This window comes from Penicillium diatomitis (genome assembly GCF_028827545.1).
Source record: "Penicillium diatomitis strain IBT 30728 chromosome Unknown utg000006l_segment0_segment0, whole genome shotgun sequence".
In the NCBI taxonomy this organism is placed as follows: domain Eukaryota; kingdom Fungi; phylum Ascomycota; class Eurotiomycetes; order Eurotiales; family Aspergillaceae; genus Penicillium; species Penicillium diatomitis.
Genome location: NW_026623178.1, coordinates 62,600 through 178,313, shown reverse-complemented (window position 1 = coordinate 178,313; position 115,714 = coordinate 62,600). Strand labels below are relative to the sequence as shown.

Genomic DNA, 115,714 nt, shown 5'->3' with positions numbered 1-115,714 from the left:
AAGGCGAGTGGAAGGGAGTGAGTACATGGACACTGGATGACTGGACACGGTGGACAGTGGGCACAGGACACTGACAGTAGGGACAGGTTCGTGCTTTGCGCGGTGCGATCGAGAGATGATCAGAGGGGTAGTCAAAGTCCCATAGAGCAGTCTCGGCACGTCCTTTCTTTTGAGATCGAAGTTGACACCTTCTGTCGGTATGCTGAATCAAAGCAAGGTCAGCCCATACTCCGACTTGGTTGGGAGTTCGAGATTTAAGTTTCATGCAGTATGCACTATGCACTGAATATGCGCAGGACTGCTAGTCTGTGTAACGTCCGGGGAGCTGGGATCAAAACGTTTGACGTTTACGACTATGGCAGGATGTTGATCCTATGTTCGTGCAGATCTTCCTCTGATCCTGTCTCGGATGTATTGTGTGTCCAGAGACTGGATTTGAGACGAGATTGACATATGGAATGTACAGTGACGATGGTCGATGGGCAAGCTCTGGGCAAAAGTACCTATCTACTACCTATTACAGTACTCTGGGCATGCGATGAGGTAATAGCATTGTGACCACTGAAGGGAGTCCAAGGGATAAACGGTTCACGTTTCTCCGCGGGCGAATCAAGTCTATCTAGGACATTGTAGGTTTTTGTTTCTTGGTCCATAATTGACTTGTGCCCATAGTAGAGATATTGCCATGGTGTAAATCCAGTTTCAAAGCTACAGTAGCAACGGGTAAAAGGTCTGATGGATGAATGATCTACATAGGGGTATCACGACTGCCAGTCGAGGCCTGGGAGGTAGTGACAGCCCACTCGTAGTAGAGATGAGCTACTATAGTAGCCTCCAACTACTAGCCTGGACCCTGTTTGTCATACTCATGCATCCCCGGTCGCCGCGATCAAGATGGATGCAAACTTTCATCTACAGCCTCACTTGGTGGGCACCAGGCCAAGACCAAGGTTCCCGCCAAGCGGTCGCAAAACTAACCGTATGTGATCACATCCAAGACGATCTTATTCTTGCCGGTCAAGAGTAAACACACCAAAACTTTATTACATCTGCGATGACGATCATTCCTGCCCGTCGACGAGAACCAAACACCACCTGATCGGTGGTTCAGACTGAGCTGAACAGAGCGCGAAACGTGGTTGACCCTTTAGGCTCAGCAGCCCGGCCTAGCCCCAGAGTCCAGGAGTGCACTGAGGCCAGGCAACGAGGGTCTAGATGGCCTTTTCGGTCATGAAGCGAGTCCGACATTTGCCCAACGGAGACTTGGATGGCTGTGATTCTCGGGTGGCCCTACCATGCTCTCATTGCCAGTCAACATGCCTTGCAGTGGGAACTTTGGTGCAAGATATCATAGCCGTGCAAGTATATCCCGGACATGGATCATGTGGCATCGATGCGGTTCCTCATAGTGTCTTCGTACTAACCTCCTCTGAGCTTAGTGCTGCCCATCTCACGCCAGTGCCAAAAGCCGCCCAACCGCCCAACCGCCCAAAAGCCCAAAAGCCGACTCAAAGGGCCCTGCCGGCAGATGATTTGGAATTCTTTTCCACGGGCCTCTTCCCAGCCAGGCGGGTCATCCGTATTGGGCTCACGTTCGACCAGACTCTTCGCAAGAGGAACGATCCAGACCACGCGAAACCCCCGTTTGTCAACTCTTTCTAGTTGGGTTCTTTTGGACCAGGAACAGAGAGCTCGTATGGTCAAGGGAATCAACCTGCAGCTCCATCTCAATAAATGACGTAAATCACTCCGAATGTGTCCCTTTACGGACCTGACACCCTCTGCACGGTGGAAACGTCCACGATCAGCACTGCAACCAACACTGGAAGGATTGACAGGCAACAGCGGTCCCATGAACCTTGCAGCTGGGATGACATGGTGTGCTGTCATTTCCTCCCCCCGAGGTCCCCGAGGGGGAGCCTTTCGATTCCGAGGACTTGGATCTGGACCTCTGAAACCATCGAGCGGGAAAGCAGATGATCCCAGGAATAAGCAAAATTCAGGATGAAATCGACGGATCCCAGAGTCCGGCTGAAACATGCTTTGCGACTGGGGCTCGTCGGTTCCTTGGGGACGGTTCATCACGGTTCATCACTACAACACGAGATCGAAGCATGCAGCTTGTGACTCGATCCTGATGCTTTGCTTTTTCCCCTCGACAAGGGCAGATCCGCCAATGAATGAAGACTATATTGAATTCCGAAAGACGGTGATAGCCTCCGTACAGTCGCATACAAGACTTGTAGGTTTGTACAGTAGTTAGTAGTAGCTAGCGTTTACGAACTTTACACTGGCCTGGGAGCCTCTTCCACAATTGGTAGGTAGATTACAGTCGACCAATTACTCCAGTGTTGAGGCTAATCTCGACCCCAGCTAAAAAAAGTAGTATCAGCTGCGAGAAGCCAGGCCTGGATTGAGGCTAGTCACGATGATCAAGCTGTTAAAAGGAACTGGCAGTTCAACACTAAGCCCATTTACAGTCACGTTGGTCCATGGCCTCCCGTTTTGCCCGGCTAGGACCTGGCTCCTGCACATCTGGATGCTGGCGGGCCAAACGGGTGCTTGATCGTGATCGATACAATTAGTATGTCGATTCACTATTTGGCAGTCCAGGAAAGGATGTATTATAAATTACCACGTTCATACATTTCGAGTGGCTCTGTAGAATGTAAAGTACTCTTGGTACAGTGTATTCGCAAAATCACCCGAAGAAGCTGGTGGTGACCGGCAATCGGGAAACCCCCCGTCTGTACGAGAACGGATCGCTCTCAACTACCCATTTCTGCGATTCTGGAGACTTCTTTGGCCTGTAAGGTTGCGGATACCGTTGGAACCCATCATTTGAAACTTGATCGTTCAGCCAGTGAGCCATGGGTGCCTCGTGGATGGATCAGGGGTAATCCTCTGTCAAACAGATGATCATACATTCTTCAATTGCATCTGTTTCTGACAATTCATTATTGATGGCATGTAGCCGAGAAAGAAGATAGGAATTGGCTGTGAGAAGACGATCTGTGGAATCATACCGTACCTTCATTCTGCCAAGAAATTGTCCCAGGGCACACCAGAATCTCGATGACCAGGCGATTGGCGAGCCGGTTTTTCTTTGGTTCCTTCCGTACGAATAATTTCACACTGTAGCATATGTAGATCTCGATTCTCCTAGTAACAAGGGCAGTCTGGTCGTATCTATCCATTCTCTACACCAAGAAACACGTATTAGGTATATCGCTTCCTCGACCGTTGGGTCCCGATCCATCGGATCCTGCTCTTTGATCGGCTATCCGGATCGCCAAGCTTCACAGACGCCCTGACTCGTTGCAATCACCATACTGGATGTAGTGTAGTAGGACTCTCGGACCCCTTCAACTAGGTTCGACGATTCGGTGACCTAGAGATGGTAGTATCCCGGTTCCATTATCGTATCCTAGCTTATATCGGCTGGTGATTTTGCCTAGTCACGATTATCCTGAAGGCGAACAGAGAAAGTGGCGAGGAAGAAGGCGAGCTGAAAGAGACTGAAGATCGCGCAAGCAGATTATTGAGGGGATAAGTGGACCATGGATGTCTTGCCTATCGTCGTGCCTCGCTGCAATCTTTCCACCCTCGATCCTGCACACCTATGGTCAGCAATCGGCGTATTGTTCAATACTCCACTGGATGAAGAACTGTACGAATGTATGTACCACGTCATCTGACCGAGCACAATCAAAAATTTCGACGCAGGAACACTACGTGTGTTCTCCTAGATGTGGTGGGATCCGCGAGCCATAGACGCTCCTGTGGGTGGTGAACATCATAGATCATTTCCGCGCTACACGAGTCAGGAGTCGATCGATACGTGGCCCTCCCGTACGGCGTCCACCACTGTAGGTACTTCTTTAATCACGATCATCTTACTATGGGTCAGCGTGGCCACAGCGCGCGCGGATCCCTGGGTGACATCAAAGCACCCTAGTCTGATCCAAAGCGGGATTAGAGCTTCTGTACTTTAATCATGCAAGTGAGGACCACCATGCTGGTTCCGGTTCCTCCTGCATCCATATCTGGCATCGTCTGATGGGTTGGTGGTTTTTTTTCATTGGCCTACGGAGGATCTCGGGGTGGTTCTGCGCTATCGCTGAGCTAGTCTTGATTCGATCTAGTCTGGCAGATGGTACCCGCCTGTCGGGACTCGGGCCTTCACCTTGACTTACCGTGTTGGTATGTGTTTAGATCAAAATCGGGGAGAGGATGCAGTGGGGGAGTGGAACGACAATACCGTATAGTACATATATTACATCAATACTGTGTTACCAAACCCCTGGATACTGGAATGGATTCTGATCGTGATACCAGATAGTGATACACTACTCGACTACTCGACTACTCGAGAAGTTTTGCAACGAAACAGCCTCGGCAACACCGTATTGTCCACCAACTCTGCTGACTGCTCCATCCGCATCATCTATCGAGGCTGTCTCTGCGGAATGCGGACTGCGGACGGCATATCCGACCCTTATCCCCTGACTGACACTTAGACAGATATGCGCAATAGACTTTCCCTCCCTTGATCTGGATATTCTTGCAACCCTACACTTCCCCGTCCGTCATGAGGAAGATACAATATGCAAGCTGCATACTATGCAAGACTGCAGGTTTGTATGGGGTTTCACTAGTTTAGTCGAGAAGCGGTGGTGCCCCATTTTCTCATCATACTACCTATTAGGAACCAAATCCGATCACGTAACACAATCTTTCAAGAGCTGTATATGAAATTTCCAGATGCACCAATCCTGGGATCTGGAAGGAAAGAGGTGAATGTGAAATAGAAGCCGAGACAACCATACAGCACAAAAATCTGCCGCTTTGGTAAAGAGTAAGCCGAACACAAACTTGAGTATGCCTCAATCTTCCACTCGAATTAGAACGAAGATTCTTTCTCTTACACGCTGATGTTGAACCTCACCTTCAAATATACAAAATCGATTCAATCTGGCCAGATTTCCTGGTAGTATATCACACAGCCCAGTTAAGTCTAGACAGACCGGTCTGTGGCAAAGCAGACCAACCTCACGATTGTTTACTATTTGTGACTATTACCCTGCACGGTCCAGTAGGCGTTACCGATACCCAAACCCAGCGGGTTCACATTTCTACAGGGTCCAGATGGGAGATAGGGACCCCCGATCTTGCAAAACCAAGTGACCTCGTCCCCCAACGGCGGGGTCCAGACCTGGTCTGGCAGCTCATATTTGCAAATACCTGGAGGGAAGTGAAGCTGTCAAAATGCTAGAATCAGAGCAAAGTCCGACAGTTCTTTTTTTTGGGGACCTTTTCCAGGTCAATGCATGGATTCAGCAGAGCCACTACTCTATTGAACAGGCCGGCCCGTAGGTACTACTGTGTTCAGGCTACTTCCGCAAAGCAAAATCTTACCCCGATGGTTTTGTTGTTGCAGAATTTCCATTTCGTAGCATTCCAGGTTTCAGTGTTCACCTTCCTAAGCGGAACTGCTGGGCCGAGCCACTTGGCGGCCTGAGGGATGTGGAAAGCATTGTCTTGACTCTAACGCCCAGGGACAAGCCCTATGACGGGTCGAGACACTGGACTGGACTGCCCCATGATGCTATGGGTTCGTTCAATTGTTGTACAAGTAGCCACCAGCCAGTTCGGCTATCTGTGCGCTCACTGTATACTGTATAGTGTACAGTCAAGGTGGATATACATCTTGTCGAACAATGCACTTCCACTGAACTGGCCACCTCCACAAGCTATCGTATCGTTTTTCGAGCCAACCCATCATCTATTTACTCCTGAGACGACAGACGACCCCCCTACCCCACTACAAGACTTGAAGACTCAGGTCAATGCTCGAAAGAGTTTACCAACCCACACAGTCAACAAAAATAACGGCTCTAGCCCGAAACCCTAGGTCCAAGGCAGAGACTTTAACCACCGCAGTGAAAAAGTAAGGCACCTCCACTCTCGGCAAAAAAAAAAGGCGTCAAGAACTGAAAGGGACCACCCTAGCCAGTCCAATTGAGTTAACGGCGTGTTGGAATTTCAACAACGCAGGCATATACACAACTGCTATCTCACGAGCTCACCGAGATCCAGATTGATCCACAATCTGGTTCGGTTCAATTGTCTGATGGTCTGTCGAATTGGGGGATTGAGGAGGCAATCAGAAAGTCGACTCGCAAGCGCAGAGCTGGGTCCAGTGTCCAGTAGTCCACTGCATTTGTTGTTGTTGTTGCGGAAATTTCATCTTTTGGAGACGCTAGCACCACATGGCTACCTGTCTTCGCTCTGCCTGTCTCCAGTCTCCACTGTGCGGTGCGTGGAGACTAGCTGTGGAAACGTCTCGTTTTTGAGACTTCCCGTCTGATTCACGAAAGCGGGCAGCGATGCGATGCGCGGCATTCGTACGAGAGCCACTACTGAGTCAGTTGCTGGTCGAGACCTGCTAGTCACCTCTGGTGGGACGACTCGGTGAGTATGGGTTGTTCAGTGGGTGCAGCAGGATCTTGAGGCAGGAAGAACAGGTCAAGGCTTGTGTTTATTCTCCGAGCGACAAGCGCAAGTAGTGTGAGCTTCATGAGTTGCGTCGGACCGATGTTTTGGCAAAAATGTGCATGACGAAGTCTTCATGAGTCTTATGCTAACAACAAACTGTGTGTGGTATATGAAGTGAAGGTTGCTCGGAACTAAATGGAGGCGTACCTGGACACTGTCTAGTAGAATGTGAAGGTTTCATAAGATTGTGTCGCGTTCAAAAGAGGCGCAAGATCCCGTCCAAGTGAGAAGAGTGTGTCCCATATCCGGCTTCAATGCAATATGTGTTTACAAAAACATGTATTCCGACAAGAGGAAATGGAAGAAACGAAGGGAAAATCAGACATCTTGTGAAAGAAAAATGGAAAGAAAAGAAAATCAAAGTCGCTCATAGGGGTATAAGTTTCGCTGTGTACATTATAACCAGATATCGCCCTCTTCGCCATTCACCCATTGCGCCCAAACCGCCTCGTAAGCATCTTCTAAGTCGCGGACCCAGCGCGCCGTGTCAAATAGCTTGTTTTGATATCGTTGCAAGAAAAGCATCTGTCGAAGATCCGCCAGTCGGCCGCGCGCCCGACCCTCACCGCCGGGCACATACTGCAGGTCCAAGCAGAGCCGAATTGCCTTGTTCTCATAATCATCGTCGGAGCTCGCAATAAGCTCTTCGCGCGCCCATCGCCCAGCCTTATCACTTGGTAGCGCGCTGCTGAGAATACTGCTCGCCATACGAGAGCACATCTTGTACTTGTAGCGAGGCAGCGTGAGCAGCGGAGTGCCACTCCAGAGAACGTCAGTCGCCGTGGTGTGGGCATTACATTCGGGGGTGTCCAGAAACAAGTCCAGGACCTTGGCCCTCGCAATGTGCGCATTCTTTGGTGCGACGTCGGTGAAGATAATTCTGGATGCCGTTTCTTCGCCTGCCCACGCTTTGGCAGTCTCTCGCAAATTTTGCTCGCCAGTCTCCGGGAAGCGTAGCAACCACAAGACAGAATTAGGGATGCGCGCCAAAATTCGGAGCCATGTCCGGAATGTCGTCGGTTCAATCTGGTTAAGGGGGTTTTGATCTAAGCAACTGAAGCTCACACTTGGGGGATATTGCTCCACGACTTGCTTACCTTGTAGAGTTGATTAAAGTTACCCAGAATGATGGTATCGTCGCTGAGATGTGGGAAAAGCTCTTTCCGCATCCTCCAGCGACGTTGCTGCTCTTGTTCCCAAGACAAGGGCTGTTCACCTGCATCCGGTGCACTCTGACGATGATCACAGCAGAAAAATGTGTCTCTAGTGTAAACCATCTTCTCTCCGTAGACCCAGTCCTCAAGATCCTCAGAGTTGTCCTCTTCGAGCAAGCGATCTTCGATACGCGCGGTGCGACGGCCTGGACTCAGAGTCTCTGTTGGAATAGAGAGCTCGTCAGCGAGGATGTAATCGCACCACTCCGCCCCCAGAGTACCAGCAAAGCCCATGAAAGACATGTGAATAGGTGCAGGTCGAGCGGCAAATACTTCGTTCCGAGCTCCTCGGGTGTAGCCGTTCAGGTTGATCAAGATATGGATCCCATCCTTGACAATTTGTTGAACAAGCCGATCCACAGACCACCCACTGGCGTCATGGAAGACAGGGGCCTCCTTCTCGATCTGTTGTCGATGGATGGACTTATCACTGGCGGTGGTGGCGTAACAATAGGCTTGCACTCGACGAGGATTGTGTAACCCAAAGACTGACTGCATCAGGTGGGCCAGCGGATGATTATTGAAATCTGACGACACGTACCCGACGCGAAGGTGCGGGCTGGGAGGAGATGGCGGTGGATACACAGTAGCAGGAAGCCACGGCGAACGAAGTGTCGAACACGATATGCGGAGACCATTTCGCTGAGATATTTGCCGGATTTGTTTGGCAGACAGAGGACATGTGAATGTATGAAATGGTAAGACGGTGGGAGCATTGGGAGCAGTCAACGCTGTCGGAAGTTGAGGTCGACGATACTGAGAGTCAGGCAGTTCCCGCCCGTGGACATAGCGATCCTGATACCAGCGCCACATGATGGAACGTATGGCTTTCTCGACGAGACGAACAAGGCGAGAGCCCTCCCACTTCTGACCCGCCCAAGACTGCAGGATCTGAGCCAGGGCCAGCCTACGGGATGGGGCAGAGTGACCCAAATAGGACGACTCTAAAGCATTGGATAGCTGTGCCACCAGTTGCTCGGACACGTTCGATGTCAACAGACCTCGGCCCCAATTCTCCCCTTCCCGCAATTGGCGATCCACAATGTCAACCACCCTTTGGATCCAGCCTACTCCGGAGTCGGAGGTGTTGTGTGAATCTCGAAGCATGCCCTTGTCGTCGACATGCCAACGGTCTCTGAAACCACGGCTATTGACGATTCCTCCTCGACCTGTCCAGTTGCACACGGAATTGAGCGCATTGGCCAAGCCGCAAACAGCCTCCGCGAATTCGGGGTTGACCTTTACAGCACGTTTGTAGTAGGAGATTGCATCGTTAACACGACCGGCATCCTTCACGGCGTTGGCCAGATTGGCCAGTGCAATGTCAAAGTTGCCATCGTAGTGAACGGCTTGCTCGTACATCTTGATTGAAGCCTGAAGCTGACCGATATCCTTAAGCAGACTACCCAAGTTCGTGTACAAATGGGCATGCCGCGAATCGAGTTGCAGACCGTAATTGTAGTATGCCAAGGCCAACGAAATACCACTGCCGGGCACAACGCCGGGAATGTCAGGATGCTGTGTGTCACCATTGGGACGCCTCAACCCGCGAGCAGGTGAAGTATTCTGAATACCAGCCAACAGGATCCCGACATTATTGGCTGTGGATGGGCTCGGTTGTAACGAAAGAGAAAGGTAATAAAGGGCAAGAATATCTCGCACACCGGGCGCAGCTTTGGGAGTAGCAGATGCGATGGCGGCCATCCCATCCTGGTAGATCTTGGCCAGAGAGAGCAAGGAGTTGCTTGTGGTAGAAATCGCAGCGCTGCGTGCCATTCCTTCCGCCACAAATCTCAAACCAGGTGGCAGTCCGCCGGCCTGGAAGACAAGCTTTGCGGTTTGCAGAGCTCGATCAGGGTACAATAGAATGTTTTCATTGCGGTCCACCTCGGCCCGATGGTACCCATTGCTTGGAGAAGTCGAAAAGGCAGCAAATATCTGCTTGATTAAGCTTTGCACACCATGTCGTCTCCTCCCCGCAGCAATCAAAACCGCATCCTCGAATGCAGACGCAGCGCCTAAGTTATCGCCCAGAGCGTACAACATGTTTCCCTTAGCATGGATCAGAGCGAGCATCCGACCATTGTCTGAGCCTGCAATGGCATACCCACTCGTGGCAAAGCCAGGTGCAGTCGGAGAGTCAAGTGATCCGCCGTATTTCAAACCATGCGCCCGACCCAAGTCATTATCGTAGTCAAAAGATGCCCTGTCATACATGCCGACGTCGGAAACGTTGCTCTCGGCATCGCTTTCAGGTTCACTGGCATGCTCGTCGGCTTTGAAATAGTCCCCATCCTTGGGATGACGCAGGGAGGATTGAACGAAATCGATAATATTGACGGCTTCTCTTCCTCGCTGACTAGTGCACAAGAGGCCAATCAAGTGCTCGACGGCTTCGAAAAAGCTCGGGCGCAACTTGACCGCGCGAAGCCAATGCTGCATGGCTTCTTCGCGCCGGTCGAGCGCAAGAAGCGTGGCGGCCAGATTGGAGATGGCTTCAACGTGGCTGCTGAGATGTCAGTATCAAACGCAGTAGATCATGTGGGACCCGCAATGCTGGAGTCAGTGGCAACTCACCTCGCATCACGCGCGATGATTCGCGAGTACCATCGCATCGCTTTATGATAGTCCCCTAACCCGTAGGCCAGGCAGCCACCGAGTAACATTCCGTCTATCCATTCCCAATTACTCTCTGAGCAAAGGTGGGACAGCATTTCGAGAGCGGAGGCTGCATTGCTGACGGCTGATCCCTCATTCAAGACGGACCCGTGGATTCGAGGGCCCGTTTGCGCTCGAAAACGGCCTGTTCCCCTAACCTCGGAGTCTACGCCGCTGCTGCGAACCTCTGGAAAGCGGCCCATAGACGGACGTTGTCCCTGGGCGTGACTCAACGGATACCTGGCTGACGGCAAATCATCTACATGGGAGTTTCCTGCCATCTCATGCTTGCGTCGTGGCAAGTCATCCTGGCCAGATGGATAGCTGTTGTGACGCAGAGAATCAGAAGGATTTTGCGAGAAGTCCAAGCCGGGTTGACGTGGGGGTTTCGGATAAATGCTGGGTTTGAGGTAGCGTGACGCCTGTGCATCGACTGCACCAGAGGTAAGACTATTACGACGAGCCTGGTGGATCGTGGCCAGCAAGTCAACATAGACCCCGTGGGCCCAGGATAGAATCTTCTCCTTAAACTCGATTTTGCCTGTAGGGGCGGCAGCGTGACCCTGTAGAGGTACATCAGACGTCTGACTGGTCCATGCCGTGGGATCATGATTCAACAAGTCGGGTGTGGCCGTTGAGTCAAGCCGGTTGACAACGCGAGCGTGATATGATAATTGATCCGAGTGCCGTGGAGGAAACAGGGGCTTCATGAGCGGGTCCTGCGATGGCAGCACGGGTACCGATCGATCCCAGGAGAATGGCTGCCCGGAACGAGGGTCAAGCGGAGAGCGGAAAGGATCGAGAGCATGCTGGTTCGGGTCGAAGAAAGATTGCACGGGGGGTGGAGGGGCTCCAAAGCGAGCGTCACGAATGGCCGCCGGGCGATAGGGGATAAAGACCCCATCAGGCCAGTATGGTCCGTACGGCGCGGTTCCTGCTGAGGCTGTTGGGCCCACGCATTGCTGAAGCGTTGCTGGCAAGACCGTGGGAATGTAGGCGCCATTATGCAATACATATCGAGGTGCTCCCTGCAACGGCAAGCTTTGGTTCAAGAACGAGTCGACTCCCGGGTGATGATTGACTGGACGCACCCAGCCAGTGCCGTTGGCGCCATGTATCCGATCCCCACTTGTGAAGGGACCGGTTCCATCACTTTTGAATACTGGTGGAAAATTGGCATTCCCCAGCTCGGGTTGATCTGGTGCAGGCTGCTGCCAGGAAGTCGAGAGTCGCCTTGACTGTGGTGGGATGAAGTAATTCGACTCCATTGGGGAGACCAGGATATGTTTGGATGCCGGTTGAATCATGCTGTCGCCTGGGGTTCCATCGTAGCCCGCGGCGAGCGTCCCATTCGGCGTCTTTCTCCTCAACGCATGCTCCGCCATCGCATGAGCATTGGAGCCTGGCGCTGTGGCATCACGAGTGTCGACTCGCTGAACGGGTTGCGGTAGTTGTACACGGGAGCGCAGGATGGGATTTTGAAAGGTCATCGAGGGGTCGTGAGCACCGGGTAGACCGTGTTCGTTCACATTGTGGAAAGGTGATCTCAGGGCGTCGGGAGTAGGATACGGGTGCATATGATGATGCGGATGCACCGACGGAAAAGGCGCGACGGTCGGAAACATCTTCACCTCCACGGGACGACGGTCCGTCTGGTGGGGTTTGTTCCGATCGGACAGAAAAAGGTGGTTTCAATTGGGTTGACAATGTTCACAAGTAATATGAATTTGCGAGACATTCAACAGACAGCCTCCTTGAAACGTTTCCGACACCGCATTATGGGGACGATGCCAGTGCTCGACGGATGGTGCACAAGACCGACACGGCAGCGGTGAGGCAGTCGTGTCGGACAAACATTCACGATGTCGGGCGGGACAGGGGACTCGTACTCGCGCGAAGCAGTCTCAGTCGTCCTAGAAGGCCAGTCGCGGGTCGTCGCTCACGCTCAGGCGAAGGGTTGAAGAAGCTGGGTGGCCGCCGAACAGAAGACGACGAGTAAAGAACGAAACAGGCAATGAGGAAATAGTACAATTTCCTTTTTTTTTTTTTTCTTCTTTTCTGGCCGCTGTTTGAGGACGCAAGGGAGAGCGAGACAGGACCCTCAGCGATGATCTGCTGGTGTCCGAGACGCGGTGAGCCAATAATATGCGGGCGATCTTTGGGTCCAAGTTGAAGGAGGGTCGTCGCAGAGGGAGCGTCAAAGAGACCAAGCGAGTCCAGGTGTGCCAGAGGGGAGGAATTCCGATGAGATCAGAGTGGATGGCAAAGATGGATGGATCGCCCTTTGGAATCTGTCACGAACAAGCGAGCGATGCGGGAATGGAGCAAGGAGAAAAGAGAGAGAGGGAGAGAGAGAGAGAAAGAGGGGAAGAGAGGGAGCGAGAGAGAGAGACACGGGATTCGAGTCGAAGGAGACACCTATGTTTGAGGGCAGAGGCGATGATGTTCACAAGAAGAGATGAGAAAGGAAAGAGAAATGAGAGGTGGAGGAGGAGGTGAAGGAGGATGGAGATCGAGAAAGAAGGCGAAGGAGGGAGAGGTGAAGACGAGGTTGAGGGTTCAAGGTGAATAAAGTACAAAGTTCCAGGGACCCGCCGAGGGATAAGCTGGCCGAGTCTTCAGGTGGTCACGGTGGAGGCTCCAGTCTCCTACAAACTGCAGGGAGCCAGTCGTCGCAGTCGGAGCGCAGCTTTTGTAACCATCAGACGGATCACACTGGAGACCTGACAAGCGGGGACTTGGGAGTGCGAATGGAGACCGCGCTGCCGTGGTGGTCTTTAGACTTTGACTTAGAATGAATAGCATCGTGTCAGAAAGATGGGGACTGCACAGGGGACAACTGCACTGGACATCTGATTGTGACTAATCGTTGAGGAAGAGACATACCTTAGCTATGACCTACTACTATTAGAGGGACGAACCTTCGGACGTAGTCGATCAGGAGGCCTACTACATAAGCTGATCTAAAAGTCCAAGCCTGTACCGACAGAAGATCACACAACGAGTGGACCGATCTTTGAAACTATCACAACTGTCGTCGTCGAATCTGGATAGCACAGGACTTCCTAGTTCCTGCAATAACGAGTGATTATGATTCTGACACGCTCACGGTCGAGGCGACGGTGGTAGAGTAGACTCATCGAAGGTACGGTATGTCTGGTTTCGTTTGGACGAGGCGATGGCTCCTCCATATGTCTCAATGAGGATAACGTACTAGCTAGTAACTATTGTGTTAGGTCTTCGGTTTTGAATATTTGCGGCGACTAACTCGCCTGTCTGTTGGTTTTGCATGGATACCTCACCGACAAGCTACAAGGGTACACTACATGTACGCGTGCTGGTCGAGAACTCGGCGTTTTTGACATCGACTTTTGCTCTCAGCTTGGTGCAGATCAATCTGCACCTTGTCCATCTGGCTTGACCCTCGTACTGATGATACCTTTATGCAGTACTGAGCAGTGAGCAGTGAGCACTCTTGAGCTACTGACTCTTCGTCTGCGTGATCACATGCCAGATTGTCATGGAGTATATCATCACTGATTCTTTCCTCGTCTCACTTTCGTCTTGGAGAGCTGATGATCTAACAATCTCTGTCCAGGACCTATACTCTGTCTCTTTCTCAATCCTCAAGCATCTCCAGATCAATCGCATCCTCCAGTACATCGTGCTACACGAGTATAATCTACAATCTACATATCTCCAGATTGCACTGTCCCTGTACATGTACACGTATACTTCACGACTGTACCCATCTGATTCCCAGTTCTTTGACGCACCCTCGGACCTCTTCTCGTCGCGAGGCTGCTCCGCCGATCCACTCGACCCAACGGCTGAACTTTACTTTGGGGCTGGAAGCTCCATCCCACGGGCCTACGTCAGCGAGTCATTGGTCTTCCGGCGACTAGTCAAATGGTCACGGATCTGTGACGCCCCAGAGCCCCACTGTGACGGTCAAGCCGACCCGGTCGAGTCCTCCGTTCACTCCGGATCCTTTGATGGCGAGCAGGGCAGCAGGCCTGGTGCGGTGGAGTCGCAGATGCGCCTGTGAAGCCTGTAAAGTGGATCGGCCACTCGACTGACTCCCGGCTTGGGGGTGATGCATTGCTGGGATCGTGGACACTGGGCAGTGGCAGCTCTGGTCGGACAAAGTCGCGAGGCTGATCTCTTTGCGGATGACGGGTGTGGTCAGCGGAACTCCTGACTCTGGAGAGCAGATTCAAGCATCATTCTACTCGATCTGAGAGACTCGACGAGCTCATTGCCACATTCATGATTCCTGGATCCGCTGAATGTCCGGGCCATATCTAACATTGTCCAGATAAATACTGTTGTATACTTAATGTATGGTGTATAGTGTACAGTATACTGTATAGCGTATACGTGCTTGTTGTGTATCATCCACATAACAGAATCTACGTATACGGTGCAAGACTATTCTGGCACAGGATGACCCGTGGTAGAGCCCTCGTGGAAAGAAGAGGCTCCTTCTAAGAGGCATATTTCAGCGGCATATTGATGTTTTCAAATGCGGGCATCTATAAGATGTAGATAGAGTAGAACCATGAGAATCGAGGTCTAAACTCTTACAGATTCCACAGTACAGACTGATGACTACATATGATGTCTACACAAACCAAAATCGGCCATGCAGACTGCCTAGTGCCTACCAGAGAGTAGGACAATTTGATAAGTACTAAGTATCAGTATCAAGACGACTGGTGTGCTCAGTTGCTCACAGCCTCACACCAATAATCTAAACATACAGGGGTATCCATCCATTCCTATCTACTATAGTCGCCAGACTTGAGGTCGACCACAAGACCACACTAAGAAGCGCCCACACGCTCTCAACTGCTATGCTACATTCCAGATTCTCTCTACGGCAATATCAGCCACCATCATATCGCCTCTTCTACATTATTGACTGTATTGCCGCCCGCTACCGGGGCCCTCTACCGCACAGCCCCTATTCTATTTGCAACCTACTGCTACGTGTAGTATGCAATAATAGAATGAATCAGAATGTCGACGTAGGGATACCTGTCCGTTCCTCTTCCTCCGGTCGCCCCCCCCCCCCCCCCCCAATTCCCCTGGTTTGCCTCTTTGGTCGCCTCACATCCCCCATTCAATGTTGGACCCTGCGATCATTGCCCTGTTGGGTCAGATTTCTGGGGTTGTGGGTCAGGATTGCCGCAATCTTACAGCTCCACTCTGGCTTTGCGAGATGTTTCCCGTATTCGATGAACCTTTGGTGATAAACCACAGTGAGGGCTGCGGCCTCGTGCTGTACTCGACACTCGCACCACCAACGAAGAGTAGAAAATTGAAGGGGTGCATAAACTTTACAATCTACGTAGTTGGGAATCTCTTTGTCTTGGAAGCCGAGCAGGATGATGATTGACTTCCGATTCCACTCGTTATCGGCACCTTGACATTGAAGACTTATCAGAGAACAAGCACAATATTCACCAGAGTCGTATTACATACGATCTAGTCTGGGAATCCCAACGCCTGCAATGATTGTCCATTCGCTCATGGTGCTGCAAGTCCTAGCTAGACCTATCCTAGCCAATCCTCCCATACTTTCTGTTCTGTCTGTCATGGTCCTCCACGACACTCCCTCCTCCCCGTCTTGTGTTGCAAACCCTCTCCGGCTGTCGTGCTGGTGGGACAGAACCATTTCGGATGCATTTCGGGTCGTACGAGTCTGCGTTGTTCCCCACCTGGTGCTCTAGCTGGGAGAGGTGGTTTCGTTTGTCGGGCCCCGTTCGTTTGATAGTTGGCCATGCAGGATTCTTATGTACCGGTTTTAGGAAGCAGGTGGATTCTCCACTGGAGGTGCATCACTGCATACCGCATCCTTTCGGCGGATCCATACTGTGCGGGACCTGGAGCTACAATGATTGATCATGACAGTACATATGTGGGACAAAGTGAGTGAGTCTTGGCGAGAGACTTGGCTTTGAGGATTTGCGAGGAAGAGGGAAAAGAATCAGTCGAGGCTTGACCTCTTCAATGACCTACGGTCCATCAATACAGAGGATTAGATCTACTTCGGACCGTCTGGTAGCGCATGCACCTGGCTCGCCAATTGCCCTGGCCACCTACACTGATGGACTTTGGACCGCCTCACGCGTCCATCACCTGACCGCAACATCCGAGAATTCTAAAACATGCATGGATACCTACTCCTTTTATTTAAAATCTGCTTTGAACAGTATTCCACCGGCACCTTCAACATTTATCAACTTACATCATCAAACAATTAGCGTCCAGTGACCCAGCCGACCTCGACCTATCTCAAGCCATGGTCACTCCCTGCGTCACCTTCCACGGGAGCGAGCATACGACACCTGGCGCTATGCCTTATCATCCCAACGAACCATTCGCCGACAACGAAGACGGCTCCGCAGTCCGCACAGAGTAGATACTAGATATTAGGCACTCGATCCTAGATGGTGATACTGACAGTATCTGGTATGCTCCTGGCAAAAAGCACGCCAAGCACCTGCGCCTTACCCAGGGACCGCGACCCAGCAGTGATCGGCGAGAAACCTGACGTGGGCTTGTTTGGTCTTGGGTCCCCCCTTGGGGCCAGCGTGGTGCGTGCGGAGCGGAGCGGGTACTGCATGTCCATGACAGTGGATGTCTGGTGGTACCGTCTCTGTCTCTGTCAAGTTGAGAGATTAGACGATGAGGAGCATTCAACATGGTCCATCTTCTCGACAGATATATCAGACTGTGAGGTCAAAGAGGTAAATGGGCGACGGAATGGATTGAGGTAGACAAGTGGATGTCTGATAGACGGGGAGATAATATTTTTCAAGCTTTTTCGATGCCAAGGGCTTAGTTTAGGACTTGAAGTGCACACCGCATATGTCTGTACTCTGAGAATCCGTACTCAAGAGTCAAAGAGACACGAGAAAGTCAACCCGTAATCTGTGCGACGACCAGATCTTGATCAAATGGTGTCGGATCGATCTCATGAGACATCGCTCGAAGGCCGTTTGTCGTGCGACAAATGCCTGTCGGCTTTCGGCTCGAATAAGACAACTAGCAGCGAGCGCAATAGCTCCCTAGTTTCCCATCTGTGCCTTTTTCTGTTGCAATGACAATTAGCAAACGCCAGGTGCTTATATGGAGGACGGATACAGGTAGAAGAACTGTTTCGCCGCGAGCGCTGAGAAGGTTACCATGTTAGGTAGGTACAGTGGTACACAAGGACCCCGTCTACTATTCGAGGGAATGCCACGCGCTTGCCTACCGGGGCTACATACAAGCTTACCCTTAATTCTCGCCGCATGCAACGTCGCGGTTCAGTCAAGCGGCTGCCCAGGCCGTGTGACCGTTGAAGACTGAGGTGGCGCACCTGCAGGTCTCTGCAAAACTTCCATTTTGAGCAAAAAGAGGCAGTTCTCAAACACAGATTTTAGGGTACGTAATCTCGAAACCTTTTAGACTCTAGTCCGCGGGCAAGTTCGTTTGAATTCTCGAGACGGACCGAGATGCACCACGCGAAATTACCTAGTGTAGTAGGGAATCCGGTCGCATGTACTTAGAGCCAAGGGTTTGCAGAGGTGCGGGTGCCTGATGGTGGCCTTATAGTCGGGAGAGACTATTTGGACATGACGAGAGGGGGTCACTCAACTTCACAACCAGTGAACCAAGGAAGAGAACAACTTCATGGGATCCGGGAGACCCATCGGAGAAGGGAATTGAGAGTTCAGTACAGTCTTTACAGTCGGATTCTTTTGCATTGCAATGACACACTCTTTCTGATCTTCACTTGGGCCCCTTGACAACTGTTCTACGGTCGGGCTGGGAGATCTCTGGACGTGCGTGTGGTGGTTGTGGTTTGGTTCCTCTTTGACTCGACCTGTCTGGTGAGATCAGACTGCCTTGAGCATTCCCCTCTATATTATCTATGTTCTGTATGCGGAAAAAGACACCGCATAACAAACCCAACCAAGTTCCAGCCCCCTCACCGACAACGTTCCAGGTGGTGAACCATCTGAGAAGTCCAGTTCTTCTCGTGGTGCATCGACATATTTATCCTGCGAGAGACCACTGTCTCAGACTAACTCACTAAATCACTGGGACGAACCCTCCTGCTTACGAGGAGAAATGAATTGATCAAGAATGAATTTGATTTGTGATATCTGGATGGCAGAATTTGCAAGACTACGATTGAGATGAGCACAGTTATCCCAATGAAGATGTAGACCACAATAATGGACCATGGCAACCACAATGACACGAATGCCATCCAGGTTGCCGCGGTGAGTAGCGGGTCAGTTGCTCTTCGTTACTTAAAATAAGCGTAAACCACATCGAATAATGTTCAAACCCCGCAGGGAGAGAACGGTAAGCGCCAGAGTGTTGTAACGGTTCCATCAGGGACTGAAGATTTAAGTTTAATGACCACCTCCAGGGGAGGAGCGCAGTCAATGTCTCGTCAACTCCTAATCGCCAAAGGTGACGGCGAGAGGAGAGGACTCGAGGTTCGCAAAAAGCTAGAGGAAGAAAGGGAGGATACGAACACAAGAGACCGCGAAAATCGAATTGTTCATTCGGATGATCGCGATATAACGCAACTGGAGATGTGGTATCAGGTCATGGCTCATAAATGGGTATGTTCTTTTTTGGTTGGAGGCAACTGTCGTATTGTGCAACTAGCTGCGCATTTTTCAGCTGGCAGACTTGTTGATACATAGAGAAAAGAAGACCTCCTCTTCGTCCCGTTCAGGAGAGAGTAATTTACTCCTCAGGAACTGTAAAACCGTTAGCACTGACTTGACGAACATTTCGATATTGCAAACGTAGGAGAGAAACATACCATCGATCTCACCAGCCTTGACATCGTCAGAGACATCCTTGGGGCTGCGGCCATCGACCTGGCAGCCGACGGAGAAAGCAGTACCGAGGATCTCGAGGACAACACCCTGGAGAGACTTGGCCATGGAGCGGTGCTTCATCTGGCGGGCGATCTCAACAATGTCGTCGAAGGGGATGGACTTGGTGTGCTTGATGTTCTTCTCCTTCTTGCGGTCACGAGGGGGCTCCTTGAGGGCCTTGATGACAAGGGAAGAGGCGGAGGGAACGACAGACACAGCAGCCTGACGGTTCTGGATGGTGAGACGGACAGTCACACGCAGACCCTTCCAGTCACCAGTGTTCTTGGCAATGTCTTCACCGATCTTCTTGGGAGACAGACCCAGAGGACCGATCTTGGGGGCAAGCGCAGACTGGGCGCCGACCTCACCACCAGTCACACGCAGGTGGATGATCTTCACCTCATTGGGATCGAACTTGGGAGCTACAAAAGAAGATGGGTATTAGTTCGCCATTGTGAATACTCCAAGGTGATGATACTTACGCATGGCGAGTGCGAAAGGTAGTCAATCTGCCTTGGGTTGTCGAAGGGGTGGATGAAGAGAGAAAAGAAAATCCCAGAGGAGGCTTCGACAAAAGTTGTCCTGAGACGCAGAGGGTTCCACTTCTACGGCTAGTGTAAGCGAGTGGGCCTTTTGAGCACTTGAGGGCTAGACCCTAATCACGTGAGAGGCCTTGGTCATATCAAGCTTATCAAGCTTTAAGCTGAGCCGCGTCGGCCAGCTTGCTGGTTTGCTGGGATCCCAGACGAGGAGAATACAAGGAAAGACTAGATTGTAGGAATCCTATGACATTTTTGAATGTAAACAACATTAGTGTCACACTTTGGGTTATATTCTGATTTCTCAAGATTTTGGGATTTTTTGATAGCAGTTTCGAAATCACACGTTCTTCAGCGCTCTCAGAATGCAAGCATAGGGTCCTTGACGTAATTCATTCATCTACTTAGGGGTTTAATGGGGAGAAGAAGAGGGAAAAACAATGAGAGCTAAATCACCGCTAAAGATACACATGACCCGTTTAGGCCAAGGTCGCGCCGCCCATTACATCAACTGGCACGCCATGTCTCAACTAGCTCGTGCCAGAAACCGCAAGCCTGCAATGAAGAAGTTAGTGCATGAGTAACGGAAAAGACGGGGCAAAGAGTGCTTACTTCATGAGGTGATCCATAAATGTCTGCAGTGAGACATCATCAGTGAAGATGGTCTGCGACGAAACACCGCCTCCATAGCCCCCAGAGGTGTGCGTGGTTGACGGATTGAGCTTGGACAGGAGGAAACGAGCTTGGGATCCACCAGCATCACAGACAATGAAACGAGGCAGGGGGAAACGGTCGGCGATGAGTTCCTATTGAGATGAATCAGTCACCATGGTTATCATATTGGTGATATTGGAAGCACGACATACCCTAGCATCCTCTTTAGGCTGTTCCAAGAGGGCCTTGAGGTTCTCGTAGCCCTCTTGGTCCTGGTAACCCGCCTTGCGCCACTCGGCAATGGTCTCACCGTGGAAGATGAGAATATGGAAGAAAGTGTCGAGAAGAAGAATATGCGCTGGCTGGATGGAAGCGGAATCCAAAAGAACGGGTTGGCTGCCCTCCACCTCCAGGGAGTACGAGTCTAGGGTGGGCTGGATCATAACCAGCGAGTCCCCAGCATCTTCGTGGTTCAAGACATGACGGTAGAAGGCAGTCTCATCAGGAGAGTTGTTGAAAACTTGGAGGAACTGGCTTCGTCGCAAGTGGAACATGAACTGTGGATACAAGGTGAAGTTCTTTTCCAAGCGGAAAGATGTAGGATCATCTTTGCGATAGTCCGCGAACCGTGAGCAAAGTCGGATCAGCATGCGGTCTACCCATCGAAGCACATCGGGCCCATCGTCAACTTCCGCCTTGAAGACGGCAATACGGGCCATCAAGACGGCGGCAGCTTCCTGATCAAAGGACTGGGCAAGAGTTGGATCGCCAGCCGGACCACTTAGAGGCCGTGCGACTGTCGTCACACGCAGGTGGTAATGCCCTGAAGAGTGTTGGTAGTATGTGAGGAACTGCATCATACCACGTTGAGGACCAGCCTGTACAGCCGCGGGGCCACCTTGATTGGCAATTTCGAAGTAGACTCCGTAGCTTGACGATGGATCAATACCACACATCTTCCACGCGCAAGTGTTTCCAATGCCGCACTCGGTCTCGCCAACGGAGCTTGATTTCTTATTGAGAGAGATGGCGTGTCCAATGAGACCAGTGACCTTAAGTTCCTTGGTAGTCAATACTTCGAGAGATGCATTGAAGCCCATGAGAAGGTTATCATTCGCATCCTTATCAAAGACACGAATGAATGACTGCTTGAACTGGGATGCGGTGAAGCTATCAGTAAGAAGCATGTGTCCACCGGTGTAATTAACGAGGTTCTTCATCTCCAGAAGACCAACTTGGTCCAAGCAGCCGGCGAAGATGTCGACAATGTGACCATTGTTGGCAGCCCGCTTGGCGAGCGCATCGTAGAACTTGACAGCCTTTTTGTAGTACTTGATGTTGTCGCGATCAATGTCGTGGTGAGAACGAATGGGCTCTTTGAGTTCCGGTGAAACCACATGACCTGGGCCCTCGGTAGCGGCACCACTGAGGAAAGCCATAATACGACCACCTGCATTCTGGAAAGAGGCCTCGAGCAAGCCAACAGCAACACTCAGCGCAACACCAGTGCAGCGAAGGGGACGCTTGTCATTAGCCACGGGCCATGGGTCGCGCTGCATCTGCTCCAGAACGTTGGTGATCTGGAATTCTGCTTGCTGAACGGGAAGTAAGAACCGGGCGGCTGGTCCAAGAGGGGTCGCTGCGCTGGCTGCTGAGGAGGCATGCCTGGACGGGGGGCACCGCCTACGAGACCAAGCATCTCTTGCACTTGCTTGGCATTGTAATCCTTGTTACCTCGGAAGACATAGGACTTGGCGCATTCGGCGTAGCCAAGCTCATGGACTTGCGTCTGGGGACAAAAGGTCAACAACTGACAGCTTCCTAGCAGTGATAAAAGGGGTGACAATGCTTACCATCGTTCCATACGTAATGAGACCCACGAGCGCATTCGGAGGCAGCAGAGACAAGCTCATGACAAGTGAGTCCCGAACTGCTTGCAGACTGTCCTCCTCCTGGCAGGTGTCGACGACGAAGAGGAAGATCGGAGGAGCTGGAGCAGGGCGGGCCAATTGGTACTCGATGGTGGTGCTCGTGGGGTGAAGCTCGGGGGGTATCGTTTGCTCGGTGATGTCCTTGTAGTGAGGCGGCAGAGGATTGCGCATCAAACAGAAGGGGCAAATCCATACTCTCGCACGGATGTCGACAGTGCTAAGCTGGGGTATTAGTTCATCGCCGATATCCGGGGAAAGACAACGACGGAGGGGAAACCCACGCGAAGGGATTAAGCACGGCCCGACAGGGTTGCTTGCAGGTCACGGGCTCATATTGGAGGATTGGAGTATCTGGCTTCTCCTTCAATGGTGTGTAGATCGCACCGATAGGGACGACCAGCCGAGATGCTTCCTGTATCTGTGTTTAGAAGGTGATGCGACATGGAGCCTTGTCAGAGTTGCCAAATGCGTGTTACGTACCATGCGAGAGCTTGGGAAAGTGTTCCAGCTCAGTCTGAGGCCATCACGATCCTCAACATCACTCCATTGATCTTTCAGAGCTTCGTAATCCATGGCGACGTTCGATTATGGAGATTCCGGGGCAATGTTGACAAAGGAGATGGAGGGGTGCAGGGGCGGAGCTGTGTAGAGCTGAGTCGCAACGGCTCCTCGGTCGATAATTGCGTCGTCGGATGGCAGAGGTCGACTGTATCCTGTCAGAACATAGTCGAATCCCGAGAAATCTGAAGGTCCAGGCGAACTGGGTGGGAATGACGAGATCAAGTCAAAGGGATATGGTGAATGAGGGCATTGGGTTGGCACTAAGGCCAGGTTGCAGCACTAATGGTCTACCTCGGTCACCGGACCTGGATACGGTTAAAATGTCGACGCCGCTCCACTTTCTCTTTCTTTTCTTCATGTTTTATTCACGCCGACAAAATATCACATTACTGTCGACAGCTTCCATCATTCCATGATGATGTCTGTTTTCGCGTCGAGCGCAGAACGACTTGACCCGTTGCTGGGCACCTGGTTTTGAAAGGTCGTTCCGATCCTTTCGGATTTATTGGGAATCAGCTGTGGTCACAGACCTGACTTAGCTTTGAAAGAATTTGAAATTTTTAGTCCTATCTCCAATTAAGCTTCCTCTTCCCTAGTCTCGCCATGATGGTCTCGTAAGAAACTGCCGAACGCTTACGCAATTGAACGTGTCTTGTACTCAAGCAACTTGTTTTGAATTCAGACTGTCAGGTTACATGAAGGCTCAGCCGACATAACTTCATTAAGATAAACATAGTTGACAGACACATAATCAAGCTTCACCTCGGGGCGGAGCCTTGGCCAAGGACTTGAGCAGATAGCTGCGCTTGAAGTAAGTATTGGGGTGAACAATGGTGTCCAGGTCGGCCTGACTCCATGTCCCGTCCTCTTTCACTTTCTTGATCTCAGTCTTGTGGCTCCATTCGAAAACCCTGTTGCACGCAATGTGATACCGCTGCTTGCCAACATCCTCACGAACACCGCGAAGGACTTCCTTATCATGAACGCCAGTTCCCTGAAGCAGCCCTACCAGGTTATCGACTGAGAAATGGCGGTAGGGGCATCCATGTGCTTGTCCCACTCCCACATTGTTGTCACCGAGAATCTTCTGGCACGAGTAAGGAGGATAGCCACGACCGCGCCGGTTCACATCTCCTCCTACATCGCCGTAGGCGTGACGGATATTATACTTGTATTGGGAATTGAACTCGTCGTCGGTCTTGCCCTTGAACGATTGACGCCAGAACAAGATACACTCCTCTAAGGATAGCCCGATACCTTTCAGGAAGAGAGTATATTGCAATCGCCCGAAATGCTTCAGATGGTTGTTCTTGCGCAGATTCATGTGCAAATTGCGCATGCACAAGGGGAAATGCTGAGCGAGGGAGTCAATGGAGCTACCGGTGATGGCGGCGCCGTCGACGTGACCCTCGGCCTCGGAGTACACTGATTCTGCACTGCCGAAATTCTTGGACAGATGATTGAGAATGGGCGTGAGGCGGTCGTCTTCGTCCAGCCGGGGAAGAGCGCGGCTTGTAAGCTGTTGCATAATCAGTAGGGTAACTGCTTCAGCCTTTGAATTGAAGGGCATATATACCTCTAAAGACCGCTCTAATCGCGCTGTGAATTCCGCCATGATCATACTTAGCTGTTCTCTACCCGGCACATATGCCTTGCCTCCTCGCATGAAAACAGAGCGCCGTTCGACGAGCTCCGCAACCTTCTCCCAGTCCACCTTATACCACGTCTCCTCATCCACCCGACGCAGACCGGGAGTTGCACTGACGAGATGCTCGGCAATCTGATTCCGTTCATCCTCGCTCACAGGTTCCCAATCCAGGTTGAGACTTTCGATGAATGCACGCCTCTCGCGGGAATCATCCTTCTGAAATCTGAATCGAAACAGCATCGTCTCTGCACGCGCAAAGCGGCGACGAAGGTCTTCCGTCGCAGAAAAGGCAAGACGAAGGATGAAATGTGAATAGTGGTCTTTTTGGCGCTCATTCTTCAAGCGAGGATCTGCAGCACCGTTCGGTGATGCAGTGTTGGAGGATAATGGGAGGTATTTTTGGAGGAGTGGTGTGATGTGGGCTTCTGTCTCCGCGGGAGACTTGTTGCGGTAAGAGCATGCTTCAATCTCGGCCAGTACTATTGGCAAAGTTAGCAGCTGAAGGACAATGAGGTCACGGGTGATGATTTTAGGTCACCGACCCTTCAGACGATCAATAGCCCATTGCTCGAACTGCTCAAGCGTGATCTCCGCCGTCGGGGGCGTATCGTACAGGTTCAGGCGATGTGGGTAGTCTTGCTGCTTGTAGGTCGGCGTCGCAAATTGTCTTTTCTTGTGATCAATCGTGGCCCTACGTTTTGGGTCGATTCGATGCGCGTCTTGTCGAATCATGATGTCAGTCTTGGTGTAGGAAAACGAGATTTGGGTCTCGTGGTTCGTGGTGGCCAGTTTTTGTCAACAGCGACAACGGCGGCACTTATCACCAAATTGAGAATTGACGAACGGCCGACGCGACGCGTCCGCGCGCCGGATCCAGATCACGTGAGTTGATAATTCCCAGGATCTAGCGTCCATGCCTGAAGCGGCCTTGTGGCCTTGAGTTCCACATCTTTGAATCAATGCCATGTCCGCAGGTGACGATGCTGAACCGTGCCTCGAACCTTGGAGCAACCCACTGTAATTATGTAGCTGGTGCAACGTGCGCCCTACACTAGTACACAATCTCTTTGGTTCAAACGAGTCCGTGAATATGTATGTGTCCATTGAGCGACCTCGAGAATCCGCCCGGTGCACTGTCTGTGTTACAATATGAAGCCGCATTGACATTTTCTTGTGATGATCAGCAGCAAGCTTGGGAGCATCCTGCCGACATCCTCCGAGGTTCTACTGATTTCCAGTTAGCACTGAGTAGTGAGCACTGGAGCAGTAGTATATGTACCTGTTATGTACTAGTATATCGAGGTTCGCAACATCGCAACCATCATTAGCAGAGTCCCAGGCCATGAGCATCAAGCGTGGTGTTCACAGTCCAGACAAACGAGAGACCAGGCCCAGTCAAGGGTAGCACTGTCATCATCACAGAGTGACCTGGCTAGGATGATGTGTGTTGTGTTGAGCTCTACCTTCATCACGATCATCACTATCCTGCGCTCTACGCGGTACTTGTCGTCCTCCCGCATTTTGGGCCGGAGCTTTCTCACCGGCAACCGAAGATAGCACCCGCAATCCCCAACCCCACAAAGTTGGGAATTAGCCCGGACCCGATCGATTGCATGAGTACCGCCTTGACGCCGGCAAGTGGAAAGGGTAAAGGTGCGGGACATCGTTACTCCAAGTCCAAAGTGACATTGCTCTGAACTCATCTCCCAGTTCCTCCGTTGACTATACTCGTGCACTGTATCCTGAATAGTAGCCCCCGGGAACGAGCGCAAATTCACATTGGTAATTTGGTACAATCTTAGCGCTCCGCCTTTCAACTTGCACTCTTCGATTTCGGCCTCGGCCCTGTCGTTTATCTGGGCCCACCAATCCATTCCAGGAACTGCCTTTCGGAGATAATTTCTGAGACCGAAGCTGTGGATTGAACGCCCAGGCACGCGGCCACAGGGACAACACTTCGTCACTTCGACACATATCTATCTCCGGAACAATGTCAAAAAGCACCCGACAGCTCAAGAAGGCTGCGCGCATCATTCTGGTCGGCGCGCCGGGTGTAGGAAAGGGCACTCAATCAGAGCGACTGCTGGCTCGGTTTCCTCAACTGGCCTCGATCAGCTCCGGAGACCTGCTTCGTGAGAATGTGCGTCGCAGGACACCTCTCGGTGAGTCTCCAAACTTTCAACCATGCACATTCGAGAGAATCGTTGTAGTTGACCATACCATCTTTTCCATCCTGTCGTAGGTCTCGAAGCCGAAGCCGCAATGCAGTCCGGTAATTTGGTCCCGGACTCCATGATTCTCAGTCTCATCTCCTCCGAACTCAAGTCCAAGGGCTGGCTCCCTTCATCGTCACCTTCCTCTTCCACCTCCGCTTCCAACGAGTCTTCCGCTTCCTTTCCCGACGATTCAACAGCTTCGACTTCGCTATGCCCATCGGCTTCCTTCATTCTCGATGGCTTCCCTCGTACCGCGAGCCAAGCAAACAGTCTGGATGGTCTCGTTCCAGTAAATTTTGTCGTCAATCTCATTACTCCACCATCAGTTATCCTCTCCCGAATCGCATCTCGCTGGGTCCACGAGCCATCAGGGCGAGTATATAATACCGATTTTCACGCTCCCAAGGTGGCAGGCAAAGACGACGTCACAGGCGAGCCGCTGACGCAAAGAGAGGACGACTCGATCGACACGTGGAAGCAGCGGCTGCGTAAGTTTGAGGAGACAAGCAGAGCTTTGCTCGAGCATTATGAGCGTCGCGGCTGCCTTTGGCGCGTGGAAGGGAACTCCAGCGATGAGATTTCGCCAAAGCTCTTTGCCGAGATAGAGCGTCGATTCTGTTAAATCGGGTGCCACGTGGGCGCGAATGAAAGATTGGCTTGGGGGCCAACCGCACAAATTGGAGTCTTTCTCTCAATAAGTTCCGATTTGCCGTGCGTGGATTTGGCACCGCGTGCAGGTGACTTTAGCTTCGGCCGAATAGTCGATATTCCTGCTTTGAATATGGACCGGATTGATTCATTTAAAGCTCGCTTGATTTGACAGAAGACCACGGGCGCAGAGAATGTTGACGCGGTTCGCTCGTCAATATTTGCCAGGGAGTGAAAGAGTCGAAATGAACAAGCAAACATTTGAGCCTCTTGTACATATGGGTGACACATCAATATGATGTTCAGCGTGAAGGAATAGAGCACTTAGGTAGGTAGGTTTGCTCGAGCTTTACTTCTTTCGGGAAGAAACCAGACCAACGGGTATGTATGGTAATGCGCTTCATGCTGTATGATCATGCATACGAAGATGATACTTTCTTGATGGCTCCAACATTTATCGGGATCCATGGCACGAAGTTCCACCCTTATATAGATGCCTTCCACGAAACCTATGGAAGGCTAGAAACAACATTTCATCAATTCTCTATGTTTTCACTTCATCATGACAGTATTTGTTCAAATCATTTCTAGCTTTTACTCAGTTTGTGGCCTCTTATATTCGTTCTCGGGAAGAGTGTCGCAGCCAGCAGCGTGTCATTAAGATATTCTCTCAAGTTGATTCCTTCCATTCCAAGGCGATACACGAATAAGAAGCTGATCCCTGACACGACAAGATTCACATGCTAAAAGGCAGTACATTCAAAGTCCAAGGAATATGTACAGTCTCACCAGGATCGTTTGAATTTCATCTGATCATGTACATTGGTGCATTAAAGAACAGCTACTCGTCTTGGCATCCTCACTTGGGCTTTCCGCCATCCTCTGACGGCTCACCCATGCCCATTCGTTTCTTGTACTCACGAGGACTCTCCCAGTTTGACCCCACGCGGCGATAGTCCTTCCAAAGACCTTTTGACCGCGCCTTAGCCCACCATTCTGCACGCCGATATTTCTGTTCTAGTTTCTCACCTCCAAATTCCGCACCAACTTTCGCCTCATATATCGTTGCCAGCCCGCGTTTCAGCATCTCATATGAAACATCTCGCCGACGGAAGGGAGGTAGGTCGAGAGCCCGGCGTACGTGGACGCTAGCCACGACGCGACTGTATTGGTCCTGGCGATAGACGGTCGCCCGTATCCTTCGGCCCTGAAGGTATGAAGTAAGCCATTGGTGGGCTTCGCGCGCAAAAGGCTGCTCAGGTCGACCGAAATGCGCTAATTCGGGGGCATCGATGCCTGCCAAACGGATATGAATCTGGTCGCCAAAGTCGTGTTAGGCTCTGCCGACAGTACAGTAGGGGAATCGGTAATTGCATGGAAAAAGATACGAACAGTATTGTCTCTCAATTCTTTCTTGTTGGTAGGTATCCTCTTCCACGGTAGCCAGCCCCATCCCGCCAGACGACCCCCAGGAGTGTGAAAGATGCGAAAGTTGTCGCCATCACCTACACTGGTGACCTTGCCGAAAATGGACCGCCGACGCAGGAACGACGGCGAGATACTGGGCGCATCGGGGATACGTCGCAAATACCGGCGATGAAACCGCGCAGCAAGTAGGATGCCACTGGTCAAGAGAATACTCGAGATGATGGTTCTTGACTCTGTGAAGGCGGTCCAGTCCAATGACGAGGTGGTGTTGTTTGTTGCGGATGTGGGGTAGGATGACGCGCTCGAGGCAGTGGGGAGAATGCTCTCTCGGTCTGTTTTGCTGCCCTGGCTAGATTCGGAGCTCCATGGTGGCCATCGCATGTCTGCCCGTAGCCCTGCTGACTCGGAGAGCGGCAAAGGTAGGCACGGAACCTTGACGAAGGGGGTACTGGATAGGTCGAGTTGCCGGTGAAGTAGAGCGCTTCAAAGCCGGCATCTGCGTGTCTGCGGCCCTTGCCGCGAGCACTGTGCAGGTGCGCCTAGACCCACTTACAAGACGGCGGGACGAATAGTCGACGAGAGCAACTTCTTGAAGGATTTCGACAAACGATTCGGCCAGCCTGATGTTGTACTGTAGTTCAATTGTATAGATCTTACACAGTATGATCGCTAGGTTCCGTATCTCTCCTAGCTAATAGGAATGTACAAATCTCTTTCAAACCCTTGGCAGACGAAACATGGACGTCTCCTTCTATAGAGCCACACAACCTTCCATCTCGATGAACTCGTTTGAAAATGAAATAAAACAACATATGATGGAACTCTAGCATGCCGAGGTCTTTTGTCTGAGTTGGCGCGACCCCAAAAATAGTAAGAGAAGGTCTGGTATAAAGAATGTCGTCAACTCCACAGGCATCGTCTACTTCAGAGTCGCTGGCAGGCTAGTTTTGGCCTTGGCCGCAGCAGTATCGATGGCTTTCTGCAGCTTCTCTTTCCGGATACGCTGGAGGTAGGCAAATAGAACAATGAAAAGCAGTTCCATTCTGTAGGACCGTCAGATGTGGACCTTTCACAGAGAAGAATTGGGGGAGTGCTTTACGTACCTCTCCTTGGTCATCATCAGCAGACCTTGGACTAGCAGACCCTTCAAGATTTGGGGCCCAATACCCTTGAAGAGAGAAAGAGCACCCTCGTGCTCGATAATATACCTCATGACTTCACCAAAAGATTTGAAGGGCTTGCCTTGACGGGCTGCTGGGGGCCGAGACTGTAAGCCAACCTTGGCAACAATCAGAGGCTGAGTCGCAATGGTTGCCAGAGCCTTGGACATAGCACCGAGGACTACCATCTTCATTAGTTTGTCTACAATGGCCAGGTAGAGATCATTGCAGTATTCATTTCAACGTACCGAAAGCCTCCCATGGCTTGAGATTGACCTTGCCAGGGAATATGACCTCCTTTAGGCGTTGATAAGCACCGTATGTGATCGCTGGGTTCACGACCAAAATGAGACTGGCCTTGAGACCGCGCCAGAGGCCGGACCAGCCGTCCTCACTCTCAACGACTTCCCGACCGGTCTCAATCAGTCCCTTCTTCTCGCCTTTCGGCTGGGTCTGCTGTCGGGTCGTAATGACGGCAACCGGAATTGTGAAAACCTGCGCCACAGCTCCAGCGACCGCGCCGAGAGACAGTTCAATCGCAGTGCCGGGGTTTGCAGAGCTCTTCTTTGATACCATGTACAAGGTACGCACAACGCTGTACCAGTAGAAGTAGGCAAAGTTTGTCGAGGCGACTCCGAGCAGCGAGCCCGCGATTCCAGAATAAAGACCCGTGATACCCTCCTTCTCCGCAATCTTGGTGATCGCGTCCACTGTGCCGTCATAGTGTTCAATATCGGTTGGTCCTTCGGCGGTTTGTTTTTGTTTCACTTGCACCTGCAGTTTGGTCTTCACCCTTCACAGATAGAAATGATGGTCCAATTAGCGAAGGAGCTCAATTTGCCGATACATGACACGGCTCTCTTATCTGGTCACGGGCTTTCTCACAGGTCCAAAGGGTACACCAGAGCATTTGCAAGAACAGCTCCTGTTGCACCCGCGACGGCGCTTCCCCACGGGGAAAGGCGAACAGGCTTAGATTGACCCGCCATGGCAATGAGGATGTGTGTGTGGAAAGCCGCTATCGGTCAGTTGGGGGTCTTGAGGAAGAGGCCGTCAAAGCGGACATAAACGGGTGGAGCGGAGCAGAGTCTCGATCGCACGGCGATAAAAGACGAGTAACACGCAACTGGCGGGTTATATGGTTCAGATGCTTCAAAAAGGGGCGTGTAATGAGCACTCTCATGAAATCATCACCAGGACATGCAAGACTACAGCGACCGATGTCACCCGAACAGTGGAAAACATAGGCCCGGGAGGGCACAGGCGCTGGCGCGCACCTCGGCGCTGCGGTCAAGCGCCATGAGCCGAGGTTCCTTTCGGCGCCTGCCCGCTGCGCAACTGCCTGTCTTCTGCTGAAGGCTCGCATGCACACCGGTTTTGGAGGCACGGATGCCTCAGGCAGTCATTGATGCCTATGTGAGTCTGTCTCTGCCGGGCGCCAGTACGTCTGTACAATGGATCTGGGATTTAAGTTTACCTAGCCTCTGTTAGTGAGTGGCTGATGTTGATTTGCGATTAGTTGCACAAGTCTCTACTTCCTTGGTCGGTATTCAACGACTGAAGCCGACAGCCAAAAAGCTATTTATTTATCTCGGATCCGGCAGACTGGTGCCCCATCAGCTCTCCAAAATTGCTTGAATCATAATCTGAGCATGCTGCTGCCATTATTGATCGCAGATGCTCGTCAATTGCTCATTGTTCCAGATTGCGGGGCAAGGTAGCCTCCGCTCATCTGCGGCGGGCGGTTCCAGATGAGCTAGAACAACTTACCGCACCCGCCGATGTAGGGTGCCCTGTACTCTACGAAGGTTCTGCGGCCTTTTCACCGATGCACTGTGCGTCCTGGGCATGAACGAGAACAATGACTAGTTCCCATGGAGCTACCTTAGATCACCTCATCGCGCAGGCATTGGTAGTCGCCCCTATTCCCCCAACACCTTTCCTGATCCTCGTATGTCAAGGGCAATTACATGTGCGGAAGAGCTAATCGGCAATTAGCAAGCCGAAGAAGCCATAGCTTCCGCTACCTCTCAAAAAGCGGCTCTCGAAGCTACGATCAATGCCGCCGAGCAGTACATGAAGGCTTTGCGCCTTGCGCCAGTGGAGAATCAAGGCCGGTTCGACTCAAAATGCAAAGGCCTCATCACGCGTGCCGAGCTGATCAAAACGACCGCTGACTGGCAACGAGTGGTCCGCCAGAGACTGATCCCGAATCTGGAACCACCCATATCCAAGCGCAGGCTCACAACTCGCGAACAGATCATTATTCTCGAAGGGGCAAAGCTGAATGGGTTTATTTTCCCACCGTGGGAGCGACCACCATCACCTTTAGACTTTGACGGTCTGTTCACGTACGTGCTAGACACAGTACAAACCTTCGTCCGTGGCTTTCTCTGATCGTGGAATAGAGACTCACCCGAGCTGCACCTGTCCGAGTGCCAGAAGGAGATTTTCTCAGGATGGAAGAGACCTTCTGATCTCTTGCAGGCTGGATATTCTTCTTGCAAAGGCAAGAATGGATTAGAGCCGTTGATGTCGGTCTCAAATTCCTCGGATCTCGTGCAAGATGTCTTGACCGACTGCTCAGTCGTAGCCAGTCTCTGTGCAACTTCATCCAGAGTAGAGCGAGGGCTCGGGAAGGTATGTCTTCGATTGGCCCGTTTACCTTAGACTTCATTGACCTGACTCCGATGTCTAGGAGGCCTTGCCAGCAATATATCCTCGCGTACCTGGTTCCGACGAGCCGGCTCTCTCGCCCGTTGGGAAGTATATTTTTCAATTCTACTTCAACGGAGCATTCAGGAAAGTTATCATAGACGACCGATTGCCTAGTTCAAAAACTAAGAGGTCTCTCTATGTCGTGGATCGCAACAATCCCAACTTTCTCTTGCCAGCTCTCATCGAGAAAGCCTACCTCAAACTCCGTGGTGGGTATGATTTCCCTGGAAGCAACTCAGGCACCGACCTCTGGATATTGAATGGGTGGATCCCGGAGCAGCTCTTCCTTCACGACCAGGACGCTACCTCTGACGAGATCTGGCGGCGCTTGTATCATGCCTTTTCTTACGGGGATGTGCTGTTGACTATAGGTACCGGCAAACTGACCGAAAGGGAACAAAAGGGGTTAGGCCTAGTTAGCGAGCACGACTATGCCATCCTCGACATGAGAGTGCTTCATGGGAAACGACAATTCTTGCTCAAGAACCCATGGGCAGGCGCGGAACCTAACATTGGAACAAACCCGGACGACAACACAACGGACGTGCGCCGTCTTTCTCCTGGAACGTTCTGGATGAATTGCGAGCAAGTGTTTCAAAATTTTGAAAACTTGTACCTCAACTGGAACCCTGGCTTGTTCAAGTACCGCGAAGATATCCACTTTTCCTGGGACCTGTCCCAACGACGGGCGCAGGCTGGTTGCTTTGTGCGAAACCCCCAATTCTCGGTGCATTGTGAGCGTGGCGGTACGGTCTGGTTGCTGCTGGGGAAGCACTTCAAATCTGAGGATCAGGTCGTCTCGGGTGCCGAAGGTGGTGGCCTTGGTTTCATCAGCATCTACGTGTTTCGAGCCGGTGGGAAGAGGGTGTCTCTGAACGATATGCCTTTACAACGTGGGCCCTACGTCGACTCTCCAAATACCCTCATGAGGCTCGACATGGCCCCGCAAACGACTTATACCGTTGTGATATCTGAACAATCCCTACCATCTTCAAACAGAAATTTCACACTCTCGGCATTTTCTACTGCGTCGGTCTCGCTAGCCCCGGCCCAGAATAGCTACATGTGCGTCAGGAAGACGATCGGATCATGGTCCGCATCATCAGCGGGTGGCAACGCAGAGTCGGCACGATATTCTTCCAATCCCCAATTCACTATCGAGACCTTTGAAAAAACCGATGTCTCAATTTTATTGGAATCGAACGAGGCTGAGCTGGCGACTCATGTGAAGCTGTTCTGGTCCAACGGACAGCGCATTACACGGGTACGAAGTCGTGATATCATTGCTGATAGTGGTGACTATCGCCGTGGATGTGCCTTGGCAGAAGCAAAAGCGCTTGACAAAGGTGTCTACACCATTGTGTGCTCTACCTTTGCTTGCGATCAGCTTGGGCAATTCGACCTGTGGGTGTCATCTTCAGTCCCTTGTGTGGTGCAATCTCTAGCCTCTGAGTCAGCCGGCCGCCGCCGCACAGTCTCCTCTCCCGGCACCCTCGCCCCTGGGAGGGATCGTATGCTTGCGCCACTTCACGTACCTCGAATGACTCGGATCAAGCTGATTGGAAGAAGTCGGTCTTCCACAATTGGTTCTCGCTCTGTGGCCCCTTCGCCTGTCCTAATGACGGTAGAATTAGGCCAAGGTCCGTACAAGACAGTCCTGGCGACCTCGGAAGATGGTACTCATTGCGACGCCCTTTCTGGGGTGCGTGTGGATGATTTCGATCTTGCGCCGGCCGCCGACCCTCGACAGAAGATATGGATCGTCATTGAGCGCATCGGAGGGCCAGGAGGACAGGTTGAGGATCACTTTGAGGTGGAGGCCTTAGCGGAAGAGCGTGTCGATATTGGAGAGTGGATCATTGAAGATGAATGAGCGAATGCCTTTGTGAAGGAGCCATGCATACGATTTTGAATTCTTGTTTTAAACAGAGCATTCGCAAAAGCATTGCAAGTACTGGTATTACTCGTATGATCACATATACTTCCAAAGCTATTTCACTGTAGGGAAGGAAAACAATCGATAGTCAGGGAGGATCGCAGAATCACAAGCAGCATTGCTAGCCATTGCATGAAGGACGGAATATACCAAGGTACCTACCACTACCTACGGCCCAAATGACGATACAATAAGCGTTGACAGCACCGGGGCTCCATGTGGTTAGATTCGAGGAGCGGCAAACAGTGGACTACCATTAAATTTCCTCTACAAGAAAAATCAGTCACTGAGACATTACCAGCGCATTACGTACGCCCATAGTTAGTCATAACTTGAGAGCAAGACTGCCGTAAATCTCATTCTGAAGGTGGTATAGTGAGTTCAGACCAGCCAAATGCGGAGTAAGTTGAGCCCGCCGCTTTCCCCAAAACTGATAAACGTTGTCTTTATCGCATCTCCACACGGGCGGTGCACAAGATCCGAAGTCACGAACGTCATCTCATCGTTCCACGCTCCTTTCCTCCACACGCAGCAACAAATCTGACCATGACTAGCAATATACCAGCGGCGCTACGATCCGCAGATATCGGGCGCTTTGCTATCAGAGCAGCGCAGATCGAAAAAGCAAAGCCCGTGATCGCCTACTGGTGTAAGTGGTTTTGGTCTCACCCGTGATTCAAAGCTCCCACCTCACCGACACTGGCTTGACAATGCGCGATAGGTCACTACCACATTGTGAACCAGATCATTGAAAGAGGTCTTCACAACTCCGATGATGAGGTCAAAAATTACACCATAAGCCTTGTGGAGAAGCTGGAGCAGGTCAGTCGCGTTCATGACTATGAACCCCGCAGGGCCCCCCGCATCCTCTTCGCACGAAGGCTGGTTGATAGAGCTGTGAAACTGACAACGATCGTGGTACTATAGTTCAAAAGCGAAAACTCTGAGAATGAGACCGTCACGGACAACGATGCAGCTAGTGCATATGTGGAACAATTCGGCATAGAAATCTTTAATCGCGCCGAGGCGGCCATGACTGCCAACAAAGTGACCAAGTATGCTTTGACATGCATATGACTGATTGTGGTGGAATATGCTGATTTGTATTCAGACAAACCGCCGACACTTTTCAAGCTGCGGCAATATTCCTTGAGCTTTGTCAGATCTGGGGGGAGCTGGACCCAGAAATCGCTGGAAGAGTCAAATTTGCCAAATACCATGCGGTCCGCATCGTTAAGGCGATCAGGGCCGGGGAGGACCCAAATGAGACAAACCCGGCTCCTAAATCTGAGGAGGAAGAAGAAGTCCAGACTACCGATCAGGATGTCCAGGCCTTCGATCAGTCGGTAGCAGAGCAAGCCACAAAACCACGACAGCCGTCGGTGGAGGAGATTCCCGACGAGGCTGATCGTCTTAGTCGCCAATTAGCTCTTCAGTCCAACTTGGATGAATCTTTGCACCCGTCTCGAACGTCTTCTCAGCCGAGGGCAGCTACCACCACTGAGCCTGATATTCCCTCGGTACCAAGCAACCCTCCTGGCACCCCAGGCAAAGTTCGTGATGTCGGCCCCTCCAGCTCAGGAGGGCTTGATCTACCCTCCACACCTGGGACAATTGGCGGTAAGACCAACGACATGACCCCTTCAATTGATCTCCCAGACACTCCAGGGACAAAAGAGCTTCACGGGTTCCCCGGCACACATAATCCGAATACTTTCCAATCGTTCCCCCCTCCGTCCGCAACAAGCCCGTCCATTGAGGCGCCCAACCCGACTTCTTTCTACGATGCGCCAAGCACTAATCTCAACATCCCTCCACCTACGGCAAGTTCCTCAGTACCTGCGCCATCTACGCAGGCTCCCTCGGCACCCGCCCCGGCCCCGTCTGCACCCAGTCAGCCCGCTCACTCGGTGGATGACCATAATATCTCGCTGGCTCAAAAGCATGCCCGCTGGGCAGTCTCAGCCCTGACTTTTGACGACGTGAATACTGCTATCAAAGAGCTGAAGAGTGCGTTGAAATTGCTTGGTTCCGAATAAGGCCATCAATTGATTACCGCATAATTTGACTTTTTGTGCGGGCATTATTACGTCGAATTAGCTTTCGTGTATCTCCTTAATTCATACTGCATTAACTCACAATCGATTGTGCAAACCATGTTTGTTCGATAAATATTATCCAGACTTCTTCAGCCACTCCTATATGGGTCAGCCTTGAACTTAGCTTTTGTTACGAGGACGCCTCCAGAGTGATTCAGTTTCTTGATGAAGTAGGTCAGTCAACCTATGAGGGAAAAATGCGGCGATCTTCAGCGTATACCAGAAGTTGCGATCTGTGAACAGGCGATACACCGTGTGAGAAGGCGGTTTATGGAGTTTGTTCACCAGCTCAAGTTATGTATAGCATATGAGACTGTTTGCCTCTCCTCGATCCCCGTGACCTCGCATAGAACAGCACCTGCTTGCTTACCTCGATTGTTTTGACGCACCTTTATGGGGCGGTGATTGAGATAACTCCACCTCCATCTTCATCTCCATCCCTGTTCCTGTTTTCTGACCTTGAACCTCCACAAGTGATGTCTTGACCTAATCGTGAACGCATACGACTTGATTATTTCTCATAACCATCCTTCACCTCGCGTCAATCTCTCAACACACGAACGCAGCGATGATCAACTCTCCACGCTCGACACGGAACAGTGTTCCTCCCTCATTTCCTGCTGAGCTAGATGCTCTGACAAGTTTCCTGGACAACCAGCTGCTGACCCCCAAGAGCAAGCTTGATGAGTTTCGTCGGTTCTTCGACCTCAAGACCGAATGGTGGAACAAGTTGCACAACAAGTTCAAGGCTCATGCTCAACTCAGATCTAACTGGGTAGAGATGCATGAAGATGAGGCCCTTCGTCAGGAGATAGCAGCAGAGTTTATCGATCAAGTTGGAAATGAATACTGGTGCCGCGAGAATCAGGAAAAGTATCTGATGGAGGAGCATGTGCAGAGTGGACACGCTTGTGTTTACCCAAAGGATAGAAAGGCGTAAGTGACTGTATCACAGCTCGCGATGCTTGCAACAAGATGCGCATGTCCTAGCTAATCGTCACCAGGATGATCAAGGCTCTCTCATATCTTCTCGAAAAAGATGCCAAGAATCGTCGAGGTTCACTCTCTCACAAAGTCAGCTTCCGAAGCTCAAAGGTCAGGCTCTTTCATTCACTGGTCATTCTTTCAACTAAATTGCGTTGTGTTAAACAAAACTTAATTGCAGGGGGATGACCGCCAAGCTCCGTCCAGCAGTAGTTCCCTCTCTGATCCGCCCTCAACCGAGCTTGAATCGCCTGCCTCGGTCAAGATGGACATCAGTGAGGCCTCATCGCCTCTTGCGACGATGAAAGGTGCTCATCGCAGTACTTCAGGGATCATCCACGGTTCGATTGAGATGAGGTCAGTGGACAGCCAAGAAACCAAGATGTCTCTCGAGAATCCCAGACTGGAAGACAGCTGCTCAGCCGAGGATGAAGATGCTTTGATATCTTCTCATGCTGTAGCGTGCCGCGGTTCTTCTCACCGTGTCGACGACGGCAATAGGCGACCCTGCTGTCAAGGTAAGACATTGGCAATCTTTCCCTTTGATGTTCCAACGTTGCCTCGCGTCATACTTGATGGCTTCAGCTCACACATCCGCATCAGACCTCGCCTCCGGATTGACTGAGACCTTCCTCAGTCAATTTTCCGATACCGCAAGCCTCACCCAGGCAACCTTCTTCCTCGTCCACGAGCACAGTGCTGAGAACCCAGCGGTCTGTGTTCCCTTTCGCAACTTTGAAGAATACCAGACCGCCACTGAGTTCTTGGACGAGATGTGGAAACGATGCTGCTGTGCACAAGAGCCCAGCTTGATTCAGCTCGTCGGAGGTGTGCGGCAGTATTCGCATGCAGTTGTCTCGCTTTGTTGGTCCGGGGTCTCCTTTGTCCTGCGCGAAGATACAGATGATCTTCAGTCGCTGGTGGATCGCATCAGCTGCGCGTGGCGGGCGAAGCAAAAAGGAGAGTGGGGGTTGTTTGAGCTCGCAGTTCGAGTCGTTCTGAAAAATGATGAGGACTAAAGCCGGAGCTCTCGAGTTGTCACCGTGAGACCGACGGTGAACTAGGGAGGAAGTCGGACCTCATAGCGTTGGAGCCTTGGATTGGTGGTTGTCGACGGGCCTCTACGTTTAATTTACATTGTGAGAGGTAGAACGACCTCATGTCCAGCGTACTGGCTGGGTTGAGGACCACATAAGAGCAGGCTTTTGCGTGCTTTATTGACTCAATACGAGTCATCGAGATAGTTGACCTGCTGTTCCTTACTCGTGCTAGCCAAGGTTCTTTTGCCCCCCTCCTTGTATGTTTGATGATTCTTCTACTTGCACAGAGAAGATAATGGTGAATAGGTACGAGTTACCAGGTAGCGTTATACGGTCGATGCATCTAGGCTGGGTTGAATCATGGTCGGCGGTAGTCGTGGATGGCTGATGCACGCCAACCCACGGATCGTAATTGGGAAGCCACTCAGGCCCAATGCTGAAGTCTGGGTCAGATCTGGGGCACCGGGCAGATCTTTACGTTTCGGGTCACCTCCAATTTGGAGAGCCATGGAGGCTACGGAGGCTATGGAGTCTAATTTACAAGGTATTAGGCAATAGGCATAGCCATGGTGGCATACTCTGATATCGTAGCACCAGCAGCAGCAATTTGGGATGGATGATAGCAGCAGCAGGCCCCGGCATGCTTTTTCTACGATTTGAATCACAAATCATCTTCTCCTAGTTACTATATGAAATTCAGATTCTGAAAAGCAGAATACATACTATTACTCATAGCTCGGTCCTCAATTCTGTTTTGAACAGCAGGTACCAAAATGGCCGCTCAGTCCGGAGCGCAGAAGCGGTCGCGTCGCAGATAGTAAGTTAGTGCTCCTCGTGTGCCGATGTACTTGTCCGCCAGTGGAGGTGGCTCCGTTCATTCAAGGTCAAGTCAAGTAGTCAACAAGCCTGTGTACCAAACAAGAATCCCATATCAATTTGGTGCAGCCGGTCATGGAGGGCGATAGTGATAATGCGCTCTCCCGAATAAGTGAGTCTGAGCTTTTTTCGTCGTCCATCCTCATTTGCAATTTCCTTTTTCCCGAGTCTTCGACGTCAGTGGGCACTGAGCGGATTCTGGTACCGCGAGTGCTTCGAATGAGCGGCTCGCCGCCCCTCCACACTCCACTCCCGCCCACTTGGCTTGACGACTATAGATCAACGGGCGTCACTAGGGTGATGCTGCGATGACCAGGACGCAGCTCTTAGAGGGTGCTTGGCAGGGCCCTGGTCCACTCAACCAGGCTCGAGGCCACTGGGAACCCAGCGAGGCTTGTGTTCCCGAATTTTCTAGCGATCGCATTTTCATTCCAGAGCCCGGCGGCGGGGTCGCTGTCCCACTCGGTGGCTGGCCTGTCGCTGTCCTTGCGCGATCGTGCGGTCACTGCGGTCACTGCGGTCACTGCGGTCACTGCGGTGTCTTCTTGCCTGGGTGTGCAGGACTGCAGGTGGTACTGCGATGGTGAGGAGTTTGCCTCGTAAGCGTTGATATCACGCATCGCATGGGAGATCGTCATGTGATCAAGCATTCCAAGCTTCCATCAAAGTCACTCTGAGGGTGCCGCACTCAGCCTGGGATGGTGCTCGGGTCGATGCATATGCTTGCAGAGAACAGTCGGTACTACTCTGTACTCTGTACCCTCCTGGACTCGAGTTGACGAGGAACGAACTGGGTCCATCACGCTGAAACGAAGCGGGATGGTGGGGTCACGCGATCGGTGTTGGAACAAGCAGAGTGGAAACCCGGGAAAAAAGTTCAAGGAAAAGTAATCAAGTCAGGAAAAAAAGGGAGATCCCAAGAAGAAATGAACTGCATTGAGGTCGAGATAGGGGAGACTCCGCTGCCCCGATGGTCGGTGCTGCAGTCATCCACCAACTAGCACCGAGCTGCTTCATCTCCAAGTTAGGGCTCGATCCTCTACACTCTACAGTTCTACACTCTACATTGATGCACAGCATGAGGACGGAAGCCAAGCTTAGCGCTTCCGACTACTGAAGCTATCATCCATGCGCGAGTCGCAATAAGTGTACCATGAGACTCATCGAACATGCTGACGAGTGACGACCACACCCTGGCTTTCATCAAAAACGACCGGACAAAGAAGCCATGTTAGACTTGGGAGATCGGCCTGGGATCATCCCAGTAAAGCGAGGCCCATGCAAGCACTGGAGCTGCCGCTCTATGCACAAGTGGATGATCTTCGTATCTCGACGAGGCGAGTTTCGAGCGCATTTCACACAGTGTTTGAGGGATCGATCGAGCGTGAATCTCATGGATGCTCGAGAAGAGGCCCAATGCTGTGTTGAGACCCCGACCAAGCAGGAGGTTGTTTGAAGTAATTGCACCCAACAAGGAGAGGGATCAATTAGTAGGTACGAGGTACATCCGAGGTACCCATGGCAAGGCGGAACAAACAGTACCAGCCTCAGGTACATCTTGCAAAAACCGGAGTCCACCAGAGGTACATGCGGTACATATCGAAGCGTAAGCTCATACTACCAACTCGAAGAATTATGAGCCTCACGCTCGATCGGACCTCTTTGGCCGTTGACTGAACAAGACTCAATTCAAAACGTCAAGATCGAAGAGCAGTAGTCTATCCCCCTTTCACATCCTTAACATCCTTCTGGAAATCTTTGACGGAGTTGCGGACCGAACTCCTCCTCCTCTCCTCCTCCTCCTTCTCCGTGGCCGACGTTCCCATCACCGTCCACCCCGCCTCTGCCTCCTTTTGGAGAACCCTCTCGTCTGCCAACCTCTTTGGTCTTTTCTTCAATCCTTCTCCAATACTCTTGGCCTCTTCCTTTCCTTCGTCTTGACCTCCAAATTTGTAGATTCTCACGCCTCTCTCTCCCTCCTTTTCGCCATTCCCTCTTCCCTCTGATCTTTTTGTCGAGGTCTCCCCCTTTGACCCCCCTTCCCCCCCCCCCCCCCCCCTTCTCCTCCGGTATCTCTGGAACCTCCAGCTGCGGGCCGCCGCGACTAAACCACCACATCCGCGCGACCCTTTCCGCTATGGCCGACTCCAAGAAACCCGCCGTCCTGATTGTCGGTGGCCTCGGTATGTGCCATCTTAACTTTCCCTCCCCAACACCCTACCTGGCGCGAAGGACATCTCCGCACTAGTCTGCACAAGGAGCAGCTCTTTTTGGCCAGCAAACATACTTGACGGGGCTAACATGGAGCAATTCATATTTCAGGCTTTATTGGTCGTCACCTCGCCCTTCACATTCACGAAAACAATCTAGCTTCGGAGGTCCGCATAGTGGACAAAGTCTTACCTCAATTGGCATGGTTGGCTCCTGAATTCGAAGAAGCATGCTCCAAGGATAAATTTGTCCAGGCGGACGCCAGCCGGGAACGTAAGTGGACACGATGAACCCCCCCCCCTCGACCTCATCTGCCTCCAGCGACTCGACCCTCTCGAACATGACTGGGTGTATATCAAACTCACACTGCCGCTTTCGCCACTTCAGAACACCTTCCTCGAATCTTCGACCGCGCCAATGGCGAACAATTCGACTTTGTCTTCAACTGCGGGGGTGAGACTCGCCATTCCCAGCCCGACGACGTATACGAAGCCCGCAGCTGCCAACTCAGCGTGTCTCTCGGTCATGAATGCGCGAAGCGTGGAATCCCCGCCTTTGTCGAATGTTCAACGGCGCACGTCTACAAAAGCGGATCATCGCCGCGAAAGGAAGCCGATAAGATGCAGCCATGGCACAAGTTGGCCAAGTGGAAGCTCAAGGCAGGCGACGAATTGTTGAAGATTCCCGGATTACAATACTGTGCGCTCCGTTTGCCGCATGTCTACGGCGCTTATAATACCGGATACTTCGCAATGGCCATCTGTCTGGCCCGAGTCCACAAGGAGATGGAACAGGATCTCCAGTTCCTGTACACGAAGGACGTCAAGGTCAACACCCTGCACGTCAAGGATGCGGCCACCGCTCTGTGGGCGGCTGCGGAGTGGCGCTCCAAACAGGGGAAATTCGACCGTAGCGGCGGATCACTGCCGTCTCTCTTCAAGGACCCCAATATGCCAATTTGTTTCAATGTTGTCGATCACAATGACACCTCTCAGAAGCACATTGCCAGCGCTATGGCCGAGGTCTTTGACCTCAAGGTCTCCTTCCTCGGTTCCCTCGCTTCGCAACTGGCAAAACTGAATCTCGATGATGTGGTAGACGACATGAACGAGGTCAGTCTCCAAGAATGGGCCGACTTGGTAGCAAAGAGCAAGATTGAGCGGCCGGGACCTATCGGTCCCTTCCTGGAACTCGATGTGTTGAAGGATCAAGACATGTCTATCGACGGCTCTTTATTCGAGTCGACGGTGAACTGGAAGCCAAAGTACGAACAGTTTGGAACAGATAGTGTTCGCGAGATGGTTGAGAGTTACAAACGGATGGGATGGTGGCCTTGAAAGGACAACTCTTTTCAATGTCCATCACCCAACAAACCAATTTTTTCGGATGAATGACGATGCCTCTTCTTTGCGTTTCGACGACCCGGGCTTGTCCCCAACTCAAAGATGTCGCGACGATGTGTCGCATTCTCCGGCCCTCGCATTTACCTGATAAAGAGCTATTTTTCTTCCGCTCTCAAACGACTCTCACCAACCTCGATGGTCAAAATTCCACTGTTGAGCGCGGTCTCTCTCTCTCTCTCTCTCTCTCTTTTCTTCCTAGACTTTTCATTTTGGACTCCTTCACGAGGACACATCCCGCAGTGCTGCTCGCTATGCAATATGCGAACTCGAGCCTCGTCTCGATTTGCATGCTTGGATTAGCTTCGCGTACTCGCCGCCTGGATCAGCGACGTTGGAGGGTTCGCGATTTTCAGCCATTTTTGCACATTTCTATATCCATCTTCTGTTTATTTTGCTAGCGGGGTTCCGTTCCTGCTGGGCTGTTTCCTTTCTCTCTTCATTCTTTTTTGAGCCCGTGTGATTGCATATTGAGCCATCTTCTAAATCTTTGGTCCTCGCTTTTGCCGTTCCTAATTCGGCCAGTTCAGTATTATCAAAAGTGTCATCCACATGGTCTTCGGTCTATGTTGATACTCGGGTGGTAATTGATGTCTGTATTTTAAAACATAACCTGAATCTGAGAGACTTCCAGGCATGCCAGCCTATCATTGCTCCTTCGGTTGGAAAATAAGTCTTTGTGCTGATGACGATCCCGAGATCCATCGCAATGCGCATGCCCTAGTCCGAGCACTTGTTAGTCTCATTTTGACTTTAATAGTAGCATCAAGCGATTATCCCGTAACCATGACCAGGTGTCCAACAGACGAAATTGATGCGATACCGAGATCCGATATTCCGACAGGTTAGATTGATGGGTTTACTGTCCCGCCAAAGCATTTGAATCTAGTACACAACGACACCTACCTTATCAATTGCTAACATCTCATCCACATAGTACCCAAATGCTGCGGGTGACCAAGTGGTACAATTACTGATGTTCCTTGACTACCTTTGAGAAAGGGATTGCTGGGCATCTGCTGAACTCCATCTGAGATCCTCATGAATCTTATTCAAAGACCTACTGACCCTCACTAAAGTTTTAGTCCCTACAGTTCCTCCTCATCATGCACTATGGTTATAAGTTCAAAGCCTGAGGTTTGGAACTGAGAACCTCAACATTGAAGTGCGCCTTCCAGATGATGTGCTCGACTCATCTGATTCATGCGCACTGATATTGATTAGCATATGCCTTGAGAGATGAGTCATGGCATGTACTGAATTGACGTTTTGCGTACCATCTTGTTCGGCGGGTTCCGTAGCCGCACCTGCGTTTTGTAGAGAGCTCAAGCCTCCGGAGCCTTCGTATGATTCTCTTTACGCTTCATGTAGTACATGAAATGACGGTTGATAGTCTTGGAAGAAGTTTATTGTAGATGAAGGTGCCGGAGGAAGCTTTGATCTCACAGATCAGGTGAAGGTTTCTCGTACATGACCCTAGTGGAGAAATGGTTGTTGGGTCGGCAGGTCCAACCTTAGGTTCCATGTGGTTTGTACCAAAAGAAGCGGGAGGGTCCATCTAGAAAAGTCCTTGGATCTATTATCGTTCATGAACACGAAATAGCATGGCTTGATCGTGTAAGGTTGCGAACCCCATTGGCCCGACGAGCACTGTCACATCCCCCGAGCTGTGGAGAGAAATCTCCAGTAGATCCAGAGTACATGTGATACGCGAAGTTTGAATTGTCCATGATCAATAATGTTGCCGAGGGGTGTTTCCCATGTGGATAATATCTTAGCTCTCGGTTTTCCATTTCTTCATTCGACGAACGTCTTGGTGTGGTACAGAGAGATCAGTCTTATCAGATCAAGATTGTTTATCAGAGCGTGCATCTGGTGGCCACCACATGGGTCAAATGGAAAGTATCAGGAGCCCCGACGCGAGCACGCGTCTGTGCCACATTGTCTTGTATACTTTGACACGTTGGGCACATGACACATTTGGCACCGATGGCGGTTTCTCCGCGTTCACGACACGACAACATAACTTGATGCCCCCGGATTGAGAGGTTCACCTGGCGCGGCCCAATCAGGGACCACCATGGATTGTGCTCACCCGTTAACCTTATTTTGACCCTCGGGATTTTTATCCGCCAGAACAACACGGCGGTAAGTGCTGTGATGATAACAGCAAAATGAAAAGTGAGCAAGAAGGGGCTTTGTCCAATATGAAATAGTATGAAATTTGCATTGTTGACTATTGCTGAAAGCTGCTAGAACCTCGCAGAAACGAGAAGGCTCTTGGCACACGGACTGTTGTGGTTCTGCTGATCTGATATGAACTTTGTTACCCGGTCAACATTGTGCTGTCATTTCGTATTTTTCATATCAATGAATTTCAATACGAAGCGAGATTCTCGTTGTGTTATAGTTAGAGTTGTTAGTGGTACTAGAGCAAGTACGTGTTCATTAGCAATGCGTAAACATGACCGTTCTTATGGGTGTACCCTACCTGCTTGTGGTCCCAGGAACGCATGCGTTGGTGAATTTTGATATGGAATACCGGGGGCTCGATTTGTCAGAAATGGCACGGAAGATAGTCCAAGGAATCATTTCATTTTCGCTGGCCTTCTACAAACGCGGTCTCGACTCCTCTCATGATTGGGATTTCACACCAAAGTGTTCATGGCAGGTGTTTCTGTAGGCTTCTATTACGAGTGTTTACAGCAGTAACACATACCCAGCAAATCTCCGAGGTGGCTCTGAAGATCAGACCACACGTATGCCATGAGTATCTCGAAGAGTCTACGTGTTTCATTATTGTGATTCTGTACTCGAAGTTTCCAACCGCGATCAGACACTCGGACACTTTGACACTAATTGAAACAATGATGCTTGAGCCGAATACTTGATAGTCAGCGTTGCTCTGGCCCACGGAGTAAATAATGTCTGTCATGAAGACACACGAGCAAAAATGCGTCCTGGTTGACCTACCACTCATGTGTTTGTCTCGTGGAGACCCGTCACGTCTGGTGGGAGCCTAGGCGTTCCTCAACACGTTTATTGTCAATCTATTGTTGTTCCACACTTTACACTTCTCAACACCCAGATCTTGTTGTGCGGACAATACAGCTCTTGCTGCTCCTCGAAGCGTCCATTCTCACCGCAGCATTTGGCTGCGGCATACTCATACATCCCACCTCCAGCATACACCAAAGCTCCATAATCGTCAGGCTTCACGCCAGTGGGTTCGAAGCCCAGTCCATTCTCGCTGGATCCAAGGCCTTCCCTTCTTCCTACAAAGGTATTTAAGCCGTGTCCCCCTTCCACTTCTCTTTCTTCCTTCTTCCAACTCACAGCCTTCACCATGTCTTCCAGCTCGCGTCCCCTGGCCTCCAGAGGCCACATTCTAAAATCCACGATATGCCGCGTCCGAGGTACCGGCCGGCAGACTGCAGCCCCATTTTCAAGCCTCCTCCAGTGATCCTCTTCTCCCACGATGGGAGGAGTGATGCCTCCGCGGAGGAGGCATGTAAAGTTTACATGGCAAACCGCCCAGATCACCACGTTGCACTCGTTCGCCGGACGCCGGCTCAGTTGTAAGTACATTTGTCGACGATTCCCTGCGAAGGATCTGACTCGAATCTAATGCTAACCTATTTTGATAAGAGGCTACGAAGTCTGGCACAGCGGCGGCCAGGACCACCACGCGCCTGAGCACATGACCGTACAGTTCAGCGACAAAAACGGTGTCTGGCTGGAGACAGTTCACTTAGACCGCCAAGGTCGACTCGTTTGCTAAGCTGAACTGGCTGGCGTCCGGATGAGTGAGGATATGCTTACGGAAAGTGAGTGCTTCACCCCTCAGTTGGGCCTTACAAAGCTCTGAACGAATCATGACCTCTCACGGGTTCCGGTTTCACTGACGATTTCTCTAACACCAGCCATCCAAGAATAAGCAATGTTCATCCGACCCATATCTGCGATGGTTAGTTAAACAGAAGTCAAGCTCAGCTAGTTCACAAGTCAAATCATGGCTGACCCCATTCTGAGTGTGCAGTGAGAGCGTGAGGCCCGCGAAGGCCTCAACATTATTCCAACGAATGAAAACTTCTCGTGTTTTAACACCTCGAACTCAACTCGTCTGAATGTGAGTCACAACATCAATACACCTTCACTTTCTTGGCACTTCTGATGATTAGATCCAAAATGCATCAAGTGTTATCGAAGTGGCCATGTGATTCTATGGGCACTTATCCGTCATGGTTGGATTCATTGTATGAGTATCCTCGAATGCTGAGAAACGTGACAAATAGTCATTGTCAATGGACCCAGAGTGGCAGTGTCGGTAATGAACACCTTTCTTTCGAAAATGAAGAACATTCATCTTGTGCTGATAACTGAGTAACGCAGATATGCCCAACGACATTGAAATCTTGCCTCATGTGTCCTCATTTATCACCACAACGAAATGTCCGAAATTGCGGGCTCAAGGGCCACACACTCAGAGCCGGGTTCCGTTTGGACTGGGAATAACAAATACGCGTGTGGTGAGTGCACTCGCAACCGATGACATGGTATTCGCTGGAGATTTGGAAATGACCGACGGATAGATCCTCGACAGAGGGCTTCATCTCATATTGAAATCATAAGGGATCACTGGAGAGTTTGGATGGTTTCTTCAGCTGATAATGGGCGAAACGGAGACTTATCACGCGTTTATCTATGTAAGAGCTAGTGGTGGAAAGCGGCGCTTCGTGCATCAGGAAGAGGCTTTCATTTCGCTATGTCAGTTGAGAAGGGTACGGGCATCTATTGGATATTCGATTGCACCGTTGGGTTCTGTTTCAATGTCATCCTACATCTGAGTGTCTTAGTTGAACGAAGTTGCGTCACAGTTTTGACCCGTACCTAGCTATCTCGACCGCTCACTTACTCTATGTTCGTAGCTCTAGAGGATCATATATGATGTTGAACACTGGAGTGGATGTCGGCGACACATCGTCGATGAACATGAGTCTGTGTCGCTCGCCAAATACTCCCCCCTTGAAGGGCTACTGTGAGCTCGCCACTGATACTTCGTAGGGGACGCAGGGTATAGAATGCATTGCGTTCATCTAGTCTGGCTTCGGAGCTGAATAATGACGATCAAAAGACGATAAGGCTAATGGCAGGAAACAATAAAAAGCACCATGGATCAAGTCGAAAAAATATACAACCGCATCTTCAATAGCGGTAAAGTCATGGTGTATGTGACTTCGCAGAGACTTTGCCTGCAACAGGGGATGCGATGGTGCATTGTGTGATGGGTAATGCAATGCCTGTCTATGCCTAACGCGTAGGCCAGTGGGAGCAGGGCAACTTTTCAAAACGTGGCAAGACAATGAGACGCAGGAACGAGGAACATAGCCGAAAAATCGGCACAAAAGGCCCCAAAACTATCTGCAGCCGATCCAATGTGCAGTCAACTATGCGAACTTCAGCATGTCAGGACTTGCGATTGAAAGCAAATATCGAAAGCAAGAACAGAACGATCAAAACTCCCAATTCTCGTCAACAGACTTGATAGCCCATTCGAACTTCTCACGTAGCGCCTTGGAAAAGAATCGCTCAATTGGGACGTTGAACTTCTTGCTGAAAACGACCGTGAGGCGTGGGTCGATGTAGTTCTATACCATGAGGTTAGCCATCTGCACCGAGCAGTCCAAGTAAAGAGGAACGTACGATTTTCGATGTACCCAAAGCAACCTCCTTGTTTTCCTCTTTGTCCTGCGCCTGAAGAACCATAGCATCGATGCGTTGCTCCATTTTCTGGATATTTGCTTCGATTTTCTCGATCGTAGGCGCGCGGCCCTCAGCCTCAACCTTTCCAGTCTTGTTCTCTTTGCTGTACTTCTTCTCGAGTTCTTTGACAGCGCTTAGTCGTTCGTTGAGCTCGGACGCCTTTAATTCCTTCTCGCCGTCCGCGACTAACTTCTCATTGTCCTTCTCAAATTTCTTAGTGATCTTTTGCTTCAACTCGTCAACCTTGTAAGCTTGATAGTCCTTGACCCAATCGAGTGACAAATCCTCATCGAGTTGGAAGAAGGCTGCACCCCTCTTTTTTTCAAGCTGGGCTCCAAGTCAAGCATCTGCATCTTGAGGCGCCACCTTTCGTAGCGGAGCCCTTTAATCTGAATTATGAAAATCTTCGTTAGCTCTGTTACTCTTAACATCATTCCATCTGAGCCTTACGCGTTCACTCATCTTCTCCATCTGGTTTGCATGGGCCGCGCCAACGGTTCTCTTGTGGTTACAGAGGATGGCGACTCGTCGATTTGCGTCGTTGTAAGCTTTGATCTTTTCGGGAATAGTTCCGGCGGCTTTCATGTCCTTCAGCAGTTCACTCATTGTAAAAGAAGCGTTGTAGGTACGGAACACTTTTGCGGTCAATCCAGTCATGTAATTCTGAAGATGCTTGTTTAGAGCGGAAGTCTGTGCAGAGTTAGTAAATGGAATTGGAGGAGGGGAATTCCGGTTCCTCACAGTCAATCGGTCGAAAATCTCATCTCCATTCTTCTTTGGGGCCTTCTTGAAAATTTTGAGGTTTTTGAAGACCTGAGGATCCACAGTCACCTCGTCATAGAAACGGATACTGTCCTTACCCAAGAAATCAAAGACGACGATGTTGGGAGGCTTCAGAGTAATGTTCTCGTACTTCAGTGAGCAGCAACCCACTGTCTCGGCCTCATCTTCGCCCTTCTCGTTACCCGCACGAAGAGCAAATTTGTCAATGAGGTAGACAGCAGTTGCCTTTTGACGCTCAACCATGAGATCACTCTTCATGTTCTTGGTGTAATCTTTGCGGATCTTATCAATGTGTTTCTTGAGCTCTCGAGCCTTTTCGAACTTCTTGTAGTCGCTTTGACCCTTGACGTCGGAGTTCGCGGCCAGCATCACGTATTTGTAGTTACCGTTGATGTTCTCCTGCCACATAGCAAGCCATGTACCCTCCTGGTCGTGCTTCACTTCTTTCCACTTGTGGCCGGGAGGTGGCGGAGGGACCTTAGCCTCTTTCCCGATGTTGATCGTAACTTGTTCGGGCTGGACACGAGTCTTCACATGACCAGTTTTCGGATGTTCACCTCGACCACGGAAGAGTGAAGGCGGTTCCACGCGGAAGTTACCGACTTTCTGCGGGCGACCATCCCAAATGCAGGTCATGTACGGTGCTTCTTGCTCGTCTTTCTCAGCCTTCAGACGCTTCTTCTCGGCGGCGGGCATGTTTCGCTTTGCCTCACGTTGAGCGTCATAGTATTCGAAGATAGGCTTGAAGTCACACTTGGCAAACTCTTTGATGTCGACCTTGTTGCCCTTCGAGTCCTTGGCGCCGCCCGTCTTCTTCAGAATTTCCTTGAAGTCCATGAAAAAGTTCTTTTGGAACACAGGGTTCTCCACATTGTGTGTCGAGTTCAGCATGCTTCCGAAGAAACCAGCGACCTCTTCAGCCTCAGGATGCAGACTAACAGGCACGCCGTCGTACTTCATCTTGACATTCTGCGGAAGGGGTTCATATGGCGGAGGGAAGACCACCCCGTTGTGCTCAAGAGTAGTCCATTTCTTGGTGCCATCACCTTTAGTGGGATCCTCCCACCAACGGTACTCTTCCTCACCATCTTCCACATCCTCGCTTTCTGCCTTGACTTTCGCTCGGCTTTTCTTAGAGGCTGGTTCGGCCTTGACCTTCTTTAACGAAGACCTGTCATCGTTTGCTTCCTTTTTCACACCATTGGTTTGCTTCTTGTTGACAGGAGGGGCCTTGGCTTTCGCAGTCGCAGCCTTGCGCGAGTCGATAGCAACTTTCTCCGCCCGTTTCTCGATCTTCTTCTTCTGCGAGGCTAAGTTCCGTTCAATGGGGACATCCGAGTCTGATCCGTCGCCCACGGCTGTCTCTGAAGCTTTCGGCAGTTTTCGCCCATTCAGGGCGAGAGGAACATCGGATTCGGATTCGGGGTCTTCATGTTTGATCGATTTGCGCCGACGTTTGCTCTGCGAATGGTCAGTCGCTGAAACCAGAAGAGCCGCTTGGCTCGTAGATCATGTTCCACCATGCGGGACCAAGCATACCAAAGGCTGATCTTCCTCGCTACTTTCAGCTTCCGCGTATGATTTCGCCTGAATGCTGCTCCGCGACTTGCGCTTGGCTGCGACAGGCGCATCCGCATCCTTCATCTCTTCGTCTTTGTCTCGCACAGGACCAAAGCGGATTGACATGCCCGGGTCCAGGTCGCCGTTCGTCGCAGGTGACTTGGTCAGAGACGCATTTGCTGGAGGAAATTATTGGTCACGTTAGCTTTGCTCCCGCTAAATGCAGGGTGTACTTGTTCAGAGCAGGGTAAGAGAGCTAAGAGTGAGGTCCGGCTCAAGCAAAATCAGACGTGAAGTGGAACCATTATCTCGCCATCGTACATCGAAGATAAAACGAGATTGTAGCCGAAGAGCGCACAGGCTGCAGAGACACGCAGGGAAAGCTCACCTTTGGCGCGGCCATTGGCGCGAACAAGCGGAATGTCGTCCTCAGACGAACTCATGATGCCAAGCTGGGTACGAGGGGTATTAAGAGGTGAAAGATAAGTCAAGAGCCGAGTACGAGTGTTGAGTCTAAACCCTCGTGCGCCGAGTCGCGCAGATCGAGCCGCTTGATAGACAGACGTAGTCAGGTAAATTCTGACCAATGAAGAGGGTGGACTAGCTCGGTGAGAACTAGAAGGCTCAATGAAGCGCTGGACCGAATTCCTGGGGTCAGGGAGCTCGAAGAGAGGTAAGACGACCGGGTCACCAGTTTGAAAACGAAGTAAAGAAGGGAAGAAGGTCGGAAAGTTTGGGGGTCAGAGGAATGGAGGGAATGCAGTGGAAAACGAGGCCTTGACCTCATACTGCCTGAGGCCGCAAACCACTGTTCCAGATTTACCCGTGTGGCTGCCTGGACAGTCAGGCATGACGTACACAAACCCTCTCAATTTCAGGCCTGATATACAAGGCATTCAAGCTGAAAATTACGCCGGAAGTCGGAATCGCGCACCGTAGAGGGTGTCTCGTTTGGGTTTAGCGTAAACGGCAACCAGGAGTTCGACTTCGCACTTCCCGACTGTCCCAGCTAAGACAGCACAGCGAGGCCTCTGCAACACAGCTCTGCTCCCCCTCCTTCTTCTTTTGCAGTCCGTTTCTGCTCTATAGCGTCTTTCAATATCTTCGCAATGTTCTCTCGTGCCGTCCGTCCGGCCGTCCGGGCCGGTAGCTCTGCTGTCGCACGGTAAGTCCTCTTCAATGTCCGCCTCGTCGGCAGGTCCTTTCACCTGAGAAGCCTGACAAGTTCGCCGGAACACCCGTGATCATGAGATACTTTCAGCTGTGTGATGGTAAAGGGAAATTTGGGTGCTGATATTCGCAAAAGTGCTACCCCGGCCAATGCCGCCAACTTCGCGACTCTGCGTGAGATCGAGGGTCGCCTCAAGTCCATCAAGAACATTGAGAAGATCACCAACACCATGAAGATCGTTGCCTCGACCCGTCTCACCCGCGCCCAGAAGGCTATGGATGAATCCCGCAACTACGGAAAGACCTCCAACACTGTTTTCGAGCAAGCCGAGACCAAGCCTGTGGAGGACAAGAAGACTCTGTACGTCGTGGCCAGTTCCGACAAGGGTCTCTGCGGTGGTATTCACTCCGGTCTCTCCAAGGCTACCCGTCGCCTGCTCGCTCAGAACCCTGAAGCCGATGTTGTCATCCTCGGTGAGAAGGCTAAGGCCCAGCTGTCCCGTGCCTCTCCTCAGAACATCGTCATGAGCTTCGCCAATGTGTGCAAGGACATTCCCACCTTTGCCGATGCCCAGGCTATTGCCGACCAGATCTCTTTGCTCCCTACCGACTACGCGAGCGTCAAGATCATCTACAACAAGTTTATCAATGCTCAGAGCTACGAGCCCACCACTGTTGAGGCATTCTCCGAGGAGGCCATCACTCAGTCCGGTAAGTCTGCACAAAGGCTCCAACATCCCATCTAGCTTACCTGTGCTTACATTCGTGTCCGGTAGCCAACATCTCCGCTTACGAGATTGATGATGAGGCCCTTGCTCTTCTGCGCGAGTATGCTCTTGCCAACAACCTCTTCTGGGCTATGGCCGAAGGTCACGCTTGCGAAATTTCTGTATGTCTTCCCCTACCTGACGCCTGCGCGCGGCAGTATCAATCTTTTTCATTGCAAACCAGAACTAACTTTATCCCAGGCCCGTCGCAACGCCATGGAGAACGCTTCCAAGAACGCTGGTGAGATGATCAACAAGTTCCAGATCCTCTACAACCGTCAGCGTCAAGCCGCCATTACCGGTGAGCTGGTTGAGATTATTACCGGTGCCACCGCCTCTGCCGACATGTAAAAGTGTCTATGTGCTTCCGTTGGTCGAGTTTACTCACATTGTAGACGTGTTGATATATAGGTCAACTAAGAGGTTTTTGTAAAATCAGTGTCAATCCATTCCGTTTCCCTTTGTGCTTTCTCAATGATGCAACATTCGATATGATATTTGGCAAGTGTCTCTGTAGGCTTGAAGGATCACCACGCATGTCACAAATTATTCGGTGAGCAAGGTTCTCGCGACATCATGCCTGGGATTATGACTACAGGATTGTATCCACAGACGTTCATGCGCGGTGGAAAGGCGTTACGTCCCATCTTCCTCTCGTGAAATCTGATACACGACTATCGCTTTTCTCACCCTGATGCCAAAGATCTCTCTCCGCCTTGAGTTTTTGTCGCTTCTTCTACTCCTCTTCCCACCCTCATCTCATACCAGCTTCTGTCCTTTTCGCATCTTGCTCCTTCTCGTATCTCGCTTCTCAACATCCTTTCGATTTCTGGATCATTCTCCGCATTTACTTTTCAAAGTTGCAACTAGCATACACGCTCACATACTGGCTGAATCCCTGCCACTCTCGTTCGACCACTGAATTCTTCCTCGTTAAGATGGCATCTGATTCGCAATTCGTCAATCATTATGCCGTGCTAGGTGTCGAGGCGAATGCGACTCTGCATGAGTTGAACAAGGCCTGGAAACAGTTCGCTCTCAGAAATCATCCGGACAAAAGTGAAAGCTCACAGGCCACTGCTGAATTCCAGAAGGTTAGTCAAGCGCTTACGCTCAAGCTTGCATGTGCTTTATTCGATTTCAGTTACTGCCGACGGAGCTCTGGTTGACAGGTCGATTATAACAGGGACTGAGGGCTATTGAGACGCTTCGGAGCCCTACTCTGCGCCGCAAATTTGACTCCGAGTTGGAGAAAAGAATGCCAAGCGCAGCCAGGAAGACGGGCCAGAACAGTGGTACTGCTCAGTACTCTGCTTTCTCTCACACTTCCCGCACTGAGGCTCGCTGCCGTGGCGGTGGTCGTACAGATCATGTGGCGAGCGTTCTTGAGAAGGTCCGACGGGTAGAAGAGCTTCGTCTCCAGCAACAGGCTGAGGATGCTCGATACCGGGAAATGATGATGAAAGTTGACGAGGAACGACGCCTTCGGCAGGACGCTATGCTTAGACGTGCTGCTCATGCCATGGACTTCAATAAGTATCCCACTCATCCTCGTTCAACCGGGAACAACTTTTTCGCAGCGAAGCAGCATAACACGTCTAAGTCTGAAGCAAGTTCAAGTCGATTCACAAATGCTCAAGCTCACTCTTCTGGTCGTGAGTTTTCAAAGAATTCGTCCGGCAGGAACAGCACTGCGTCTTCGAAGGGAGCCAAGCCTCGGCATGCATCAGCTGAGTTTGACGAAGTGGTGCCCCGTGGTTCTCGCTCCTCAGGGTCTGCCGATCCAAGCATCGACCAAAACGAACAACTGAGCCCAATTGACAGTGGAAAGCTTCTAGAGCGATTCTACTCGTGGCAAAGTCACAGACCACAATTCGTCCGTTCACATCATGCAAGCGTCAAGCTCAATGTCAGTGCGCGTCAATACACTGATGCTTTGCTACCTAACGAGGCCGTGATGGCCCAGACCACCGGCCGTTCGACAGCTTGTACAGCTTGTACAGCTTCTTGTACAGAGCCTCCCAATGCTGCGTGTTTAGGCACAGCTAACACACATGACAAGCCCAGGTCAGTGGAGGCCATGATGGTACCCACCGACGAAGTCTGTTCTCGTGCTCAGCTCTCCTCCAATACTCGATGGCCCCCCAGCTTCCTTGTGCAATTCTTCAAGTCAAAGCTCGCTGATCCAGATGGACATTACACAGAAAAAGACTTGAGTGAGGAACTCAGAGGGCTGGTTCTGGATGCTGTCTACCACTGTTCGAAGACCGCCCGCCTCTATCCTGCACTTGAGAAATCAAGCCAGGGATGTGGCGACTCTCGTCACATTTGCACCGAGGCATGGGACAAAGAGTATGGTCATATCGAATGTAGCAACTGTCATCTTTGGAAGCCCCTTTTCATTCTTTGCTGCCAGGGCTGCAAAGTCGTCCGGTGTGTTCGATGTCAATAGTCGTATCTCGCACAATCTCACAAGACTTTTGACCGATGCTACTGTCTGGGGAGATACCACTCGGGTGATATTGACAGCATGATCCACGGACTCCGCCAAAGGGTCTGTGTGATCTCAAGCGACATGATTCGAAGGTGACGGTGCTCAAATACTACTTAGTGTCTGAATATAAACAACCTTGCTCGAACGGGGGAACTTTCATTCTTCGTAGATCGGTTTGTTTGGGGTTCATTTCCGTAGAGACGAAGCGATAAATTTCTGGGCTTGATGTCCGTAACGAGCAAGAGACGCACGTCGGTCGAGGTGTATATCCAGCGTCTGCTAGTTACTTCGGTTCATCCTATTGGAGCGCCATCCATTTTCTTGTTTACCTCTGCCCAAGTTTCACTCTGGATCTTATACAAGGTGCTCGAACGCAGCCTGAATAAATTTCGTAACTTGCTCTGAAGTGTTGCTCTTCTGTTTCCGGATTTGTTGTACTGAAATGTCGGGCGCGCAACCTCGGGCTTCACTATATGCGGGTAACCGTGTACTTCGTGGCATGAACAATCGGGTCATGGTGCTACACAGCTAGGGGAATGGAAGACCAGAGATATAGTAAATACTGCATAGTGCATACTTCTACTTATGGGTCATTCAATTTGTACGAAGCTTCCACCAAATAGATCAAATAAACGCCAGTCTTTGGTTGTCTGAGTTCTTTACATACATCAGTCCCAAAGCTCCAGTTTAAGAACGATTGTTTTGCCGGATCGAATGCTCCAGAAGAGATCCAAATAAAGTACGCGGGAGCTTTTCCGAATTGGAGAAGCTTCTCTCTCCGCACGCCAAGAGCTTCAGGACACCTTGCGAAACAGAGTTGGGCGCTGCAGCCTTCTTTGTTCAACTTCTCCTAATTGGCCTAGACAATTTTGGCTGATCTGGCAATATTTTCAAAGCTCTGGTCTCTTGGCCTTCAAAAGGGCTGACGGTCGTTGAAGCCAAGTGGGCGTCTTTTCTTATTTCACACCCACCACAAGGTTTATTGCGAGTATATTGCTCTCTTAAAAATGTTGCCGCAAAGCTCATTGTTGATCCTCGCCCCATTGCTGGCCGCGTTGCCAGTCCACGCCTTCTACACGAAGAATTCACCTGTTCTCCAGCTGAATCAGAAGACTTATGGGTCGCTGATTGCGGATTCCAACTACACCTCGGTAAGGGCCAGCAGCAGGAGACCCGCGATTCGAGAGCGCAACACGTAACTAACACCAGCTTCTTCGAATATCTCAGGTCGTCGAGTAAGCGCTTTCCCCGCACGGCACAATCACGATAAGGCCCCAATCTTTGTCAGAGCATCGCCGTCGCTGACCGACTGTCTCCTTGCTAGGTTCTACGCTCCCTGGTGTGGTCACTGTCAAAACCTCAAGCCTGCCTACGAGAAAGCGGCTCAGAACCTGAAAGGCTTGGCCAAGGTTGCTGCGGTGAACTGCGACGAGGATGAGAATAAGCCGTTCTGCGGTCAAATGGGCGTCAAGGGCTTTCCTACAATCAAGATCGTGACGCCGTCCAAAAAGGCCGGCAAGCCCCGTGTCGAGGATTATCAGGGTGCGCGCAGCGCCAAAGGAATCGTTGACGCCGTGGTGGACCGCATTCCCAATCATGTAAAGCGCGTTACGGACAAAGACTTGGACCAGTGGTTGGAGCAGAACGGGGAACGGCCCAAGGCTCTTCTGTTCACGGAGAAGGGCACCACGACTCCTTTGATCCGTGCGTTGGCGATTGACTTCCTGGGTGCCATTGACGTGGCTCAAGTACGCAACAAAGAATCTGCATCGGTGCAAAGGTTCGGCGTCTCCAAGTTCCCAACACTGGTCGTCCTCCCTGGCAGCGATGGCGAGTCAAAGCTCTATGAGGGCGAGCTGAAGAAGCAGCCTATCGCCGACTTCCTCAAACAGTTCGCTTCACCTAACCCCGATGCAACTGGCCAACCTGCTTCGCCGGCAGCCAAATCCAAGAAGACCAAGTCGTCTAAGTCGTCAAAGGGGGCTCCCAAAGTCCCAGTCGTTCCTGATGACGAAGAAACAGTACCGGCTGCTGAAGCCACTCCGGAAGTCAAGCCCGCGTCGGTCCCAATTACTCCTCCCATTCCTTCGCTGGCGACCCCCGAGTCTCTGGAATCGAGTTGTCTGAGCCCGAAGTCCAATACTTGCGTTCTGGCCCTACTCCCAGCGCTAGCAGAGCCCGACGCTGTGCTTCCACTGACTGCCACCGAAGCACTTGCCAGCTTATCTGAAGTTGTGCATAAGCACGCCAGACGCGGTACCAATCTCTTCCCGGTCTACGGTGTCCCTGCCGAGAACTCCGCATCTCACACGCTGCGGACGTCGCTCGGATTAGGCTCGGTTGATGCGGTAGAGATCATTGCTCTAAATGCGCGTCGCGGGTGGTTCCGTCGTTACGCAAATGCAGAGGATTTCGGGCTTGCACCTGTTGAGGGGTGGATCGACGCAATTCGGTTTGGCGAGGGTGCCAAGGAGAAGCTCCCCGAAGGTGTTGTTGTAGACGCTCCTGTCGAGGCTGCAAAATCCGAAACCCAGGTCGATCCCGAGGACGAAGCCAAGGAGGAGCCAGAGCATGACGAGCTTTGAGTCGCTTTTCAACTCTCAGTGCAACTTAACTACTATTCGATGATAACTTCTTTCGTTAGGATCTCTTGAGCTCTATGGGTTAGCGACGGGAGTACCTTTTGTACCGGTGGAAAGAATATGCATCCCTTTTCACGGGCGAGCAATTTGTCAAATATCTAGGCGGAATGAAACATTCAGTCATTTGTTATATACATGAGACAAATAGGTAGCTTGACTAGGTTGAGAGTAAAGTGCCCCTCGAGGAAACGTAGAAAAAGAAGAGCCATAAGAACACCGGAGTAAATGCAGAGGAACGCCGACAGATCACCAGTTTTGTTTTGGAAAGCACAAGTCTATTTCTTGCGACCCTCGGTACCCTTCTTGATCAACTTTTGACGCTTGGAATCAATCTCCTTGTCGTAGATGTCCCGAGCGGTCTCGCCCTTCTTGCGCTTAGATTGCTTGGTCTTGACACTGACGGTAGCGGCACCGCCTGCGCGTATCTGCTTCTCTGCATCCTCCCACGACGCCGAGCCGTTATCAATTTCGTATCTGAAGGCTAAGAATCAGTTATTGTTCATCCGAAGGACCATGTACAGACATCCAGGGCGAACAGCAGACTTACTTGTCAAGAGGAAGAGCGTCAATCAGAGCACGCTGCTTCTCCCGGAGCTCCTCGTCAATTTCCTCACCACCCGCACGCAGCTCATCATCAAGGCCAGTCTCCAAGGGCTTGAATCGGTCTTCGACAACCGGGTCGTCGTGGGCCCCAGAGGCAGCATCGGCGGTGATTCGCTCAGTGGGCATAGTCTCCGCAACCGCACCCTCAACGAGACCACGGAAATGTGTGGAAATCTTCCGCATGATCTTAAGGAACATGGCAAGAAGTTGAGATGAAGGAAGACTCAACTCCTTTTCAAGATCATCCATGCTCTTGCGCTGCAGACCGATGGCCAACAGAATGGATTGCTGCACGCCAGAAAGGCTGACCTTGCCCGCAAGACGGTTTGCGAAGTAGTATTCGGCAATCAGGGGGACCATATCCAGAATAACATGATAGTCAAGCAGGTTGTTGGCGTAACTGTCCAGTCGCTTGAGGTCGAATGGGGAGAACGCCGCATCCAGGTCAGTCTTCTTGAGAGTACGAACAACAGTAGAGGAGTCGAGCTTAGCCCCTGAATTGGCAGACTCGCAGATACTCAAGGAGAGAACAGAAGGGAACTCGCGGAATTGATAAGAGAGCAGCGCAAGGAAACGTCGGTGGAAGTCTCGGGAGAAGGCACCCAGCCAGCTAGCATCGGTGACACCAGTAGCCAGAGTACGCAGCATCACGCAGGAGTGCTCGCCAGTCAGCTCGTTCGGAGTCTGACGCAAGTATACTGGGTGGAAAGAAGATCTCTTCCAGAACTTGTGCAAGGAAGGAGTGAGACCATAGCTGACACCCAGGTAGTCTAGGGAGTCGGGGCGTCGCTCGCTCAATTTGCCAAACAAGGGCGGCATAGAGCGGATGTCCCGGACGTGAATATTATCGTCAAGAAGATTAGAGTTGGCGAGCTCCTCATCAGTGACACGGACCATTTCCTCTTGAGTACCAGCCGTTCCTTCGTCAAGGCTAGTGAACTTGCCCTCATAGAAATCGGTCAGCAGTTCCATAGCACGGGAACCGTAACCCATGCCAACGTATTCAGGGTTGGTCGCAATTCGCACAACACGGGCTCCGGAGAGACCCGCAAAGTCTTCGTCCTGGAACTGCTGAGACACCAGCCAAGGAATGAGATCACCACCAGCACGCTGACCGCGGCTCAAACTGTTGAGTACGCTTTGCCTGCTGATACGTCCCTCAAGAGCGACCTGAATCACGCAAAGAGGCTCTGGGAGTTTCGTTGCTTCCTCATCAATTGGGGGAACAAGAACGTATAGCTGGTGAGCGGGAGCATCGCTCATGAGTTGAAGATCGTTAGGCGTGTTCTTGTAGTGGCTTGCAACATACAAGGCCATCATTTGCTGAAGGAATTTCTCAGAGACTGGATGGAACGAGAAAAGAGTATCACGGTTGACCTGGAGAAGCTGGCACTGCGATGGGTGCGGGCAACCCTGGGTGTTCATGCGAGACTTGGGCAAGGTGGCATCAAGGCACAAGACCTTGTTGAGCCACTTCTCTACCGAATCACCGGGCGCATAACGGATGGGCTCGGAGAGGGTGATCTCACGAAGAGAACGACCAGCAAGGTTCTTGTCCGTATTCTTCGAGATCTTGCCAGTGCTTCGGTCGGCGACATCGGCATCGGCGGTCTTGATACCACCGCGAGCTTGTTCACGAAGTTGCTGAATGAGCTTCAGGGAAAGAGAACGACCGGTTCCCTCATAACCATTGATTGTGGAGGCCATGAACACCAGATATGGACCCATGAGCTTGCGAACAAGGGGCAGGGGAATAGCAGCAGCCTCATCGATGACCAAAAGTTCGGCCTGGCCGAGGACATGCGCATCTTGGGGTTGGATGTACTGGATGGTCTGCCGGTGGTTGCGATGGATGTTCACACGGACAATAGCCTTATTGAAGTCTGGGTTGGTGGACTGCAGGATAGTGTAATCGACATGGTCGAGATAACCCAATGCGTCGAACCCTTTGAAAACGAACTCGAACAGGGTCTTCAAGTTTTCGGGACTTGGAGAGGTAATGAAGATATTGCTGTAGCCATGCGCAATCGCCGCGGCAATAGCAACGCCAAGGGCAGCGGACTTACCCCGTCCACGACCGGCTGTAAGCGCGACGGTACTTCGCAGGGTCTTTTCCGCGATGGCATCCACAAAAGTGAGCAGGGCCTTAGCCTGGTCCACGGTGCGTGCCAGGCTCAACAGAGGACCGACGGGCTGGGCGTCCGCCAGGCTCTCCTTGATCTCCTTGAGCTCCTTCTTGGTTCCAGAGGTCGAGTCGTCGGTAGTTTCGGGAGGAGGGAGCGGCTTGACATTCTTTCCACCGGAAATCGGAAGTACATTCAGCTCGTCGTCCACAACGAGACAGGACTCACAGCTTCCGAGGGACAGAATGAAGCGCTCGTTGAACCGAGCTACTACATCATCGTGGGCTTCTGTGCGGTAGCGCGAGTGGATATCCATGGACAGTGTGTAGAGCTGTTTCAAGCTCTTCATGCTCTTCAGCAACAGGAGAACCATTCCTCCTCCTTCGACCGTCTCGATAGTGCGGGCGAGCAAGTTCGGGGTGATGGCCTCGAAATCCTGCAGAATACACATGCCATATGTGTTACCGAGAATCTTCTCTGTTTCCTTGTAGTATACATAACGAATCGAGTTCAGCGTGATGAAGAGCTCGAAGGGATCTTCTTGATTCGGTTCCCGGATTCCGTGCTTGACCTCCCTTTTAATCTTGTTCTCGCGCTTCTTTCGGTGACTTGTGAAGCCCAGCAGATCCTTCTTGTATGCCCAGAGCACCGATTTGTTCTGCTTCACATCCACACTGGACATGATATAGTGCAAGTGAACGATCACATCCTTTGCCCGGTCGCCGACGACAACGAAGAAACTGCGCTTCTTCTCCTGGACACCATTTCGAATTAGGGCCGGGATGCGCGAGTCGATCGCTTTGCGCGGCATTGTGAAATTGCGGATCTGCCCGCGAGTGTTGTTGGGCCTGTTGCTGGTTTCGTGGTCGAGCGCTGCGTTTTCTCTCGAGTAGTGGTGAGGTCAAGAGATCGAACAGTTTCCCCAAGTCAATCAATTGCCCGCAACAATTGAATTCAAGACTTTTCTTCGTGATAGGACCAATGGGACCGGGCTCGCCGCGAGAGATTCTGGGCGACCGAAAAAAAAATCATACTGCTTACCGCGACCGCCTTCCTCGGAATTGCTTTCACTGATACACCGCCTGCCTGACTAACGTAATTCCCGGCCGTGTCGGTCACCAGGCCGTCCCGGTCACCCTACCATAGTTTAGAATTTCAAAATCGATTATTTCCATTAACACCCATAGAATTTGCTATTACTAACGATTCTTACATTGATTGATCCTATGCCCAATTACTCCATATCCACTGCAGGTAGGAGGAGCCCTCCTAACCGGTTGACACGGCTGATTAGGCAGATCGATCTGTTTATACGAATCAACCCTATTATCTTCCTCTAGCTAGTTTAGCTACGTAGCTAGCTATATAGCCTCTTTAATAGTTAAACCCTCTTCGCAGGGTATCTTCTTAGTTAACCGATTACGCTTTTTGACTATCTTCTTATTCGCTATACGTAAATTCGCGTTATCCTCTGCTAGTAGTATACTACTATAAAGCGCTAGATAGTAACCCTTAATAAGCTAGTCTAGTATAGTTTTTAATAGACTTAGTAGGCTATTTAAACGTCGCTTTAGTAGGTCTTTTAATATCGAAGCTTACTTAAATAGCTAAGTAGCGGTTCTAGGCGTTTTTAGTATAAATTAGCTAGATCTACTACTTAGCTAGCTATTTAGTAGTATTAGAGTTCGTAGAGAGATATTAAGCTTATTAAGTACTCTCTCGGTATCTAATAGTACTAGACTACTAGCTACGAAGCTATTTTTAATAGTAGGATTAGTTAATTAGAAGGCTTCTAGCTATATATACTAGTAATCTACTAAGAAATCGTACTTATCGATATAGTTATATCCTCTACGCGTAAGATCGCTAACGAAGCGACCGTACGCGCGCTTAACTACTATAAAATACCTAATATCTAGTAGTTATAGTAGATATAATAAATATATAGATATATAAAGAGATATAATATCGTTATCTACGTAGATTCGATCGAATTAAGGCGTAAGATAGCTACTATAGCTGTTAAGAATTAGTAGCTGAAACCGGCTACGTATACGCGAATTTATTAATAGGATAAATAGCTTTTATAGCTAGCGTAGGCTAATCTTATCGGTAGTCTAATCGTTAGCAGAGACCTCGATTCGCTAGTCTTTCGGTAGGTTTTCGTTAAACTATCCTATAATAGCCACTTTGCCTTTAAAGACTATATATAGCGGTAGTAAATAGCTATCTACGTAGATTACTTTGATAGCAGTAACCTATTCGCGATTTCCTAGTTATAGAAGAGACCTCCGACCGTAGTTTTCAGCTCTTATAACTACTTTCTACGAAGATATAAGGCCTATTACAAAGCCTATCTTATCAAAGTTATAGATATCCTCCGGTTATATACCGTTCTCGTTAATTATACTTTATACGGTCGCGAACTACTACCGAATTAATTTCGGATCTTCGTTTAGGGCTCTTTAGTAATCGTATCTTCGCGAGAAGCGTATACGAAGCTTAGGGCGGTAGTTAATAAAGATTAATAGCTAATTCTTTCTAACGGTAGGCGGAGGATAGCTACCGCGCGTAGTAAGAAGGATATTAGCTATTTCTCCTATAGTTACTAGCCTAGGCGCTACTCTATATATATCTATAGAGAGAATCTATTTAGTAAGCGAATCCTCTTCTAATTAGGTTAATTTATAGCCTATAGGGCGAGAATCGACGCGGCAAACCACCCCTTTAGCGCGGTCGATCAGTGTTAACTTCGGGATTTCGTATAGGATAGCCGCTGCGCGGAGAGATTTGACGCGGCCATTTTTTAGGTCGGAAAGGGCTAATAAGATCCTGCCCTCTTGACTAGCCAATTTATGGCTAGATTCAGTACGAATTAGTGGCATAGTAGGTGGTTAAATTAGGTATGTTGGTAGAAAGACGCGATTTTAGAGAGGGTGACCGGGACGGCCGGGTAACCGACACGGCCGGGAATTACGTTAACCGCGATGAAGTGCTTGTGTCAGTGGTTGTCAGGTTCGCGGGCGGCGGCACCGACCAACCTTCCTGCAGGTGGGCGGGCACGGGCGATGCGTACTTGATCTTATGGTTGATAGTCATACAAGAGTGTACCTTCAAACCTTGTACTATAGTGATGATTGAGTACCATTTCTTCTTGGGAAGTACCTCTGATATACTTCAAGTCCGACGGCAGAACTTGTCCAGGGCCGAGGGATACCGCCTATCGACATGTACCTGACGATCTGTTGGTTACAGCTAGAGATGGTGATCGACATACGCATGCCCATCTATCAGACTACTTAGAGATCTTGCAACATGCTCAGAATGGATATGTCGCTCCATAACCTTATCGGAGAGCTTGGAAAGTCGGCTGAAGATATGTTCGAGATCGTCCATCACTAAACATAAGAAGAACGCCATTTGGTTCTCGAGCTACTGTGCTTGTGAGATTTTCCACATGAGTGCAAGACATAAGGGAGGAAAAGAGGGTATAGGAGACATGATTCTTCCAGTCATGAGCTTTGCACAGTCGTCGGAGGTACCTTACTGCTAAGTTACTCAGGTAGTCTATGTATTATGTAGTTATGTACTACTACTGTGTGTTAACTGTGTACTTGCTTGTCTGACAAGCCGGGTCAGTTCGTCCATCTCGCCTTTGATCAAGTCACGTGAGTCTATTTCCTCCCGATTTCCACCTCTCCAGGCTTCACGGAGTCGCACTCGCCGCGGTTCGGTATCCGCATTCATTATTTCCCAGGCTTGCAGAGGACCCTCAATGCCACCATCCGTCCGACGCGGAACGGCGCACGCACCGGGTAGTCTATATGCGTTCTTTTTCAGTGCTTCCATATTCGTCGCCTTGGCTGTCTACCACAATCTAGCAGGGGTGGTCGGTCACTCGGTGGCAGTGCTCTTCTCGTAACCTTTCTGTACACAGCGCAGGGCTTGCGTACCATACCGCTTATCTGCTTCGATGCTATGGTTGGTGCGACTAAGCTAAGCTCAGACCACTTGCGCGGGGTTAGCCTGACGCACTGAATGCGCCCAGTGGAGTCTGACATGGCCTCCGACTTGATTCTGTCGTTGATCGCGCGTTCTTGTGATTCTGTACTGCTCTCCAGGAACGCACGCGTCGGCTATCCCAATCATTCTGTGTGCGTATCCGGGGCCCATATACCCGGGAGCTTGAGTGTCAATCATGGCGTTTAAGGTGCTTGGACGATGACGATACTACTTGGTCCGGGGGTCCATCGCGCTGAAGCTGTTCCATGGTTGGCAAACCGCCTCGAAGGGTCGCAACCCAGTCAGGGGTGGGAGCCCGAGGAAATCATTCCCCATCCTGGGCCACGCCGGTGTCATATTCTGGGACTCGTACTGGGCCCAGGAGATTTAACGCAACGCTATCGCCCGCTCGGCCGCAACAGGGAAATCCAGACCCTGCATCTGGAGAGCGCCTGGAGAGCCACAGCGAGTGATAAACGTACCGGTGGCCCTGGTCAGTGTCCAGCTCCACCGTGGAATAATAGACTCACCATGTCAGTCGACTCCAACCAAATCACAGGATCCACCGGGGTGCAATTTCACCTAGTTCCTCTAAGGAGTGCACTGAGCTATTCTTGTTCTAGCTTCCCATGTTTTTTTCGCAACTGCGCCCGCACGCTTCGACCTACTAACATTTCTGCACCTGTTTAGAGGAATGGCCGAGTCAGCGACAGCATGCGCGTAATGACTGCTCAAGAGAAGTAGTCAACTCGGTGTTCGAACATGATGCCTTTTCAAGCACTCCAACTAAATGCCGACACGGGCATAGTGATTAGCCTTGGGTGAGAGTCCGCATGGCTGGATCAGCGGTTCAACTTTACGCTTGAAGATGAGATATCGCGAGGACTCAGATGGCTGCTGACACCAGTGTTATTCATAGAGGTTTCGTTTTCAGTTCCTACTTCCTTGGGGCAAGCTACAACTCCACCTTCGCTTTTGGTAGGCTCATTCTATACACCGGCGCACGTGGTGGTATCGCAAATTACTGACTATGAGACTCGGTCAAGATAAACCCGTCACCACGGCAAGCTTGGTCTGCTTGCTGTTGGGAATCACTTTCTTGGTGATTGGTCTAGTCGCGACAGTATCTCAACCAAACTCGCCGAATGGAAAGCACGCCGCCAGTGCTAGTGACCATTATGAGCTCCTATCGCAGTCGTCCTCGAATGCTGCCCCAGATGCACGTCATATATCCTCGGCTTCCCCGCGGCTTGAGTGGAAGATTGGTGCGCTACTTGGGATGCTAGGGTTGCGAATCGAGCTGTTCCGAGAAGCAACCCTTCATAACGAATGTGCACCTGCCGGATATTCTGTGAGGCTACACTCTTCCCTTACTGGAAGCTCTGCGACAACGGCTGACAGGAACTCCTACACTCCGGGCAGTACCTAATTCCTTTCGTCATTGCAACATATGAGCTGTTCGGAAGCCACAATCTCGGCACAAAAGCTGGCTATTCTGGACTTCAACAAACGCTGTTCCATAATTTGTCCTCGAATATTGCGTTATCGACCTGTCGGCGGGGTTTCACTACGCTCCTGCACGGTCGATGGAAAGGAATTGTGGGAGCATCACTTATCTCTGCAGGCGCTTATGCGGCGTCATCTCTAAGCTACGGCAACCGATCGACTTATATCTGCCCAATCATCCTCAAGGATTCAGCCCATATGCAGATCGTTCAGTTGTGCAATATGGTACTCGACTCAGCGATCCTCATACTTTTCACTGAAGTTTCTGAGGAACCGCGTAGGAAGCGGACATATCTTTCACTTGGGGCTGGCCTTGTGGTATGCCTCACTATTCGAAGTAGGAAGCTTTTGGCGGTCACAGACTGACTCGGGAATCATACATAGAGTCTTGCGGTTACCTGGACAATTTCCTCCCATTATATTCGCAACAGCCGTCCGGAACAAAGCGCAATGTCTCTGTTGGACGGTCGGTATCTGCGAAGTGCCGTCGGCCAGGCGATCTTGTGCACGACTTTCATATTCTGGGGTTGGCAAATTGTAAGTTTTTGTTGCTGTGTGTGGTCTTCGTGAATTCTTGAATCGATACTGACTTGTGATATTGTAGCTACCTCACTTTAATCCCCTTGATCTTTGCACATTGGGAGGTTTCTCCTTCATTGTTGTCTCCACGTACACAACGCTACCCTATGGTCAAATGGCTCTCCCTTCCGCGTCGCCTGTTCACGCCTCAGTTTCAATAATCGCATCCACCGCCGGAGCTGTATGGCTCTTCAGTTCAAGAATTGTCACAGGAAAAGATACTAAGGCTCTCCTTCGCGCCAATGCGGCAGTGCAGGGTCTGATTCTCGTCTGCAGTGCAGTCACCATCACTTCGATTTTGAGCAAACCCGACTCTCATCAGACGCATCCGATCGACTCTCTGATCTATGAGGCGAAAATCAACCATGATAATTATATATTGCAGGCTGGCGCAAGCAAAACCCTAGCAGACGCGGTCCGCGAGTATCAGAGAAGATACCAACAGCATCCTCCGCCAGGGTTCGACAAGTGGTACGAATTTGCGACGAATCATTCATCAATCATCATCGACGAATTTGACCAAATCCACGAAAACATTCTTCCCTTTCGGGCTCTTGAGCCTTCACATATCCGGCACATGACGCATGAATTAGCAGCAAACCCATTCAACGACCTTGGAGCAATCATTATTCGCAACGGTGAAGTCAAAGTCCAGGAGAAGGTGAAGCCGACCCATGCGTGGATGGTCAAGGGGGCAGCCAATATGATCGAGAAGTTTGTTCAGTATCTTCCAGACATGGACATTGTCTTCAACCTCAACGACGAGCCACGGGTCGTGGTGCCCTGGGAGCAAATGATGCAACTCAAGCAAACAGGTCGAAGTCGGGAAGATGTGCCTGAAGATGACTTACTCAATTGGTGGTCAGCAGATCGCCACCTTGGCTGGGCACCCATCGAACCCGCGGATCCAGTGAGCGAGGCGATCTTCACAGATGGAGCGTGGCAGGGGGTACTCGATCAGTACGTCAGTTTTATCTGTCCCCCTACGTCGCCGGTACGGACGACGCGTGTGTGGAATCGGCGTGATGTCTGTCTGAGTTGCGCAGCACCGCACACCTTGGGTCAATTTCCGTTAGATTTTAACCGAGCCACCGAAATTTGCCATCAACCAGACCTCGCCTTTCTTCACGGACTCTTGATATCACCAGCATCGTTCAAAGTGTCTGGAGAGCTTATGCCGATCTTCAGCCAGAGCGCGCTGTCCGGCTTTGGTGATATTTTGTATCCTAGTCCTTGGAATTACATGGACAAAATCACCCACAGTCCGACCGAGGAGAATCCTGATTCTCCATATCCGGAGAAGGAAAATTCACTGTACTGGATCGGCAGTACTTCGGAAGGCTACAGCCGGTTCAACGAGTGGAAGGGGATGCCGAGGCAGCGATTCTCTCATCTTGTGAACAACAACACTGGAAGTCAAGTGTCTCTCCTTCTCCCCACAGGTTCTGGTTCCTATCGATATCAAAGCATGCGTGGCGATGCCCCTACCCGAGAGTTGAACTTGCAGACCAATGTCCACATCGCAGCGCCAATCACTCGCTGCGGGGACTGTGACACGCAGCACGAAGAGCTCGGCCCACACTCGTGGCTCGACTTCCAAGCCCACTGGTCTCATCGATATCTCTTTGACCTTGACGGGGCCGGCTTTAGTGGCCGTTTTCTCCCCTTTTTGCACAGTCACAGCCTCCCATTCCGAACCGGTCTCTTCCGGCAATGGTTCGACTCCCGAATTACCTCATGGCACCACTTTGTCCCCGTCGATATCCGTCTTCATGGACTATGGAGCACGTTGGCTTATTTTGCTGGCGTCTCGAAGACGCCGCCGCCTACTGCAGGGAACCAGAGCGCCGATCAAGCACGCGTGCTCATGGAACCGCATCTCAATGAGGGCTGGCGGATCGCCGAGCAAGGACGTGAATGGGCAGAGACGGCGCTTCGCAAGGAGGATATGGAGGTGTACTTCTTCCGGTTGCTCTTGGAATGGGGTCGAGTGACAGATGATCGGAGAGATGTGCTTGGATACAAGCTTTAATGAGACCGCCATCGTGTTTTGGCACCCATTGAATCAGGCCAGATAGAGTATGCAGGCCAGCGATCTCATGGAACGCCCAATTTGCTCAACCCAAGATCTATGAATGAGCATCATGATTTACCGTGCATGTACAAAGATGGGGAAGATCTGAGTTCATCTTTTCAGCTTTCTCCTCCTTTTTCTTGTTTTCGGCTTTTCCATCTAGCAGGTGATGACTGGAATCTGTCTACAAGCTGCATCTTTAGGGGTTCACACATGCTGAATTGAAATGCACATTCGAATGCCACTCGGGATATATACAAATCATATCGAACTTCAAAGCTGTCGTGACCAAACGTATATAATTCACAAAAAAGGGTATTGAAATCGGAAATCATCATCAGCCATGGATAGGACCAACGAAACAGATCAAACTATCAAAGTCAATCCGTCCGCCAGTCCCGAAGTCTTCCAGTCATAAGCTGGGAGTCTCTCAAATCCCCAGATGGATATATGCAGTCGCTTATGCAATCGATTCCACCAAACGCTCGACGGGCTTCTCCCCGCCGCCCCCTGGCGGACCCCTCGGTCAGATGGAACCAGCCACCGACCTCACACTCTTTCCATCTCCGCAACTGGGCACTAATGTGTATGTTCGCGCCACTCGGGGCGAGGCCCAGGCCGAATATACGGCGCAGTGCCCCTGCGAGAAATTAGCTGACTGATCGATTGCTTGGCGCCAATATGCGCCGCGGCGTGGGCGTGAATGCTGAGCAGGGGACTGCCGTTGTCCTGGTAGACCTTGAGCGAGTTGACGCTCCAGTATGTCTCCTTGAAAGCGGCTGGGTTGTTTTGGACGAACGAGTTGCAGGTGGGGGCTTTGTATGCGCAGGTGCCAGAGGACCAGACGTTACCGGCCCAGTCACCGCAGAAAGTAATATCAAAAACCTGGACGAACGAGGAAACATGGCATGGTCAGATGAGGAGAACTGTGAGGTATGAGAAGAGAGAGAGAGAGAGAAACGTACCAGTTGCAGGTTATTGAAATGGGAGTCGATATCGCAACTTCCCGCGAATGCAGCCGTGGGCATCCCCCAAGTCGCGGGATTCGGCTTCCCACTTGAGATATCCCATGGAATACCACTTCGAGGGAAGAACCACACTTTGATACCAGCAGAGGTCCACTCCGTGGCATACACCCCACCACCTGCTTGGTTGAATCCATCCCCGTACGACTGCCCGCTGTTGCTGGTGATGGCGCAGCCCGAATTGGCCGATTGACCCGCGGCCTCGACGTAGCAGTTGGCAGTGTCGAGCGAACCCGTGAAACCTGAGTTTTGAATGGAGCAACCGTCGCTCGTGTGAAGCGTGACTTGATTGTTCGATTGGGTGTTGACGCCCTCGATGATGTCGATTTCGCCATTGTTGGGCCAGTTCGCTCCCAGCATCCAGCTGTAGGCAAGAGAATTCGGGCGTCAGCAATGGAACGGGGGGGGAGATCTCGTTCTTGACATGAGAAAAACCTTCACTTACAAGGCGGGCCATGTTCCGCATACACTCCCTGGCATATGTGCCAGGTCGAGAATCACCAATCCATGCTGGTATGACTTGGTGCTGGTTAGACGAACGCTTTGCCGCCCCGAGCCCGAGGCCTGATTCTGCGTGTCGACTCCGATATACACGGAGCTCCCTGTTGATCTGATCAGGCCGGCATTTGTGGCGGTCGATCGATCGACGTAGCTCACGTAGCCGTTGGTGGGGTCCGCATCCTGCAATGAAAAAGAGAGAAAGAGAGAGTCAAAAGGCTGGAGAGAATGATTGAAGCGCGATCGGGCAGACCGCAAGATCTGGAGAGACATACGGTGAAAAAGTCGAATTTGTCAAAGAAGGAGTCGGTCGTGCCATAGTCGTCTTGCAATGTATATGCGGCGCGAGTGATCTGGGCTAGGAGTCCCAGACTCGAGACGAGTGTCGAGAGGACGTGCATGTTCGACCGGTATGTGTTGCGAAGTGTATAAATTCGGTATTCGAGGGCGCGTTTGTGTCAAAATGGCCCAGGATCGAATCAGAGACGCAGATTGTCACTTGTCCAACAGCTTGATCGTTAATACGGTTGGAGGGGATATGGACCGCAATCGTTGGATATGTCCGAAGGAAAAAAACAAAACAGATGGGAATGAAAAGACAAATCTTTCAAACGTCACGGATGCAAAGTGCCAGATCTCAGATCTGAAGGAACCACTGTACAAGGAGCGATGTCTTGAATATCAAGGTCGGCCGATCAAGAAGAGACGGACGATATGAAGGAAGGGCTCTCTGCACCGACGATCAACACTGAAATCACAGACCAAAAGGTTCTGCATGAGACGAGAGCGCGACTCGTCCCGACTTATAAGGGACCGGGAGGAAAAAGAGCCATCGACTCGCAAGCCGAATATCTAGATCATGGGTTTCAACTGAAACTCGAGGAGAAAAAAAAAAAAAAAAGAAAAAAAAAAAAGAGAATTCTCAAAAAGGGAGGGCGCAAAAATCCAACAGCACTAGTAGACGCCATCCGAACAGCCCAGCAGACCATCACCCGCAAGGCGACGGAGGAGTGGCTGATTCCCACTCCTCCCCCCAGCCATCGGTCTCGGTCAGCCTTCACCAAGTTGAAAGTTGTGCTGCATCCACCCGACCTGATCTGGAGACTCGAGGGTGGGTCGCGGAGGTGCATGACAGGGCCGAGGGCTCTCATTTCAGCATTCGGGAACGGCGATGCGATGCCTGACTACTGTCTGCGACGCTGCGTTACGTGTGTGCCGTGCTGCCCTTTGAGAAGTGGAAAGGGAGTGCATGACTGCATGTGAGATGTGGATTTGTCGCAAACGAACCCGACACGGACGCTGATTCCTCCTTGGGGCAAGTGGGAGCCCGGGTCGTGAGCCCCAGGTTGGTCGGTCGAAGGCTAAGAAAAGTGGCTCCGAACGTGCGAGACTAGTAGGGAGTCGGGATAGCGCCAGATCGAACAGCATGGGGGAAAGAGATTCGCAATTTTAGGGTGAACAGGAGAGGATCTCTCCGTCCGCTAATCGCACCCCAAAGTGCGGGTCTCGGGAGGAAAGCGTTCGAGTTCGGCATCACACTGGGAGAACTGCGAGCATCTATAGAGTTTGCAAGGTGGATCAAAGGCTCTCCTCGTTGGAATTTGTCTGTGCATAGTATACTACCCTAGGGGACTAGGGGACTAGGGGGCTAGGGGGCTAGGGGTGGAATACTCGTGTTGAGTCAAACAGGTAGAACTAGAGTGTAGACTGTACTCGGTAGACTGTACTCGGTAGACTGTACTCGGTAGACTGTACTCGGTAGACTGTACTCGGTAGACTGTACTCGGTAGACTGGACTACAGCGTCAAATGGGATATACCGGAAAGGATGATGAGATACCGAATTTCTACTCCTAAAGGGTCATCTTGGAGCTTGGTTTCTGGAAGGTGGCGCGGCCCAGGAAGACGAGTACAATCCTACTCCTGTACACTTTCACAGTGTATGAGTGTACTATCATCTCTTTGGACTAGACTGGTGTGCAGCAGAGAACCCCTCATAGAGTCGACTCAGTCGAGTGGTCCAGTCCATACTCCGGTGACTTGTCCGTGTACAAAAGTCTGGATCAGGGGCAATGTTGATCACCACGCGCACGTCTTCTCCTTCCCCGGCGGACCCGTCAATCAGATGTCCACCGATTGTCCAGGATCGAGGCTCCACTTTGTGACTCTGTGCTGAATTGGCGCGGGCTTCTTCACCTTCCGATCTGATCAGAGGGCGAGTGAGGGATGGACAGCTCGCCACCTCCTGTTCGGAGTCTCGGAGCAAAGGCTTCAACGAGGAGGGTGATCTTCCGAGTCGATCTTTACCAGGCATCCTCCCGTCTCTTTTCTTTTCGCGACGACGTACTCCCCACAGTAAATGGTGATAATCGGGGTGTATGCCAACTGCCACCGGTACCGAGGTACCGGACGACTCAACTAATGTCAAAGTGCGAAACACTCCTACTCGCTATTCATGATCGGGAACGTGAATCGTTCAATCAACCTCACCCGAACTGACATGCTCTTGAAACAGTGTCTTTTGGCGTGTTTCAGATGTACTGGACGACTCCCCGCCTCTGATCGCTCACTCGTCGATCCGGAATCCTTCCATCCATCCCGCATCGGTTCTCCATCTTTTTGCTTTTACCCCCCCCCCCGACCGACGGGACATCTCTCTCGTCTCTCGTGTCTCCACCACCGGGGACCCTGGTGAACGCTCTTTTGTATTGGATGGACTGGAAATTGGTCATCTCCCAAGTCGCTGGTCGACTGCAGCAATTCGGCAAATGTCGAAATCGACAAATGCAAGAATGGTCCACCCGCCGGTGGTAACCACGGCCGGTACATCAAATGGCACGTGCGCGTCGACTTGGCGTACATCCCAAGAATGAAGAATCCATGTAGTCTGAACCATGGGTACCTGTCCATCAATCCTCTCTCCAGGTCACACTTCAACAAGACGCTCACGCAACCTGTGGAAGAGATCCACCTGGAATGGCCAGGTTGCCAGCTGACTGTCAACGACAAGATCAAATCTCTGAGTAGCCGCAAGGACCGTACGTTTTGTCGTACGAGCCGACCCGTTCGCTCTCATGTCCATGTGCATCAACCACGAGCACCGACTGTACAAGTCAGTTGAGCCTGCCATAGCCTGGGACCTACGTCTGTACTCGTCTCCTCAGGTTCTGAGATCCGTGGAGAACAACTGCCGAATAACCTGAATCCCACCACTGTGTCGCTCATCACGCTGGATTGATCATCTCGGCATACTAACCCGAGAGCACGGGATCTGCACCACGACGCGACACACCTCATTCACCCAGCCAAGCAAGTGGACATTGAAACATCCCTGCCTCTTGTCCTTCCCCCCCCCAAAATCTCACTTTCCCTTTCTTCCCCCACACTTCCGGGTGGACTTTGGCGAACCTGCCCCCCTGCAGCCCTGAACCCACAGATCAATTGCCGCACTGAGATCGTCGCCTCGTATGTCTTGCCAGGTGCACGTCCATGCTTCCCTCCCGCCCACCGCGCGGGAGGGCATGCCCGATCGGTCAAGGCGAGGCACGGGAGGGCGGTAAAAGATGGATAAGGGGTCTAATAGACGAGGTCGGTGCGTCCATTCACGAGGCTCGCGTCCAGGGGGACATTCAAGACTTGAGACTTCTTCTCGAGAAGCTTGTGTTGTGTCACATTGGATGTTGGACCGGTATGGAAAGCGGATTGGGTCTCTCCGGATGGCAGACCAATCTCTGTCTGGTTGCCACGCGATGTGAGACAGGCGTGAACGTTGGGTGGAGTGCTGGGGCCTGTACCATGTAGTTTGTAGGTACTAGGCTTGTAGGAGAGGAGGAGTAACGACTAACGAGGTACTTAGTAGGTCACTAATTACTAGGTAGTACTGATCAAAGTAATTGCTTGAGGATATCAGGACCGGACATGGGATGATGGTGTTGAGGTGGTAGGCGGACGGAGACGGGAGAGCGGAATTGGGGAATTGGGAGGGTGGAAATCAGATTGCTGGAGACATAGGAGGATACATCATGGTTCACTCGCGCCCAAGCTTTTGTGAAAGGGTTCCAATGTCGGAGATTATACTCATACACACGACGTGTGATGGATGGATGCTATCAGATTCACTTTGACTTGATGACACGATCACCTATTTACCTACAATGCGTCGGTTCTTGCCGATGGTCAAAGGGTGTATGGCGGGCAGTGGCCAGCGGCCACACAGCGTACGTATATCAAGGGATTGGACAGGTAGAGATGAAACAATATGAGCTCGACGTGAGGGAGACGGCATGGAAACGAGGTTAGGTATCAAAAGGTCCCATGTATTCAGGAGAGGGGCAAAAGAGTATGGGAGGTGAAAGTGAAAAGCAGGAAAGGACAAATGAGCCACCGCGGTCGGTCGGTACTACTATATATAGTATATACTATACTATTTACATACTGGACAAAACAACTCATGCACTGGCCAATCTGGTTGGTCCGGTCGAAGGAACGAGCCGGACGCCTGGGTGACAGTCGATGACAGCCCGCTGATACTCTCGGCCACGCATCTCCGATGATAGAGATGTCGACAGGCAAAGACTACCACCGGTTCGTGGGCCCGCGTGGTTCCATCTGCTGCCGCCTCCACTCCAGTCGTGCCATGGTGGTCATGTTCGTGGTTGTGAGCGGACGGACGGGAGACCACAGCTTTGCCCTTGCCACGCTCAGATGCCACGTCCTCTTTCTCTTCGAGACGACGAGCAAGACGATGCATGTGAGCATCAGCCTGTCTTCTCTCCCACGCTGCCCAGTGCGTCGATCCCACACCAGACCCCCAGATCCGCTGCCGGCATACTTCACAGGCCTGCCCACGCGGACGCCATCCTTGCTGTCGTAGCCGCACGACCTCATCCACATGCACGAAGAGGTCGCGATCCAGCATGTCATTGGCCAGCGAAAGTAGCGCCTTTTCATACGAGTACGCCGAAAAGACTGAGGCAAGAACGGCGCGTAGCTCTTGTAGAGACGGAGACCAGCGTGCTGCGCGGGCCAGGAACGCTCGTAGAATGCGAAGGAAGGAGATGTCGTTGCGTTCGGCCGACGGTGATGCGCTGCCCTTCACTGTACTAGAAAGCAGCGAAGTGAACATCTGTTGGACCAAGCCTCGGAAAACGACCATCAATCGGCCGTTGTCTTCACTTGTTGCAACCACTGCGGAAGCTGATGCCACACGTTTGGACCCTTGGCCCCGAATCATTACAAACACATTGCTTGCAATTCGCACAACAGCTTCAATGAGATCGAGCCAGAGGGTTTCATCAAAAGCTAGGGGTACTTCAAGCGCTAATCCTCCCCGCTGGCCATTGGCGGCCCCTCTCATTCGGTTTGGTTCATGCGCGACTTTGGTCTGGCCTTGACAGAGCCAAGTCCCAACTCCTACATACTTTTCCATGGAATCGAGCAGATCATCAATTGCTTCGGTCGTATTGGCGGCATCCGGAGCGTCCTGGACACTGTGCAGTATACCAACCAGACCGGATTCAAGCGTGCTCAGATGGGCAATGAGACGATTCAACGCAGCCTGCACCTGACCTTGTCTCGCAAGCAAGATGACGGCGGCGTCAATCGCTCCACTTTCCTCAATGAACGGAAGAAGTTTTTCGAGATGGAGGTCTCCCACCCGAAGGCCATCGACAAAGTCTGCAACGTGAGATGGTTTGTAGTGACAGAGGAGCTGCACGTATTGCTCAACCATCCAGTTCTCGACTTGCACGGTTGGGCTTGGTTCGCTTGGAACTTTGCCACGGGGCTCAACCAGGATCTGAAGATACTGGAACTGATTGAATGAGTCATTCTCGAGGCGTTGCAGGAACGTAGCGTGGGTTTCAGGGGCAAGATCTTGCATTGCCTGTGCACTTCGCTTCACGTCGATGGCTGCGATATCTCCAGCGTGCTGCTTGACGACCTCGACAACATCTCGTCTCACCTTCTTGCCCAATCCAGATCCAGAACGTAGACAGTCGTAAAGTGCCGTGAAGACTCCTATCCGGTCATGCGGATCTTCGAGATATGTTTGAATCCACTGAGCGTATTGCTTTTCCGAGCGATAGGTTGACTTGAGAATGCGGAAAAACCGAGCTTCCTTGAACAATGGCACCAGGCTCTGAACATCTGGCGGACGGTAAAAGGACAGAAGATACTCTGCACTGAGCTCACAATCTTCCGCCATTTCCAACGTGGGATACTGGCAGAGTCGAACGAGCACCTGATGAAGGGTGGTGCCCGAGAGCAGAATATACTGTGGATACTTGGGGAGGTTACGTGCGAGAAACATGTCGAGATAGATGGTATCGGTCGCTTCAAAGGTCGATGAATCCATGACTTGCAGTAGAATACTGATCAGGTATTGTCGGTTGATCGACATCCCTGAAATCGGGCTCTCTTCCACCTCAGAATCGTTCAGAAAGCTGTCTTCGAAAGCTTCATTGAGCATGCTCATGAAGCTAGACGCGTCAAACTTGAGCATTGCTCTGAGCTGGGCAAATGCGCCAGTCTCTGCCGTCGCGGAGCTTGTGGAGGTCGAAGAGTGACCCGAGAAGATATACTGATAAAGCTCGCTTTTGGCCCGCAGAGCTTCGTCCTCACTCAAATCCTCACCGGTTGGGTATATGCGGCCAGTAAGGACAAATGATAGGTACGGAAACATCTTCATCGCGTTGGTGTAACGTCTCGATTCGAGCGCATAATCCCCATTGACCAAGGTCTCCGGCCTTTGGGTGGGAATCTGGGTCATCAGTTCTTCCAATGGGCCGACATAATCCATCAAACAGCGATTCCAGACATAGATGTATGCGTCGTAAAGGTTGTGCTGCTTGCATAAGGTCGTGACCTGGTCGATGTCCATTGTGGTTGTATCGAGCAAGCAGATAATCTCTTCCAAGCGGCCAGTGGAATGGGTCTCGATGAAGTGGCTGATGAGAGCTTTAACAGCAATAGGAGGTAAAGACCGTATAGTCCCGTCGATGATGCGCGGTTCGAGTACATCCAGGAAAATCCCGGCAGAGCCATGCTCTTCGTACCAGGTAAACACCTCCTCCCACAGGTAGTCCAAGTCTTCCATCTGGAGACAAGCAACGACTGACACTTCGGCGAGGTCTTTTAGCTCCTTGTTCTCCAACTGTTCGTTGTTAGCCTCGTTATTGCGACCGAAAGCGTATTTCAAGGATGCCGAAATCATCTCGAGCAGCTTTTCTTGTACAATTGGTTTTCGCAATGCATCCTCATCGGGGAGTCCAACGGTGAGTCTCTCAGCACTTCCGGTATAGTATGATGTTGCCAACCGAATGGCACTGATAAAGTCTCCGGCTTCCATGAGAGCGAGGAGCCGGTCAGCCCAGTTGGAAAGGCTGCCGAATTGGGCTTCATTATAGCCCAGCAGGAACAGTCGGCCTTTGTACGAACGGAAACTCATGTGAAAGGCATCCGCAACGACTCCGTGCATTGACGAATCCTCCTCGTCCAATTGCTCAACCAGGTTGTGCAGTTGAGATGAAAAAAGATCGGCGTGGTAAATATGGCGACCCACCAGATCGATGGAGTCGGTCACATGCATGCTGTAGTCCTCCACAATGAGCAGACGCTGTGTAATGGTGAGCACTGCTAGCACGGATCGACTGAGCCATTGAATAGCCACAATAGCCTCATCAGCGTGCCATCTACTACGAGCTCGGAAGGAGAGACTTGGAGGTCGATCTTTGCTCGGTGACTCCCCAGTCTCCGCGTCCGTTACTTCCAGCACTGTTAACACATTCGACCAACAGTAAACCAGCTTCGTGTTCGAAGTCTGACTATCCTTGCCCTTGAGACGAATCGCCGGAAACCAAGCTAGAGCCCCCGTCATAGCACTATGGGCAGGGACTACCTTTGGACGTGGGGATTTGTACTGCGTTCGAGCAACAGGAGTTGTCGAGACAATCACCAGCAGATATGGAGTCAGCATAGCAACCAGGCCCATCGAATCAGACGGTTGCTCTACATTTCCGAGCGGAAGGGGCGAGAAGGCCAGGACGGAGCTAGGTTTCCGCTTGCGCGGCTCTTCCGATGCGAGCTCTGGGTAGCGGCCGAGGATTCGCGTTGTCTTCACAGTTCGTCCGAGGGATCCCGTTCCTCGTGTAGCCAGATGTGAGAAGGCCATGCCCCTGATGTCGGCCGACACAATCGCTGTGCGCCGCGTTCCCAGAAAGCCTACGTGAATCACGGCAGAACCTACCATATGGCCGTCAGCTGCCCTGCTCTCGACTTGATCGGCTGTGATCACCGGCATGTGGAGGAACGGTCGTGAAGGACGCGAGATTTCCCAGGTGAAGATATCTCCGGATTCATGGCCACCAGCGACGGTCGTATGGTCTGCTGACAACGCCAGTGCGGTGATCGGGCCACATTCAACAGCTAGTGAAGTGATCAGCACCAATACAGCGAAAGCCCACATTGATACCTATCTTCAAACTCACCCTTTGTGCTTGTCCCTATGATTGCCTTCAAGCTCTGCTGGTAGTCGAAGACCAAAATAATGCCCTTCGATGTACCAATCACAATTGCAGTCGACACGGTCAGGCATGTCGGTCTGCCAAAGTTGCGCTTCCCAATTTCGGAGAATGCCTGCCCCGATATTTTCCGTAGTTTCGTCCATCGCACAACGTCCCAGGGATTAGGAGGCACTTCATTCTCTGACTCGGGGGTCGCTGAAACGTGGCTCGCAAATGACGATTGTCGAGAGTGTAACTGCGCCAGGAAAGGCGATCCAGATCTGGGTATGTTCACCGAGGAGGACGATAATCGCGACTGGAAGCGAAGATCAAACGGACGGTGAGCTGGGCCAGGGCTGGCTCGTGGTGAGCCCCGGAAGGCTAATGCACTACTTCCTTGCGACGACCGTACGGACCCCTGGTCTCGCTCAGTCAGTGATTCTCCTTTGGTACACCAGCACGGTCCAGCTCAACGAGTGCGCTCGTGAGGCTCACTTACGTTCAACGACGGGGTGTCGTCCGGAATCGACGCCGTCTCGTCTATCTCGCTCGACAACACATCTGGTGTCGCCTGCTTTGAAGGTGGAGTCTGTGGAAGTTGCAGACTCTCCGCGTCTCTTGACTGCTCTGTAGAACGGTCCTGCGCACCCGATCCCTTGTCGAGGCCGTCACCCTCGGCCTCGATCAGCTCAGGCTTCTGTGCGGAGAACTCTTCGCGATCGTCCACGAGCGCGACGTCAGAGGCAATTGCTGGAGATTCATGTTCCTCTGGGCCCAAATCAAGCTCGTCCTCTCTCGACCAGCCCTCGCTGCCCTCAGCCATCGAGCTCATGAGCAGGATCTCCGGGCGCTCATCGCTATCGGCGGATCAGGTCTTGGGGGTATCGACCGGACCAGCGGTGTGCTCCGATTGGGTATGATGACAGTGGCCTGGATGAGCGAACAGCAGATCATCCAGCGGAGTCGGTCAACGAATGCGGATGCGGATGCGGATGCCGGAGGAGGGGAAGGTGAGCTCGGAGGTAAACATGAATGTGGAGTTTCGGAGACAAGCGTTGACTCGTTACGTGAGATTCTGCGAGTGGAAGCTCTCTCTGGGTTGCCTGGTTCGGCCCGCCCGGCCTTTGCGCATTTGGTCTGTCAGTTGAGGGGGGTCTCCAGCCACTGAGTGTGGCTTTTCATAGGAAGGAATGAGATGGACAAAATCTGATACGATTGTATTGAAATTATTTTAAGGTGTCCAAGTGCTTTGTATGCTCGGATAGTAGGCAGAGAGGTACATACAATGATGCTACTAGTACGCCGCGAGAGTTCCAAGCACTTCACCATCTAGTTACATACACTAGGACAAGCCAGTAGTCTCACAAATCATTTCAAATCATTCGTATGAACCACCCAGTATGAGCGAAACTGTTTATAAAATAATAAAAAAAAAACACCAAATTGACCACATCCATGTCTATACCATGATCAGATCACCCGACGTGCACATAGTATTCAGTGCCGATCACAAGTCCTCATTCAATCGTCCGGATGTAACACATCTAGATTCTGTGAGAACGCCGAGGCGACATCTCGGATGCAAAGGACGAGACACAACTCATCTTATGTGCCTGCCAGAAAGGGGAAGAGGGGCCTGCACGGTGATTCTGACTAAATCGGTCCTTAGTTTCATGGGTTGGGCAACATTAGTCGGATATGGAAATGTCATGTCAACTGTAGTAGTAGTAGACCAGAAGCGGTAGCGACCTTACAAGTACAAGTATCATGCAGCGGATCATATCCAATCTCCATATGGGGCACTTCTTTCCATATACGACGTGCTCCCCGTGCCGACTCGAAAAACAATCTTATTCGTGTGCGGCGCATGCGCTAGACCACGGGGTGCTCAGGCTAGACTCGTGCAAATGGCCTATCACCACCACCATCGCGACCATGAGTATCTCATCACGTTCGCTGAAGACAAAGTGCGATGACCTTGTCGCGAAGTACGCCAACTGGCGGTCGTCTTCAGTGAGGATCGGCGCGAGTGGAATGCTGAAGAGGGACCGTCTTGGTCATCCCCTTCCTGCCACGCGTGCAGGATGATGCTGTGTGATGGTCGTCTCACTGGCGACTGGGCGTAGCCCGCGCTCATGGTCTTGATTGAAAGACCGAGAGATTCTTGTGAAGACACTTAAATGCAGATGGTCATCGCCCTTATCCGAGAGCGACGTCTTTTTTCTTGTGTGCCCCCCCCCCAAAGAGTGAGCAGAGTGAGCCTGAAGAATTGCAGCATGATTTGGTCATCTCACTCATGGTGGACGCTGCTCAGCGTGGCCCTTCTGAGCCACCTGGCGATAGCACTTCCAGCCGTAGAGCATGCCACATCCGCCGCTGCGAATATCTGCAACGGACGCTCAGAGTACTGCTCGCGCGCATACTCGGAAGTCACATTCGTCGGATCCCACGACTCGGCATTTGTGGGCGAATTACCTCAGCAGAATCAGGACATTGATGTGACCGCACAGTTGAACATGGGTATTCGATTTCTGCAAGCTCAGACCCACCATTCACTCATCGACAAGAATGTTCTGGAGCTGTGCCACACCTCGTGCTTGCTGGAGGATGCAGGGACTCTTGAGTCCTATCTTCGTACCATCAAGACCTTCCTGGACGCCAATGCCAACGAAGTGGTGACGCTTCTACTCACCAATGGTGATTCTGTGGGCATTACCGAGTTCAACGAAGCTTTTGCGAGCAGTGGAATCGATCGATATGCATTTGTTCCTTCGTCCAATCCTTTGCCGCTGGAATCTTGGCCGACGTTAGGACAAATGATTTCCCAAGGAACCAGACTAGTCGTCTTTCTAGGTATGTAAACACACCTCTTGAAAGCCTCTGGGATATTTGCTCTTGTTTCCGTACTTTTGACACGTCAGTGTTCAACTAACATCACGTCTCGGCTTACTTTGCAGACTACGGTGCCAACACCGCCAAAGTAAACTACATTCTCGACGAGTTTGCATACTACTTTGAGACTCCTTACGATGTGACAGACTCGACTTTTTCCGGATGCAGCATCGATAGACCTTCTGGAGCCTCGCCGTCCGGCCGCATGTATATCGTCAATCATTTCCTAGACGTCGACATTTTCGGAATCAAGGTTCCAGACCGTACGGCGGCGAGCTCTACAAATGCAGCCACTGGCAAAGGTAGTATAGGTGCGCAAGCTGCAGTGTGCCAGAGCCTGTACAACAGAATGCCAAATGTGGTCTTGTTGGACTTTGTGGACAAGGGCAGTGCGATCCAAGCTCAAAACGCACTGAATGGGGTGTAAATGTATTGCCAGGAATTCGATGTCTTCTCTCTTAAATCTCTTCTTTGGGTATCAATGCAAATACCAATGCTGCGAGACCCTATGTTGTGCATTGCGGGTGAAAGTAATTCGCTCGTTGTCTTTTTTTTTCTCTAAAAAGAAAAAAAAAAGGACTTGTGATCAACAGTGTCAGAACTCAAATCACCTGAAGCGAGGAGACAGGGCAGACTTTTCCAGATCTCCAGATTATTGTTCTACTTCGACCTGCATCTCACGCGCTGAATGTATTCGTCAGTACTTATTCCACCGAGAAGCAAGTGTTCATATCATACCCCAGATCTTGCTGGCAGAGGCAACAATAGTCTCTGCCTTTATCAGGAGCTTGGCGGCGTAACGTTCGGCTTCCGTTGGATAAAGTTGATTTCTTTGTGTTTTACGCGGATTGACCTAATGGAAAATTCGTACGATCAGTACCATCCGTCAAGGAAGGAGATCTTGTTTTTCAAGAGATTATACCATCATGAGCACGGGAACCAAGTCCTTCGGATCAGCCTCCGCCAGCGCTCGCAGATTTCGGAATCCATTTTCCCGAAGACATCGCGCAGTCCAGCTCTTGACATAGGTCACTTGCGCCATCTCAAGTAAGTCTGCACGCGCCCCTGCTTCGAGTCGGTCACGCATGTGGTCCAGTACCGCGGCCATCATGCCCCAGTTCATGCGCTGGCAGAACTTGACAATTCCAGCAGCAAAGCCATGGCATTGTTGCGCGAGAGTTTGAACCGTACCTCGCGGAATACGGTACCGAGATGCAATAGTAGAGAGGGGGACTTCGTTACTGAGGTCGCGCAGTTGGAAGGCTGTGTATGCTCGGCGGTAGATGCGGGCCTGGAGTTGTTGAGCTGGCGTTTTCTCTCTGAGCGGAGCACCCGATTGTACCCTGGAGCAGCGTGAGCTATCGGCTTCTAGAGAGTTGAGTTGAAGGACTCGGTACGTACATGTTGTTCACAAACCCAGGCTGTACACCAACAAACTGCAGCGCGCGAAGCCCACTCTCATCCAATCGATCTAATTGGTCACGGAATATTGGCCAGTCAATGGGAGAATTCATGGCGACTTGAAATGGCGTGAACATGTAAAAGATGTGCATATCGCCGTCCATGACAAAGGCTTGCAGTGCTCGCTTGAGCTCTTCGTGAACAAAGAGGCCATCTTCCGGGGAAAAGGCCGAAGCGACCACAGCTTGACCCAGTAATGTCGCCTCATAGGACTCGTCATCTTTGTAAAGCAAAAGAGCTTCATTGATCAGTTCCTGCAAGGCAGAATTCATGATCGTATAGACTATCCTTTTGTCCAACGTCCGATAGAGGAGTGTACAGCGTACATAATCTTTGATCGCTTCAGCACCAGACACTAGCCCCGTCGCTATTGCTTCAAGCAGTGCCCTGTGATTTACATGAGCAAGTGAGCAAAAACAAAAAGTAAAAGAGGGCAAAGTCGCAAGTACCTCTTCAACCCCCTTTTCTCAGGAGCCAGACAACTCTCGATCGCCGGCATATCAGCATCGAGTAGATCGCACACGGCTTCGAGGTCTGATTTGACACAGATCAAATATGTTTCGCCAGCGTCGTCTTTCCCTTTGCGACCTGCACGTCCGCACATTTGCCGGCTGTCCATGTCAGAACGGTATATTGACTTCAAGCAGGTATTGAACCACTTACAACATTGCCGGCCCAACTAGCTCACGCCCCATCCGCGCCCCGTTAATGATCACCCTTCGTGCCGGGAGATTCACGCCGGCAGCAAGACTGCAAGTGGCTACCAACACTCTCAGTACACCTTGATCATAGGCCTGTGCAATGAGCTCTCGCTCCTCGGTTGTCATGCCAGCATCTAGAAAATGTAAGCTTCGGCACCCCCGAGGGTCCCCAATAAGATGGACTACTCACGATGAAATCCCACGCCCTTTATAATTGTCTTCTCCAGAACAGGATCAAGTCCACAAGCAAGACTTCGTAGCTCTGCCAGTAAATCCAAGCGCTTGTTCAGCTCTTCGGTGTCGTCAGATCTCAAACTCGGCATTGCCTCGCTAATCGTCGCAGCGTGGATCTGACATGCTCCACGGCTGCTGCAAAAGACTAGGGCCCCATAACCTGCGGACGCCGTTTCAACGGCTAAGGCGACCATCGCGTTCGTGGCAGCATTGCTCAGCTCTTTGTGCTCGGAAACATCGATCAATCTTTCCGGTGGGACAGATGTGTGCAGTGCCGATGAGTTTGCAGCTGTTAATTTAGAAGCCGTGTGAAACAATTGCCTCGAAGTTGCTGCCGGATAGACAGCGTTCTCGTAGACAAGATATTCATCAATTGGAACGGGACGATAAGTTGAAATAAAGAACTTGGCATTCATCCATTGCGCAAGCATTTCCGTGTTCTGCTGCCGGTCAGTCGCGGAGACTTGAACGACTCGTGAAGCGAAGGACTACTCACTGAAAGCGTTGCGCTCATACCGACGATCTGAATGTCTTGTTGAAGCAGGAGCAGCTTCGTCACCATCAATTCTAGTAGATAGCCGCGATGCTCATCATCCAACATGTGTAGTTCATCCAACACCACCACGCCTAGTTGGCCAATTGAACACTCCTCGATGGCAGTGTTGATCAAAGAATTGGCCTTGAAGAAGGATTAACAGAGAGGAGCTGGAGATGCACTTCACAGGGGCCATACCTTCTCTATTGTACAAATGGCAATATCAGTGTCTGCCCATGTCGCCGTGGTCCGGCTGCCTCCAAAGAATCCGGTGACTCGAATCTGTTTCTGCAATTTCTTCCATCGTTTACGAGGGAACGGTGCATTATGATCTTCTTGATCGTCTTGTACATTTCTTTCCACGCCTTCCGTGATACGACGCATCCACTTTAGCTTCTCCTGAACAAGTGCGACGTAGGGAAGCACCAGCAACGCCTTGCGCGTGGGATTCTCGATAATTCGTTTCAGCATTAATACATCGGCAACGAGGGACTTGCCACCGCCGGTGGGAGCTGTATAGACTAAGTGCCGCTCGCCCGAGAGCAGTCCGTGTGCAAGGAGACACGATGCCTGCCATGGATAGATACTTTTGACGCCGAGAGCCGCAAAATTAGCAATAAGCGCCGGCGGCAGCCCATACTTGGCGTTGGACAAGAATAACAATGGGTTCTGACTGGCACTGGGAGGTGCAGCATCTTTCTGACAAGCCTTGGGCTCATTTTCGTTCCTGACGCTCGCGCCAGGACCAGAACGGATCTTACTAGGATGAAATCGATTGGGCGGGGTGACAAGCGAGGCCCTTGCGGATTCCAAAGATCCCGATTCTTCTAGTTCATCAACAAGAGACCTCGGCCTATGTTGGAGTGCACCTTCCACCACAGCCTCACTCTTGAGCTCTGTGACATCAGCGCCTCTCGTTTCTGCTGGCCTTTTGATTCCTGCGACGGGAGCCACCTGGTAGGTTTGACGACGGGCAATATCAACCGAAGTCTCAAACCCGCGCGACTGAAACCTGGATGGTTGGGCCGATGTTGACATCCCGTCAGGTTTGGGGCAGTCGTGTAGACTACACGTCAGGCCCTTGCTCGGGCATTTCTTTGTGGGAGTGTAATTACAATCATCAGATGATGGTTCACAGCTACACGTGCTCCGGATTTGTTATTTGGTCGATGACTACGCGACGTTGAGGCAAGGAAGTTCGTGCCTGAGGCAGGAAGGAGCTGGTCTGGTGGGGCACTTCCAGTTCCTCCCTCCACGCGTCCGGTACCTTTACGTTTGTCGATGGGATCAGTCCCTGCCGCGCTGCGGATCCGCCACTTGCCGACATTTCGGAAGTCGATCCACCAGGAAGACTGAGGGTTCGCACTGTATGGGGGTGATATTCAGGACACTCCCAGAATATCGTCATCGGTCGCTCACGCTCGAAACTCTATGCCAAGATTGACTTGTAAGCTCCTGCTCACATATTGGCGTTAGCTTTCAGGGTTATCTCCAGAGAGCATTTGACCCTGTGACTCTGAGTGGCTCACTGGCCAGTGGCTGCACGTTGACTGGGCCTGAAAACGGACTCGGGTGCGGCGGTGCGCAAACGTTTGGGCGCAGGCGCTTCTACCCGGTGCTACAGATGCTTCTGAGGCTCGGCTACGAACCTTGCCTCGTACAGACACTGGGATTGTTCATCAATGATGGGCACCCGGACGCGTCATACTGTGCTGATTGAGGTCTCGGTAGGTCTACTGGCTTCCTGCTGTGCGGTCTTTGAGTAATCGAGTGTTGCCTATGAATGGATCGAGGAGCTTATACGTCTAGCTCCTCTCCAGGATCGGAGGTCAGGGGCTGATACGGTAGTCCAGTAGTTACTACAGAAAATTGCTTGTTTGGTGTGAGATCGTCCTACAGGCGTCATACTAAAATATAGAGACGATCACGTCTACTTTCAACCCAGTTTACTTCATTTGCTGCTGTCCACTGTGTCCAGTGGCCAAGACTCCGTGTTGCCAATCTCGTCACAGAGAAAAGGGGTTTGGCATGCGTCCATAAAGCGAGTGATGTGGACTCTTATTGAAGGTGCAGATTGAGGACCCTCCACGGAGGTGTTCCCATTCTTGCGGTCCGTCGACGCCCCACCTGACCTGACTGATTCACGTTTAGTAGCAAGGCAGGACTTGGCACCTTCTTCACCGCTCAGGCACCAAGGCAAGCTACTAAGGTATGTACTTCTAAGTTGTACTAGCCTATTAAGTTAGTAGTTAGTATGAGTACTAAGGTAAGACTCGGGCGTATGTACCTCAGTACTCTGACCGTCCGCCATACAGTCGGTAGTCCGGTACCAATCTGCCGGAGTAACTGAATCGGTCGACTGGCTGACGGTCACCGACATTTAAACCCTCCTCCAGCCCTGCAGGAACACGTGACTTGTGTGGTAAGGGATCGTTGTGTTGTCAAGGTCTCCAGCTTGCGCGTTTTATTTGGTCACATGCGTAGTGAGTGATATCGAAAGAACGAGCCTTAACTGGATGAGAAGGCTACTTCATGTTCTTCAAATATACCCACTACTGCATATGTGTATATTGAGGTGACACTGATCGCCAGCTCGGAAGATCAATGACACCCGCTACCTGGTCTTATCAAAAGTGGTGGAAAATGAAACATCCCGACTGTAACCACTGACTACTCAGTGCCATACAAATGTTCAGTGACCAAACATATCGCAAAAAAAAAATTTATGTCTGACTATGTACATACCTCCATATGGCCAGGTACTCACTGGCGTAAAAGAGGAATAATGTACAAGACATAGGATCATCAATATTCAAACTAGGTAGGTCAGTATTTTCTCAGACTGACAAGACTACCTCTCTCTTCATCCATATCAAGAAAGTGGAATAATAGCAGTGGCATCAGGACATGTCGAGGCGGGAGATGCGCAGACCCACGTGATCTGCGCCTGGTTACTCCCCCTCGAGGCCTAAGACATATTAGGTAGTCTCACCAGGGTCGATTACACCAAGCGGCGGCCAAGACCGGATCCAAAGTTCATGACCGAATCTCCCGACTCCTATCATCCCGGGTTTCTTACAGCATTCCATATGCAGATTGGACAGTAAACCTGGCTTCATGACGACCATGGATGGACAACTAGTAAATGAAGTATACGAAGTCCTAAGCCCGTCTTAATGTACTCCGAAACGAGCCGCAGCTTCCGACATCCATCCGTGCTGACCTAGACCCGAGCCTCAGCCTACGGTACGTAACTACGTATATGGTGAATGGTTGGCCTTTATGTACATACAGAATGTGTGCCTTCCAGACCAAGCTGTACGGATTGTATGAGCCTACTCATGGCTCCGCCCCAATGTGAGTGTCACTTCAACAAGCATCCATATGGAGGTGTCGGGTGACGCCCTAAGGTTGGTGCGGGCTTCGTTGGCATGTGAGCCCTATTGATTTGCAGAACTCACTATACTTCCATTACTACATTGGATTTTGTGCCAGATGGACTTTTTCACCCACTATATTGTCCATAAACAGACTCAAATGGGAGTCTTCAAGAGATCAGGTTGGGTCATCGGTACCTACTTCCCGCATCGGGAGGCAGGGAGCCATCTCATTGAAATGGAGTTGTCCCCCAGAAAAGCGATCAGCCCCCTTGCATCAGGAGGTATACTGTAATAAGACATGGACATATCGCAGATACACAATCCATTGATTGTTGAACACCCTACGCTGAGAATCAAACGGGCCGACACTAATAGGCTCTGGATCACCAATCAGATGACCATTCGGACACTTTCCCAGGCTCAATGTTGGGTTTCGACCTTCAAGGCCGAAAGATAACCGACCGGCGTTGCCAAGTAGGGGAAGATGATCATTATTCTCCGACTCATTTCCGGGAGAGCGAAATTCCCTCGTTGGTCGGACCCGTTCGTTCCACCAGCCTCTCGGGCCCGGTCGGTGTCCAAACTCCAAAGTGTTCCATGTTCCAATGTCTGGCACGTTCTGGAGCTCTGGCCCAGTGGCTAGGAGTTGTCGAGGTTTTGTCCATGTGGCAACACACATTCAGTCATTCACACAATAGCCGCTCAGTGCAATTTGTCGCGAGGTTGTCAGCCAGCAACCGTTTCGTAATCTTTTCTTTCTTTTTCGACGGTTTTTTGGGCATTTTTCCTTTTTCCCCGCTCCCTCGTGCGGCGGAAGCAACTCGGATTGAATGTCCCGAGGCTCGATGAGTGGCAATGGAGAGTTGCCCTTGATGAGGACTAAGTTAGGTACTGGTAGTAGGGACTCGGAAGTAGGCACTGAGGCAATAGGGAACTACAAAGTCAAATGAGATTTAGACAATAGACACAAAAATGCAAACCAAATGGAAACACTTCGATCAAAACATACTCACCACACGTAGATGAATATGTCCATAGAGAAAGGGCTTTTTCTGACAACGACCACTTCAGTCAGACTCCGCTTTGGGGTCAAGTGTCTCTAGATACCTGCGAATCGAATCCATTTTACCATTCTGATCCAGATGCTCATTGATCGTTGACCCAGTCAAGATCTTCGTTGCCGTTCGTTACCTGCCCGTTGGTCCGCCCAGATTTCAATGATGACCAGCACAAAGTATTTGATTCCCTTGCTTCCGGTTCTTCCTTGATATTCTTCTGTCTGCCGGAAGGATCTTCCATTCCCGATCATGTGCTTGGACATTTGGTTACCGATTTTCACTGTGGTGCTGTACACTACTCACTACTTAGTACTCACTGTGCTACTACTCGGTATTTACATACTAATTACTGTACTGCAGTGTATCGTTGTTGCCGCTGGAACTGGCCCTGGGGTAGACTGGATTATCCTCTGTTTGAGGACCCAGGATGAATACTAGTCACAGCATCCTCTGTACCATTATGCTTCAGTTGGTGGATGATGCGAATCGTAATCCCCGCTCTTGCCCCCCCCCCCCCCCCCCCCCGGCTTTCCCACTCATCGGACATAAGTAAGGTTGCACATGGTTTATCAACTACGATACATAAGAATGACCTTGATAAGTTTGTCCGTGATCATGTGGACCCGCCGAGTGAGAGCATGGGTATTTATGTGCTGTAGTGGAATGAGGATAAGGAAGGTCGATTCTTCCCATATTTCCTTTTGTCCGTACTTGTCCTGCTGTCTACTATTGAATCACCTGGCGTGTTGAATGGCAGACATTTGGGCCCTCTCACCAAGCCTCGCTTCCCATTTAGTTTTCCGGGATCAAGGCCAGCCACGTTGCCCTGGCTGCGACCACAGTAATGGGAAGCGACCAGGAGCGAGGAGGACCCTCGTACGGGTGCCCGGGCCTCTTGTCGTGAAAAGGACCAACCTTGGTGGTACAAGCCATTCGAGGCTGGTGAGCTGCCGCCGTCACCATCCTCAGGCGGCTGGTCCCAGGTGCGATCGAGGCAGTCAGCAGGTGCAGAGTCCCGAAGCTAGAGACTGGATATCAGATAGCAGTCATTGAGTTGCATGATATCCACGATTTCTATTGCGTGTCGATCTGGGGATTGCATCTTGGTTTTTATACCGTGCTCAGTTTGACCTGCAGGGATAGTGGATAAAGACGGTGGAGACGCTCGTTGTGCTTGGCGCGTGATCTAGTGGCTAGTGCCCTTGCGGCCCTAGTGCACCTCCTGTCCACAGTCCACCCTTTTTCTTTTCCGGAAGGTAATCTTATGATGGGGGCCTCATCCAGTCCTCAAGGCAAGTGTAGCTTGTCAGGTGATGTAGGGTGGTGACATTCTCATGTCAACCGTCAGAAGTCGCCTTAGAGCCTCTGCGAGAACTTGTCCTGCCTTTGTTCGATCTTCCGTCCCATCGAGTGACCCATGGAAGGTCCTTTCGTGGGGTCAATCGCATTCCCAGAACAGAGAGGTTTTGATCGGAGCGCCATTCCTAGCATTGCCCGTATCTATGCGCCTGGGTAGAATGGGCCGATCGGGACACTTTACAGATGTTCAAGTCCGCAGACAAACCCCAGCACAACGTGGGAGTGTGTGAGGGGTGAAGGTTTATTGAGTTGTAGCTGCAATTCTACTAACCTCAGGTCATGGACTGTACCTGCCCAGGTAAAGTACTGAAGCAATACAGGACGACGTTCATAGTAGGGTCCTGACTGGGCGTTCACTTCCCTTTTTGTGGCGGGGATGCGATACCGAGGACCGGAAGTGACTCGATGTATCCATCCTCACAGTATCTGATTCTGCGCCGGGGAGGTGGGAGAAAAAGGTTACCTGCTGCTTCGCATGATCAAGCGCGACTTGCAGGGAAAGTATCTAGTATCACTATCTACAGGTGGGTTGCTACGAGGTTACGAACCATTGACCCAAGGACTCCGAGACCTCTTCGTCCCAGGGCCTGTACGCGCCTCCTACGTGACGGCATTCTTGTCCGTGACGAGCCAGTGCGATGAACAGCCCGTCTGGAAAGGAAGGTCTTTTCCCACCCCTTATAAGCATACACCATCTTCCTGTGCTGGATATCGCGGGATCTGCTTGGACTCTGACTTGGCAACCATGAAATTGGTCCATCGATATGGACCTTCTCATGACTCGAATGATGATCGTGATGTGAAAACGCCGTCAAGGCCACTTTTGGTGGAGGATATTTCATGGCCCAATCCATCATCGTCGGCAATTGGGCGAACCAGACCAAGTCGGCGGGGGCTTTCCTTATTCGTCCAGACTCATCTTCCTGACTCAATAATATGATGGTAACTCGACTCTTCGAGCGATTCAGAACCCATTCTGCTCATCCTCCCGGCTGTCTCCCCTCTTTCTCGCTCCGCCCAGGAGTTCCAGAATCACTCGTGGTATGCAGACCCCCATCGTGCCGGACGGGGTGTTGTTGTATCCTTTGGTCATAGCTTCGAAGAGAGCAGGTCAGCCCGACTGCCCCTCGGCTTGGGTAGGTATGGTCACTTTTTCTCTCATTTGGACTCTATCATCTCTTTGCCTAGCCGGAGATCATGACAACAGTCCTGGTTGGTTAGGGAAAATGTCAACCAGCTCCATGGGCTAGTCTGGGCCTCATCATCCCGATGTAGTAACCCTCTATGCTATGAAATTCCAGTGGCATCACTCTTTTTTTGTTGTTATATACAGCTTTGGTGTTCACATATCACGCTCTCGGTGTTTGTTTTGTCTCTCCTTCATCTGGTGGCTGGAAAAATGGGTTGGGGAACCTGACAACCTCAACCGCAGCCTGTTAGGTGGCAAGGGTATGTTTATCAAGATCGTTAGGCTCCGTTCCAGATAATTCCATCTTGTTGCTGCCTCCGTAGTAGTAGTAGTCGTAGTAGTAGTAGTAGTAGTAGTAGTAGTAGTAGTAGTAGTAGTAGTAGTAGTAGTAGTAGTAGTAGTAGTAGTAGTAGTAGTAGTAGTAGTAGTAGTAGTAGTAGTAGTATCGCGCAATTTGCTCTTTCCGAGACGGTAATCCGTTGCTTCCTACCTTACCTGCAAGCCTCCCACTAGTGATTGACGCATTGCTCTTTCCTCATCTGGTCCTCAGGTTGTCCTGGGATGTCTGTCCTGGGATGTCTGGCAACGGTCATTACAATTGCTTGCATGAGTGACCATGGGTCGCGTCCAAATCTAGAGTCACACCTCGCCGGTTATCGATGATTATCAAAAGATCCTGGGGTCTGATCCATTGGGAGGGTCCAAAAAGGTTGATGGCACTCAGGATCCGTCATATTCACCCATCGGGACTAGGGGCGCCTTCGGGATCTTCGACGCTTTTTTCCATCATCAGCCCTTCCATTCTCTTTCCCTTTTTCCCATCTTGGACCTCTTCCTCGTCGCAGCCATTCTCTCCGACTGGGAGTATTTCCCCATCCATTTCTCCTTCTCCCTCTCCCTCTCTCTTTCCTTCCTTGGACACCTCTTCCATCGTCCTTCGTCCATTTTGCATCTTGCATCTTGCATCTTGCATCTCTCTCTCTCTGCTCCCCTCCCAACGGCTCATATTGCCTCCGACTGTCGATAGTCTCCTCCCTCCTTATCTCGCTTGCTTGGCTTCCAGTGCACCTCTTCTCTATTTCCTCGTCTTGAACCTTTTCCCTCCCAAGCTTCTTTCCCCATTCCCTCTTGCCCGCACACCTCCACCTCCTGGCTATCCCATCCACCCATCATCTTCATCTTCGGTCCTCTCCACCCCATCGCCTCATTCCTTGTTCCTTCCTCTCGCAATTCTTTCTCAACTCGGTCCGCCTCTCTCGGTCGTCGCTATCAATTCGTCTTGTCCTGATCTCACATCACATCTTGGTACGTGCTGTCTTCTTTTCATCGCCGCTCGTTGATTGATTTCCTCACCTTTCCTGTGTTTCTGTTCCCTTTTCTGGGCTGTCATGCACTCGCCCGTATGGAGGGTCTATGGCCTCTCTGCATTGCTTTTAGATATGCGATCTGAAGCATATCACGTCCCCATTGCGATGCTTTCCCCATGTCCGTGAGGAACGAGATACCATCCTGCTGGACCTATGCTGTGCCTGCTGCATGTCGATGACCGTTTTTATCTCCCCTCGTGATGCTCGTCCGGACTTGCTCGTTGCATTCTCTGTCCCCTCTCTTGGATCTTCTGTTCTCGATACACATGATCCTCCCATTGCCTGTGTTGCCTCCCATGTCCCCACCCGCTGGATCTGGCATTGGCACGGCTGACCGGCAGTTACCGTGATGGTCATGTAATATCGAGCTATCGGTCAGTCTGTGCCTCTGTGTCAACCTGCAAACCATACACCCTGCCTTGAATCTGGCGATGGTGCCCTGGCCCTGCCACCTCTTGCCTCCGCCAGTGTTTCTCTGAAGAGAGCAGCACCCCTGCAGTGATTCAGATCTGACACGGTCCATGCGATGGCCCATCTCTTTCCTACCTTCTTCCCCCATCTCCCTCTCGTCCCTCTGTCTCTGGTGCGCCCTTGACGTTCCTGGCGCACACGTAGTCCCCCATCCACCCATCCACATCTACACCCATCTTCCCACATATCACTGCCTCCGGGTCCCTTTTCGCCCCGTCTCGATCACATTCCACCCGGTCTCCGTCCTCTCTGCTGGAGATTCTTCCGATTTGAGGGTCCCTCCCCCTCCCCTCCCCCCCCAGCTCCTGTCCGCCAGAGCCTGATGCTTTCCCTTTCCCGCCGCCGTTTTTGAGATTTTCGCCCCCCCTCAAACTTCCAATCCCAGTCCCCGTTCTGTTTAGTGTTCCCACATTTCCACACTTCCACATACCTCCCGCACCATCCACGTCCATGCATCCGCGCCACGTCTGATAGCGTGTTTGTCCCTTTACCTTTTTTTTCCCTCGCTCCACAGTCTCATTGTTGTCCACCCATTCCTCGTTCTTCTCTACCCCAACCCTGTAGCCCCAGTGTCATCCTCCACATAACTGCCACATCCTTTGATGCTAATTATCTCTCCCCCCGTCAACAGCTCTCCGCTTGCTGGTCAAGCAGGTTTGTGCCTGCTCTCATTGGCACAAACCCCCTACTGTCCACTGGAGGCTCCAGCGGTGGCTGACTAAAGCTGCCACTCAATGACCACCAGCAACTCTCCGGAGGCGGTGCCCGACGCGGCCGGCGTCTCCGCGGCCGCGCCATATGGAACTCGATCAAGAGGCCGCAATGCGCCTCGCCCTAATTATGCCGAGGACCGCGACCTGGAAATGGAGCTGGATGCGGCACCCACCAAGCCCGGCAACAAGCGTAGCAACGGGGTGCCTCCAATCAACACCACATCAACCAGCTCCAGATCTGACAGTGAGAAGTCCTCGCCGATCCAACCACGGAAGCCGATGACCAACGGCGCTCTCTCAGCCGCCCCTAAAGAGTCCATCCCCGGCACCTCCTCCTTCTCTGCCCGTCCAGAGGAGGCCCAGGGAGCCGGCCCAGTGCGCAAGCGCAAGCAACCGGCAGTCGCATCAAGTGCGAGCGCGTCCTCGCAGCCTCCTCCAGCCAAGAGGGTCTTCACCGCCGCCCCCGGCACCTCAGACGATGGCCGCTTCACCAACATGATGAGCTTTGAGGAGACAGGCCCTCGCCTCATTGATGGCCAGATTACATCTGATGACGGTGTCACGCTGGCAGTGAATGGTGAGTTTCCCCTGCCGCGCTCTCCTCTGAGTCCCGCCTCACGCTACATAGGTGGTGTCTGGGCGAGGCATCTCGACCTCGTCCTTGAGAGTATTATTGTGACATTCAAAAGGCTAATCTCATTGCGCCAGACCATGTCTACTTGGTCTGCGAACCGCCCGGGGAGCCGTACTATCTCGGCCGTATTATGGAGTTCTTGCCCTCCAAGAACGACAAGACCCAGGGCCCCAAGATTATCGAGGAGCTGCGCATTAATTGGTACTACAGACCCCGCGACATTCAACGCCATAGTACGGACACGCGGCTGGTGTATGCGTCCATGCACTCCGACACCTGCCCCGTCGGCTCACTTCGGGGAAAGTGCGAGATTCGCCACGCTTCTGAAATCGAGGACCTGGCCGCGTACAAAAAGATGCGGAACACGTTCTGGTACGACAAGATGTTCGACCGATACATGCATCGCATGTACGATGTCATCCCCACCAAGGATGTAATCAATGTCCCGCCCAAGGTCAAGCGGGTCCTTGACGACCGCTGGAAGTTCATCCTGGTGGAGATGGGCAAGGGCAAGCAACTGACGGGCGCGGTGAAAACGTGCAAACGATGTCGTTTGTTCGCGGCGTCAGCAGATTCCGTGGATTGCGCAGAGTGTGGCTCCACCTACCACATGGGCTGTGTGCGTCCCGCCATAATCAAGAAACCGGCTCGCGGCTTCGCCTGGGCCTGTGGCCCGTGTAGTCGCGACCAGGATCGTAAGCTCGAAGCGCGCAACACCCCCTTGATCGGCGGCGTCAAGGTCGACGGTGAGGACGAGGTTATGGAGGAGGAAGAGGAGGACCACGGCGCGAACGGCGTGATCGATGGAACCTCGGATAGCACTCCTGACGACAGCGATGACACCATGCCGCAACCCGAGACGGCCGAGCAGATGGCTCAGGCGCGAATGTGGCCCTATCGGTATCTGGGCATCCACTGCAAGCTCGAAGATGCTCTCGATTATGACGACCGCATCTATCCGCGGGCAAGTTCCGCCCTTGGCCCGCGGTGTCAGGCAACTGTCAACCCCTGGCCCGGACGCCCGGTGGAGTACGTCAAGTCCCAGGAGGTCAAGAAGAAAGCGGCGCGACAGTCGGGGGGCACCAAGGCTCTGACCAAGGCCGGTGAGGCCAAGAATGCCAAGGCTGCCCGACCACCCTGGGTGCAAGACAAACCTCCGGGCTGGATTCAGCGGGGTGAGGATGAGCCGGTCGCCATCACCAACACGAAGCAGGCGCGTACTGCGGACCTCCTTTTCAAGATGCCCTCGGCGGCCCAGCTTCCGACCCGTGGCGAGGACGACGCACCCGGTTCCCATCTCAGCCCTGCGGACCGGGAAGCCTTTGTGGATGACTACATGCGACGTGCGAGAGAGCTGGCCCCTTCTGTGGGCGTGGAGCCTTTCTCCACAAATTTCTTGGATAAGGCAATTGGCTTGCTCTATTCAGAAGGCTTCAACGCCGAGTCCGCGTTGGGCAAATTGAGGAAGGTCAACAGATACAAAGATCTGAAAGAACCTCATCTGAAACCGGACGAAGTGAAACTGTTCGAAGAAGGAGTCGCGAAACATGGCTCCGAGTGGCGGCTGATTGCCAAGCATGTCAAGACGGTTCCAGTCGCCCAGATCGTTCGGTACTACTACATGTGGAAGAAAACGCCTCGTGGACGGGAGGTCTGGGGTAACTACGAGGGTCGGAGAGGGAAAAAGAACGATCGCCGGAAGAGCATCGCAGGTTCCAAGCTGCTGGACGATGTAGCCGATGAAAACGACGACTCCGCCTTCGACAACGACAAAGCAGCCGAGCTGAAGCGAGGGTTCCAGTGCAAGTTTTGTGCAACGCGGTCCTCTCGACAGTGGCGACGGGCGCCGTTGGTCCCGCCTGGTACGACGGTGCCGTCCGATCCTTCGGCAAAGAAAGACAAAGATAAGGGTCCCCAGCTTACTGTGTCTCTCTGCCTTCGATGTGGAGTGTTGTGGCGGAAATACGCCATTCAATACGAGGATATCGATGAGATCGGCAAGAGAATTGCCAACAGCGGCAGCAAGTCGTGGAGGAGAAAGATTGACGAAGAGTTACTGGCCCAACTCATCGTCGCTACCGAGACCCCCTTCACCATCAACAACCTTACCGCCACAACCGCCTCATCGATCGGGATCCCTGTCGACCTCAACCCTCACCTCCATCAGGAGAGCAAGCAGGACAAGAAGAAGCAGCCCCGTCCAGAGGTCCCCAGCACGACCACATCAGCCGCCACGTCCGTGGAGCCAATGCCCAAGAAAAAGGAAAAGGCGCCGATCATCGAGAAGGTCGTTCCTGAATCTCCGCCATTGCTTCCCGACCCACCGAGAGCCAAAGTCCTTCCCTGCGCCATTTGTGACAAGATCGAGCCCGCCGGCGAGGAACACATCTCCTGTCGAGACTGCCGTCTCACGGTTCACCGCAGTTGTTATGGCATTTCCCCAGTTCGAGCTGGGGGCAAGTGGCTTTGTGACATGTGCGCCAATGACCGCAGTCCTTCGATCTCAACCAACTACGAATGTGTTCTTTGCCCGATCTACCATACCGAGCATGAACTGATGGAGACGACGAAGAGCACTAGTCGCAAGAAGTCCGAGCGTGACAAGGAAAAAGAGCGCCTAGAACGAGAGATGGTCATCGAAGCGGGCAAACTTTATCGACAGCGTCAAGAAGCCGTTGGCAAGCCCATCGGTCCTCGGGAGCCCCTCAAGCGTACCGCTGGTAACAATTGGGCCCACGTGACGTGTTCTCTTTGGACTCCCGAAATCAAGTTTGGCGATGCAAATGATCTGGAACCCGCTGAAGGCTTTGGTTCCATTCCCAAAGAGCGGTGGAGTCAAGAATGCAAAGTTTGCAAATCGGCCAAGGGCGCATGTGTACCCTGTAGTTCTACTGGTTGCAAAGACTTTGTTCACGTTGGTTGCGCACTTCGGGCAAAATATCGATTTGGCTTCGAGGTGACGGCAGTGAAAGGCGCTCGTAAAGATCATGGTCAAATTGTCCGCCTGGGCACGGAGCAAGGCGTCCTCACACCCGTTGTCTATTGTCCCAACCACAGTACAGGCACCGTCATCCACGAACTCGGTGAACCAACAGGCACGGATGGTCTCAATGCGGTTCAGCTGTTCGCACGGACCTACAAGCAAGCCGATCTCACGTTGACTGGAACCTCACGAAAAGCAGCTTATGTACAGCAATCTGTGACCACGCCAGCTGCCCATCACAGCAATGGGATTGCGCATCGACGGACGTCTACTGCCACTGGAATAGGCGCGGGGTCCAAGGAGAACACCAAACCCAAGCCTGCGGTTGAAGAGACCGCCAATGAAATGGAAATTGACACGGAAGACCACGCCGCTCCGCTGAAGCCTGCGGTGGGCTTCTTGACCAACCGCAAGTGTGTTCGATGTTTGACCGAACACAGTCCCAAATGGTGGCCGACTGTACGACGTGGTGATTCACGGCCTTCCTTGGCACCCAACGGAGCTGCAATCAACGCCAATAATTCTATGTTCCCATCCACGCGACCATATTCGTTCACCCAAAGCAACGGCGATGTCGCGGAGGCCGCATTCGAATGCCACAAGTGTCACATGAAGCAATCCCCTATGCCGGAGCCTGTCCCTGAGCCTCGCCCTTCCCCTTATGCCAGTGCCCGCGCGCCGATGTTTCCGGCTCCGCGCATGGTGCCCACTCACAATAATCACGTACCTAACGCTAGTCACGGCCCTGGACTCGGACATACCTACCTGCCACATGGCCACTCCCATCCCCCGCCACCCCCCACGAGCGTCCTCGCGCGGCCTCTTCCTCCAACTCATCCACACAGCGGTCTCCCCGGCTACCCAGCCTACGACCAACGTCCCGGTCGCAGTCCCGACGTGCGCAATGGCATGTCCCCGTCACCATACCCGTCTGGCCCTCCGCCCCCTCCCCCACCTCATCACCTGGGTGGCTATCCATCCGCTCATCCTCCATCTCCATTTGGCACTGGCCCACCACCTCCTCCTCCTCCGGCCCAGGCGTACGGCGCCCACCAAAGCCCGTATGCCCCCATCTCGGCGCGGTCACCACACCTCTCTCAGGCACCGCGAGCGTATCCGACATCTGCATCACCGCCCATTGCGCAGGCGGCAATCAACCGGTCTCCGCAGACAGCTCTTAGCGCGCTCAATGGAGGCCTCCCACCACGCATCTTTGCCGCTGAGCGTGATATGAGTGCTGCTTCCCACTCGCCGCCGTCCACTCAAGCCCGGCTGGGTCCGCGTGGACCAACTCCTCCCATCCGGGCCGACTCGTCGCAGTCTCTGGCCACCATCCTTGGGGGGAATCCCAACACCCAGCGGCATCCCGCAGTGACTGGGACGAGCAATGCCAGCTCTGGAGCGAGTGCGAGCCCGTCGCTCAAAAATCTGCTTTCCTGATCGATCAACCCACTTTCCCATCTTGATGTTGTTATTAAGCGCCGCATGGACATGTATGATAGCTAATGCATTGTGATTATGTATGTCTCACAAGTCTCCCATGTAGAATTGTATACATTTGTGGGCTTGATCGTGGCAAGAACATCGGATGAGCCAAGTAGTGTCTGTAGTGTGTAATTGTTTACTGTGTACACAGGGACCGACCGGGTCAACCGTCACTTTCATTTTGACACTTTCTTTCAGGCTTACCAGGCTGACCATGAACTATTTACAAGTCCAGGCACTTAATGATTCTAGTATTCTTGTAGATAGAATGGGCTTTCATGACATAGATGAGTTCATGTATACTGCGAGCCTCTCCTCTTCTCTATTCGCTACTTCTTTTGTTCAAAGGAATGGGCATCCGCCTTGGAGTTGGGTTCTGCTCGGGCACCGGCAGCCCGTCGAGGACGGATACCTCGGCCCAGAAATCGACCGCAAGGACGATGCCGGACTCCCGGCCCGGACCCCACAATCTTTACTAAGCAGTGAGTACTCACTAACTAGTACTCAGTACTACAGTAGTACATCATGTCCGACTTGTCTGTCGCATATTGTCATTGTCAGATCAGAGCCGCATGGGAGCATTAGTGGCTCCTCGTGATCAGGTCAGCTCCTGTTCCTTGAGCCTCAACGAGGTCGAGAACCGATACATCAAGGGTTGATGCATCCATCTGACGCCGAGGGGCGTCTCCAATCCTCTAGTAGTCAGTGGTTAGTGGCCAGTGGTCAGTGGTCACCATCTTCGGACACTTCCAGGTGGGGAGTACTCTACGTGTGGATAACATCATGGAGCATTGGAGATCCAGTCGCAAATCTGCAGCCGCCCGCGACAAGCTCGAAGTGGGGACCTTTAAGGTGCTGACAAATTCACGATGACGAGGTGGACGACGGCAGGGGGCCCGTCCATGAAGGCTGTTGGGACTCGGAGAAAGAGGGAAAAGGAGAAGAGTAGGGACTCTCGGGAGTGCTACGTTCATGATTGATCATCAAGAGTTCTGAGATCATCGACTAGTTACTTACTCTTATTATCACTTTGTTCGTGCAGTTGACAATCAAGCTTTCTCAGGAGTATTGCTTGAAACTTTGAACGTGCCGGTTTCGAGCTGTTGGACTATTTTACCTACCGCAGTACCGCCCCGCCTGGCCACTATTAAGTACGAGTATTACCACACTCGACTTGATCTTCCCACCTCTTCACCATACCAGAGGATCAATAGTCAAAACGTCGGTTTACTACACAAAAAAATAAAATTTTCACCTTCTACCAGCCACTCACAAACTACAATGCCTTCTACGATGCGCGCAATTGGTATGCCAAATCTCCATGCGATCCCCTCTTCAGTCCATCTTACCGAGAGTACTATCCTCGGCCGCCGCCCCGCATGTTACACATCATTTTGCTGGGCAATCTACCCCCGCGGGCATTTGACACTCATGCTCCCCATCTGGATGTCGGCTTCACGCGAGGAAGGGTGTCCTCCTCGCTGAAGTTTTCAAGTTTGACTCAGTTCGGCCCTTTCCAGTCCCAGCACCAAAATACCTTGCAACGTCTTCACCTTCAAACGCTGACATACTCATGATATGACACCCAGCTATCAAAGGCGGCAAGGGTCCCGCCGAAGCCATGCACATGGCCGAGATCGAGAAACCCGTTCCTGCAGCTGGCCAAGCGCTCGTCAAAATTCGCGCCTTTGGACTGAATCGCATGGATCTCCTGCAACGGGAGGGACAGTACCCGCTGCCTCCTCAGGCACCGGAGACTATGGGTGTGGAGTTCAGCGGGGTGATTGAGGGGTTTGGCGGTGATGCGGACAAGTCGGGCGATTTCAAGCGTGGTGATGAGGTGTTTGGATTGGCGTACGGGGGTATGTGGATCTTTTCACTTGCTAATATCACCGCCGAGAGGAACAGAAGAACATCTGGAAGTCGAAGTTGAAATATTGACCATGTGATGGGAGGGGATTGTAGGTGCTTACGCTGAGTACATTGTCGTCTCGACGAAGATGCTGGTTCACAAGCCCAGTCAGCTTTCCTGGGAGGAAGCTGCCGGTGTTCCTGAGGTGCGTTTCATCTTGTTCAACGGGCTGTTTTAAACCAGCGACCGATACAGCACAGCTTTGGCAGTCCCCAACGTCTCTCTACCTCTGTGGTCATTGGCCCCCTCCCCTTCTCACGGACAGTTCATTGACCATTGTTTTCCCACCCCTTTGCTAGACCTGGATCACAGCCACACAGGCCCTCTTCCTCATCGGAGAATTCAAAAAGGGCCAATCCGTCCTCTGGCACGCCGGTGCCTCGTCCGTCTCCATTTCCGGTATCCAACTCGCCAAGGCCGAAGGCGCCTCGGCCATCTACGCCACTGCCGGTTCCCAAGAGAAGATCGACTTCCTCGAGAAAGAGCTGGGTGTGACCAAGGCCTTCAACTACAACACCGAGGACTGGGCCAGCGAGATTCAAAAGTTGACGGGGGGCTCCGGCGTCAATGTCATTGTGGATTTCATCGGTGCGCCCTACTTCCAGGGTAACTTGAACACGGCGGCGCGGGATGGTCGTGTCGTGGTGCTGGGTATCATGGGCGGGGGCAAGTTGCCCGAGGGTGTGAACATGGCCCCATTGCTGTTCAAGCGTGTGCGTCTGGAGGGAAGTACCTTGCGCAGCCGCGATGAGGAATATCAGGGCAAGTTGCGGGATACTCTGGTGGAGCATGCGCTGCCCAAGTTCTGCGACGGCTCGTTCAAGGTGTTTGTGGAGAAGGTCTTTTCCTTTGAGGATATCGTCCAGGCACACCAGTTGCTGGAGAGCAACAAGACCAAGGGCAAATTGATCTGCAAGGTTGGCGAGTGGTAGACATTGAACCACTGTGCTGAAGGTACGGACAGAAAGTAACGGTCTTGGGAAAGGGATCCTCCTTGGGAAACGCATACTTTTAATTCTCCACCACACCATCCAATTTCCTTGGGTTCCTGATGAGTACTGGTATGACTGTGGCTGTAGTCTGTAGTCTGTAGTCTGTAGTCTGTAGTCTGTAGTCTGTAGTCTGTAGTCTGTAGTCTGTAGTCTGTAGTCTGTAGTCTGTAGTCTGTAGTCTGTAGTCTGTAGTCTGTAGTCTGTAGTCTGTAGTCTGTAGTCTGTAGTCTGTAGTCTGTAGTCTGTAGTCTGTAGTCTGTAGTCTGAAGTCTGTAGTCCTGAAAGGCACGAGTCCAAAGTTAGTAGGCCATATAACCGTCATGTAGGCCTTGTGGATGGTCCTTTCAGACGGTCTGTTTAGAATTCACTCTACAAATCTTCCTCATCACCTTGCTGCCATTGTAATCCTTTCCAAATTCGACCGGTCCCAATTACGCAACAATACGTATTACGTTCGTCCCCAATTCTGCAGAACGTAGTATATCCATCGTGTGACTATGGATGTACACTTGTCGGCCGCCCTAGACGTTGCCCTATCAATTACAGGGCATATCTCCCGTCATAGCTTCTCATTGCCTTTAAAAATCAGGTACTTTCCGGCGAAGATGTCGAGCCACGATGTAGATCATATGAGAACTATAATGTCCAGGCACTACTGTATCTTGAGGTCTACGGTCCACGGTCCACCTACTAACCTACCTTACCTACTAAGTGTTATAAACCTCCAACCAGAATCCCCGTCATGTTCAAATAAGGGGGTAGGGGGGTAGTGAGTACAAGAATGCTGTCGAGGGTCAACCGCGTGCATTGGATGTGATGAGCCCTGCGTGTGTGCAGCTGGAGGACAGATTCAAGTTTCACCGGCGTGTCCAAATCGAGTCTTTCGGTTGTTTTTTTTTTTTTCCAGGAGTTGTATGTAGAAGATAGGGAATGTACATAGTATATCATGTACAGTCGTCGAGTAAACTTGGACTCCGTGACGCGTGATACTATTGTTAGCAGAGTTAGGAGTTATGTAGGGTTGGCCCTTCGATGGTGGAGATCTGACGAAATCCGAAGGCGAACAATGACACAAGGTCCAGCGATCAAAGGCGGGGGGGGGGGGGGGGGGGGGGGGCAGACGAGTTCAATTGGTGGTGGCTTGGAGGGTCGCACCCTGTATCACGTGACTGTACCTGGTGGAGTGACTAGGGAGTCGAGTCCCTTACCTCTTGACAAGAGAGGGCAGTGGGAATGAGCAGTGGCTGAAGAGGTTGTAGTCGGATATCCGACTGATCATTCATACGTCTCCGTCTCTCTTCGGGATTATTTTCCTTTTTTTTAGGACTTTTTGTGGTGTGGACTCGGTGCTGTAGGTTGACACGAGTCAACACTTGCTTCTAGTGGCATTTTTACAGCTACTACTCAGAGTCAGGAGTACTCCCTGTACAGTGACACTCACAGTGAATGTAGAGTCACTTAGCAAGTTAGCATACTGATCTAGGTGCCTGCCTAAGAAAATGTGTAAACTGTGTACTGTGTAGTCGCGTGCTAGGCTGATAAAGGTGATGTACGGTGATCCACGTGACTCTAGACTTCTGCAGCCCACGGGTCCAAGTGTGTCCGATCTTCGAGTCGTCACGGTCTGTAACGGGACCGGTAGGGTTGGCGGGTTTGGCAGTTTGGCACTTGGCAAGTTGGGCTTGGGTGGAACTTGGCACGGATCGCGTAAGCCCCCAATCTGGCCCTGAATCGGTCGCGCAGGATGCGTTGGACTGGCTGCACTTCTTTCATCGGACCCGGCCAGTGGCCTGTATGACCATGCTGTATGGGTTACCAGTCCTCAGGCTCACCCGGAGGTGATCTAGCAATTCTGATAGAAGCATCTGTGCTCTTTGGATTCCCTCGCTGTACTGTCTCTGTGTGTGTGTGAGTATGTAGTCTCGTCCTGCAGGTTGATGCCCCAGGCGATCTCCCCAGTGACGCATGGTCTCGTGTCAATGAGATCATGGGGAATCGGGACTGGCAGTGACATCGGGCATTCACATTTCACAGTACTTGTAACAACCGTTTCCAACGACACCGAGGGATCCACGGAAGAAGAATATGCTTCTGGAAGCGACGATCTTGCCCGATCAAGCCGGGACGACATCTGACCTGCGCCCGAGTCCGGGTTCCCCCCCCCCCCCCCCCCCCCCGTCCATGACATGATAAGCTGTGCGGCATCGATACCTGCAGAGCCACAAATGAATGTGCAATGGTGCATAGGTATGCCTGCAGCCTAAGTGGTCTCTGCAGTCTGCAGTCTGCAGTCTGTAGTGCTGTACATGGATATGTAAGTCCTCTTGCTACATTAGTACCCACCTAGGCATTATCAGAGATGGATATGCATATGGTACTTTCCTCTGGACTCGGTGGACTGTAGCATGACCTTTGGTGCTGTAGTCTCCTCATACGATTCGACCTTGAGGGAGACGATCGCTATTCGACCACCGTTCAGGTCTCGCAGTCTCGCATCTGTACAACAGTACTAGCAGACTAACGGGAACATTGTGCATCCGGCGCTGACTCGAGATGTGCAATACTGCAATACTGCAATACCGTATTCATCAATACCGTAGTCGTATTGACCCTCAGCCCTGAGCCGAGAGTTGCCCCCACAGAAAGTCATCTCCGGTCACCAAACCCGAGCCCATCGGGGGCACGACCACTGACCCTTGACCACTGTGCCCGGTGATCACTAGTGGGTGTGTGTGGCACCGTGTGCCCGGCTCATTGCTGTCGTGCCCAAAGGATCCCAGTACGGGCGATGTGGCCAATTGATGTATACTGGTCCAGTGAACTATCAAAGACACTCCATCCCTCCTCTCTTCTCCAGCCGCGCTCCATGGCAGTTGAACCTGTTCTTGGTTTGGAGAGAGAGCACACCACAAGCGGAGAGAGAGCAGTAGGGTGGACTGTGGACTGTGGACTGTGGACTGTGGACACTGGACAGTCACAGTGGACCCGAGAAACCAGAGGAGACAGTCTGGAGGGGGGCTACTGGGGCAGTGATGCATAAGAAGGAGGGTGCCGCCTCGATGGAGAGTGGAGTTGCATCCCTCAATTGAAATAAGAGTCCACGGGCACGGGGAGTGGGAGCTGCAGTACACTTACTTACAGTAGTGAGTACTGAACACTGATACGACAAGTACCTACAGTACACCTCAGTAGTCACCTACCTCCAGGAGTCAGGTGGTCGCCTGTGCGCTTGGATGAGCGGCCGAGCCCCGTGGGCCTTCTAGAAGACGGGAGGAATGTTCGACGGGAAAAAGGTTCCTGCGCAAATGAGCGTGTGGCGTGGTATGCGGTCCACACTCCCCAGTCCGGGATCGAGGCTCTGCAGGGATGGATCAAGGAAGGGAGAACAAAGGGAATAGAACAGAAGATCAGAAAAGGAAATAGAAGGAAACAAAAAAAAAAAACCAACCAAAAAACAGAGTGGTCCTGGGCCACGGCTGAGTCGACCTTTCACACGGGATTTTCAAATACCCTGCGGTGGGCCCTTTTTTGTTTTCCCATGGAGATCAACACGACTGGGTGGAAAGCGTGGACAACTGTGCAACTTCTGCAGAGAAAGCTCCACGGGGTGTTCCAGAAGCAAGGGTAAAGACTAAACACTAACCAGTCATCACCGTCCAATATGGCAACCGACTGTCAAGTTGTCAACAAGAGAACCCATCCCGGTTCTCACCTGTCGTCTATCATGACACTCTCATGCAATCTTACGATTCGGTCGGGGAGAATTAAGATTCGACAAGTCTCCTCAATCATGTTTGGGTAGACAATCATGGTCGCGCGCAGCCTAATCTGACCGTGGGAGCATTTCGGTCATTGCATCGGGAGTCGTGCATGAATAGGTATGCAGTGATGCACGACCTGTCTCCCTGGACCGTACTTCCAGAGTCCCAAGTATGTATAGTATTCCCCATGTATTCCTCTGGCTCTCATCCACACTGCTCATTGTGCTCAATCCCTCTCCTATTGTCTCCGACACTTGTGGGTTAGTGTATCACATCGATGATGAATGGGGTACATTGGGTACTTGAACCGTGGGCGGCACGGTACTCATCAGGGAGGAGTGACGCGCGTGACGGAGGAGGTACCCAGTACCAGTAAACAGCGTCCCAGTGACCGAGTCTCGTTGCGTTTTACCGTCCACACTAGTACGAGAATGGAAGACCAGTCACAAAATCTCACTTGGGTGGACTTTGGGTGCAGAGACGATCCATCCCGTCCGCAACGCTCCTTCGGGTCTCTTTTCTTTCTTTCTTTTTTTTTTTTTTTTTTTTTTCTCTCTCCCTCAGTTTGTGGCTCCTTTCGTCTCTGGCCCCGGTCTGGTGCTGGTCTGCTGGTCAGATTTCCCATCCCGTCCGCCTGTGCCCAGCCCTTCTGGAAGGAGCACAGAAGCCCCCTTCCCCGTGCTCTCGGACGCCTCTCAAATTAAGTGATCAACGCAGGCTCGTCGTAGTAAACTTCCGCTCCTCCTGCCTCCCTCCACTGGCCCATCTCCTCTGCGATTACGGGCCCTCGCCGCTGTACTCAGTAACTGTAGTTTGTCCCGTCTCTCGTACTACTCTCTCGCTCTCTCCCTCTCTCCCTCTTCCTCACCCCCTTCGACTCGGCTGGACTCGACTCGTCCTCGACCTGGCCCTCACCCTTCTCTCCACTTGGACTCCTCCGGGACCGTGCTAGACCCTCACTCGGACCAAGTGACGAGCCTCTTGTCTCCTCCCCTCCCCTTCCAGTGACCGACTACCGGACTAGCAGAGTCCTGTTGCTTCTTGCTACCGTCGCCAAAAGTCGTCGACTCGCGCGACATAGTCTTTCCCCTCCCTTCCCTCCACTTGCGATAACCGTCTCCTCCCCTCCTCTTTCCTCACATCTCCAATCTGCGAATCCGTCCCACTGGCCTAGCCTCGACTCTGCGCGCATCTTTCATCATCCTACTCCTTCCTTCTTTCTAGTCAAGACCGTTCCACATTTGCTGTCCTCGCCGCCTCGGTGCCCCGTTCATTTCTCGGTTTTTCTTTCGCTTCGGGTCGACGGTTCCTTCCATCGCGGTATTGCTTCGCCCACGACTCTCCTGCGACTCACTCTGGCATTATTCCGATCATGTCGTCCTGAGTACCTCTTTTTTGTTTTTTTGTTCTCAACGTCTACCAATTTGCCGATCAACAAATATTCCACGATCCACAAGGCTGCTGCTGCTGCTACTGCCGCTGCCGTCGCCGCCGCCTCGCCGCTTTTCCTCCATCAAAAAAGGTTTTGCGATCGGCCATCACGTCAGGCCGTTGAACCATCCTATCTCACGTGCCGGTCAGAGACCTCCTCCCCTCCCCCAAAAAGTCGTCGTCATTCGTCAATTCCCCAGATTCGATCGGTCGGGTCACGCAGTGCATCCGACGTTCTCTCTCACTCCCCCGTCGTCGCTTCAAGCGTGACGCGACGCCCGCTGCAACTTGTCTCGGGTCGTCCCAGCCCTCACCGCGACCTCGGGTTGCCTACAGCGAAACAACTGCATTGTTGGCCGCGACCCTCCCCGTCCAACGAACGATTGCGGCCGACCCTCGTCATTCCCTCTTCGCCGACTCCTCGGCACATCGTCTTGTCGGCACCGTTGTCAACACCTCCGCCCATCCCGTTTTTGGCTCGCCACTCGTTACTCTTTCCTTGACTTAAGTCTTCGTTCACCCTTTGGAAGTGCGACTTCCGAAACACGCATCGCCACGTCTTTCTTTCACGGGTCATCGATCGCCTGCCGGTCCTCGTCGATTGTTCAACTCACCCCCACTCGTGGAGCCTCGCGGGTCCATCGTCGGTCGGCCATTCTAGACTCAATCCCACCAATTCACAGCAGGCGTTTGGGGATCCATATGCGAGGAAGGAGAGAGTCGTCACGATCGCGTCTCCTTGGTCCTCGTCTTTGTTCGATTCGCGCGCAAAGCGGTGATCCTCGCGCTACCCCCAAGAGTCTTTGTGGCACCTTTGTTGGATAGTCCTCTCGTCGCACGCCACACCATGTCAGATCGGGTGGAAAGTGTTGGCGTCTATATAGACGACCGTGTGCGAACGGAACGCTGGGTGCGACGGGGTTCTATCGACACGTCGACTGTCTCGTCCATCGGGTCTCTTGCGTCCCCCGACGAGCCCGAGGCGCTACAGGCCGATGTGGACCTATTGCTGAATGTGTGCAAGAAGAGTGAGTTCCCTCTGGTCAAGAAATTTCCATCTTGGCGCATTGCATTGCATCAGTCGGAGGACTGGAGCTGACTCTCGTTCTTAGTCTACCTATGTCACACCGGGTCCTCTTTTGCGACCAAGCTCGCAGAGCTCAGCGACCGTTCCAACAGTGATTGCACACCCATTTTTGCCTTCTGTGGAGTCGACTTCGGGCACGATGAGAGTAATGTCGCTCGCCGTAAGGCCAGTCGGGCTTCCTGGGCAGACACGGCTCCTCCGTCACCTGGATCGGTGCAGCGGACTTTTACCTTTTCTTCCCACTTGGACGATGCCCCGGGACTTTCGCTCCTGAGTGGAGTCTCAACTGATATTCAGGTGCAGGATGGCCTCAACCTCGTCATGCCGATTGCTCTTCTACGCGCTGCTGGCCCGGATACACAGGAAACCACCGCTGCGGAGCCGACCAGCGATCCGCAAAGTCGGAGCTCCCTCACGTCCGAACACAAGCAGATCGCCCGATGCCTCGATGCGGGTGCGGTGGATGTTTTGCTCACTCCGCTCGACCCAGCTCGCCTCCACAGTCTGGTGGTCCATGCGTATCGGACGCGACGAAATGCCCAGAAGGAAATGTCTCGCTTCCTCGCGCGGAAGAAGCTTCGCAAGTTGTCCTGGGTTGGGGTACACGAAGAAGAACCTTATGCGTATCTACGAGAGGCAATGGTGTCAAAACTCATGAAAGGGATCTGCAATCCCGAGGAGATCATTGACGAATTCCAGGACCGGGATCTGGACGTGCGTTCGGACCGCAAAGCTTTGATCACCGAGCAGGTTGGGAAGTGGGACTTTTGCGCACATGATTTTTCCGAAGACGAACTGGTGGTCGGCGCGTGTGCGATGATCTCCCACGCTTTTAGCCTTCCAGGTCTGGAACACTGGCGGTTATCAGAAGAGGAGCTGCAAACCTTCCTGCTGGCTTGCCGAGCCGCCTACAACTCGTTTGTCCTCTACCACAACTTCCGTCACGCCATCGACGTCCTACAGTCCGTATTCTGCTTCCTCCTCAACATTGGCGTCCTGCCCCCCTACGGCCCGATTGACCAACCCCCGGTGACCAAATCCCCTATCGCGTCCCTTCTTACCCCCTTTGACGCCCTCACCCTCCTGATCTCCGCCATCGGGCACGACGTCGGACACCCTGGTGTCAACAACTTCTTCCTTGTGAAGCTCAACGCTCCCCTCGCCCAGCTGTACAATGACAACTCAGTTCTCGAAGCGTTTCACTGTGCTGCCTTCTCTCAGATTCTGCGCCGCCACTGGCCGGCCGCCTTCAAAGACAAGCAATTACGAAAGCTCCTCATCAGCTCGATTCTGGCAACCGACATGGGAGTACATCAAAAATTTATGGAGCGCATGGGTTCGCTCCAAGAAAAGTTCTACGCAAACCACAAGTCGGTTGATGGGTGGAAACCTCAGGATCTGGAGCTGTATAAGACCCTGCTCTGTGGGTTGTTGATCAAGTGCGCCGACATCAGCAACGTGGCCCGGCCGTGGGCGATTGCGGAGAAATGGACGCAAATTCTGCAGGAGGAGTTTGCTAATCAGGGCGAGATGGAGAAGGAGGTTGGGATGGAAACCGCTCTCTTTGGCGGTCCTCCCGAGTTGGGCAACATCTATAAGCTGGCGACCAGTCAAATTGGTTTCATGTCGATCTTTGCACTTCCGCTCTTCGAGGGCGTGGAGGATCTGCTACCGCAACTGCGCTTCACCGGGGAGCATATTCGCAGTAACCAGGCGCAGTGGCAGCAGTTCGCCACTCAGGAGATGATGCGCAAGAAAGGCCTGCGCCTCGAAGACTCGAGCGAGGCCGCGATCTCGCCTCTTTCTCGCAGCCCCATCATGACCCCCGCCGAGCCTGTCGAGTCGAGTGATAGTACGCCCAGGGCCGTGCCGTCAGATGCTGAACTCGATCGGAACGAGTCCGATTCCCCTGCTTCGTCTGACCGCACAGAATCACAACCTCGTGAATACAATGAAAACACCATCGAGCCTGTCGTATCGCCTGACACTCCGGGGCCACAAATCGAGATTACCGGAACGCCCATGGAGCTTGAGCCCACGAATACCCGAAAGTCCTCCAACGCCATGCCGGACCTTTCGTACTTCTCTATCCCCACCGCACCGCAATCAGCACGAGGGTCAAATGCTACTGAGTATCAGAATCCCATCACCGATACCTCGTCCCGTCCATCGGGAGACCCGGCGGTCCTTGCTGCTGCGTTGTACGCCAATCCGGGCAACGATAGCGGGAATGTCTCTACCAAGCATGACGATCAGGCTCGATCGTCGGGCGATCGCCCCAATAGCTCTCGCAATGGACCACAGTCCGACAAGAGGGGTCATCACGCGCACCATAGTTCATCCGTTCGTACGTCCGGTCCGTCAATGTCTACACGCAACAGCTGCACCCGCACCCAAAGTATGAGCACATACGGCAACAATGTGACACCTGTATCGCCTGCGACCAATGCGACAAGCTTCCTCCAGGTGGACAGTGGGGACGAAAAGCGTGCATCGGACGAGAGTGCACCTCAGAGTGATCTGGGAGGTCTGGACGACAGCAGCACGCGACCCAGTACATCTTATGCATCTCACCTCGGGGACCATGAAAGTAACTATAGTCCTAGTCCCAGCATTTCGAAGCATCCTAGTCATGCCCGTTCCGAAGGCGACGGGAGTCATCAGACCTCGTCCCACCTCGCATCGAATGGCACCCGCAGCCCGACGCCCCACTCCAGTACTACTGGGGACAGTGGCAGGAACGATCCGTCCGGACGAGAATCTCGTAGAGATTCCAATGATGGAGTTCCTCGGCGTCTTCCCAAACGAAGAAGCCGACTGCGACTTGCATTCTGGAAGCGCCGTAATCACCACCAAGAGGTCCACGGTGGCTCATGATACCCTGGGATGATAACTATCTTTACTGACATGCTACGTGTGGGATTACGTCTTTTGCATCTTGTACTCTCCACCCTCCATCCATGGTCCTCGCCCTGTTTGCAATTCTCGGGGCTTGATATTGTGAGAATCGACTCACACGCAGTATCCTACTCTTTACGGCAATCCCGGAAAGACACGACAATGGTCATTGAGTGCTTCCAAGAGCGACTACAGGATCATACCGTTTGGCGTGATGTTTGGAAAGCATGGCTCGTCGCTGACTTCGCTCCAAGTCCACACGGGTAGACCGACTCACAAACTCCGAGGCCTCCTCCTAGCCGCTGGATCTTTATGCATTCTTCCTTCTGCTTGCACTGGGCACGGCAACCCGCAATTACTGCCTTTCTTTTTCTCTTCTGTGACGATCATGGGATATATGCGCAACGCGACTTGAACCCCGACTTTGCCACTTTATTGGATTTTTGACCTGCGTTTGATCATGGCTTGTACTCGCACGCCTGTGTGTGATTTCATTAATGTTGCATTTGATATGGAAAGGATTGCTTTTGGGCGGATCATATTAGAATTTCTGGTCATGGGAGCGGTCAGGTGGCGTTCGTGGTTGATCTCTTCCCTCGCTTCCTCGACGTTGGTAGCGAGTATTGGTCAAGCACGGTTGTTTGTTCTTTTCCTCTTCATATTCTATGTGGGCAGGTGGGGGTGTTGGGGCGCTTGCGAGCGTTACCGCCTCTGTGTAACTTTTTCTCAGTCCTTTGTTTTTCTTTCTCGATCTGGGCGTATCCAGAGCCAGTGGCTTTTGTGTATTCTTTTTTCCACCATTCCATATCTATCGAGCGCTGATGAGCTTACAGTACCTCTCGGGGGTCATTCCGACCTCTCAATACATATGAGTCTCTCTTACCCTATGGGCTGAGGATGGTTAGAGCTGCGGTACAGTGTAGTCTGGACATATGCCTGCGCATCAAGGGAATCTTTTATCTGCATTTGTAGAGCCACCAGTCATCGAAGGGCTCTCGTCTTGCTGGAACGCTTTGCGTACGCACCCCCACACAAGTGAGTATCACAAGCGACCTATATGGAAAGCATAAAGCATGGACACATAACGAGTCCGTCAGACTGCATTCTCTGTCGAATGAGCCCGATGACTCCCTGATACAAGCATAGTAATTTTGATCACGAACGAAAAGAGTCCTCGCTCCCCTGAAGGAGATCATCCCCTAGATCTTACATCCTCATCCAAAAACCGGGTCATATCCTCCATGACGCCAAATATCCCCACTGCTTCCTGCAGAATGGCCTCTTGTTCCGGGGCAGTCAACGCCCTCTCCGCATCCACCATTCGCGCGCGAAACCTGCCCTTGATCTCGGCTGCGTCCGCCTCGGGGCCACCGATTTGCCAGAATGATAACGGACAGGGTAATTTGTTCGCCGGGGGGATTCGGAGTGATGGCAACGGTAGCTCTACAGCGGACAGGGCCCAGAAGTCAGGCCCGGCTTTGAGTAAGAGCGTGCGGATGTCGCGGCCGCCATAAAGCAGGGCAGAGTAGAGGATCCAGATGTAGGCGATTAGGAGGTGCGGGTGGGCTTGGATGCGTTGGTGGATTGAGTGGGTGAGATGGTGGGTGCGGGTGTGGGTGTCGTGAGGAGGGTCTGGGTTTGAAGTTGTGGTTGTAGTTGTGGTTGGAACTCCAGGACGAGAGGGCTGGGTCGTGGTAGCGTTTAGGGCGTTGAGGAAGCGCAGGTCGTCCTTGAGGGCTTTTGTGCGCATGAGTTCCGGCATGTACAATGCGCGCAGGACGTTTTGGATGCGCGTGTGATCGTGGGTATCGAGGACTGGATGGCGAGAGGAGGAGGAGGAGGAGGAGGAAGAGTCCTGAAGATTCGAGGGAGACCGGAGGGGAGGCTCTATCGTGTTATCCTCGTGGTGAATACAGGGGAATTCTTCTTTTGCGTCTACATTTTCCCCCTCGGTGCTCTTGTTGGTCTCGTCGTTGATGGGGTGGATGGTGGTGGTGGTGGTGGTGGTAGTGGTGGTGGCGGTGTTGTTGAGCTCGGATTTCTGGACTTTGGTCGAATACTCCTGGTACATCCAGTCCATGGGATCCCCGATCAGGTCGATCCAGGCCGACTCGATGGCGTGGAAGAGCTCTGCATATTGACCGAGGCCATAGGCGTAGAGACTCGGGTCGGTGGTGTATGGGGGTAGACACAGGGGGATTCGAGAGAGGTTGAGTTTGTGGATGGAGGTATGAGGTTCTCTAAATACAGGATGAGTTAGGTATATTGCGTCAGTCATGAATCGTTCCACGTAATGACCGGGATGGAGATGTCTTGGAGGTTCATGTTGGATGATCTTTCTCTTTCTCTCTCTCTTTCCCTCGGAACATGATCATGGTAAAGACTGACTTGATTGCGGAGCGCAACCTGGTGAGAAGATCACCGGTTGTCATGGCGCGGGGTGGCACCGCGCGGTTGCGAGCGGTGGGTGGCGGGGCGAGACCTGATCGGCGAGAGTTGTCGGCATCGGTGAGGGAAGATTAGATGGAAGGTCGACCCATCGGTGGTGACGGTTTGTAAGAAGAGAAGAGAGATGAAACGAGTGAAGATGTGGACTTGGGACCAGGGAAAAAAAAAATGACATTTGAACCTGGCTCAGCTCAGTAATTATCTGGGGAAGACCCATAATATGGAATCCAGATATGAAAAAAAAAAAGGAAATTCTCACGGGTTGGAAAATTCCCCCAAAAGGGTAACGCCTCTCCTCGTAACTAGTAAACTACGAAGAGTTACTTACTAACTAGTATGAAGTATGTACAGTAGTGGGTAGTAATACTACTAAGTTGGGAACTGCCATCAAAATCGAATTGGAATTCGTGATTATTCAATATTCTTGTCCCGGGATCAGACAGAAAATGGACATGATTCGGCTTGTTCCGCCACGACTGAGTCGGCGAGATTATGCACGCATGATTCGGCATCCACTAGCGTGGTTATGAACGTGGATAGAACGAGAGACTACTCTGTTAGGTAAATAGAGGAATGGATTAATAGAGACTACAGCTGCCTGCTAACTGCCTTGCGACTAGTGGGTTATGCACCGCTTGGCTCCAGTACACTTCCACTAGCCTGGGCAACTGTTGCGTTGAAGCATTGATACACATGCCCCTCTTCCTGTCTACCAAGACTCGACTTTACATTCGAAATAAAGAAAGACACGAGACGAATGGACGTCTCTATGACCAACATGTCCTATCTTCAGAGGTCTACGAACCGCCTGTTGACACTTCCACAGTCCTCTCTATATCCACGGCCAGAGAGACCCATGACGGTACAAATCAAATTGTGCCCAGTTTCACCCTCACAGTAGTCCACGACTCACTCAGCACTCAATGCACCCTCGGAGAACAGCATGGCCTAGAACGGCCGAAACGGCAAGATTCCCAAGACCGGCGCGCGGGATGGCAAACGGTGGAAGGCGACTAGCGAGCCCAAAACTGGTTTTTGCGTAACTGGGCGAGCCATTCATGCGTTGCTTTTGCCGTGCTCTTATCCACTTCCGGTCTCGCGGGTCTGTGGCAGCGATCGGTATCGACGAGTCACGACTATGGCCCTTGTTCACTGATGCACTGATCTTCGGGATAGTTGGTGATGATAAGAAATCAGTTATCCAAAGTTTAGGAGAAGCGAGTCGGAGCTGAGTCAGAATGTCGATACCTAATACCTTACT

The 115,714-nt window shown here is 51.8% G+C and overlaps 32 protein-coding genes across 32 annotated transcripts; 16 read left to right on the top strand and 16 right to left on the bottom strand.

The window, feature by feature from the left end:
- Window positions 1-6,954: 6,954 nt before the first annotated feature.
- Window positions 6,955-12,055, bottom strand: N7539_005741 (uncharacterized protein; the record flags this gene model as incomplete). The annotated part of the gene is made up of 3 exons (XM_056935343.1): window positions 6,955-7,584; window positions 7,656-10,278; window positions 10,350-12,055. The coding sequence occupies 3 exons, from the start codon at window positions 12,053-12,055 to the stop codon at window positions 6,955-6,957; spliced, it is 4,959 nt and encodes a 1,652-aa protein (XP_056789215.1).
- A 2,096-nt stretch (window positions 12,056-14,151) lies between these two features.
- On the top strand, window positions 14,152-14,478 carry N7539_005740 (uncharacterized protein; the record flags this gene model as incomplete). Its single annotated transcript, XM_056935342.1, has 1 exon — window positions 14,152-14,478. One exon carries the CDS (start codon window positions 14,152-14,154, stop codon window positions 14,476-14,478), a length of 327 nt encoding a protein of 108 aa, XP_056789214.1.
- Window positions 14,479-18,661: 4,183 nt separating this feature from the next.
- N7539_005739 (uncharacterized protein) lies at window positions 18,662-19,186 on the top strand (the record flags this gene model as incomplete). Its single annotated transcript, XM_056935341.1, has 3 exons — window positions 18,662-18,720; window positions 18,862-19,060; window positions 19,145-19,186. 3 exons carry the CDS (start codon window positions 18,662-18,664, stop codon window positions 19,184-19,186), a joined length of 300 nt encoding a protein of 99 aa, XP_056789213.1.
- A 1-nt stretch (window position 19,187) lies between these two features.
- Window positions 19,188-19,810, bottom strand: N7539_005738 (60S ribosomal protein uL11; the record flags this gene model as incomplete). Its single annotated transcript, XM_056935340.1, has 3 exons — window positions 19,188-19,201; window positions 19,267-19,746; window positions 19,807-19,810. The coding sequence occupies 3 exons, from the start codon at window positions 19,808-19,810 to the stop codon at window positions 19,188-19,190; spliced, it is 498 nt and encodes a 165-aa protein (XP_056789212.1).
- A 583-nt stretch (window positions 19,811-20,393) lies between these two features.
- On the bottom strand, window positions 20,394-23,021 carry sec23 (GTPase-activating protein SEC23; the record flags this gene model as incomplete). Its single annotated transcript, XM_056935339.1, has 7 exons — window positions 20,394-20,418; window positions 20,476-20,669; window positions 20,730-22,112; window positions 22,205-22,306; window positions 22,371-22,665; window positions 22,730-22,860; window positions 22,929-23,021. 7 exons carry the CDS (start codon window positions 23,019-23,021, stop codon window positions 20,394-20,396), a joined length of 2,223 nt encoding a protein of 740 aa, XP_056789211.1.
- Window positions 23,022-23,760: 739 nt separating this feature from the next.
- N7539_005736 (DNA primase subunit PRI2) lies at window positions 23,761-25,389 on the bottom strand (the record flags this gene model as incomplete). The annotated part of the gene is made up of 2 exons (XM_056935338.1): window positions 23,761-25,136; window positions 25,200-25,389. The coding sequence occupies 2 exons, from the start codon at window positions 25,387-25,389 to the stop codon at window positions 23,761-23,763; spliced, it is 1,566 nt and encodes a 521-aa protein (XP_056789210.1).
- A 1,258-nt stretch (window positions 25,390-26,647) lies between these two features.
- N7539_005735 (adenylate kinase ADK2) lies at window positions 26,648-27,495 on the top strand (the record flags this gene model as incomplete). The annotated part of the gene is made up of 2 exons (XM_056935337.1): window positions 26,648-26,819; window positions 26,900-27,495. The coding sequence occupies 2 exons, from the start codon at window positions 26,648-26,650 to the stop codon at window positions 27,493-27,495; spliced, it is 768 nt and encodes a 255-aa protein (XP_056789209.1).
- Window positions 27,496-28,380: 885 nt separating this feature from the next.
- N7539_005734 (thermonuclease family protein) lies at window positions 28,381-29,330 on the bottom strand (the record flags this gene model as incomplete). The annotated part of the gene is made up of 2 exons (XM_056935336.1): window positions 28,381-28,836; window positions 29,031-29,330. 2 exons carry the CDS (start codon window positions 29,328-29,330, stop codon window positions 28,381-28,383), a joined length of 756 nt encoding a protein of 251 aa, XP_056789208.1.
- A 538-nt stretch (window positions 29,331-29,868) lies between these two features.
- On the bottom strand, window positions 29,869-31,098 carry N7539_005733 (putative peroxisomal carrier protein; the record flags this gene model as incomplete). The annotated part of the gene is made up of 4 exons (XM_056935335.1): window positions 29,869-29,992; window positions 30,053-30,290; window positions 30,358-30,902; window positions 30,995-31,098. 4 exons carry the CDS (start codon window positions 31,096-31,098, stop codon window positions 29,869-29,871), a joined length of 1,011 nt encoding a protein of 336 aa, XP_056789207.1.
- An 872-nt stretch (window positions 31,099-31,970) lies between these two features.
- N7539_005732 (calpain-like protease PalBory) lies at window positions 31,971-34,700 on the top strand (the record flags this gene model as incomplete). The annotated part of the gene is made up of 4 exons (XM_056935334.1): window positions 31,971-32,060; window positions 32,108-32,460; window positions 32,518-32,749; window positions 32,808-34,700. The coding sequence occupies 4 exons, from the start codon at window positions 31,971-31,973 to the stop codon at window positions 34,698-34,700; spliced, it is 2,568 nt and encodes an 855-aa protein (XP_056789206.1).
- A 609-nt stretch (window positions 34,701-35,309) lies between these two features.
- Window positions 35,310-36,802, top strand: N7539_005731 (uncharacterized protein; the record flags this gene model as incomplete). Its single annotated transcript, XM_056935333.1, has 4 exons — window positions 35,310-35,412; window positions 35,485-35,585; window positions 35,691-35,818; window positions 35,875-36,802. 4 exons carry the CDS (start codon window positions 35,310-35,312, stop codon window positions 36,800-36,802), a joined length of 1,260 nt encoding a protein of 419 aa, XP_056789205.1.
- Window positions 36,803-37,430: 628 nt separating this feature from the next.
- N7539_005730 (uncharacterized protein) lies at window positions 37,431-38,865 on the top strand (the record flags this gene model as incomplete). Its single annotated transcript, XM_056935332.1, has 4 exons — window positions 37,431-37,798; window positions 37,867-37,957; window positions 38,028-38,364; window positions 38,432-38,865. The coding sequence occupies 4 exons, from the start codon at window positions 37,431-37,433 to the stop codon at window positions 38,863-38,865; spliced, it is 1,230 nt and encodes a 409-aa protein (XP_056789204.1).
- A 347-nt stretch (window positions 38,866-39,212) lies between these two features.
- N7539_005729 (uncharacterized protein) lies at window positions 39,213-39,395 on the bottom strand (the record flags this gene model as incomplete). Its single annotated transcript, XM_056935331.1, has 1 exon — window positions 39,213-39,395. The coding sequence occupies one exon, from the start codon at window positions 39,393-39,395 to the stop codon at window positions 39,213-39,215; it is 183 nt and encodes a 60-aa protein (XP_056789203.1).
- Window positions 39,396-40,088: 693 nt separating this feature from the next.
- On the bottom strand, window positions 40,089-40,382 carry N7539_005728 (uncharacterized protein; the record flags this gene model as incomplete). The annotated part of the gene is made up of 1 exon (XM_056935330.1): window positions 40,089-40,382. The coding sequence occupies one exon, from the start codon at window positions 40,380-40,382 to the stop codon at window positions 40,089-40,091; it is 294 nt and encodes a 97-aa protein (XP_056789202.1).
- A 1,517-nt stretch (window positions 40,383-41,899) lies between these two features.
- On the top strand, window positions 41,900-43,310 carry N7539_005727 (NAD-dependent epimerase/dehydratase family protein; the record flags this gene model as incomplete). The annotated part of the gene is made up of 3 exons (XM_056935329.1): window positions 41,900-41,945; window positions 42,085-42,246; window positions 42,361-43,310. The coding sequence occupies 3 exons, from the start codon at window positions 41,900-41,902 to the stop codon at window positions 43,308-43,310; spliced, it is 1,158 nt and encodes a 385-aa protein (XP_056789201.1).
- A 3,108-nt stretch (window positions 43,311-46,418) lies between these two features.
- Window positions 46,419-46,760, bottom strand: N7539_005726 (uncharacterized protein; the record flags this gene model as incomplete). The annotated part of the gene is made up of 1 exon (XM_056935328.1): window positions 46,419-46,760. The coding sequence occupies one exon, from the start codon at window positions 46,758-46,760 to the stop codon at window positions 46,419-46,421; it is 342 nt and encodes a 113-aa protein (XP_056789200.1).
- A 15-nt stretch (window positions 46,761-46,775) lies between these two features.
- N7539_005725 (uncharacterized protein) lies at window positions 46,776-47,154 on the top strand (the record flags this gene model as incomplete). Its single annotated transcript, XM_056935327.1, has 2 exons — window positions 46,776-46,951; window positions 47,022-47,154. 2 exons carry the CDS (start codon window positions 46,776-46,778, stop codon window positions 47,152-47,154), a joined length of 309 nt encoding a protein of 102 aa, XP_056789199.1.
- A 1,732-nt stretch (window positions 47,155-48,886) lies between these two features.
- On the bottom strand, window positions 48,887-51,922 carry N7539_005724 (DNA topoisomerase 1; the record flags this gene model as incomplete). Its single annotated transcript, XM_056935326.1, has 6 exons — window positions 48,887-49,021; window positions 49,077-49,463; window positions 49,587-49,826; window positions 49,878-51,380; window positions 51,459-51,658; window positions 51,868-51,922. 6 exons carry the CDS (start codon window positions 51,920-51,922, stop codon window positions 48,887-48,889), a joined length of 2,520 nt encoding a protein of 839 aa, XP_056789198.1.
- A 666-nt stretch (window positions 51,923-52,588) lies between these two features.
- Window positions 52,589-53,767, top strand: N7539_005723 (F1F0 ATP synthase subunit gamma; the record flags this gene model as incomplete). The annotated part of the gene is made up of 4 exons (XM_056935325.1): window positions 52,589-52,644; window positions 52,786-53,360; window positions 53,426-53,538; window positions 53,618-53,767. 4 exons carry the CDS (start codon window positions 52,589-52,591, stop codon window positions 53,765-53,767), a joined length of 894 nt encoding a protein of 297 aa, XP_056789197.1.
- A 587-nt stretch (window positions 53,768-54,354) lies between these two features.
- Window positions 54,355-55,950, top strand: N7539_005722 (uncharacterized protein; the record flags this gene model as incomplete). The annotated part of the gene is made up of 3 exons (XM_056935324.1): window positions 54,355-54,510; window positions 54,603-55,768; window positions 55,833-55,950. 3 exons carry the CDS (start codon window positions 54,355-54,357, stop codon window positions 55,948-55,950), a joined length of 1,440 nt encoding a protein of 479 aa, XP_056789196.1.
- Window positions 55,951-56,917: 967 nt separating this feature from the next.
- N7539_005721 (putative disulfide isomerase) lies at window positions 56,918-58,495 on the top strand (the record flags this gene model as incomplete). Its single annotated transcript, XM_056935323.1, has 3 exons — window positions 56,918-57,061; window positions 57,138-57,145; window positions 57,235-58,495. The coding sequence occupies 3 exons, from the start codon at window positions 56,918-56,920 to the stop codon at window positions 58,493-58,495; spliced, it is 1,413 nt and encodes a 470-aa protein (XP_056789195.1).
- A 332-nt stretch (window positions 58,496-58,827) lies between these two features.
- On the bottom strand, window positions 58,828-62,089 carry N7539_005720 (ribosome biosynthesis protein KRE33; the record flags this gene model as incomplete). The annotated part of the gene is made up of 2 exons (XM_056935322.1): window positions 58,828-59,026; window positions 59,100-62,089. 2 exons carry the CDS (start codon window positions 62,087-62,089, stop codon window positions 58,828-58,830), a joined length of 3,189 nt encoding a protein of 1,062 aa, XP_056789194.1.
- Window positions 62,090-66,045: 3,956 nt separating this feature from the next.
- Window positions 66,046-69,397, top strand: N7539_005719 (putative capsular associated protein; the record flags this gene model as incomplete). Its single annotated transcript, XM_056935321.1, has 6 exons — window positions 66,046-66,101; window positions 66,200-66,258; window positions 66,327-66,631; window positions 66,703-67,104; window positions 67,171-67,323; window positions 67,391-69,397. 6 exons carry the CDS (start codon window positions 66,046-66,048, stop codon window positions 69,395-69,397), a joined length of 2,982 nt encoding a protein of 993 aa, XP_056789193.1.
- Window positions 69,398-70,018: 621 nt separating this feature from the next.
- N7539_005718 (glycoside hydrolase family 16 protein) lies at window positions 70,019-71,363 on the bottom strand (the record flags this gene model as incomplete). Its single annotated transcript, XM_056935320.1, has 4 exons — window positions 70,019-70,324; window positions 70,405-70,828; window positions 70,910-71,145; window positions 71,238-71,363. The coding sequence occupies 4 exons, from the start codon at window positions 71,361-71,363 to the stop codon at window positions 70,019-70,021; spliced, it is 1,092 nt and encodes a 363-aa protein (XP_056789192.1).
- A 4,021-nt stretch (window positions 71,364-75,384) lies between these two features.
- Window positions 75,385-80,285, bottom strand: N7539_005717 (CORVET complex membrane-binding subunit VPS8; the record flags this gene model as incomplete). The annotated part of the gene is made up of 3 exons (XM_056935319.1): window positions 75,385-79,385; window positions 79,448-79,822; window positions 79,958-80,285. The coding sequence occupies 3 exons, from the start codon at window positions 80,283-80,285 to the stop codon at window positions 75,385-75,387; spliced, it is 4,704 nt and encodes a 1,567-aa protein (XP_056789191.1).
- A 1,453-nt stretch (window positions 80,286-81,738) lies between these two features.
- On the top strand, window positions 81,739-82,781 carry N7539_005716 (uncharacterized protein; the record flags this gene model as incomplete). Its single annotated transcript, XM_056935318.1, has 2 exons — window positions 81,739-82,315; window positions 82,420-82,781. 2 exons carry the CDS (start codon window positions 81,739-81,741, stop codon window positions 82,779-82,781), a joined length of 939 nt encoding a protein of 312 aa, XP_056789190.1.
- A 225-nt stretch (window positions 82,782-83,006) lies between these two features.
- N7539_005715 (DEAD/DEAH box helicase) lies at window positions 83,007-86,323 on the bottom strand (the record flags this gene model as incomplete). Its single annotated transcript, XM_056935317.1, has 9 exons — window positions 83,007-83,038; window positions 83,093-83,207; window positions 83,277-83,697; window positions 83,756-84,202; window positions 84,265-84,426; window positions 84,479-84,650; window positions 84,707-85,190; window positions 85,247-85,429; window positions 85,484-86,323. 9 exons carry the CDS (start codon window positions 86,321-86,323, stop codon window positions 83,007-83,009), a joined length of 2,856 nt encoding a protein of 951 aa, XP_056789189.1.
- Window positions 86,324-92,518: 6,195 nt separating this feature from the next.
- On the bottom strand, window positions 92,519-93,277 carry N7539_005714 (uncharacterized protein; the record flags this gene model as incomplete). Its single annotated transcript, XM_056935316.1, has 2 exons — window positions 92,519-92,780; window positions 93,012-93,277. 2 exons carry the CDS (start codon window positions 93,275-93,277, stop codon window positions 92,519-92,521), a joined length of 528 nt encoding a protein of 175 aa, XP_056789188.1.
- Window positions 93,278-94,843: 1,566 nt separating this feature from the next.
- On the top strand, window positions 94,844-99,879 carry N7539_005713 (DNA-binding E3 ubiquitin-protein ligase SNT2; the record flags this gene model as incomplete). Its single annotated transcript, XM_056935315.1, has 2 exons — window positions 94,844-95,399; window positions 95,531-99,879. The coding sequence occupies 2 exons, from the start codon at window positions 94,844-94,846 to the stop codon at window positions 99,877-99,879; spliced, it is 4,905 nt and encodes a 1,634-aa protein (XP_056789187.1).
- Window positions 99,880-101,205: 1,326 nt separating this feature from the next.
- Window positions 101,206-102,768, top strand: N7539_005712 (NAD(P)H-quinone oxidoreductase; the record flags this gene model as incomplete). The annotated part of the gene is made up of 4 exons (XM_056935314.1): window positions 101,206-101,230; window positions 101,514-101,786; window positions 101,890-101,981; window positions 102,136-102,768. 4 exons carry the CDS (start codon window positions 101,206-101,208, stop codon window positions 102,766-102,768), a joined length of 1,023 nt encoding a protein of 340 aa, XP_056789186.1.
- Window positions 102,769-108,867: 6,099 nt separating this feature from the next.
- Window positions 108,868-111,984, top strand: pdeB (3',5'-cyclic-nucleotide phosphodiesterase PDE2; the record flags this gene model as incomplete). Its single annotated transcript, XM_056935313.1, has 2 exons — window positions 108,868-109,048; window positions 109,133-111,984. The coding sequence occupies 2 exons, from the start codon at window positions 108,868-108,870 to the stop codon at window positions 111,982-111,984; spliced, it is 3,033 nt and encodes a 1,010-aa protein (XP_056789185.1).
- Window positions 111,985-113,197: 1,213 nt separating this feature from the next.
- Window positions 113,198-114,437, bottom strand: N7539_005710 (biliverdin-producing heme oxygenase; the record flags this gene model as incomplete). Its single annotated transcript, XM_056935312.1, has 2 exons — window positions 113,198-114,245; window positions 114,394-114,437. The coding sequence occupies 2 exons, from the start codon at window positions 114,435-114,437 to the stop codon at window positions 113,198-113,200; spliced, it is 1,092 nt and encodes a 363-aa protein (XP_056789184.1).
- Between the last annotated feature and the right edge of the window lie 1,277 nt (window positions 114,438-115,714).